The 144,179-nt window shown below is 38.1% G+C and overlaps 1 protein-coding gene across 1 annotated transcript; it reads right to left on the bottom strand.

The window, feature by feature from the left end:
* Nucleotides 1-46,316: 46,316 nt before the first annotated feature.
* Nucleotides 46,317-142,907, bottom strand: AQR (aquarius intron-binding spliceosomal factor). The gene is given in 37 exon segments (XM_047766784.1): nucleotides 46,317-46,943; nucleotides 50,539-50,652; nucleotides 53,845-54,019; nucleotides 59,359-59,444; nucleotides 63,512-63,682; nucleotides 65,641-65,812; nucleotides 66,720-66,907; nucleotides 68,318-68,389; nucleotides 72,729-72,866; nucleotides 74,602-74,811; nucleotides 76,645-76,780; nucleotides 80,861-80,970; nucleotides 84,154-84,264; nucleotides 88,330-88,399; nucleotides 89,160-89,306; nucleotides 91,623-91,864; nucleotides 94,689-94,858; nucleotides 96,215-96,382; nucleotides 100,081-100,259; nucleotides 103,945-104,086; nucleotides 107,340-107,460; nucleotides 110,193-110,295; nucleotides 114,726-114,741; nucleotides 114,744-114,828; nucleotides 117,421-117,534; nucleotides 118,936-119,052; nucleotides 120,138-120,202; nucleotides 121,861-121,937; nucleotides 125,545-125,584; nucleotides 125,587-125,644; nucleotides 126,969-127,037; nucleotides 127,838-127,978; nucleotides 129,970-130,090; nucleotides 134,701-134,736; nucleotides 137,547-137,587; nucleotides 139,994-140,050; nucleotides 142,618-142,907. Coding segments are annotated over 37 exon segments (4,473 nt in total). The 5' UTR covers nucleotides 142,693-142,907; the 3' UTR covers nucleotides 46,317-46,607.
* Between the last annotated feature and the right edge of the window lie 1,272 nt (nucleotides 142,908-144,179).

Below are 144,179 nucleotides of genomic sequence, written 5' to 3'. Positions count from 1 at the left end.
TGAGGATGCCCTTTGACAGGATGCAAAGAGCAGGGCTACTTTGGCTCAGACAGATGCAGAAGAACCAAGAAAAAGGAGAAATAGGACTGGTGGGACTGATCCTGGGTTTGAATCCTGCCTCCATCACTTACTACCCATTTGCTCTTAGGCAAGTCCCTTCAACTTCCTAAGCTCCAATTTTCTCCTCTGAAAAAAAAGGACACAGTAACTCTTTTCAGGCAGGGACTATTAGTTACTATAATAATTGCAGACAAGTGATATAAGCCACATAGAAGATACAAAGCAAACTGTATCTATTACAGTTCAGTCATAGTGATTCTTTTGAAGGGAGCTGTGACTCTCACTTGTGAAAGGACTCAGCGATTACTGACTCAGCAAGTATTTATGGGACAAGAACTGTGCGAGTGACGGTGATCAACATAACAAAGCAATTACAGACAAGTCAGGGGGAGTTATGGTACATGCTGGGAAGGACAAGGAGGGAAACACTGGGACAGTCACAAAAGAGGGATTCAAAAGAGGGTTCAGAGAAAGCCTTTCTGAGGAAGTATTACATATTTTTAAAGTAGAGTAGGGCTGAAATTCACAAACACTTGTGTGAAAGAGTTTCTTCTCCTTGGGAGTGGCTGATGGCAGATTTCCACATTCACTGCCATATGTGTAAGGGAAACTCCTGGGAAGTCTAGCAGATCCCTGAACACAGTGGTTATTCCCTGAATCCTTCGAAACTAATTCCAGGGCTCAGGGGCTAATTCCAGCCCACCCACCTAGGGATATATAGGCCCTGAAGGGTGGTAGTGGGGAGTTTGTCCAGTGGAGTAATGAGACCAGGTTCATGAATTAATCTTCACCCTCAAAATGTTTAAAAACAATTCCACCTTTTCCCACTTAGAACAAAATATATTTTCTTATGCATTATATTTATGGTAACAATTTTTCCCTGACAGATCTATGATGGTTTGATATTTGTTCACTGTAATACAGCTCAATGGCCACATTTTAAAACTCTAAACCCTCTTTTTTTTTTTTTTGTCTTTTTTGCCATTTCTTGGGCCGCTCCTGTGGCATATGGAGGTTCCCAGGCTAGGGGTCAAATCATAGCTGTAGCCACCAGCCTACACCAGAGCCACAGCAACACGGGATCTGAGCCGCGTCTGCGACCTACACAGTTCACGGCAATGCCGGATCATTAACCCACTGAGCAAGGGCAGGGACCGAACCCGCAACCTCATGGTTCCTAGTCGGATTCGTTTACCACTGCGCCACGGTGGGAACTCCTAAACCCTCTTTTTATATATTTTAAAATATAAGTAAATGGGAAAATGAGATTCAATGACTGATTTTCATTTGCTGGTTTTAATGGATCCACTTAAGTATATAAAAATTACTTATCCTCTTGTGCATTCTACATATTCCCTTTTTAAGAATTGTGGTAAAATATACATAACAAAATTTACCATCTTAACCACTTAAAATTCAGTGGTGTTAAGTAATTCACACTCCTGAGCAGCCAACCTCCCAATTACTTTTTAAATGCTTTTTTTTTTTTTTTTGGTCTTTTTAGGGGAGCACTCACAACATATTGAGGTTCCCAGGCTAGGGGTCCAATTGGAGCTGTAGCCACCACCCTATGCTACAGCCACAGCAACGCCAGATCTGAGCCCCATCTGCAGCCCACACCACAGCTCACAGCAACACAGGATCCTTAACCCACTGAGTGAGGCCAGGGATCAAACCTGCATCCTCATGGATACTAGTCAGATTCGTTTCCACTGAGCCACAATGGGAACTCCCTTTTGAGGCCTTTTTTTAAAAGTATAGTTGATTTACAATGTTGTGCCAATTTCTGCTGTACAGAAAGTGACCCATTCAAAAAGGGAATATATATATTCCCTTTTTTATATTTTCTTCCATTATGGTCTATCCCAAGAGACTGGACAGAGTTACTTGTCTTTTTTTTTTTTCTTTTTTTTGACGCTAGTTGTGACTAAATTGATTTCAAACCCCAGGAATGGCTGCGCCCTGCAACTTGAGAAAGACTGGTTTGTATCCCATGAGACAGGGAACAGTTGTGCCTGTTTTGCCCAAGGTCACAGGCATGAGCAAATGAAAGACTGAGGCTTAAAATCCCCACGCCTGACCACGCCCTGTTCCTAACCACTCCCCCACATGCCTTCCAGTCTGCCAGGACTGCTGTTTCCCCCAGCGGAATGCTAGAACCACTTGCAGCCAAATCCTCTGGGCTGCCTAAGGGAAATTCAGATTCCCAGGTTACATCCTGGAAGAGTAAATCTGCCTTTTAGATAACTCACTACCTCTCTTCCCAAGGTGATTCACGGAGGGAGAAGCTTGGCGGCCCTGCCTGGCTGTTCTTCCCCAGGCCCTGGGAACTTTGCAGAAGGCTGTCCCAAGCTGCCAGTGCTGGCCTAAGTCCAGCTTGGCTGACCTTGAGCATCTCAGCGGGATGGCAAGAGCCAAAGACGAGGTGTCTCCAGGGCTCTCGAGGGACAGCAAGGCCCTTCTGGGCAGGGCCAAGCCGCAAGGGAGATGTGCAGGGCTAGCTGAAGGAACAGACGGCGGGCCAGTTCTCACTGCCCTTGCCTCGAGGGAAGGCTGTTTCATCCACCATCTGCTGGGATCTGGGAGGGAGCGGCCAGCCTCCTCCCGGTACTGGGGGATTAGCAGTCACTTATCTCAGCTGTTCCTCCGTTCGGAGGTGTCGCAGTATTTACAGAGAAGCCAGAAAGAGACCAAGCCGCACTTAATTCCTCCCCGGGAGCCCTCCAGGCTCCGCTCGCAGCCCATCCTGCATTCCCCAGGTTGGGGGTGGAGGGGCGGGGGGTGGGGACGCTGTTTCCAGCCCAGACCCAGCGTCGGGGAGCCAGCCTTCGGAAACATTTCTCTCTTCTTTTCCTACACGTTTGTTCACTCCCCCTGCCCTCTGGCAGGAGCTGGGTTTCAGCTTTCATTAAAAGAAGAAAGTGACGTGACTGTGAGGGATGCAAAGGCCCCCACACATCCTGGCACTAGGAATTCAATACCCAGGCGTGCCTAATCTCCGCCACATGCTACCCCGTGTTTTACATGCAACCACCGAGAGATTAACCCTGGGGGAGGGTATTTCAACTCCAAATGGGTTCTGTTCTGGGCAGATTCTGGCAGTCGCCGCCTTCTGACCTGATAGGACCAACTGTGATGAACCATTTAATAAGATTTAGAAAAGGAGGGCAAGACAAGAAGGGTGCCGGAAGGAAGGGCAGCAAAATGTAGAAGGGAGAGCCTTCTGGATGTATGAGTCACCTGGGCCCAGTGATGGAAAGGCCGAATCTTCACTCTCTTCTATACTGGGGTGAGCCCGGGAAATCATAAAAAATTTCTAATCGTCTTTTTAGTTCCTTAAAGGGAGTTTGTCCTTTAGGAATGAAGTGCTGAAGTTCGCAGGTTTCTGCTTGGAAGGTATTCCTCTTAGCCCAGATTTGGTTTGCTCCGCCCTGGCAGTAACTATTTACAGAGTTTCAGCTTTTCCAGTGTGACCTGGAGCAAGCCTCTCTTCCCTGGAGAGCCCAAATGCCATGTGGTCCAACCAGAGCCTGGCTGCATTTTGCACCTCCACAACTACTAGGGGGACTGCATGGGAGATGGGAGGTGGGAGGTCAGAGATGCCCCCGGCGGCCACATTCATTCAGCTGTGCATGTGGAGCCCCCTTTTCCCCTTCAAAAAGTAGGCAGGCACCCAACTGACACACACCAGTAGTAGCAGTAATACTAATTGCTAACATGAAGTACCTACTGGGGACCACGCACTAGCCTGAGACTTCATACGTGCACAGGGTCCACACATCACCTTCTAGGTGAAGCTAGACTGACTGCTGGCTGCAAAATCCGTTTTTACAGAATTGCTCCTTGGTATGATGTTGCCAAGCCTAGAGGGAGGGGCTGGGTAAGAAGTAGGTCACCACCTCTATTGCAAGGATTTTGTTACTAGTGTTCATCATAGATACAGTCTTCCTTATGGACCTCTTAGAAGAATTTCCTGACTGGTTCTTGTACGCAAAACAGTAAACTTCTACCAAGTAACTGGTTTGTTTTGGTCCCGGAGATCGTGAATCCAGTGACCAACTAGGTTTTTCTTTTGGTGGTGGCCAAGAGAAACCCCAGGAAACTACACTTGTGGAGTTCCCATTGAGACTCAGTGGATTAACAACCTGACATAGTCTCTGTGAGGATGCAGGTTTGATCCCTGGCTTCGGTTAGTGGGTTAAGATCTTGCACTGCTGAAAGGTGTGGCATAGGTTGCAGATGCAGATGTTGCTATGGCTGTGGTGTAGGCCAGCAGCTGCAGCTCCAATTCCATCCCTAGCCCTGGAACTTCCATATGCCACAAGTGCGGCCCTAAAAAAAAGAAAAGAAAATTACATTTGTGGCCCAGTTGTTTACATGATTACAAATCATTATGATCTATCTTACACACTCACCACTAGTTTTCATCATTCTTTTTCTTCTTTTAAATTTTAGGTGACATTTAGAATGGATAAGCAATGAAGTCCTACTGTATAGTACAGGGAATTACCTCCCATCTCTTGGGATAGACCATGATGGAAGATAATATAAGAAAAGGAATGCATATATGTATGACTGAATCACTTTGCTGTACAGTAGAAATTGGCACAACTTTGTAAATCAACTATAATTTTTTTAAAAATCACTAAATTTTAATTGTCTATCCATCTTTGTAAGCTGCCACTCATATTTTGTAAGAAAACAATGGGTGGATGGATAAATAAAAATGAACTTATGGGGACAATGGAGGGAATATTTGACATTAAAGTTGTGGCAATCACTGTACAAGAAGCCAAGAGTCCAAAATGTCTTGCATCCCAAGGTAAGCCTGTATTGCTTAATGAAAACATCCTTTGCCTATAAAGGACTGTATCATTTGAATTTTCCTCTGGATATCATGTTAAGTATAATTGGCAATCTAAAATAATCTTTCCCTCACTATAAAACTAATATGTGTTTATTGTGGCAAACTAGGAGACACTAAACAGAAAAGGACAAAGAAAAAATGACATGTCTGGTTGAGTCTTTAAAGTCCTCTATTTTAACCTCCCTAAAATAAAATGAAATGTGACATAAAATTCATGAGGCCTTGGCTTTCCTATCTACTTACAGCCGCTGGGCTGAGAAAAGACAAATAGCCTCCTATTCTGGTCATTTTTTGCAAGAATGTCCACTGGCTCTTTAAAGAGAGACATACAATGCAAGGAATTTGCATTAAAAGCATTTTGGGGTTTTACTATTATAATCTAAATGATCTCTAGTCAACAGCTGGAACCAAAGAATGCCCAACCAGGAACAGGCTCTGCCCTTAGGATGACAGCATCCACATCTCATGTATTCTAGAGGATGGGTTTTAGTTGCCAACTCAGCTGTCGAACTCTTTCAAAAACTGCAGTCTACAGAGAAGAATCTATCACAAACATAAAACTAAAGCACATACGTATATTGCTGAAGGCTTTGTCTTTATGTGGGGAGTCTGAAGGCTTTTGTTTCAGGGAACATACTTTAGGGTCTATGCAGCTATTTTATGATCAGTATTTCCAACTCCTCTTGGTTAGGACTGCGTATAACCAATTCCTTTTACCTTTACAGCCTCTAAATTGATTTCATAAGTTAAAAAGTAATACAAATAAAGGATTTGCCTAAAGTTCATCACCTGAGTTAAACCAGAGACAGGAAACAGAGATTGTCCCTCCACAATGAAACAACTGGAAAGTCTGTTACTTGAGTGAGCGTGCTGGTGGTCACAGAAATAAGTGGGTTTCCGTGCATGTGGCTTTTCAGAGAGACAAGCCAGGCTTTGAGGAGTTGAGAAGAGAAAAGAATCTGTCACAAGGTGGCTTTGGAAAAGTGATCAGAACAATCTTGAGCATGACCCAAAGGATGTAACTGCATAAAGTATTATCTCACCAAAGAAATACCCACAAAGACTGGGTGATCCTCGAGTGAGAACATCCTCTGTGGGTGAACAGGAATGGTGTCCACTGTCCAGTTAACCCTTTTGCAAACTCAGTTAAGTATGATATTTGCCAGTGAGAAGTTCCATTGCTGTTTAATATTATAGCTTCATATTTGTGACTGTCACAAAAGAGTCATGCTGGCTTCTCTCTCCACCAATGGGTATAAGCCATCTTCTCTCTGTATCCTCTGTCCAGAGCTGTACTTCTGAGGATGCAGAAAGGAAGCCTTTAAAGGGGGCAATTGGTCCCTTCTGTGTTCACTCAAGGATGGCACCACTAAACTGCTGGCACAGGGCGGTGAGTGAGAATGAGGAAAGCGGGAAGGAGATAGTGATGGGACAGACCTACATCCCCTCCATCCTTCCTACAAGTTTCTAGTTGAATAGAAAACTGAAACTGATAAATTGGAAATACAGGTAGATGCTGGTGCAGGGGCTAAGGCTTTGTTTCCACCCCAGGCAATGGAAAATTTTAGGTAAACCGCACTCATTTTGTCCAATTGTGGACCCCCAAATGGTGAATGGAAGTGGCAAAACCGATCCCAAGAGGCAGAAAATCTTGTTTCTGAGAGACACTCAAGTATTCTGGGAGTTCCCACACCCAGGCCAAACCCTAAAATATTGTTCCACAGTTTATATCTTTGTGTCATCAGAGTTCGCTTTCATCTATCTGGAAACTAACCTTCATTCTGACTAAATATGAAAACTTAAGTGTTAAGCTTACCTACTTTCTCACTTGGACTATGTTTGTGTAAATCTGAGAGAATCCAACTTGAGTTTTATTGCTTCTGTTTCCTCTATTTCATAGGGAGGTCATGTGAGAGATCAAGCACACCTTCCCAAAGCATCTGATTCACTCACAATCACGGAGACAGGGTTGTTGTTGTTATTGTTGTTAATTTGTTGTGTGTATGTGTATGTGTGTGTGTGATGTTTGCATTCCCTCTTTTTATTATAGTTGATTTACGTTTCTTCAATTTCTGTTGTACAGCAAAGTGACCCAAACACACACAGTTCCCTGTGCTGCACATTAGGGCCCCACTGCCCATCCATTCCAAATATAACAGCTTTACAAAAACCCCGAACTGTCCAACCATCCCACTCCCTGAACAAAACCCCCTTGGGAACCACAGGTCTTGGCCATGATATCTTCCTATTTTGTAGACAGGATCATCTGTGCCATATTCTAGATTCCACAAATAAGTGATATCATATGGTATTTGTCTTTCTCTTTCTGGCTAACTTCACTTAGTATGAGAATCTCTAGCTCCAGCTATGTTGCTGCAAAAGGCATTAGTTTATCTTTTTATGGCTGAGTAGTATTCCATTGTATATATGTACAACATCTTCTTAATCCAGTCATCTGTTACTGGACATTTAGGTTGTTTCCACATCTTGGCTATTGTGAATAGTGCTGCAATGAACATAGGGGTGTATGTATCTTTTTCAATGAAAGTTTTGTTCAGATATATGCCCAGGAGTGGGATTACTGGATCATACGGTAGTTCTATATTTAGTTTTCTGAGGTGACTTCATACTGTTTTCCATAGTGGTTGTACCAATTTACATTCCCACCAACAGTGTAGAGAGTACCCTTTTCTCCACACCCTCTCCAGCATTTGTTATTTGCTGATTTGTTAATGGTGGCCATTCTGACTGGTGGGTTGTACCTCATTGTACTTTTGATTTGCATTTCTCTTATAATCAGAGATGTTAAGCATTATTTCATGAGCATGTTGGCCATCCATATGTCTTCTTTGTAGAATTGTCACCTTAGGTCTTCTGGCTATTTTCAATTATTTTGTTTGTTTGTTTGTTTTTTGAGTTGTATGAGTTGCTTGTATATTTTGGAGATTAGGCCTAATACACAGAAATCAATTGCATTTCATTATACTAACAATGAAAGGTCAGAAAGGGAAATCAGAGGAACCATCCCATTCACCATCACATCAAAAAGAATAACTACTTAAAGACCTATATTCTGAAAACTATAAGATGCTGATGAAAGAAATCAAAGACAACACAAACAGATGGAAAGATATACCATGCTCTTGGATTGGAAGAATCAATATTGTCAAAATGACTATACTACCCAAGGCAGTCTACAGATTCAATGCAATCCCTATCAAATTACCAAGGACATTCTTCACAGAACTAGAACAAAATATTTTAAAATTTGTATGGAAACACAAGAGACCCTGAATAGCCAAAGCAGTGTTGAAAAAGAAAATGGAGAAATCAAGCTTCCTGACTTCAGACAATGCTACAAAGCTACAATTATCGAGATCCCATTGTGGCTTAGTGGTAACGAACCTGACTAGCATCCATGAGGATGCGAGTTTGATCCCTGGCCTTGCTCAGTGGATTAAGGATCTGGTGATGCCATGAGCTATGGTATAGGTTACAGATGTAGCTCAGATTCCACATTGCTGTGGCTGTGGTGTAGGATAGCAGCTGTAGCTCTGATTCATCCCCAGCCTGGGAATTTCCATATGCCACACATGCAGCCCTAAAAACAAACAAACAAACAAACAAAAAACATGGTACTGGCACAAAAACAGAAGTATAGATCAATGGAACAGTATTGAAAGCCAAAAAAAAAAAAAAAAATCAAGGCACCTATGGTCAACTAACCTATGACAAAGGAGATAAGAACATAAAATGGAGGAAAGACAGTCTTTTCAATAAATGGTTCTGGGAAAACTGGACAGCTACACATAAAAGAATGAAATTAGAACACTAACATCATACACAAAAATAAACTCAAAATGGATTAAAGGCCTAAATATAAGGCCAGATGCTATGAAACTAGAGGAAAACATAGGCAGAACACTCTTTGACATAAATCAGAGCAACATCTTGTTTGATTCACTTCCTAGAATAGTGACAATAAAGACACAAATAAACTAATGGGACCTAATTAAACTCAAAAGCTTTTGCATAGCAAAGGAAACTATTTAAAAAATGAAAAACCATAGAATGGCAGAAAATCTTTGCAAATAATGCAACAGGAGACAGGGTTTTTAAAAAGTCGGTGTTGGACAGAGGCTAAGAATGGATGGATGCTCTTCATTGACTCAGATATTTGTGGGAGTAGAAGGTCTAGATAACATTTCATAATGTCACCATCTTAAGACTGTGATGTGTACCAATATACTTTTTACCAAAAAAAAAAAAAAAAAAAAAGCATCATGCTAGGAAAACACAATATCCTGTTGTCAGAGCTTGTGTCATTTCCAATAAAGTACATTTAACCCTCCTTGTCTCTCTGAACATTATCTAAATTCTCAGCATCAACCAAGAAGATATTCAGTTCTCAGTGACTGATTTTGAACACAGGGTTTGAAATAATTTCTCTGGGAGGTTCAGGCTTGCTTTCACCTATGTGGAAACTCAAATGTGTTCTTAGTTGCTCATTTTACAAACCACTTAGCAAAATATTTTAAATGAATAAACTCTCCGATTTGAAAACTCATTATTTCTAACTAAACAGAATCAAAACAGTGATGCTTATTTTGCAAATGTCGATATGAACAAGAGAAAGAATCCAATTTTGTGGCTAAATGGGGTTCCCTTGCAATCAAGATGTGGTTTATTCAATCAGTCCTTTTGTCTTGCTTAGCCAGTGGAGATTTCTGCACAATAACCTCTACAAACTTGAAGAAAGACATTGCATCTCTGAGTGTTGGAGTGTTATTTAGGATCTTTTTCTCCAGCGGTGCTATTTTAAAACCCTGCTCCCAGTTTTCCATGTGCAATAACATCTCTTTTAGCCAAATTGGTTAGGTGGCATTGGGTTTCTTGTTAAGTGGAAAATAGTGGTTTAGAGTATTCAACTCATCTAGGTATGCCCACACAAGACTACAGAAAGGATAATTTAATTTTCTTTGATGTTTCAGGAGTTATTTATAGAATAGTCTCATTTTGAAAATGAATTCTTGTCTCATACGATGGCATAATATATTTGACAGATGCAGGCTATTGACCTAAACTAAAAGTATCCTGAAAAGCTGCTATGTGAATTAATTTTTTGTATTAGTTGTATGCATGTTCAACATACCTTTATCTAATTATTCCTCTTAAAAATCAAGTATAAGGAATTCACTTGTGGAAAAACTGCTGCTGTGCCTTGGGGATTCACTGCTATGGTTTGGGTTCAGTCCCTGGCTGGGGAACTTTCACATGCCGTGGGCATGAAAAAAAAAAGTATAGATGGAGCATCCTATCTGGCCCAGGTCCTCCTTCTTACAACTGTGGACATAGCAAAACACAGAGGAAAACTGAAGAGAGGAGAGAAGAAGTTGGACTTCTAGGGACTGTGGTACTTGAGAAACAACACAGTGATGAGTTCTCAGGTTTTCTTTTTGTCTTTCATATATTCCAGACAGGACCTGTGGTGGCCTCCACCATGGAACTGCCAATAGGCATAGATAAGGTAAGCTCTTAGAAAAGTCTGTTCCAATGAAAGAGTGGCCTCACAGTGGAAAGCCTTTTTGGCAATATCTGCCTTCCTCTAACAAAACACGAATAGGAAAACTGCGTCCTGCTCCCCTCTCATGTCAATGGGGCAAAACGGGGAGCCAATCTTCCTCCCCACCCTTGTCCCCAAAGTCAGATGGTGCTGCTCTGATTCTCTTACCCAGTGGTGTTGGTGAGACTGGTCCAGGGGCTGATCTTAATGTTTCCTGCCTGTTGGAACTGGTGGTGACTGAGGGATCCTTGTGATGGAACTGTTTTGTTATTTTGGTGGCCATATGAATCCATGTGTGATAATATCACATAGCACTAAATATGCATACAGACGCACATGTGAGAGTGCATGTAAAAGTAAAACTGGTCATATCTGAATGCTGTTAACGGATTGTATCAGTGCCAGTTTCCTAGCTGTGATATGGTTCCACGATTATACAAGACGTTACCAATGGGGGAAACTGGATGGAGGGAATCTCTGGGTTATCTTTTATAAATGCATATGAACCTATAATTACCTCAAAGTATAAAAGGATTGAAAATAAAATATAAGGTGCATGCCCCCAAATCCAGGCTTTTTTTTCTTTCAGTTTTTCATTCGGCTTAGATTCTGAATGAATTGGTTCCTATAGTCAATTTACCATAGCTATGAAATTTTAAATACTAGTTGCACTAAATATATCACATTCTCTATATTTATAGCAAGAGTACTGGCTGGCCCAGTTTAGATCTGGCAGGTGCAGTTAGGCGCCATTGAGGCTGAAAAGGTTCCAGTAGCCGTGGGCATGTCTAATGAATCAGGTGCTGATGACAGCAGCAAACCCTAGTGTGATGAAAGGCCCCAGAAGGAGGGTTTATACCTATTTAAGGTGGAATCTGTCACAAAGAGCAGACTCGGCAAAGGGCCTAAAGATGGAGAGGAGTGACACTCCTGATTCATAGCAGGGTAGCTATTTAAACATCCCAGCTGAGTTGTTCCAAGGGCGGGTGAATACCTTGAACTGAAAGACCAATTTTGCAAAGAGAGCCACCCCACAGTGAAAGAGCAGAACTTAGAGGATGGAGAGCCAGTGTCTCACTCTGGTCTATACCCACAGCAGAGCAGGGAATGATGTTTGGCCTGAGACGCAGCACCAGGAGGAGGCATCTCTGAAGCCAGGATGTTGGCAGCCAGGAGCAAGTGGCACGGGCTGTGCAAACGATGGCCAGAGTGGACGAGGCTTGGCAGCAGCCAGAGGTCATAGTCCCCACTCTACCCTGAGCATCTATGAGATACTCCCAGGGACTCTTGGAAATGTAGAAGAGGTGGAAACCTGAAAAAGGCAGGAGTGTATGAGGGATGGGGAAGGGAACCATCGGTTTTGCAGATGGGGCTATTAAGCAGACACAAGTCTTGGCCAGTTGTTCTCCATCTTGGCCATGCAGAGAATCAATGGAGGAGCTGACAGCTAAGTGTTGCCTCCATAGATTTTGATTTAATTGGTCTGGCTGCACTGGCATTTGGGCTTTTTTTTTTTTTTTTTTTTTCTTTTAGGTCCCCCGGTAATCCTAATGTTTAGCCAAAGGTGAGAACCTTGACCTAACTGTGTGCTTCTCAAACTTAAACTTACACCAGAATCACCTGAAAACTTGATAAACCTCAGATTGCTGGGCCCCATCCCTAAAGTTTCTGAGTCAGTAGGTCTGAGGTGGTGTATGAGAATTCGCTTTCCTAAAATACTCCTGCATGGTGCTCATGCTGAAGGAACACACTCTAAGTGGCTCTGGCCTAGGATAAATATTTATTTATTTATTTATTTTTGTCTTTTTGCCATTTCTTGGGCCGCTCCCACAGCATATGGAGGTTCCCGGGCTAGGGGTCAAATCAGAGCTGTAGCCGCCAGCCTATGCCAGAGCCACAGCAACGCAGGATCCGAGCCGCGTCTGCGACCTACACCACAGCTCACGGCAACGCCGGAACCTTGACCCACTGAGCAAGGGCAGGGATCGAACCCGCAACCTCATAGTTCCTAGTTGGATTCGTTAACCACTGTGCCACGACGGGAACTCCAATAAATATTTATTGAGATAACATTTATACCCACCAGGTTGTGTGAGTGCTGGAGAACTGGCTAGTGGGAAGAAGCGGTTAGTATAAAAGCGAATGAGTAGGCTCACAAAGACCTGTGCCTCATGGCTGCCTCTGACACTCATTAACTATGTGATCTTAAATAGCTTACTCAAATGTTCCAGACTTAAACTTCCCCATCAGAAAAGCAAGAAAAATCTACTCATAAGGTTGTTGGAGTTATTAGTACTTTAAAAGTGTTTTTCATCACTAATAAATACATTACATACATTGTAGCAATTTAATGCCCAACTAGTGTTCAGAGAAGTTACTTGTCCAAAATCACACAGCTAATGAGGATGGGATTAGAATTTGAACATTAGGCAAACTGACTCCAAAACTCATACACTTAAGTATTATACTACTGCAACAAATACTATTTTGGATACTTATTACATTAATAATTAAATGGAATTCCAAAAACACAGTTTCTGGTTTTCATGAAACACAAACATAACACAGTTCAGTAGTAGTGGATATTGGGAACTGCTAGGATTAAATCTATATACTAGTGTTTCTCAAAGTATATCTTCTGATTACCTGCAAAGGAAACATCTGGAAATTTCCTACCTTAAATCTATGGAATCATGCTCTCTTGGAGACAGAGGTCTGAGTCACATGCTTTATTTATTTTTATTTTATTTTACTTTTTGTCTTTTTGCTATTTCTTTGGGCCGCTCCCGCGCCATATTGAGGTTCCCAGGCTAGTTGTCAAATCGGAGCTGTAGCCACTGGCCTACGCCAGAGCCATAGCAACACGGGATCCGAGCCGCGTCTGCAACCTACACCACAGCTCACGGCAACGCCAGATCGTTAACCCACTGAGCAAGGGCAGGGACCGAACCCGAAACCTCATGGTTCCTAGTCGGATTCATTAACCACTGCGCCATGACGGGAACTCCATCATATACTTTAAACTGAAAATATTTTGTAATTATTCTGGTCTTATTTCTTAGACTGATCTCATGTTCCTCTCAAAACTACTTTTAAATGAATTTTTTTTTTTTTGGTCTTTTCTAGGGCCTCACCCCTGTGGCATGTGGAGGTTCCCTGGCTAGGGGTTGAATCAGAGCTGTAGCCGCAGGCCTACGCCACAGCCACAGCAATGCCAGATCGGAGCCGCATCTGCGACCTACACCACAGCTCACGGCAACACCAGATGGTTAACCCACTGAGAGAGGCCAGGGATCGAACCTGCAACCTCATGGTTCCTAGTCCGATTCATTAACCACTGAGCCACGATGGGAACTCCTTAAATGAATTTATAATACATTATTTGGAGCAGCTCAAGTAGAATGGTCTACAGTTTGAGAAAAATATGAAGTCCATCATTCAAGCTTTTATAAGTATGCTAAGAAAATAATATCTGAAATATTTGGTTTAAAAACTAGACCATTACATCCACGATAGCTTGAGAACCCATCTCGACAAATAAAATAGGCACATCATTTCATTTTTAGAGGGGAAAAAACAGTATAGCTACATTTCTGACCTCCCTGTTGTATTTCCTCAATTTAAGCAGCTGAGTAGTTAAGACTTTTTAACATAAGATTTATTGACCCAGTGACAATTCACAGAAAACTATTCTCACCTGAACAATTCCTCTGCTTCTATGTTGTCAGTGAGCACCTAATTGTGAATTACATAAACCACCACTCTGGCTGAACTGGACTAGCATGACTCCATCCAGAACAACTAGGAAAGTTGGAAAAATCATCTTAAAAAACATTTTTTTTGGAGTTCCTGTCATGGCTCAGTGGTTAACAAACCTGACTAGCATCCATGAGGATACGGGTTCAATCCCTGGCCTCGCTCAGTGGGTTAGGGATCTGGCATTGCTGTGGTTGTGGTGTAGGCCAGAGGCTACAGCTCCAATATGACCCCTAGCCTGGGAACTTCCATATGCCGCAAGTGCAACCCTAAAAAGACACACACACACACACACACACACAACCCCCCCCAAAAAAACCAAAAAACATTTCTTTGAAGGCACTGAAGAACTTCAAGGTGGGGAAAAATTTAGGGGCCAAGATCTCAGAGACAAGTGAAATAAAGACTTGAGCTCAATATTTGCTGCTTCTTTCCTCCTTGAGGCACTTGCCAACTTGTAAGGAGTTGGGGGTGGCAGCGAAAGCAGAAGCCGAGAAGGAAGCTGAGAACTGAGCAGAGATGTAAACAGTCTCGTGGGCTGGGGTGCGGGGAGAGGCACAGCTGGAGTATAGGGTCTGCTGAGGAGGACGGGCCCAGGTGGACAATCCAGGCCTCAGCTGAGACCCACAGAGTGTTACACCTCAGGAGTAAGACGGATTGACTGTAAACAGACTGCGTCAGCTCAATATCAGGATAAAGTGATTGGCCTTACCTTATCTGACAAAATCAAAATAAATACCCTCTGGAGGATGATATCCCATAGAGCTTTGAATTATCACCACAATTTTTCATACATAATGTCTGATAGCTAATAAAAGAGCACCTGGCAAGATCAAATAATTAAAAACTCACAAGGCAAAAATAGATAATGGAAAGAGAACATCAAGAGAAGCAGACACTGAAGTTATCTGACATATATATTAAATGTATTTTTAAAAAAACTGACTAATATGTTCAGGAAAATAAATGGCAACATTGAGAATTTCATCAAAGAATGAGAATCCATGAAAAAGAATCACGTGAAGTTGTAAAGCTAAAAAACATAATAAGTATAGGGAGTTCAGTGGTTAATGAATCCGACTAGGAACCATGAGGTTGCAGGTTCGATCCCTGCCCTTTCTCAGTGGGTTGAGGATCCGGCGTTGCTGTGAACTGTGGTGTAGGTTGCAGAGACGGCTTGGATCCCGCGCTGCTGTGGCTCTGGTGTAGGCCGGTGGCTACAGCTCTGATTCGACCCCTAGCCTGGGAACCTCCGTATGCCGCGGGAGTGGCTCAAGAAAAGGCAAAAAGACAAAAAGACAAAAAAATAATAATAATAAGTATAATAATAACTGGAATAAATTTAAAAGGAGACTGACAAAGTTGAAGAGGGGATTAATGAGCTTTAGGGTAAGTCGGTAAAATATATTCAGACTAAAGCAAAGAGAACAAATGAATGCAAGGTTGAACATTTAAAAATGAGTTCATGGAATTCAACACATTAACAGAATACAGAAGAATAATAATATGATCCATACAATATATGCAGAAAACACAGTTAATAAAAGTTAAAACTTACCTGGAGTTTCCACTATGGCATGGTGGGTTAAGGATCCAGTGTTTGCTGCAGCTATCGCATAGGTCACAGCTGTGGCTAGGTTTGGCCCCTGGCCTGGGAACTTCCATATGCCGAAAGTGTAGCCATAACAAAAAAAAAGTTAATACTTGTTCATAATAAAAGCTCTTAGTAAACAAAGAATAGGAAGAAAACTTTTTTTTTTTGGGGGGGGGGAGCATCTACTGCATATGGAAGTTTCCAGGCTAGGGGTCTAATCAGAGCTATAGCTGCCAGCCTATGCCACAGCCACAGCAACATAGGATGTATCTGTGACCTACACCACAACTCACAGCAATGCAGGATTCTTAACCCACTCAGCGAGGTCAAGAATAGATCCCACATCCTCATGGATACTAGTTGGGTTGGTTACTGCTTAGCCACAATCGGGAACTCCCAGAGTTAGAGTTTTGATTGAATGAAGCTAAGAAAAATACAATGGTTTTTAGGTTATTTTTATCTGTTTTACTTTGCTGTTGTTGTTGCAGCATGCAGCACTTAGATGTGGGGTCTCAGTTTCCAGACCAGGGACGGAACCCAGGCTGCAGCAGTGAAAGCACCAAGTCATAACCATTGGACCACCACCAGGAAACTCCTGATTTTTATCTGTTTTAAAAAGAAAGTTTCAGGGAGTTCCCATCGTGGTGCAGCGGAAAAAAAATCTGACTACGAACCATGAGGTTGTGGGTTCGATTCCTGGCCTCGCTTAATGAGTTAAGGATTGGGCGTTGTCGTGAGCTGTAGTGTAGGTCGCAGCACGGCTCGGATCTGGTGTTGCTATGGTATGGGCTGGCGGCAACAGCTCTGATTAGATCCCTAGCCTGGGAACAGCTGTGGCCCTAAAAAAAAAACAAAACAAAACAAAACCAGTTTCATTATTTTCTTTTTAGATTGAAGCATATGAAATTGAAAATATGTGATAATTTCTGATCTACAAAGTGGCAATTTCTTTTTCCTTTTTGGCTGCCCTGTGGCACATGAAGTTCCAGGGCCAGGGATGAGACCGGAGCTGCAGCTACGGCAACACCAGATCCTTCAGCCCATTGTGCTGGGCTGGAGAATGGACCTGTGTCCTAGTGCTGCAGAGACACTGCTGATTTTGTTGTGCCACAGTAGGAACTCCAAGAGAGTTTTAGTCTATATTTTGACTCTTGAGGACATTTGGATGTGGAAAAAAAAAAATTTAAGAATTTAATTGCCTTTGTTATTGCTTATTTTCTACTTCTTTGATGGTCTTGGAAAACATTGAAATCATTTTACGTTTTCTGAGGAATGAACTAAGAAAGAATTCTTATCCTGTGATAAATTATCTCTAGATTCTATTGTGTTACATTGAAAAAAAATTAAGGTTTAAGTTGAGAGAAGGCAAGGAAAGAGTGTATAACCTGGGTGCTTACATTTAACATCGTGTCAATATAATGGAGAACAGTTTAATCTTGGCCCAAAAATGGTGGGGAAAATCACGAGTGTATTAGAGACCTATGCCGGACCTGTCACTCTGCCCCGCCTTTGGAGTCAGAGCCAGATCCCTATCCTGTGATAATTTATGGATTTTCTCTGGTAGAAAGTAGGATGTTAATCTCACCTCCAAAGTGAATTTGAGATATTCAATTTAAGGACTACATGGAAACAGAAATAAAAAGCAACCAAAGTTCTTTCATTAAAGTGTCAGCAAGTCTTCAAAGCTGGTGTCTCCTATTTCATATAAATGAAAAGAAAATCAGATGACACGAGGCCAGGAAAATAAATACCATGTTTATAATTAGAAGCTCTTCCAGAGATCTAGTCACGTCCATGTGTGATACAATACAGTCTGAGCATTTCATGAGGCATCAGGAGGTGAAAAAAATACAAAATCCTCTCTTCAAGGAAAAAGCCCTGTTCATGTAAGAAAGACGCCCACACCATCAGGCCACCCTACCACCTGCCTGTGCTGTCATGGGTGTCCCACACTGCCAAGGAAGGGGTCTGGGGATATTTGCCCTGCTCCCTTCCTCCAGTTTTCAAAACTGTATCTCTTTCTGTTTGTTTATTAGACAGTCATTTGGGATTATCAAGGTAATTTTCTTTTTCTTTGCCCCAGTAAAGGTAAGCTTATTGTATTACAAATACCTTATTCTTGCTCATTTAAATTAGGTTTTATGCAATTTGATCATCTACAAGTAAAGATTTAGATTGGGACCAAAGTCAACTGATCCTTTGTAATGGCTTGGGCTGGCTGGTATGATGAAAGGAGGGATGATGGTGCCATTGGTATTGTCACAATGTCTAGTTTTAGAACAACAAAGGGATGGAGAAGCATGCTAACTGGCACAAGGGAGGCATACTTAGAAGACTACTGAAGAACTTTACAGTGGAGAGAAGATTTGTGGAGGTTAAAAATGTATATTATTTTTATCAAGTGCCCTTCTGCAGCAACTGTTGACTGTCATAAATCTCTATAGCTGGAACTCTGAACCGGATAGACCATGCCTTTAATATTCATTTGAAAAACTACAAGAAGCAATCCCCAAGGACCTTGTCCATACAATCAGTGTTGGAGAGATTACCACAGACTAGAGTGATCTTGGAAGACTTCCTGGAGGAGCTAATATTTGGTCTTAAAATTTGAGTAGAGTTGACCAGGAGGACTGGAAAAGGAGAGGCATCCCAAATAAGAGGTGTAAAAAAAGCCACACCATAGAGGTGGGAAAGTGCAAGACATTTTCAGTGGAAACTAAGGCCAGTGGTCTAGCCAACGAGAGATGTGTGCGATATAGAGTTTATTAAATGTATTTGACAGTTTAGTTAAAAGGAGAGAAGAGAGGCATTCCAGTGACATGCTTCTTTATTAGAAACTTTTTTTTGGCTGCACTCGTGGCATGGGAAATTCTCCAGCCAGGGATTGACAATGACAATGCTGGATTCTCCAGAAACTTGTTTCTTAATCAACGGTAATGATAATATCAGAAGCACAAGGGTAAATCTAAGTCATCAGAAAAGGCTGGTTTGGATGCAAATATAGTGAGAATTAAACGCAAATCCATGCGATTGACAAAAAGCCCCCACCCTAGATGAAGCCGCCATGCATCTTCTCCAGGCTTATACCCCGGCAGATGAAAGCTTACTGGGACATTCACCCCACAGAGCAACAGCAGTCATCTTTATGTTTTTCTAGTCAGTTCATGACTTTAATCTCCACATTAGCTCATACTTTTTTCTTCCTTAATGAATTTCCACTCTTGAGACAGGCCCATGAAAAGTACTTTTATTTTTTTATTTTTATTCTCTTTTTATGACCACACCTGCCGTATATGGAAGTTTCTGGGCCAGGGGTCAAATTGGAGCTGCAGCTGCAGGCCTATGGCACAGCCACAGCAGCACTGAATCCTTAGGTCAGTGAGTGAGGCCAGGTACCAAACCCGAATCCTCATAGAGACAATGCTGGGTCCTTAACTTGCTGTGCCACAGTGAGAACTCTGAAAGGGACTTTTAGAAAGGAGGGTAGTAGATAAATTCCCGTTGTTACTAGGAGTCTGGAATGAGGGCCCTCTAGTAGCATCATTTCCTAGGACTTCACTTATTTTCTTTCCTTAATTCTTCCCTCCTCACTTCACACATACTATTCCTAAGCCTTTCTCTCTGACCTGTACTCTTCCACAGTTTGCTGCTAAACTGGATCTCTGAAAAAAAACAAAACAAAACAAACAAACAAACAAAAACAAAGCCTGAATTTGTAGTTTGTTGATTTCTGTGGTGTAAAGACCCCACCATAGTTGATCTCAGTCTACCACCAGTTTGAAATATTTGACAGGCAGGGCCTGTGAGCTGGGTCTGGCTCTTTGGGTTGCCTGCATGACACTGGGCCCCCTTCTCATTCCTCAGACAACTCTTCCCAGGAGCCTCTACCCTCTGGCCTTTGTAGGAGTTTTGGGCTTGACAATAGGGTCATAGCCACCAGGATCAGCTGGCTGAAGTATTCTGAAATCACTGACACTGGAGCCATGTCTTCTACTGTCCCATAGCTTCGGACTCACCTTTCATCCCTCATATAGCTGAGTATTCTAGCAGGACCAGGTAATGTTAGGGAAGCATTAAACAAGAAGCATTAAGCCTCTTTCTTCTTCAGTGATCTTCTGGTTCCTTAGCATGCCAGGAATAGTTCTTTTGCACACTGACCAAAGGCAAGAACTCTTATCCCTTATGCATTCTATCTACTTCAGGGCTTGATAACACTTCAATGTGTATATGATCGCCTGGGGATCTTTTCTTTCTTTTTATTTTTAGGGTCATACCCAAGGCATATGGAAGTTCTCAGGCTAAGGGTCGAATCCGAGCTGCACCTGCCAGCCTACACCACAGCCACAGCAACACGAGATCCAAGCCACATGTGCGACCTACACCACAGGTCGCAGCAACACCGGATCCTTAATCCCCTGAGGGAGGCAAGGGGTGGAACCCCTATCCTCATGGGTACTAGTTGAGTTTGTTACAGCTGAGCCATAACAAACTCCTGCCTGGTCATCTTGTTAAAATGTAGATCCTAATTCAGGAATAGGGAGCACAATGAGAACTTGCATTTTAACAAGCTCCAAGGACCACACTCTGAGTAGCATCAGACCAGATGACCTCTAAGATCCTATCCAACTTTGGTTAGTTGTGCACCCCATGCAGAATCTTGACCCTCTGCCTGCTGTATGGGGCTCTTCATTGACACTCAACAGTTCTAAGAAGTCTGGTGAGGTCACTTTTGCCACATCTCGGCTCACATCTCCGCTGTATCCCCTACTGGCAAAGCCCACATCCTCTGCTCCTCACACAGCCAAATTCAAAGCATTTCTCCTGCCTACCCCTTCTTTCCCAGCAACCCACCTCCTTTCCAGCTCACACTCATTTCCCCAGCTAACACTCCCTGGCTCCAGATCCTCGGTCCAGTTTTAGCAGTGTCCTTAGCACGTATGTGTTTTTAATTGGCTTTTTTTAAAAAATTTATATGATGTCACTTTTCCATTTGTATTCTTATGCACATAATATCCACTTCCATCCTCTTTCGAGTCTTCAAGAACAGAAGGCAGGACTTTTCTACCTTTTTTACCTCTGCTCCAAGCCAGGTATGGAGCTCCACATAAGTGGTCCCAGAGAGACTATTCATTAAGCGTCAACCAGTGTCAGTTGATAGTTCTGTCTCACATTCCCTGGTCCTAAGTTTCCTTGCCTGACCCTCCTTTCTCTATGCTGCAAACCTATTTTTCCTCTGCAGTGGGGTAGCACTGAAAAAGCCAAGGAATTTGGGTTGTAGAGAACCCAGCTTCAGCATGTAAAGTAACAGAGTATGAAGAGCCCAGAACTGGGGTGAGCTGGTCCCACCTGAGCTCAAGTCCGACTTTCACTTCTTCATAGGTATGTATGATCAGGTAGGTGATTTTGCCTGTCTCCAACAGCTTCTCTGTAAAAAGAGGATAGCGGTGCTAAATTCTAGCAGTTGTTAAGGGTTTGAGAAAAGAATTCATGGAACATCCTTATCACAGCATCTGGCGTGGAGTAAAAAGCTGTGACCTTAGAAAAGTTATGTATGCTTCCAAGAGGGAGTGGGGAGAGAGTAGGATGGACAGGGGAGTTTGGGGCTAGTGGATACAAACTATTATATTTAGAATGGATAAGCAATGAGGTCTTGCTGTACCGCACAGGGAACTATAGCCAGTCTCTTGCGATAGACCATGAAGGAAGATGATATAAGAAAGGGAATGTATATGTATGTGTGACTGGGTTACTTTGCTGTATAGCAGAAAATGACACAACATTGTAAATCAACTATACTTTAATTAAAAAAATAAATTAGTATTTCATCCATTAAAAAAAGGAAGTTATGTGACCTCTCTATTTCTTTGTGGCCAAAAAAATAATAGCACCCACGGTACGGGGTATTTGTGAGGATAAAATGAAGCAGCGTGTGTGGAATGCTGCCTCAACACACCACCCGCAGAGGCCCCCCTTACTTCTCGTTTCCTGCCATCTGGGTGACTCCTGAGGTCAGGTTTGCTCTTGCTGCTTTTTTCCTCCTCCCTCTGCTCCCATTCTCCTAGGCTTTCTTCCTCCTCTTCTTTCCCTTAGTAAGCATCCACTGACTCCGGCGACAATGTGAGGGGAATGATATTCTTGGTCTCTCTTAAAGGGATATAATGGGGGAAATCATGAGCCTCCAGGCAAACGGGGTAAAATATAAAATAATGACCACCTCTACATTCATTCTTTATGCAGTCATTGGAAACCAGACTCTAAGGGAAATATCTGACTCTATAAGACACAGCCCTTCTCTCTAGATGCTTATAATGTCACCAAAAAAGAATTTTTCAAAAAAAATCTTATTTTAAGATACATTGTGGAAAATTTAACCTCAAACAAATTCTATGGCCTAAACGGCAATGGCTCCAACTTAAGATTCCCAGCTGATTAAAATCAGTCTTTCTCTTTCTCTCCTGCTTCAATGTTTACTTTGATGACTGCTTAACAGGAGAAACTGCTAGTGAATTTTGTGTTGCTTTCTCTCATCTTACAATAGATCCCAGAGGATATATTTTAGAGGGAAGGGTGAAGAATTAGTATGTGGGAATATGTTAACTCACTGGAAAAAAAGAAAAATAATAAGAGGTACTCTAGAGAAGGGATACAAAAGATGGAAATTAATTTGCAATCTTCTTTTTTTGGGGGGGCCACACCTGAAAATGGGATTGAACCTGAACCACAGCAGTGACAACAAGCCACAGCAGTGACAATGCCAAATCCTTAACCGGTAGGCCACCAGGGAACTCCTGCAATCTTTTTAAATTCTCAACCCTAATTGCAAAGTAGAATCTCTTGGGGAGATTTTTTTTTTTTTTTTGCTTTTCAGGGCTGCCTGTGGCGTATGGAGGTTCCCAGGCAAGGGGCTGAATTGGACCTACAGCTGCTGGCATACACCACAGCCACAGCCACAGCAACACAGGATCCGAGCCTTGTCTGCAACCTACACCACAGCCCACAGCAGTGCTGGATCCTCAACTCCCGAGAGGCCAGGGATCGAACCTGCAACCTCATGGCTCCTAGTCGGATTCATTTCCACTGCACCATGATGGGAACTCCCACTTGGGGAGATTTTAAAAATGAAATCCAGGTCCCATCCTAGACTAATTCAATCAGAATTTCGGGGCATTAGTAGTTTTATAAGTTCCTCGGGTGATTCCAATGTGCATCCTGGGTGATGTGCTCTGTTAGTTGACCAACAGTAAACACAACCTGTTAAGCAGATTAGTAAAGGAAGGTAAGAGTCCAGCTCCATCAGAGGGCATGCTCTCAGTCTTGTTCTGACCTCCGGCCAAAGCCTTCTTTCAATTCTCCAAATGCACCAAACCTTCACAAAGACCTCTGCCTGGAATGATCTTACTCCCTCTCCTTTTTTCATCCATCCCATTCTAGCTCATTCTCAAGGCTCAGCTCAATGATTTCTCAAAGAAGCCTTGGCTAACCTAGACTATAGTACTCTACGCTTCTCCTCAGCATCTATTGTCAGTAAATAAAGGTTTGTGTAATAAACTGTGTTTTGCCTATATGCCTTGGTAGAGCAGGAGCTCTCAAAGTGTTGCCTGTGGACCAATAGCATCTGCATCACTGGTAACTTATTAGGAAATCAATCCTTCCAATTGCCCTCCAGACCTACTGAATCAGAAACTCTGGGGGTGGGGCCCAGCATTTTGGCTTTTAATCAGCCTTCAGTGTGATTCTGATACACAATGAAGTTTAAGAGCTAATGGGCTAGAGTCTTAACTCCTTGAGAGGCAAGGATCACATCTGCCTTTATTTATTTTTTAAATAGAATGTTTATTTTTATTTTAAAAATTTATTTATTTGCACATGGGGTACAGTTGCTTGCTGGGTATGTCAGCTTCCAGACTAGCCTGGAACCTGGGCTGCTGTGGTGAAGGTATCAAATCTTAACCATCAGACCATCAGGGAATTCCTTTCTTTCTTTCTTTTTTTTTTTTTTTTAAACTACTATATTCTCAGTGTCTGCTTCAGTGTGGTGCCAGGTAAACACTGGATAAAGATTTGTTGGATGAATGGATGTACGGCCCCAGAATTTAAGGTGGAGATCTCTATACCCAGAGATAGGGATCGTGTTCATTTAGGTTAAAGATAAACTCACTGCATAAATTCATATGCATCATGGGAACTTATTCATCCTCAGTCAATGCTGCTGGCAGGGGCCAGCTCACTTAGGGCCTTAGGTGGCCTTGTTAAGGACCTTTTTTTTTTTTTTCTAATGGCCACACCTGCAGCATATGGAAGTTCTTGGGCCAGGGACTGAATCCAAACTGCATCTGTGGCAGTGCTGGATCCTTTTAATCCACTGTGCTGGGCCAGGGATTGAACTTGCCTTGGCAGTGAACCAAGCTGCTGTAGTCGGATTCTTCACCCTCTGTGCCATGGCAAGAACTCCAAGGATGTTGGTCTTTATCTTAAGAGAAATTAGAAGATACAGAAGGATTTAGAGGAAGGAAGAGGATGCTATAAAAAAGTTTCAAAGAAGGAGGCTTGTTACAAGAGAAAGGCAGCAATGGTGACTAGTGGGAAAAGACGATTGGGGTGGGTGAACTGTGAGAGGAGGGGTACATGCTCCTCTGATGGGCCAGTGTCAGAAGAGCTCAGGGAGAAAGGAGAGGAGATGGGGCGATGAGGCATTTGAATAAGAGGTTTGGGGGAACTGGGGATCTGGTGGAAGAGTCTGGAAAGGAGACAAGGAGAGACGGTGTATGCTGGGCAGGCAGCCCGTTTCACATAAAGTGGTTGGGGGCCCATGCAGTTTCTAATCACAAGGAATTTAGAGTAGTTCAGCATCAGGCAGGACCTCATAGCCTTTTCTATAAATAATGCCTGGGTTCTGGCTGGGAACCTTAGCATCCGGATTGGTAACAGTATCCGGATTGGGTCTGGTCCAAACAGCTACTAAGCCAGAATACTGACACTTGAGACTGAAAAGGTACACAGATCACAGATGCTGGTAAAGTAAGGCCATATACATGACAATAGAACTCTGAGCCACAGCAGCAACCAATCCGGGAAGCCCAACCCCAACCTCTGTGGCATTCAGCCCAGGATAATCAGCACTTGGTCAATGACTGCCAGCTTCCCTGTGTTTGATCCCTGCTTCCAATGCAGGACCAACCAGGGAAAGTCAAATATGCTCTCCAAATAACATAAGATGCCCTGCTTCTAGTCAGCTTGCCCCCAGCTTCCCCAGGTCAACAGCCTCCAACCAGAGCTACCTAATGCCTTCTCCTTTTTGCACTATGAAGCTTTTCCACTCCCTATCTGCCTTAGACTCTCTGCCAAACACCAGTGAAGATGGCTGTATCTCTTGCTAGAGACAGCTCTGAATAATTAGCCACCATTTGTTCTCATTTGGGTGTTCTTTATTTCCACACAAGTGGAAAATAAACTTGGAATGTGTCTCCAAAGGTATCACAGACTTTGTGGAATAAAACTCATAATAAGAACACACTGAAGGTAATCTGAGGGGAATAGAACTGCAATTTTAAAATTTTATTTATTTATTCAGCCTCACCTGTGGCATAGAGAAGTTCCCAGGCCAAAGGTCAAACCTGAGCCACAGAAATAACAACAGGCCATAGCAGTGGCCTGCTGTTTCTGCAGGATATGCTATAGACAATAAAGACAGAATAAAGATAAGGGTAATACTGTCATGAAATAGATTATAAAACTGGCAAAAAGATAAATTTGAGTAAAAGAGGTGACTATGAAATGTCTGCTAGAAACATAATTCCTTCCAAAATAGCAGATGAGATGCATATCTGACTTGCCTTGTTAATGTTTCAGGAATAAAACAAAACCACAAAACCAACAAGATTGTGTGGAATTGGAAGAGAAGCCAAAGCTAACAATCTCCCTAGAAGGTTTCGGAAATACAGGAGGAATGAAATTAATTGAACCGAATGGAATGAACTGGATAATGCACAGTTTTGCAAGCAACAGACTAGGAAAGATGGCTGGATCTTGGGCGAGTTTTTTAAAAGTCTTGTAATTGGTTCACTGTTGGAAATTTATCAGCCTATTTTTTTTTCTTCAGCATTACAGCTAAGAGTACATATAAAGCAGTGAGGTCTGAAGTTACATTACATTATTTTAGCATAGGGTCTTATTTCTGATATGCTAATCTCAGTAGATGTTTTGGGCAGTTAGGGATAAAAATTGAAATAAAAAAAGCCAGCACCTACACTCTACTATAGTTATATTTCCCACTGAGAGTTAGTGTTTTCAAACTGCCCACACTTTATTTTAATCACTGTTATTATCTATCATCCTATTATCACTTTACTGAATCAATTTAGGAAGTTTGTATTGAAAAACAATATTGCTCATGATTTCGGTAGCTTACTAGTCCTTTCTAACTAAAGTGGAAGAAGTAAGGGGCCACAACTTTGAAGAAATGCTAGCCAAACCAATTCACCTTTTTAAAAAATTAAAATAAATATTTCTCAAGTGTGGTATTTTGGGGGGCTTGAATGATCTGGAAAGCATGTTCAAAGTAGTCCCCAGAAAGCACAACCTGACAAACAGAAATTGTTGATTATGTGACGTTCCCACTTGTTGAGTAGGTATGAGCATCTGGGTGTTTATGAAATGCATGCTAGCATGCCACCTTTTCTACCAAAAGTCTCAATTTTCCAGCTGTGCAAACAGTGCTCCCATGACTAGGAGGCTACTGATTGTAAATGCACCATACTTTCAACAATACATACTCTGGAAAAAAGAGGCCACTCTATAAAAGGTACATATGGTTATAAATGCCAAAATAGAAAGGTACATCTTAGAATACAGGTAACATAATGCTCTTGTAAACATGCATATATACATATCTAATATGTACTTTTTCTCATAAGCATACCTATATATATTTTAATATCTCTCCCTCTTTCTCAAACACACACACCCCATCATCATCATTATCTATGTGGGAAAACCTCCAACATCACAGTAAATATATTTCAATCTCACATCCTGATTAACATATGCCATCACTACAAGCACACTTCTCACATAAGTGAAGCAATTTTCACAGTTTGGGTGCCATCTCCCTTCTTTAGATATTGTAGTGCAAATGAGAATTTCAGTTTGATGATATCATGGCAAGTTTAAATTCACGGCAGTCAGGAAATTCCCAAAGTAGATGAAGAACTTCTAAACATCACATGTGCACATGAAGGCTAAGTATAAACAGCAAAGGTGATCCCAATGGCAATTTTCATTGTGTTTAGAGGCATTTAAATCAAATCACAAATGGAAAATCATATAAATCAAATCCATTTGTGATCTGATTTATATAATTTTAATTATTTAGGACAGATCACTTTCTAAAACTCAATAAAAAGGTTAGATGTGACATTTGCAAGGGAAAGTAGGTGGGGGGAATTAGACATGGCTCCTAACCACAGGAGAAAAACATAAGGCAAAAGAGAAAAGATAAACAAGAATAGAAGATGACATAGCCATCTGTCAGCTCCCAAAGGAGACTTTGGTTTTCATGAGGGTGTTTTCTGTTTTCTTTTTTAATGCTTTATCCAGCAGCATGCTGCTCAGCTATTGACATTCAGGCATAGGAGAGAGATGAACACTACTGATAATAGGTAACTGCCTTTAGGTATTCCCCTTTTATTCATTTTTTTTGGCCATGCCCATGGCATGTGGAAGATTGAAGGGATCAAGCCCTTGCCACAGCAGCGACCAGAGCCACAGCAGTGACCAGAGCCACAGCAGTGATAACACCAGGTCCTTAACCTGTTAGGCTACCAGAGAACTCCTGGGTATCCTTGATATATAGCCTGGCTTGTCCACTAGCAGATTTTGGACAGTGGTTTAAAAGCACATGTTTTAATCCAAGATAAGACTCTCAAAGCTACTAAAGAGAGACTTTTTACACATGCACACACACAATATACATATTATATAAATACATTACACATATACACATAAAAATATCTATATATTTCAAATGCAAAGCAAAAGATACTAGAGAAAAAATCATTACTGAATGTAAGGACTTCTGGTTCCAGAAGATAGTGTATTAAGATAAACTTAAACTAACCCATGGCAAACAACTAGAAATGCTGGATAAAATATGGGAACATTTTTTTTTTTTTTAATAAGAGTTAGATCTTTGTAAAAAAAGAAAATTTCCAGATGCTAGAAAGGAAGAGGGAAATGAAAACCTGAGAGGTAAGAATTTTTTCTGATGAAAGGGCTATTCTAGAAAATGCTATCTATCCATTATAGTAACCAAAGGGCTTGAGTCATTTTTTTTTTCCTTTTGGGTTGACTTAAAATTCTTAAATTTTATGTTAGAATTACAAATTTGATATGCATACATTATAGTGTGTAGCTTGATGAGTTTACAAAATGTATACATCCATGTAACTAATATGCCAAATCAAGATACAGAATGTCTCCATCACCCCAGTTTTCTTAGGCCTCCTTTTAGTCAATCTCTATAACCACAAGTGATCACTGTTCTGATTGCTATCACTGTAAATTCCTATTACTATGCTTTTGAATTTTATATAAATGGAACCATAATGTATGTACTCTTTTATGTAAGGCTTCTTTCAACAGTGGAGTAGAAATATCCAGGTATCTAAAAATAACTGTGCCTAAAAACGTTGTTTACCTCTGACGAAATTTAATGACAAAAATGATAATGACAAAGGGTATTTTCTGAGAATTTCAACCCACACTCTATGGTACTGTGAAGTGAATACAAAGGCTCCTGGTATTAATCTCATGTTCTGCCTCATTAAGAAGCTCTTGGTAACCCTTAACTAGTGTGGATAAGGAAAGGCCTCTGATTGATCCCATCTTTATGCTACAAGTTCTGTCACGTAGACATGGAACTGTGTGAAAATGCTGACTTCTTCTTCTTTAAGGATCAGTTTCCAAATTTGGTCTCTACAGGATGCACTTACAGACGGTCTTCAAGCAGTAAGTTGTTAGCATTTTGTTAACCTAAGTCCTGCTGCTTCACGTTTCTAACAGGAGCATGATGGGTCTTCAATTTCTCTGGAGCAGGAAATGAGCTGTTTTCCTGGACAAAGATATGGGAAGACTTTCCTACTGGTTTCCTTATACAAGTCTCTTTCTATTTGAAGAGGCTTTTGTGCAAAACTGTGAGGCTTCCTCCAATCAGCAATAGCACAGAACTTCTATTTAACTCATTACCAACACTGTGCAGATTATATACACTGCAAGCAGTCTGGAGTAGTGAGGGGTTATGACAGAGATCCTTGACTGGGCTCCCTTCATCCTTTCTAAAGGTGGTGATGAGAGTGAAATCTAGTGATGCCCAGAAATATTATGGCATTTCTTTGGCTCCCCAGGTATGGGAATGAATGGATAGGGAACGAATGAATGATTTTCTTTTTTTTTTTTTTTTTTGGTCACACCCGCAGCCTATGGAAGTTCTCCAGCCAGGGATCGAACCCAAGCCACAGCAGTGTCCTGAGCCACAGTAGTGACCAGAGTCACAGCAGTGACAACGTTGAATCCTTAAGCGCTAGGCTACCAGGAAACACCAGAATGAATTTTTAAGATGACTGGGGAGAAGCTAAGATACTGTAAATTCTACCACTTCAAGATTTTGTTAGCACATCACTGCTTTCAGGAGAGTGAGCATCTGGGACCCACAAGGTCATGACTGATGCTGACCCTGGGCAACTATAACACTGCAGGATGGCCGGCATCCTTCCGATGCAACAAACAAATGGGCACGTGATCAGTAAACTGTCCTTGATGAGTTGTTAAATGGGGTGCTAGCTTCCCAGGCTTGGGAAGCTCATGGAAATTCAGGCAATTACATCCTAGCAAAGCTCAGCCCACAGGCCAAACAGGTGACCTCAGCTGATGCGCTTTCTTACAGCCCCCCTCCCCTCATGAACAATTCTGTCAATTTGTGTACCACTTTCCTCCCAGGGGTCAAATACTCGATATTTTAGTTAGTCCCTAATGGCAAAGGTCTTCTTTGTTTCGCAGCTCCAGGCAGCGTTTAGTCAAGCAGCTCAGGGCTGCAATGGCCCTTAGAGGTCTACTCAGAGCCTGGCCACTGGGATTAGCCTTGAGCTTTAGGACTTCTCCATCTAAAATGCCACTGGACACCTTCTCTACCACAGCAGAGGAAGGAGGAAGAGAACACTGCAGCTGGGCTGAGGTGGGAGTGGGAAGGAAAAGGGAGGCGAGCAATGGCTCCCTGCCCCACGCAGGAGTGGAGGCTCAGTGGGGGAGGAAATGGGCTGGTGAGGAGGGCGACGAGTATGGATCTGAGGAGCTCAGTGAGGGGTTCAAGACCTCTGATGCTGGGAGGTTGCAGCAAATGGTGATGAGGAGGAGCAGAAAGGGACCCAGGCAAGAGCCTGGGCTGTGAGCCAGAAGCAGAAGAGAGGGCTTTAAGCAGCACCTGCCTCCCGCTACTTGGATGCCTGTGGCCTCCCTCTCCAGCTCGGCCGGGCAGCCACAGCTGAGCGGTGAGTCAGTGTCGGGCAGTCATTCATCCTTTTTGGAAGCCAAGTCTCCAGTCATTTCTGAAAAAAGAAAAATGACTGAGGAGGAGCTGGTTTTTTTCCCCTTTGGAACGGATGTGAGTGGACCCATTATGTGTTTTATTAAGAAAAGCAATCACATCTTAAGAGCAGTGTGGGGTTGAGGAGTGAATGCTCCTGGAATACATTTTGTCTGTTGGCGATGCTGCCCATGGTGCCAAAGGACAGGTTTGGTTTGTCCAGCGGCAGCACGTGAGGTTCTGTCAGTGTGCTATCCCTACTAGAAATAATTTCAGGTGGTGCTCCGCTCACTTACTACCTATATACTTCATGAACAGGTAAAAATGGACTGTGCCACCTGGGTCTCAGCAGGCCCTTCTCCAAATCCCCAGGCCTCCACCTTGTCTCCTGGTGGTAGAGAACTCCTCCCCTTTCCCAAAATCTGGGTCCACCCTTGGGTAGCACCTCCATGAATGAACCAGTCACAGGTATAGGCATGGGTCAAATCCTGGCTCCACCACTTGCTGGCTGTGTAAACTTTGAATGGGTTTCCTCCCTCCCTCTCTTCTTTCTTTCATTCTTCCTTCCTTCCTTTCTTTCTTTCTCCTTCCTCCCTCCCTCCCTTCTCTCTCCCTCTTTCTCTTTCTCTCTCCTTCCTCCCTTCTCTCTCTCTCCCTTTCTTTCTTTCTTTCTTTCTTTCTGCTGCACCCACGGCATGTGTCAATTCCCAGGCCAGGGACCGAACCTGAGCCACAGTAGTGATAAAGCCAAATCCTAAACCACTAGGCCATGAGGAACCCCTTGAATGAGTTTCTTAATTTCTCTAAGCTTTAATTTCCTCATCTACAAAACAGAGTAATGACCCCTATTACTCTGGGGTCACTGTGAGAATCGAATGTAATCACCTGTGTATAATACACATTAGAGTACCTGATGTACAAATGCTCAGTGAACACCATCATCGTCACAGTCCTCATCTCAGATCTCTTCCCCACTCAGGTTATGCCTGCTCTGTGCTAGAGAGCTAGACAACAGCAGCCCTGTTACGCATGTGCTGCTCTCTGACATCTTTCTGCTAAACCAAGGTATGCAGAAAGCAGAGGGTTTGAACAATGCCAGGACTAAGAAGGAACATTCTTGACCAGATCTTTTCAAATATTTTAAACCATGCAAAGCAGGTTTGGATGTACATATTATACTATTGGTTTGATGGAAGGATGCTGCTGCACTCTAAGGCTGCCCTAAACATTTTTAGCCAAAGAAATGACCCCTGAAACCAATAAATGTTCCTTAGCAAACCAAGTCACATGTTCCTTCTTTATACCAGGTGGCTTCTAATCTGCTTCAAACAGGAAAGCCCTTCTGGAATCCAATCTAGTGTGAGAGAGAGGATTCATAAACGAACTGTGGCATCATGTAGGAGCATCATTATTCAGATAGATGATAACAATGGTAATGACAGTGAGAAATAACATACTGCCTGCCATATCAGTAAACAAAGGCTGTCATAGTCACCAGTGATTGTAGCCACCTCTGAGCTGGTGAGCCCTGAAGGAACTCAAGAAGGAAACGAAGAATACCTGCCATCTAGCAGCCATCAGATTGCAGCCACTCCTAACCATGAGCCCTGAGTAAACTCAGGATGTGAAAACAAGGATCCCAGCCCCAGACAGCTGAGGTACATATCAAAGGAATGATATGAGTGAGCCCAGGCCCCTGCATCTTCCCATACACAGAAAAGTGCTAAGTTCCTTAACTTGAGATATCTGGTTTTCTCTTGTTAACAGTAACCTTGTGTTCCTACAACCTGCCCTTCATTGCAAACCTTTTATGTATCCTAGCTCCCCCTTGCCTCCTGGGAGCAGTTTTCTCAGGGTTACTTGAGATACTGCCTCCCAGGCTTAAGTCCTTAGTTTCATCCATCAAAAAAAACTTAACTCTCAACTTTTATGTTGTGCATATATTTTTTTAGTCAACAACGAATACTATTTACTGAATTCCTACTGTGTGTCTAGCATTATACTAGTTAATTCACAAATTGCAGCATACTTAATCCATATAACAACTCTTCAAGGAAGGTATTATTACCCCAATTATGCAGATGAGGCAAATAAAGCTCTGTTGTTCAGGGTTACCCAGCAAACAAGCAGCAGTGAAGATCCTTTAGTGACTTTAATTTAGGTCCACCTGTCTCCAAAAGCCTAAGCCTCATAGTCTTAAACACCTGTGCCACATCCTGAGTCAAGTGCCTTCTGTTACTGTTCTCTCTGCCTGGAATATTCCTCTCTAGGTATCAAATGTCTCTCTGCCTCACCTCCTTCCAGCCTTTGCTCAATGGGGCCTTCCCTCACCAGCGCAAGTGCCTAGGAGACAAGGAGACAGTGACTGTCACAGAAGCAGGTGCAAGGGTGCAGAAGCTACTGAGTCACTTTGCGTGTGCAAGTCTGAGGGGCCAACAAATGCTGAGTCATACAGGTCACTGGTGAGTGTTCCCAGAAGAGGGGCAGTCTATAGCCAAGAGGCCTGGCCCTGGGCAGCATTTGGAAACAGGGGAGCTGCTCTCTAACTCCAGGTACCCAAGGCCCTCAGGTTCCCTGCATCTTTTCAAATCTCTCAGGATATGTCCTGATAAACCTGCGAGTTCTAAAACACTAATTTGTGCAATGCAATAGCCAACGCTAGTACTTTTCTTCTTAATGTGGGAACGGGTCCTACGCCCTAAGACTGAATCTCTAATGGTGGATTTTTATATTTCAGTGCCAAATCTGGTGAAGACACACTGCCCCACTCCTCCCATCTCTACACACCTCATATGTGGCTTTCTGATCTCCATATGAGCCAGTTTTTGACAGGCATTCAGCAAAGGATAGACAGAAAAATTCTTTGTGACTAAACTCCTCATTACTCAGAAAATTTAAGTGGCACAAACATCCCCTCCCCTCCCCCTCTGAGCGTGTTGGTAATCACAATGTTACTGTATAATGTGAAAATTTCCAAATAGCACTAAACTCAGGTCTATAAATATACATGATTAAGGTTTCAAATATAGCACTGCTTTATTTTCATGGGGGCTATTTCTGTGTGGTGATTGCCTGGCTGATTTGCAATTTCAGAATACAAATGGCTTTTCTCTATAACTAATGGGAAACTTGGCAGGGTGCTGCACAGCCAGGCCCTCTCTGAGAAAAAGTCTGTTAAACAGTGGTAAGTGCCCTGCTTCTGAATTACATAAGCAGAGCTGACAAAAGGCAACAGTACAATTCCACAAAAGGCAACAGTACAACTCCAGATCCTGCTTAGATGAAATAGCGTCTGTTTGGTTTCTCTTCTGGTGCTGAAGGAATACCGATTCTTCTTGCAAAAATGAAATGATCATGAGCCTATAGCCCTATAAGATTTCAAATTAAATACACTATGGTACAAATTAGGAATACATCCCAACAGAGATTTCTGACACTGGATTCACAAGTAACTAAAAAATGCTCGAATAAGATAGATGTGAATAAATTCATAACCATGGTGACTTGAACCAAAGAGGACCTTCCTAAAGCAAACTCTATGGCTGTTATAAGCAAAACATTACCATCTCCAGCTGGTAGAGAGAAATGCAGATTTATGACCTACAAACACCATATAGCAACTTTTCCAATATCATCACAGACAATATAACCTATCTCTGAGCCAGGCCTCTAGAGGTCAAAATAACAAAACAGTTATATTTTGAAGCAGTTTAGAGAATGATGGACTTTGGAGTCAAAGTTCCAATCCCAGTTCTCTTATAAATTTTGTGACTTTGGACAAATCAGGCCAAAAGAGAAGTTTTCTCCTCTGTACAGTGGCTATTTGAAAGTAAATACCTCAGTCTTGGAGTTACTGAGATTAAATGAGAGAAAACATGTAAAAGCATGGTACTGGGCAAAGAGTATATACTCAGTAAATATCTTTAATATTTGGTTTGAAAGTCTGTCTTCAGTATCTCTCACTGATTCTAAGCCTCCTTTTCCTGGCTCCGTGGACTTTCTTTCAAAGGATCTTAGGACATTCTTCTCATCAGCCACTTGTGGGGATACAGTTAGGCCAGGAATAGAATTAGAACCCAACTCCATGTCAGAACCCCAAGCCTTGTGCAAAAGAAACCATTCTAGAGTTGTTGCTCCTTAAGACAGGGGTTTAAATAGGGTGAGGAAACAAAGCTCAGGCCAAAAATTTAAAACCAAGCCAGAGACAGAGTTAATATGAAGCTAATGAAGGTCAGGTTTCAAGACTTCTCTCGAATGGCCCCTTCCAAAACCTTACACCTAATTTTGTGTTCAACATAAGAATTTGGGAGTTCCCGTCGTGGCGCAGTGGTTAACGAATCCAACTAGGAACCATGAGGTTGCGGGTTTGGTCCCTGCCCTTGCTCAGTGGGTTAACGATCTGGCGTTGCCGTGAGCTGTGGTGTAGGTTGCAGACGCGGCTCGGATCCCGCGTTGCTGTGTCTCTGGTGTAGGCCGGTGGCTACAGCTCCGATTCAACCCCTAGCCTGGGAACCTTCATATGCCGCGGGAGCGGCCCAAGAAATAGCAACAACAACAACAAAAAGACAAAAAAAAAAAGAATTTTGGGAGGATACCCATTTAGTCCACGGCATGTCCCCAGGGGTAAAGTAGTGTGCAAAAACACTGGATCGCCTCTGTAAATACCCTTCCCTGGCTAGCTCAACAGGGAAAAAAATCTGCTTTCAAACAGATTTTTTCCTTCTATTTTTATCCAGCATTTTTAGTTGTTTTTGATGAGTATTGATCAGGCTGTTGTTCCATCATAGCTGGACTGGGCTACATTTGAAAGATGATGATTTAATACCTCACTGTGCCTGTCTTGTAAGGTCCCATCTCCCTTACTGATCTCTAAGCCTGTAGAATTACCATTAATTCTCAGCTTGGTCAGACTCAGGCTCATTCCTGATACCACTGGCTCTTCTTTTCATCAAAGAATATCTAGACCCCACCTTCAGGTGTAGTCTTATTCCTGATCTCTGACCAATCTTGGGAAAGGTGAAGTAAGACACACAAAGCTAGCCCCATGATCCACAGCTTCAGGTCACCCCTGCTGGCCACTGGGCTCAGAGCATATGGGTTTTGGTGGGTCCAAAGTGTATACAAATTTAAAAGCTACATTTAATTAGGAGTTCCCTGGTGGCCTAGTGGGTTAAGGATCTGGCATTGTCACTGCTGAGCTCAGGTTAGATTCCTGGCCTAAGAATTTCCACATGCCATGGGGACAGCCAAAAAAACCAAACTAAAAAAATGGGTAAAGGTACTCTACACCTGTGTAAAAGCAAACATCAAAAAGACTGACCAAATATCCACAAGTTACTGCCTGCCAAAACCAACTTCAGTAGTCTTTAAAGGAAGATAACAAAATGCAAACATTCCACAAGATGACATTTGTGATTTCCAGTATTCAACTAAAATATTATTAGGCATGTAAAGCAGCAATTTTGGCTCATGACCAGAAGAAAAAAAAATCAATAGAAAAATAAATCAATGTAATTCACTCCATTAACAGAATAAAGGAGAAAACGCATATAATCATGTTGATGGATACAGAAAAAGTATTTGTGAGAATTCAAATCATTCCTTTTTTTAAAAAAAAACATACTTGGCAAACTAGAATAGAAGGTAACTCTTAAAATCTGATAAAGAGCGTCACAAAGACCTATAGCAAACACCATATTTAATGGTGAAATACTGAGAGCTTTGTCCCTAAGATTGGGAGGGAAACGAAGATCTTGTTTTGACTGCCTCTACTCAAGCCTGTACTGGAGGTTAATAAGGCAAAAAGGGAAATAAAAGGCACGAGATTAAAAAGGAAATAGAAAGTATAAAGATTGAAGAAGAAGGAATAAAACTATCATTATTCACAGATGATATAATTATGTATGTAGATAACTCAAAATAATGAACAGTCAAACTATAAGAAATAAGTGAATTCATCAAGATCACTATGTACCAGGTCAACATATAAGAAATACGCTGTATTTTTATATACAAGTAACAAACAAGGACAAAGCATAATAAAATAGGAGTTCCCATCATGGCGCAGCGGTAATGAATCTGACTAGGAACCATGAAATTGTGGGTTTGATTCCTGGCCTTGCTCAGTGGGTCAAGGAGCCGGTGTTGCTGTGAGTTGTGGTGTAGGTCGCAGATGTTGCTCAGACCTGGCGTTGCTGTGGCTGTGGTGTAGGCCATCAGTATAGCTCCAATTAGATCCCTAGCCTGGGAACCTCCATATGCCACAGATGCGGCCCTAAAAAGATGAAAAAACAAACAAAAAATAATAGTAATAATAAAATATAGTTTTGAAAGTACCATTTACAATAGCATAAAAAATCAAATAGGAATATATTTAACAAAAGATGGTCATAACCCTTATACTGAAAATTAGAAAACATTATTGAAATTAAAGAAGGCTTAAGTAAATGGGAAGAGATGTCATATTCCTAGACTGTAAAGATGTCAATGTTCTTCCAAATTGATCTATTGAGTCAAGGCAATCCCAATAAAAATCTAAGCAAATTTTTTTTTGGAATCGACAAGATGTTTCTACAGTTTATACAAAGACTAAGAGTGGCCAATGTCTTAAAGAATATAACTAAAGAATATAGCAATCAGTTGTCAAGATTCACTATAAAGCTACAGTAATTAAAATAGTGAAATGCTGGCACAAGGAAAATACACCCATGAAAACAACTCCAGAAACAGACCCACACATATACAATTACTTGATTTATGACAAAGATTACAGTACAATGCATTGAGGCAAAGAGTGATTTTCTAATAAACAGTACTCAGTTAATCTTGATCCCTACACCTCATGTCTTACAGAGAAATCTATGAGAGAAGGCAGACACAAAAAAGTATATTTGTATGATTCATTTATATATAGATCAAAAAACAGGCAAAACTACCCATGTGCAATATTAACAGTACTATGTCATTTTAAGAGAACCACTTGCCCAATTTAATTTCTAAGTATCAGTGACAGCTGACATTCATGACTCTCTTCACCAAAGCTAGCACTGTATTTCTGCAGAGGAAACACATTCTCTACTTGCTCAGGTGAGGCTATTCATTTAATATGAGTCTAACTAGACTAAGAGTTGCAGTGGCAGCCTCTAAAAATTTTTGCCATAATTAATTCTCTAATAGTAATAAGAGCATCTTGTTGTTTTAAAATAGACTTTTACTCCTAGGAACTTTAATTCATATAGATGTTCTTTTCAGCTCCCAAATGTGCTAATAATGCTGGGTTTGTGGTGGGTACAGTTATACCGGAAGGCTGACCAAGTTCACATATACAGGCATACCTCATTTTATTGCGCTTTGCTTTATGGCCACACCCATGGCATGTGGAAATTCCTGGGCCAGGGATCAAAGTCATGCTGCAGTTGCAACCTATGCCACAGCTATGGCAATGCCAGATCCTTAACCCGCTGTGCCACAGAACTTCCAGATACTCAATGGTTTTTGTTTGGACAAATTGAAGATCTGCGGCAACCTTGTTAAGCAAGTCTATCGGTGCCATTTTTCCAACAACACTTGCTCACTTTGTGTCTCTGTATCACACTTTGGTGACATTTAACAATATTTCAAGCTTTTCCATTATTATTACATTTACAATGGTGATCTGTGATTAGTGATCTTTGATGTTACTACTGCAAGATTACAATACACTGAAGATGTATTGATGATGATGGTTAGCATTTCTTTTTTTTGCAATAAAGCATTTTTGTGTGTGTTTTTTTTTTTTTGTCTTTTTACTATTTCTTGGGCCGCTCCTGCGGCACATGGAGGTTCCCAGGCTAGGGGTCTAATCGAGCTGGGGCCGCCAGCCTACGCCAGAGCCACAGCAACGCAGGATACGAGCCGCGTCTGCAACCTACACCACAGCTCATGGCAACGCCGGATCGTTAACCCACTGAGCAAGGGCAGGGACCGAACCCGCAACCTCATGGTTCCTAGTCGGATTCGTTAACCACTGCGCCACGATGGGAACTCCCTAAAGCGTTTTTAAATTAAGGTACTTTTTAAAAAGACATAATGCCATCCAGCATACTTAATTGACTACAGTATAGTATAAACATAACTTTTATTATGCATTGGGAAACCGAAAAATCATTGCTTACTCCGATACTCAATTTATTATGGTGGTCTGGAATGAACCCACAGTATCTCTGAGGTATGCCTGAAATGGTAACTTAAAGTGTAGGTCTTGGTATATTCTATTTTTCCCCTCATCACATGTTACATTCATTTTTTTTTTTAAGGGCCACACTCGCAGCATATGGAAGTTCCCAGGCTAGGGGTCGAATTGGAGCTGCAGCTGCCAGCCTATGCCACAGCCATAGCAATGCCAGATCTGAGCTGCATCTGTAACCTATGCTGTAGCACATAGCAATGCCGGATCCTTAACCCACTGAACAAGGCCGGGGATTAAATCTGTGTCCTCATGGACACTAGTTGGGTTCATTACTGCTCAGCCACAATGGGAAGTCCAATATATTACATTCTTTTAAAACTGTTATTTAACGTGTTCTAACTTTGCTTAAAAATAGGTTTTGGATTATTAACTAGCATTTCAGAGATTAAACACTACTTAATAGAGTCCCTTAACATCATATGTTTCTCATGCCTTTTTCAATCCAAAACAGCTATTAATTTGGCTTCCACCCATAAGTATAAACACTAAATACTGATGCATACTTTCTATAGACCTTTCATTTCCTGTCCTGATTCTGGCAACCTAGTCTCCTCTCTGGTATTCAAAGGCTGAGAGGAATTTTTTAGTAGGCTGGCCTTAATCATCTGTGAAGTATAAGTGTTGCTCCTTAGACTCTGTTTCAAGCAATTAAGTTTGAAGAACAACAAGGTAGGGAGTTCCTGTTGTGGCTAAGTGTAAACGAATCTGACTAGTATCCATGAGGACATGGGTTTGATCCCTGGCTTCCATCAGTGGTTTATGATCCAGATATTGCCATGAGCTGTGGTGTAGGTTGCAGATGTGGCCGCAAATGTGGCCCCCAAAAAAGGATGGCAAGGTAAGATGTTTCCTGAATGTCAGATGGTGGTTCTGGTTCCAGTTCAACTGTGTTGTCCTAGGCAAATCACCGAATACCTCCGTGTTCTCATCTATGAACTAATGGGGTTATTTATGGCATTACTGCCTGTCACATAGGAGGAACTCAATGAATGCACAAGAATTTGATAATTTCAGAGATACATTCCAAATTTTTACCATATCTCATTCAACTTACTTCTGTGAAAAGCAGTCAGTCAGCAAAATAAACGCAAAGTAACTAGGTCTATTCCTGTTACACTACTATTCTTGATGAAGTCTGAAATTAGAAGAAATCAGCACTGGAAGGTCTACTAGAAGCAAAGGGGTAACGAAAGCATGGTTATACTGTAACCACATTTACTGTAAACACCTGAACTAAAATCCAGAAGAAAGAAACCTTTCACAATGAACCAATGAACTAGAGTAGAAAGATGTATTTTATAGGACCACTTCCTATCAACAACTCCCGACTTTTTGAAAAATGTCAAGAGAATCAGTTTCTCAAAAGAGCTATTTATATTAAACCAGGCATCTTCCAAGGAGAAGCAGCTACCACTGAGGTTCTTGCACCTAGATTTACTGCAAGAAGAGGTAAGTGTCGGGGAACATACAAAGTCAAAGATGGAGAGAAAGGGGGTGGTGGGGGCAGTCTTCTCTGGAGGTCAACCAAGAGAGAATTCAACATGTCTGACAAGATAACTTATAGGGTCCTCTATCTTAAACATTCTTCTGAAGGGAAATTTTCTTCATTTTTTTAATTTGCCTAAGTTTTCTTCTACTATTTCTGGTCCACCTCTATTGAACATGCTAAATCTCTTCCTCTTTTTGAAACTTAAAACTTTAAAATAAAAACAAACATTTAAAGAACTGAGAAAACAAGACATATTGGAAATGTGGACTGTTCTTTTACTGCATAGTAAGAAATGAGAAAAGGCTAGTGTGAAATGCTGGAGTCTAAAATTAAAACGTAAACAGAATGCTCAGTGGCCTTTTCTTAGAAGGCTCACATGAAGGAACGTCATGGTACACCGATGAAATTTTTATTCACTTGCATTTTAGGATGCTGTTATTAATACCTCACAACACTCAACAAATTACACTATAACATGACATTTTATATGAATCACTTCACCTCTAGATTCTTCTTCAGCTGTGTTACTCTAGCCTCTGGTTACTTACAGAAAAACATTGTATTACAGACTTATTTTTGCTGAGTCTGGAAAAATTTTCCGCTATCTTCTTAGGTTCTGTACCTAAGCCCTGTGAATTAAACTGAAAAAAGACTGATTAAAAGGAGAAAAAGCATATATACTTAACTGATGTTTTAAACTTTTACTTCTAAGGAGGCCACACAGAAAAAAGAAAATTCCCCCAAAGCAAGTAGGCTTGGAAACTTATATACCATTTTAACAAAAGGTAATACATTTGGCAAAGAAAAAGGTAGTTTGGGCTCTTAAGGGTGGTAAATTGCGGGAAAGTAAATATATGGGGAAATTAATTGACGATAAGGGTTATTTTAATAAGGTTTGTTTATGCAGACTCGTTTCAGTGCCATCTGTGTCAGTGATAAGGATTGTCTTCTTCCTGGTACAGGAGAGAGGGGACACCTTTACAAAGGGAATTTATGCCCTGCCTTCAGGCAGAAGCAAGACAGAGTATTCCTTTATGTGTTGCTTCTAAATTGCCTTCAGCTCAAAATAATCCTCATGCCAAAGGAGCATATTTGGGGCTAGTATATTCTGATCCCCTTGTTTTTTCTAAGAGGGAATTAAAGTTCAGTTGCTAAATGTAAAGATACTGGTTCCCAAACTGTTATGAGGAGCCAGTTCTCTAAGACATCTTATTATTATTTTTTTTAAAAAGAAAGAAAGAAAGAAAGCATCCCATTGCCAAAGTTGACACGATGTTTTCTAGCAGAAAAGAACCCTTAATTAGCTAACAATGCATTGTCACTCTGAAAATGGGGAATAATAAATAATCGTGTTCCTCAAGTTTATTTGATCATAGAACATATTTTTCAAAGTACTTTTCAAGTCTAGTGGTTTCTGTAATATATGTTGCGAAATACTGGGATTAGCTGTCTTTATATATAAGTGCACAAGTTTAAGTAGCCAATGAAATAAGTATAAGCAAAAAGGTAGAGAGCTAGCAAGAAAGCTGGCACAGTGTCAGTCAGCAGTAACTGTGCTGCATTCTGAGCCACGCTCCAGGAGACTGAGTGCAGGTTTGTCCCTGCGAAGAAAAATGAGCGTTCAGAGCTTCTGGATACTACCGAATTTAAACCCCTTCTTGGGCACTGAATAGTACCAATGGATAGAGAAAAAATGGTCTCATGTGTTCATTTCTATCCTTGGCTCAGTACAGCTCTAGTTGCATTATTCTTAAACATCTATTAACATGATTGCTTCATAATTACAAAGGCTAACTGCCAAGCATTTTTCACAGGAAGCAAGGCACTGCTTGTTTTTAACTGCTGTTCTGGTGCATGCAAAAGGGTCAGCATTTTTAAAATCTTTTTTAAATCTTATTTTAATTGAAGAAACATCTCTAAAAATACCAAATGAGTGACTGCAAGTTAAAAAGGAGAAAGCACATGCAAGCCACAAAGCTAGATGAGTGCGATAATATAGATGATCTTGGGGTGGGGAGTATAGGACACAAAATTGATGTTATCGATAGATGACAAGCAAAATGGTACCTAACGTCTTCATCTGGTTATGCCGTTCTGCTAAAATTTTAATTTCATCAGAGACCATTCTTAGTGTTGCCATGGACTGATGTAAAGGTTCCCAATCCACAGGTTTGATCCTTCATCCTCGAAGGTCAACTGTCACCATGTGTCACTTTCTTCATCATCCTCCAGGCTCCCTGGATAGGGGCATAGCTAAGTGCCTAAGTCAGAAGACTGGCTGTCAGTATCCTACACTGTCTCAAAGATTTGGGGAGAAAGAAAGAGGGGGACTGGTATTTACCGAGCACCCAGGTGCCAGATATTTTCATAAACATTACCCCATTAGCAAACAAACAGATCTTCCTCCCATTTTGAAGATAAAAGTGTGACTTTGAGAAGTTATAGCACTTGTCCAATGTCAAACGTAATGCTGATGAGCAAACTAGGTAAAATCCAAGTCAGATATGGATGAGTCCAAAGTCTGTTTTACAATAATATCATGCTGTCTATTGATCATAAAAAAACATTTTTTATAGAAGCATAGATGGTCTATTTATACCATTTCTCTCAGTATCTAGAGAAACATCTCAACTTGTATCATCACACTAACTTCAAGAGACCTGATAATATTTAGATCTTCTCATTCATTTGCCGAAATCAATGGAGCTATTTATTCTCAACTTCTGGTAATGAACTTTCTTAACTCAGCATTTTGCAGGAAAAAAAAAAGTCAAAATACTTCAATTGCTTCATTTCATGCTCTTTCTCTTGGTATGCATCTTTTTGGTTTGCTTTTAAAAATAAACTCTAAAATCATGACATATTCAGATATGAAAAACAGGATGAGAGCAATGGGAACACTAATCTGAAATGGCTAGAGTACCTGTCTCTGTCATAATCCCAAATTAAACAGAAAACTCTTGAATTTATGAAGAAATCACCCATGTGCAGTTGATTAAAAGAAAAAATAAGCAAAAAAACTGCCCTAATACTACAGGTTGGTTTCTACCCCCATTCTCCTACAGTTACCGTCCCGGTTAAGACTCTCAGATTCACTTTCCTCATTATTCAAAATAAGAAGAGAGCTCTTAAATTGCTTTAAAAATTCCACCACTCTATAGTCAACTGCAGTTCTACTGGCCTTTTCAGTGAATACACAATTTAAAATAATTCAAGTCCCATTTTCATTACCCCTTTTTAAATCTGACAAAGGCAAAAGACTTACTCATCTTCAGGTTAAATTTTCTTTTTAGTGTGAAAGAAAATCAAGCAGCAAAGATAAAAGTTCAGTTACCCAACCAGACAAAATGATACATGGTGTTAGGAAAATGGTTTATTTAAGGAGAAAGCAGCACCAACAGTTTGCTTATTTTGGTGGCAGGTATCATGATTCATATCCTCTAAAGGGTAGAGAGAAAAAAATCAATCTTTTCCAGGAAAGACAGTAAAACCGTAAAGCTTCTTTCCCTCTTGCTTAGCCTGATACTACATATCCACAAATGAAAATAATTCTGTGAGTGCTAGTCCTCATAAAAGATGCCACAACACCTGCTTTCAAATTCCCTTATAATCAGAGACATTATGTAACTGACTATTTGGCTCCATCGTGACTCTGATAACAAACAGGTTCGCTTCCTTGGCATTTTACTCAGCTTGTTAACCCATCACTTTCATTTTCTCTGTCCCCACCTAACATTTATACCCAAGTGTTCTTTTTTTTTTTTTGGCTTTTTAGGGCCACACCTGAGGCATATGGAGGTTCCCAGGCTGGGGGTTGAATCAGAGCTGTTGCTGCCGGCCTACACCACTGCCACAACAACGCCAGATCTGAGCCACGTCTTTGACTTACACCATAGCTCACGGCAACACCTGATCCTTAACCCACTGAGTGAGGCCAGGGATCGAACGAACCCACAACCTCATGGTTCTTAGTTGGGTTCGTTTTCTCTGTGCCGCAATGGGAACTCCAATACTCAAGTGTTTTGATGCAGCAAGATGCACTGTAAGCTAAGAGTCAGAATCATACCCACCACAGTCTGGTAAAAGTTAAGCAAATACTGGTCACTCAAAAATATCATTGACTTGACATCCTGGGTTTAATTTCCTCATGAATTCATCATTCCTTCAAAATGTCAAGACCAGAAGTGTTTCACTGGCAGTGTGCAATTCTCATTTAATTCTTCAAAGCTTCATTGGACATGGTCAAGCCTAGAGGTAGATGCAGTAGAGGAGACAATTTGGGGAAATGCTCCCTTCTTAGCCACTCTAGCAGATGTGAGAATGGTGAAGAGACAACTACTGGGCAATTTCACCCTCCCCACATAGACATATCTACCTCTTCTCTGGTCACCACACTCAGGGACTTATAAGCAGAGATCCCTTGTCAGAAAACATCAGTCACACTCACTGTCAATTCTATGATCACAGAATCATCATTCTACTTCTCACTCACATGAGGACAGCATGGTCATCTCGGTACAATGCTTCTCAAACTACAAAGTAATATGAATCACCTGAAGACTTTGATGAAATAGATTCAGATTTAACAGGTCAGGGGTAGAGCCCAAACTTCTGCATCTCTAACAAGTTTCAAAGTTGTGATGTTGCTGCTGATTTGCAAACCACACTTGAGTAGCAAGGTCCTAGTACCGTCACCTTCCCAAACCTGGAACACATTTTACCTTCAGGTCTCCTTGCAGCTGAGAACTAGGACAGGGAGAGAAGAGAAGTAAACAGGGCAGAAAACTCAGAACCTCTGCACAGGGAGAGATCCATCATGTACACTGGAGTTAATTAAGCTCACAGATTCTCACTGCCCAGAATCTGGATCTTTGTTCCTGCCTAGATGGATCTGCCAGATTCTTCTTGTGTAGCTGAATGACATATCTTGGCTCAGCCTCACTTGGCAGCCTTATCTGATTCCACTTGGCCAGTAACTCAAACTCTGGTGTAGCACCTGCAAAAATGCAAGTTCCTGGGTTCTGATTCATTAGGTCTGGACCGGCCCCAAGAATAGTTATTCTAGATCATTCTAACCCATTCTGAGATTTGGGGGAGGGAAATACATGTAACATTTTTGATGGATTGGAACATGTATTTCCAATGGTGTTAACGCCTTTCCATCAAGGAAGACAGCAAAGAAAGGAGGAATTAAAAAAATTACTGGGAGTTTCCATCATGGCACAGAGGAATCAAATCTGACTAGGAACCATGAGTTTGCGGATTTGATCCCTGGCCTTGCTCAGTAGGTTAAGGACCCAGTATTGCCATGAGCTATGGAGTAGGTCGCAGACACAGCTCGAATCCTGCATTGCTGTGGCTGTGGCATAGGCCAGCAGCTACAGGTCTGATTTGACCCTTAGCCTGGGAACCTCCATATGCTGCAGGTGTGGCCCTAAAAAAAAAAAAAAAAAATTACTTGAGCACCTTATACTATGCTAGAAGAAATGATTTCCTTCCCAATACGGACATTTGCTTAAGGTTGTTTATAGTTAATTCCAGTATATTTTGTCCTTTTCTTTAGAGAAGTTTACTAAAAATGTGAACAATTATTCTATAGAAAACTCTTTTTTCTTTCTTTTTTTTTTTTGTCTTATCTAGGGCTGCACCTGCAGCATATGGAGGTTCCCAGGCTAGGGATCTAATTGGAGCTGTAGCTGCTGGCCTATGCCAGAGCCACAGCAACTCGGGATCTGAGCCACATCTGTGACCTACACCACAGCTTAGTATGCAACCTACACCACAGCTCATGGCAACGCTGGATCCTTAACCCACTGAGCGGGGCTAGGGATTGAACCTGCAAACTCATGGTTCCTAGTCAGATTCGTTAACCACTGAGCCACAATGGGAACTCCAGAAAACTCTTTTATTTTTTATTTTACTTTATTTTATTTTTTTTGTCTTTTTGCTATTTCTTTGGGCCGCTCCCGAGGCATATGGAGATTCCCAGGCTAGGGGTCAAATCGGAGCTGTAGCCACGGGCCTACACCAGAGACACAGCAACGCGGGATCCAAGCCGTGTCTGCAACCTACACCACAGCTCACGGCAACGCCGGATCATTAACCCACTGAGCAAGGGCAGGGACCGAACCCGCAACCTCATGGTTCCTAGTCGGATTCGTTAACCACTGCGCCACGACGGGAACTCCCAGAAAACTCTTTTAATGCAGGTATGCTTACAGATATAGTCACTCAATGATCAAAATATAAAAGAGATGGTTATTTACTTTCTGGCTGAACAAATAAAATTGGAGTTGTTCATACAAACACATTTTAAAAAATATATCCAAGAAGATAAACACTGAGATCAGCTACCAAAAACAACTTAATATTAATTAGTACCATTAAAATGGCAGAAGCATATACAAAAAAACAAAAAGTAACTTTACCTAGACTTTATAAATGAAATGTCCTCCCTAAGAAGGGCTACAGTTTGGCTACTTGGTTTCTCCAGGGGCAGATGTGGCATCAGGAGAGGTGTTATTCTCTGCTGGTGTAGCTACAGGTCCTGCCGCAGTAGCAGTGATCTTAGATTCGGCAGGGGTGGCTTCTGGATTGGAATCGACTCCTGTCTGATTGGAGGTGGTCTCAGTCTCATTGGAGGTGGGTTCAGTCTGAGAGGCTGAGGTTTCTCGACTGGAGCTGGCATCCATTAGAGTAGGCATGATGTCAGCTGGAGCAGGCATGGCCTCTTCTTCTGTTTCCAATTCTGTATCCTGACTTTGAACTTCCTCACCTTCTTCTACCATAGCAGGTGGTAGCTGTAATAAAGTCTAATGAAAACAAAAAACACCAATGAACACCAGTGCAAAAACAATGGTTTACAAAGCTAAGCTGTCTCATTAACATTATCTTCCTAATAGATACTGTCAACTTTAGAATTCTCCAAGATGCTGCTGGGCATTTTATACTACAGATGAAACAATTCTGATGACAATGGCCTAGGTTTTGCTGACTCTATGGAATATGTCCATGTAGGAATCAGATAATAAGACCAGAGTACATATTAAATCTTCAGGGAGAAAAACAATAGAAAAAGCTATTAAATTTTTTAGCAAAGAAATTTATTGTAATGTTCTAGGAAAACAGTGGCTGGTTAGGACTGATTGCCACCCCAGCTCAATCAAGGGGCCCTGAGAGGCGTGAGGAGGAAACAAGCCTTGAGACAAGGCCATGGCATGGAAGGAGCAGCAGAGCACACTCAGCAAGAACACTGGAGACCTCTCATGTCTGGCTTCCCTGTTACTGATGGTAGTCTGCAGCCAAGGCATGGCTTTTCTCCTCAGGAATTACTTCTCTTGTTGTAAACAAAAAATTTTAAAAGCAGTATTCACAACAACTGTACAAAGTATGAAATACTTAGCAATAAAACTAATAACAAATGGGGAGTTCCCGTTGTGGCGCAGTGGAAACGAATTCAACTGGTATCCATGAGGATGCAGGTTTGATCCCCGACCTCGCTCAGTGGGTTGGGGATCCAGCATTGCCGTGAGCTGTGGTATAGGTCACAGAGGGGGCTCGGATCCTGAGTTGCTGTGGTGTAGGCCGACAGCTGCAGCTCTGATTCAACCCCTAGGCTGGGAACTTCCATATGCTGTGGATGGGACCCTAAAAAGCAAAAACAAGCAAGCAAAAACTAGTAACAAATGTATAAACCTTAAATTCTGAAAACTGCCAAACACTGAGGAGAGAATTCAAAGACCTCAGTAAGTGGAGAGAGAGATCATATTCATGGAAAGCAAGCCTCAATATTGTTAAGATGTTAATCTTCCCAAACTGATCCTAAACAATAATACTCAAAGATCCTAATCAAAACCTCAACAAGCTTTTCTCGGGGGTTGAAACAGGCAAGTTGGTTCTAAAATGTATAAAGAAAAGCAAAGGAACTAGAATAGCCAAAAACATTTTGAAAAAGAATAAAACTGAAGGATTCACATTATCTAATTTGAAGATTTACTATAAAGAAACTCTAATAATGGTAGTGTGGTAATGGCAAAAGGAGATACCAGAGATCAATAGAATAGAATAGAAATAGAAATAGAAATAGAATAGAAAGTCTCACATCCACAGCCAATTAATTTTTTTTTAACTAAGACAACAAGTAAGATCTTAAAAGTACTCAAGATAAAAAAAAAATGTAACTGTGTGGTGATGGATGTTAATCATATTTATGGTGGTGATCATTCTGCAATATATAGAGATATTGTCATTATTTTATATATGTGAAACTAATAAAAAGTTTTATGTCAATTTTATCTCAGTTTTTAAAACTGCTTTTTTTTTAAATTTAATTAACTAATTTTATTTATTTATTTATTTTTGTCTTTTTGTTATTCCTTTGGGCCGCTCCCGCGGCATATGGAGATTCCCAGGCTAGGGGTCAAATCGGAGCTGTAGCCACTGGCCTACGCCAGAGCCACAGCAACTCGGGATCCGAGCCGAGTCTGCAACCTACACCACAGCTCACGGCAACGCCGGATCGTTAACCCACTGAGCAAGGGCAGGGACCGAACCCGCAACCTCATGGTTCCTACTCAGATTCGTTAACCACTGTGCCACGACGGGAACTCCTAAAACTGCTTTTTAATCTCCAAAAAAAAAAAAAAAAGACAAGGCAATTCAACAGAGGGGGAAAACAGCCTATTTAAGGAAACAGTGCTGAAACAACTGAATATCCAAATGGAAATGAGTAAAATTCAACCCTACTTTATACCATCCATCTAACAACATATCATATCTCTAAATGTCAAAACTATAAAACTTCTAGAAGAAAACATTAAAAAAAAAAAACCTCTGTAACTTAGGGTCAGGGTAAGTTCTTTTAGGACATAAAAAGCATGAATCACAAAAGAACAGCTTGATACACTGGGACTGTCAAAATTTAAAACTCTGGTTCTTTGAAAGACACTTAACAAATGAAAACACAAGTCATAGACTAAGATAAAATATTCATAAAACAAACATCTGAAAAGGAAACTGTAGTCAGAATAAATTTTAAAACTCACAAAACTCAGTAACAATAAAACAAACAGCCTCCTAAAATGAGCGAGAGGCCTGAACAGACACATCCTCAAAGATACAGGCGGCAAATAACCACATGAAAAGATGCTCAACATCAAAAGCTATTAGAGAAATGTAAATTAAAAGAACCCAACCATTAATTAGAGTGTGTGGGCTCTCATACACTACTGGTGGGAATACAAAATGGTACAACCATTTTGTAAGACAAGTGGGCAGTTTCTTAAAGAACTGAATAAGTATTTACCATACTATCCAACCACTCCACTCCTAGAAATTTACCCAAGTACAAAAACGTGTATGAGATTGTCCACGGCAACTCTATTTGTAATAGTTAAAACTGGAAGCAACCCAAATGTCCAGCAACAGAAGAATGGGTAAACGTAGCCCATCCATATAACAGACTACTCACTCAGCAATAGAAAGGAAAGGAATACCCATACATTCCAAAACATAAATGAATCTCAAAATAATTATGCTGAGTAACTGTAGGTAGCGGGGAATAAAAAGGGTTCATACTAAATGAGTCTATGTATATAAATGTCTTAAAAATGAAGGCTAATCTATCATGACAGAAAGTAGATCCTTGGTTTCCTGGAGAAGGTGGAAAAGGAATTGGTGAGGACAAGAGGGATTATCAAGGTGCGTGAGGAAAACTTTTGGCGATAATGGATATGTTCATTTTCTTGTTTTTATTTATTTATTTATTTATTTTTTAAATGGCTGCACCTGTGGCATATGGAAGTTCCTGAGCTAGGAGTGAATTGGAGTTGTAGCCGCAGGCCTACGCCACAGCCACAGCCATGCCAGATCTGAGCCCGATCTGCAACCTATGCCACGGCTTGCAGAAACATCAGATTTTCAAACCATTGAGCAAGGCCAGGGATCAAACCTGTGTCCTCAGAGAGACTACACTGGGTTCTTAACCTGCTGAGCCACAACAGGAACTCCATGTTCATTACCTTGATTGTGGGAATGGGTTCATGGATATAGACAAAATCAGAATTATTAAATTGTATACTTTAAATTCGTAGAATTTATTGTATGTCAAATTATATCTAAAAAAGCTGTTTTTAAAATAGGGATGTGGGGGAGTTTCCTGGTGGTCTAGTAGTTAGGATTCCGGGCTTTTACCACTGCAGCCTGGGTTCAATCCCTGGTCTGGGAACTGAGATTTCACATCAAGCCATTGCATGCCACAGCCAAAAAAAGGAGACTGTCACATGAACAGTAACAATTTACTTTGGTTTTGTTGGTTTCCCACAAGGAATCAAATACTTTAAAGATGTATTCTGCAATAGAGAACATTTTTCAGCAAGAAAAACATGAGTCAATTTTGAGAAAACTCACCTGATGATAATGATGTGTGGTCTGTATCAAATGCATATACATGTTGTATACAAAATTTGCCATCTGAGGCATATTCTTTATTATCTGTACTTCCTGAGATGGTCTTTCTCCATTCTATAAGAAGGCAAAAAGAAAGTTAAGTATAGAGTGAAAAATACTGAAAGCTAACATTTCAACAGAAGCTTTGTCTCCATCTTATGTATGAACACTATCAGGGCTCAAAGGACAGAAAATAGTCAGAGGACATTGAGATGTAAATGATAGAGTCCAATAAGGATTTCATGAAGAGGAATGATTCAACTTAAACCTAGCAAAGATTAGGAGAGAGCTAAGAGTCGCCAGCTTTTAAAATAATTTAAGGCTGGTAAGTAAAACATCAGTTTTGGTCTACTAACTCATGTGGAAGAATTAATAAGAAACAGGCAATTATTTGAATAGAAAGAAAAACCAACATGGTCTAAAGTAGTGGTCCAATACCATATATGCTCCAAAGGAAATTCTCAAGGTTATCCAGAAATAAAATGTTAAAATTATTCTTCTCATTTATGGTTTTCTAAAAATTAAGAAGCTAACATTTGTTATTTATTTATTTATTTATCTGTCCTTTTAGGGCCGAACCCGCAGCATATGGAGGTTCCCAGGCGAGGGGTCGAATCAGAGCTATAGCCGCTGGCCCATGCCACAGCCACAGCAATGCCAGATCTGAACCACATCTGCGACCTACACCACAGCTCAAGGCAATGCCGGATCCTTAACCCACTGAACGAGGTCAGGGATCGAACCTGCATCCTCATGGCTGCTCGTCAAATTTGTTTCCACTGAGCCACGATGGGAACTCTTATTATTATTTAATATGTAGAATATCAGTAACAAAGGTGAATATTTGCCAAGGCTTTTTTGGTTTGTTTTTTACTAATAATGTCTATAGTCAAAAATGTTGGCAAATAGTAGTTCAAGGTGTAAAGTTTGTGATATCCATCACAACCATGGGGAGAATGTTAAATCACAGAGGTTTGGACTCTAAGACCCAGAGGTTAGGATTTAGTAGATCTGAAACAAAAATGAGGTGATTCTGAAGGATAAGTTTCTGGTAACAATCTGAAAAACACCACTCTACTGGTGTAGTTAAAGTGGTAAAGTGGTAAAGAAAATGAAGAAAACACAAAATTTGCACTTCTGAAACCACCCTAGAATAATGATTAAGAACTTTTAAAGTTGATTATAAAATTTTTTACAAAGTCTCACCCTTTCTTAATGTAGGAACAATTCAGAAAACCATAAAGGTAAAAAACTGTATCAAGAAAAAAGATTTTACCTTAAAGTGACAAGTTATTTAAAGCACATAAAATCAGAAATATTTAGTTCACTAAACAGCATTTCTCAGAATTAAGCAGGATGGCAATACTGCATGTGATCAGGTGTTTTCTTGATAATGGTCACTTTCTGCAATGGTCACAACTTCTGTGTGTAAAGACTGCCACACTGTTGCAATGATGAAATACTGTCTTCAAAGCATGGAAGGCTTTTTGTTTTTATTTGTTTGCTTATTTTCTGGTGGCTTTGCTGAGAGCCGACTCTGCCAAGATGCAGTGCTGCTCAGCTCTCCTCCCACTCCCACTCTCTGGAGCAGAGGACCATAAGATGCTCTTAGCTCTCAGTCCCACAGGACTTGAGTCTATGGTACTGTCTGCAGCACCAGTTTCCAAGCCTTCTGCTCCTTGGTGACTCTAGGTATATCTACAACCCTTGGCTAGGAAGCACCTGGAGAGTGTGTTAAACCTGAAGACCCTGAAGCTCTGCCTCAGACCTCTCATCAGGACTGTGCCTGTTTAACAGTCAGTCCATGAAAGACTGAGAACGCCAGCCTGACACGTGAGGCTATACGTGAATTTCTCTGCAGCAGCATTTCTTGAAAAAATAATAAAAATTTTTTAAAAATCCATAGCATTATAAAACAAAGAATTTTACCTTTTTTTGTTTGTCTGTTTAAAGAAGGGTAAGGAAAAGACGTATACTGTGAACATTTAAGACAGTTTTGTTTAATACTCAACGGACCTTCAAGGCATTTCATTAAATGAAAAACACAAAACTCAAAAGTCTATAGTATGCTGACCTTTATGTAGGAAAGAAAACAATATAAGGAAATAAACAGGCATCTGCTCCTTTGTGCAAAAGGAAAATAAAGATGAGGCAAAAACTCAAGAGATAAGTTACTGGAGTTGGGAAGTGGTGGTGGGAAAGGGGAGAGTAGGAGGGGATAGGAAAGGGCAGCAGGAATGAGGAGAGCATGGAACTTCCCTGAGTAAGTTTTTTTGTTAAGTTTATGTGCTGTCCCCCTCCCACCCTTTCCCACAATGTAAGCTTCTTATGGGTTCTCTAAGAGCTAATTAATTTATATTCTGTTATCAAGTAGTCAATTAAGTTCTTCTCACAAAGCTGAAGAGAGGCAATATAGTACAATGATTACAGCACATGGACTCTGGAGTCAGACTGCATGGGCTCTTTTTTTTTGGCTACACCCTGAGTATAGGGAACATAGTGAAGTTTCCTGGCTAGGGCTCAAATTCAAGCTGTAGCTTCAACCTATGGACCTAATGCCACAGCTGCAACAACGCTGCATCCTTTACCTGCTGTGCCACATTGGAAACCCCTGCCTAGGTTTTTAAATCTTGATTTCTACACCTACCAGTGGTATAGCCAAACTACTTTACTTCTCTGATCCAAGTTTACAACGTGTGGAAAGTGAATTTAATAAGAAAACCTACTGAAAAGGGCTGTTACTGAGATGAAAAAAGAAAACTATGTAATTTAACATTTATTGAGTAGTTTTTACATACACTACCTTGTTTCATCACAGTAACTTATTCAATAGGTTTTCTTATTAACCCCATTTTCCATATGTTTGAAACAGGATCAGAGAATTTTTTTTAAATTGATTTTTATTTTTTCCATTATAGTTGGTTTACAGTGTTCTGTCAATTTCTAATGTACAGCAAAGTGACCCAGTCACACATATGTACACATTCTTTTTCTCACCTTACCCTCCATCATGTTTCATCATAAGTGACTAGATATAGTTCCCTGTGCTATGTACAGCAGGATAGATCAGAGAAGTTATCTGATATGCAGTGGTGGGTACTCAACAAATGTTAGCTGGTGTTACTATTTCTACATAGACGATCTAATTTAGTTCCTTAGTGTAAGGAGCATTCTAAACCAGGGACTGGATAATCTACATGATGTTTCTTGCTAACCATTGTCTCCTCTGAGAAATGCTGCCCTCTACAATGAACAAAGAAGTCTTACCTTTCTACTGGTTGGGAAAGGTTCTGTTGGAATGATATGCAAATGAAGTGGGCGGGCTGTAAGCTGGCTGAAGGCTGGAGTTAGTTCAAAACAGTTTTGGAAGAGGGATACTCTGGCGAAGATATAAAGTCCAAGTCTGGCCCTAGACATGGCCACTACTAAGCGACGAACATCCCTTTGAGAAACGAACAAAATTAACATATTTCAAGATTAATATTTATGCAGCCTTAGAAATAATTCCACTAAATATTCCTGTTAAGCCGTGGCAATAAAAAGTTAAGTCTGATAAAAACTTAACAGAACAGGAGTTCCTTTGTGACACAGCTGGTTAAGGATCTGGTGTTGCTATGGCTGTGGTGCAGGCTGTAACTATAGCATGGGTTTGATCCCTGGCCTAGGAACTTTCACAAGTTCCAAGTGTGGCCAAACACACACACACACCAAAACAAGAACAACAACAAAAACCAAAAAACTTAACAGAATAAACAGTTAAGTTAATCAACACAATGTTTCTAGTAAATCAATAAGTTATTGTTTTATTGCTAAACTCTATATTGTTTTGTTTTTTTTTAAACAGGGGGAGGGGAGGAGAACATCACACACAAAAAACAATGCAATGATTAAAAATGTTTAAGTAGCTATATTAAGTATTATGGTATAGTTCATCTGTCAATTACCAATTTACTAAATCACTACCACTGAGGCTATCTGAACCAGTCCTTTCCAAATTCCCAGGCCATGTCAAGTTTAAAAGGTCAAATTTTACTTCCTAGATAGCTTTTTTACCATACTATACTATTTATAGTAATAATTACAAATACAAACAGAAATATAGTAATGATGACATGATATAACATGTTTTATTCATGCATTTACTCTAGTACCTAGACCCAATGTCTGGCCCATAAGATTCAAGGTCCACATATAAAAATGCCAAAATGAATGATCCAACTATACATGTAGCTGGCTATATGATGAATGATGGCAGTTTTCTTTATCTTTTAAAAAGAATATGTTCTTAAAACTTTATCTGGAGTTGCTGCTATGGGATCAGTGGGATCCTACAATGGATCAGTGGCATCTCTGCAGTGCCAGGGTACAGGTTCAATCCCTAGCCCAGCACAGTGGGTTGAAGGATCCAGTGTTGCTACAGCTGCGGTGTAGGTTGCAACTATGGCTTGATCTAATCCCTGGCCTGGGAACTCTATGTGCTGCGGGAAGGCAAAACAACAACAACAAAAAATCCACAAAAACCCTTTATCTGAATGTATTTGAATCAAATAGATTTATAAAAGAGTGACTATGTTAGTCTAATTTCACCTCACTATTACTTAGACCGTGTTTCTGTGGAAAAGCTAGTTTCAGTTTCAAATACAGAGGGCAAATTGTTTTTTCTAAATGCTCTTAGATTGCTTTTTTTTTTTTTTGGTCTTTTTGCCTCTTCTAGGGCCGCTCCGGAGGCTATGGAAGTTCCCAGGCCAGGGGTCTAATCAGAGCTGTAGCCGCCGGCCTACGCCGCAGCCATAGCAATGCAGGATCCAAGCCGCGTCTGTGACCCACACTACAGCTCACGGCAACGCCAGATCCTTAACCCACTGAGTGAGGCCAGGGATCGAACTTGCAACCTTATGGTTCCTAGTTGGATTCGCCAACCACTAAGCCACAACGGGAACTCCTTAGATGGCTATTTAAATTTGTAATTATTCTACTAAAGAGAAGACTTTAATGAGTAATAAAATCTGGTACAATCATCCCTAATTCCTAAAAGAAAGTGTTAAAGAGTGTTAGAGAGATCAAATGTTACAGAGATCATATAATAACTTGACAGAGAACTGGGAATTGGAATATTTATCAAATCACTTTTCTTTGTCTCTGCATATTGTGAGATATCTGGGGAATATCTCTAATTCAGCCTCATTTTCTATTGTGTTTTATGGCCTTGATAAGGATCTAGTGTCCCTTATCAGGAGGGGACTGTGCAACATCAGTACGTGATCACAGCTTTGTTGGGGGGATATCCCTACCCCCCACCAACCCAAACTAAGAGATGTTCATTAGCTAAAAAGGAGAAAACATACCCTTCTGCAGAAGCTTTGAAGAATTTCTACATTTATCACACAGAGGATTCACAAAGAAAATGTTATCTTCTAGGTTACTGCAAGTCATTTTTTATTTCCTCTACATCCCTTAGAAACCCAAGGGGTCCTGCTATAGGTGGGTGGTTCCAAAACGAGTAACTGGATGTAGAATGCTAGAAATACTTAGCATGAGTTCTCACACAATTATAAAGGAAATCATGGTTAAAACCATGTTGTCAGGGGCGGGGGTGTGGTGGAAGGAGGTGACCCAAACTTGTTTTCGTGGTAACCCCTGTATAATGATATTCAGTTCTCCCCTTTTCATCCAGAAGGCTCTATCCCTAGGCGGAACACAGACACAGTGTTGCTGCAGTGACAATGAACCTGCTCCTCTGAGGAAAATTTTTCCTCTAGTCGTCAGTGCTGCAATGCAGTGAAACAGCTCTAGTAAGCTTGATCTCCACTGTACATGAGGCGAATTAGACTAAAGTCTTCTGCGGATTCAAATGTAGGTATTTTCCAAGGATATGTTTAATGTCTCCCCCACTGGTTTCTAAGCTCCATGGGGCAGAGGTAATGAATGTTAGATTTACTACTATTTATGAAGAATCCTGCACATTGCTAGTTTCACCAAAGAGATGGATCTGAGAAAATTGCTTAAATGAATGTCCAAACACTACACACATCATAAACTACCAGGCAAAACAGTAAAGTATGACAGCTCTAAGGTTCCTTAGAGCTCTGTCTTGAAACCAGGGCAATGAAAACTACCAGCTTCTTTCACAGCCCCCAGAAGGTGGTTGGATAGAAACAGCACTGTTGGAGTTCCCGTCGTGGCGCAGTGGTTAACGAATCCGACTAGGAACCATGAGGTTGCAGGATCGGTCCCTACCCTTGCTCAGTGGGTTAACGATCTGGCGCTGCCGTGAGCTGTGGTGTAGGTTGCAGACGCGGCTCGGATCCTGCGTTGCTGTGGCTCTGGCGTAGGCCAGTGGCTACAGCTCCGATTCAACCCCAAGCCTGGGAACCTCCATATGCTGCGGGAGTGGCCCAAAGAAATAGCAAAAAAAAAAAAAAAAAAAAAAGACAAAAAGAAACAGCACTGTTAAACAATAAGCCATCACTCTGATAGAACCCTATGAAAAGACAACACAGCAAAGTTACAGTTTTACCACTTAGCTCTGAAGCAGCCACAAGCCTTTCTATTTGTAGCTGGGCTATTCAAGTCAGCAGGGACAAGAACAATGAATGCTGGAAAAGAGACCAGAAATGTCTCACTGTTCTAGCATCTAAACAGCTACACAGTATCCTAAAACAGGTCTCTGGAACTGAGGCTGAATAGCCTGGCTCCTAAACAACAGCCTGATTAGTCTACCCTGGTTGAAAAAAGATTTGGGTAAAATAAATATGGTAGGCACTTGAAAAACAGCTTAGCAATTTCTTAAAGGGTTAAACTTAAGAGTTACCATGTGACCCAGCAGTTCCACTCCTAGGTCCATGCCCAGGAGAAAGGAAAACATAGTTCTACAGAAAAACTTGTTCATGAATGTTCATGTCCTAATAGCCGAAACGTGGAAGCAACCCAAGTGTCCATTAACTAATGAATGAATGAATAAAAAGTAATGTATTCACACGATGAAATACTATCTGGAAATTAAAAGGAATGAAATACTGACACATGCTACAACATGGATAAATCTTGAACATATCATGCTAAGTGATTTTATTTTTTTTATATGAAGTGTCCAGAATAGGCAGATCTATAGGCATAGAGCAGAATAGTGCTTGCCAAGGGCTTGAGAGAAAGGTGATAAGTACAGTTTCTTGTTAGGGTGATGAAAATGTTCTAAAATTGTGATAATAGCTGCATAATTCTATGAATATTACAAATCACTAAACTGTACACTTAAAATAGGGGAATTATATATGTGAATTATATCTCAATAAAGCTGTTATTAAGAGAGAGAGACGGAAGAAAATTGATTCCCTTGGTCTCTTGAAACTTGAAAAACAAAATACTTTACTACTTCTTGGAAAAAGATATGAAAGATGATGCTATGTACAAAGCAAAAAATTCTATGAAGAAGTTGATAAAATTCTAGCTAAGATACCTAAGCTATCTGGATAGCTGAATCATAAATAATGGGTAAATTGACATTTCCCCTTTATGCTTTAAGAACATTACACTATCCAGCATCCTTCAAAGAAGCAGCTAGACTTCCAAAACAAATGCTTGCCAATACAAAGCAGATTAATTTATCTGCATAAAGAAAATTTGCATATCTAAGTCAACAATGAAGTCAGGTTCTTTTTTAAGCCTTCATTTACAAGCATTTTATCATTGTCATCTAAGTTTCCAGAGAAGTTAGTCAAAGAACAGCATGGGAATAAAGTCATGGGAATGTGAAAAAGACACAAGCATTACAGAGTAAGAAAAAAAGAGGGGAGGAAGCAGTATTCACATATTCACACCAAGTCTGGTTGAGAGATTTTAATTATGTAAATCATAATGATGCCCTCTTCAGACAGCAGCTATAAATTTCAATGCAGAAATGGAACTGCTTTTTAGAAAAGTCTCCCCAAAACACATCTGACACTTAAGCAAAAATATACTATATTCCAGAATGCTGTAGTCTTGAAACAATTTCTTGAAACATTACAACTTTGTTTACTTTTACATAAAAGTTATCAGTCTAACGGAACCTAATCACTCTGGGTTAAACACTCAATAGATCTTGACTTAATGACAACATTATGAGGGCTTACAGAATTTTCTTTTTATATCCACCAAATAAAATAAAATGAACTCTTAGAGTTTTCTAGTAAGATATGTGAGACAAAGTTTTGTATAAAACTAAATGGCTGCTCTGTAATAAGAAGATATTATTTCCATAAATCTCTAGCACATAAATACATCACAATAAATGATAAAAATAGACTACTGTTTGTTTTGACAATCCTTAATCCTGGGAGAACAAATGGTTCCTTTATCCTCTAACACTGAAGCTAAAAGACTGTATGGGGGAAAGTCAGAAATCTTGTGCAATGACAAACTGATGACTCTTAAAAGTCTCTGAAGACTTTTTATAACTTCACCTCCATTAATTTCTGGCATTCCAACAACTATGCGATAAATACATATATTTATATATATATTAAGACTTTATGATTAAATGCTATCTCTGAATGTTCCTGAAGAGTAAAAAAGTTAAAATTACCAAAACATTTAAGATTCAAAAAATTTGGAAGCAATGGCAATGATTAACTAACTACACGAAGACCTTCATACTATTATATTCCAAGAAAAAGCACCAAAAGTTGCCATAAGAATTAACCGTATTTTAAACTTAAAATTTAAAACTACTTAGCCACAGAAGCTCAAAACTGAAGCAGACAGCAAAGTTCAACACCACTATGAAAATTTTTCCTTACATACCTCAGATGGCCCACTGCCCTGGTTCGTACTAGAGAGAGAAGAATATAATCATTCTGTTGACCTTGAAATCTGTCAACAGTTGTCACCTGGGGGGATAAAAGGGAAAATATGGTGTATTTTTAAAAGTAAAAGCTCTAGAGGGATGATTTAAATAATGTTCTAGAAATAAAAATCTTACTCTCCCAAAAGAACACAACTATCATATACTTGGAATTGAAAGAACAAGTTAATGAACATTATGAAATAAACCATGATAACCAGATTAGCCTATGTTCCTATGTTATTCATACTTACAGCACTCCTCTGGATAACTAAACACCTATTCGTGGAATTAACAGTCTTCTCCCTACTAGATTACTCAGCTCCATGAAAGCAGGAACTGTGTTTAGCTAATTATATACCTAGGATCCCAATTTGATGCCCAGCAGCATTTTAAGTGCACAATTTGATAAAATATGACAATATATACAACCACATAACTGCCGTCACAATCAAAATTTCCATCACCTTAGTCCCTTTTGTCATCAAATCTGTATCCTCTGGCCCCAGATAACCACTGATGTGCTTTCTGTCACAACAGATACTTTTTTGCCAACTCTAGGATTCTATAAAAATGGAATCATAAAGTATGTGCTCTTTCTTGTCTGGCTTCTTTCACTCAACATTAATGCTTCTGAGAGTCATCCATGGGTTACACACATTAAAAGTTCATACCTTCTCACGGTTGAACAGTATTCCACTGAATGAATATATTCACTCATCTGCTTATGGCATTTGGGTTGTCTCTAGTTTGGGGCTATTGTGAATAAAGCTGCAATGTACATTCATGTATAAATTTTTTTAATACATGTTTTTACTGTTCTTGGATAAATACCTGGGGATAAAACTGCTGAACTATGTGGTAAGTGTTTAGCTTTATAAGAAAACTGTCGAACTGTTCTCCAAAGTTGCTGTACCACTTTACACATTTACCAGCAATGTTCTAGTTCCAGAGTTCTAGCTGCTCCATATCCTTGCCAACACTTGGTATACTATCAATCTTTATAATTTTAGCCATTCTATCGGTATGTGGTAGAACCTCACTGTAAGTTTAATTTACATTTCCTTGACAACTAGTGATAGTAAGCATTTTTTCATGTGCTTATTGCCCATTTGTATGTCTTTTTTTTATATAATGATTTTAATTTTTTTCCATGATAGCTGGTTTACAGTGTTCTGTCAATTTTCACTGTATAGCATGGTGACCCAGTTACACATACATGTATGCATTCTTTTTTCTCACATTATCATGCTCCATTGCAAGTGACCAGACATAGCTCCCAGTGCTACACAGCAGGATCTCATTGCTAATCCATTCCAAAGGCAATAGTCTATATGTCTTCTTGTATGAAGTATCTGTCCAATTCACTTGCCAATTTTGTACTGGGATACCCATGTTTTACAATGACTTTTATAGGAGTTCATATATTCTGGATATAAGTCCTTTTGTTCATGTGTGTTGATATTATACCTGGAAGTCCTGCTGCCATCCTGACCAGGTGGAGAGCTTGTCTGAGAGCTGGGCTCATACACTGAGAATGTCAGAGCAGAAGGATGAAATGAACCTTGGTCTTTGATGACATCATTGAGTTGCTTTGTAACCCAACCCTGGAGCCACGAACGGTACATTCATCTTCTTGTTATGAGAGAGAGTAACTTTTCTTATTGTTTGAGTTTTGTTTTTCTGTTACTTATAAATAAAAGGACTCAGGCACTTAGGTTCTTCTACCTAAACTTTCAAAATTTCAAGGCTATTGGTTTCCCATCTTCACTATCCTTTTTTTTTTTTTTTTTGTCTTTTTGCCATTTCTTGCACTGCTCCCATGGCATATGGAGTATCCCAGGTTAGGGGTTGAATCGGAGCTGTAGCCACTGGCCTACACCCGAGCCACAGCAACGCGGGATCCGAGCCTCGTCTGCAACCTACACCACAGCTCACGGCAACGCCGGATCGTTAACCCACTGAGCAAGGGCAGGGACCGAACCCGCAAACTCATGGTTCCTAGTCGGATTTGTTAACCACTGCGCCACGACGGGAACTCCGTCTTCACTATCCTTTATGATAGTTCTACAGTGTCTGTTCCTCCCCATATTCCTTTTAGTTTTGTCTTCATTTCTTTGATTTTGTTTTATTTTCTTCCTGCGCACATTTTACCTCTCTTGGGTTCTTCGCTTTCTCTGCTTTGCAGCCTTCCCTCACAGAAATGGGTACTTCATTATTTTAAAATTCATACCAAATGTGCCTTCAAAATTTCCATCTGTTCTAGGCTGACATGTTTTCTGAAGCATATTATCTCATCAAATAATATATGCTGATGCTCTGTCACTCATTTATAAATTGAGTTTGTGCTAATTTCCTTTTCCCCTCTATTTCACTACTGCATACCTGGGTTTCTTAGGTTAGCAACATGCAAAAGGTTAAGCTGGGGTGAAGAGGACTATTTTTTAAAGACTTGGTGATTTTCACAACAGATGGTTCTCCTTTCCACTGCTACTATAGAGACAGTCTATTTTTTTTCAAATAGAGCTCATTTGTAGTCTTCTCAGAACCAATCTGGGACCAGGAAGGCTTCTGCTCACCCCAATTCCTACATCTGTTGTTGCATAAAAGGGATGTGGCTCTTATACTTCAAAGTATGCCCTCACTTTAAGGAAGTATGTTTTTGTTGCTGGCACTTTGAAGACTGGTCCCCTACATTTTCTTCTTCCCACATTTTCTTCCTGATCTTAGTCACCTGACCTGCATCATCTCACTAAAAATGGGATTTGTTTTCTCCTCCTCTCATTTTCCTCTTACTTGTGGATGATTTCCAAGAAAAGGTGAAAGAGGAGTTCCCGTCGTGGTGCAGTGGTTAACGAGTCTGACTAGGAACCATGACGTTGTGGGTTCGATCCCTGGCCTTGCTCAGCGGGTTAAGGATCTGGCATTGCCATGAGCTGTGGTGTAGGTCACAGATGAGGCTCGGATCCCGTGTTGCTGTGGCTGTGGTGTAGGCCGGCAGCTACAGCTCCGATTCGACCCCTAGCCTGGGAACCTCCACATGCCTTGGGAGCAGCCCTAGAAAAGACCAAAAAAAAAAAAGGAAAAGGTGAAAGAGTTTTTATTTTTATTTTTTGCTTTTTAGGGCCACACCCACAGCATATGGAGGTTCCCAGGCTAGGGGTTGAATCAGAACTACAGCTGCTAGCCTATGCCACAGCCACAGCCACTCCAGATCCGAGCCACATCTGTGACTTACACCACACCTCATGGCAATGCCTGATCCTTAACCCACTGCTCGAGGCCAGGGATTGAACCTGCATCGTCATGGATACTAGTCAGATTTGTTTCTGCTGTGTCGCAAAGGGAACTCCCTGAAAGAGCTTTTATACAGCCATGTTCACAACCAAAGTCCTAATTTCATCATTACTAATACTTATATTTTGTTATTCTTTCTCATTTTTCAAACCTTTATTGATAAATCCAGCATCCTCATTTTTATTCATATTACTCTATCTTATCACATAAAAAATTTTAAAAGTATGAAAAAAGTTCCTAAAGTATGAATGTACTTTATTATTCCCCCCCACCCTTTTTTTTGGCTGCACCTGCGGCATGTGGAAGTTCCCTGGCCAGGCACTGAACCTGCGCTGCAGTTGCGACCTGTGCCACAGCCATGGCAGTGTTGGATCCTTAACTGGCTGTGCCACACGGGACCTTCCTTTATGATTTTTCTTTATCCCCAAGAAAAAACACTTTCCTATATACAATAAGAAGCAGTAAAAATTATACCTTTGTAAAAAAAGAAAATAAAAAATGCTATAATACTGTTTCTACTATAACAGTATATAAACAGTTTCATTAGACACTTCACCAACAAAAAGTTTTGGAAACATTTATTCTGATTTCTATCAACAAAAATCTTCAGTGTGATAGTTGAGATAGACATTCATGGCAAACCAATGACTGTCAGACTTAATTCCCAGAGAATTTGTGATTTATAGAGTTTCTATTATTTGATTTTCTCACATATCTTAAAAGGAGATAGCAAAGAAACCAAGTAGAACAGACATATAAATCTTTCCATCTTGTCAACAAAATGAAGAAAAGAACACATTATACTTATAAAATTACCTTATTTGGTCTTCCAATCAATGGATTGCTCCCACATCGTCTGTTGATGATGTCCCGAATAAGATGCTTTTGCCCATTATATGTGGTTAGAATACTGATTTTGTCAGCAGGGTAACCAAGTAAACACATGTACATAAAAAGTGCCACTACATATTCTGCCTCTCCAAGATTCTGTAATGCAAACATTAACCAGATTGTGTATTTATTTCCATTTATAGAGAAAATAGTTAACTAGCACAATTTGTTCATTTATCACATCTCAAGAAGTAAAAAGTTAATAACTTGGACAAGTGAATACCTTTCATAAAACTGAGAAGTAACTTACACTAGGTTAACACTGATAAATAAAAAAACAGTATGTGGTAATTACTTCCCTTTGATATCTGCAATATATGGAACGATCATAAAGTAAAAGTTACCCACTTAAAGGCTTAATATTTCTGAGAGCACAACAGCTATAATGCAGATCAAGAGTGCTCTGCTACAGCATACTGCAACTATAGTTACGGGAAAAAAAATTAACACCAAGAAGCAATGTAACTATCTTAGAAGCCAGTAGAAAATCAAGTCTAATAGCATATACATCGAGCAGTACTGTACTCCTCTACTTTTACACAATGTCTTTCCTTCTTCCTCATACATCTTAGTACTTTTTGTATGTTTTGTGCTTGTTCTCTTACTGATAGTTGCCATCTCTACCAGACCACTTTAGGTGGGAAGAGGATGTGGCTTCAAATAAATCATTCTGGCTTACTGGAAATGTAGAGACTCTAGTTAAAGACTGACGGAGAGGGGTTTAAAACCAAGGCTTAACTTGAAAGTGAGGAAGCATATACAAGACTGTTTTGTCCAGTTCCATAGAGATTAAACTGAAGTAACAGATGAGAGAAGAAAGCAAATTGAGAAAATAAACTTAATATGAAAATCAAAAAAGAGACAAAAAGTGGGATTTCATGTAAAGGCAATAGGAAAATTACAGAAGGACCTTCAGAAAAATCATTTATATTCTGGTGACACAGTGACACACAGCTTGAGTTATCTCTTCATTTAAATTTTCTAGTTCTTCAGAAGACAGGAATCTTATGCCAGTGTAAATCTATTTTCTAAATTGAAAGCAAACTACATTTATCTAAGCATCAACTCATACAGATAAAAGAACAATTTGGGGGGACGTGCTGTCAGATTTTTTGCTATAATTTGTACATATTTCTATATATATGTTTTGCTGTTCCTTTCTAAAAATAAAATGGAACACTATAGATATATTCTGTAACCGGATTTTTTTTTTTTTCCATTTAACATAGCATAAACATTTTCCCTGAAAGTAAACCAAGTTATGATGGGATTAGCACTCTTAGTAGCTATTCAGTGTTTCATTTTAGGGAATAATCATGTAATTAATTCCTATTGATAAGACATTCAGGTTGTTTCTTCTTTTCAAAATAATCTCCAGTAAAAGAAAAAGATGTGGTAAACATTTTTACCACATAAATTTTTGCAAATTTATCCATTCTTCTTAAGGATAAATTCCTTGAAGTGAGAACCCTGCTTTTAATACATACTAACAATTTATTTGTGCACCAAATTACTTTCCTATTCGTACTGTATGAGTATAGAATTTCCCCAAACCTACCCCAAAGGAGTATTATCAGAGGTAAAAATACATCCAGTTTTTTATTTTTGCTATAAATCTATCTTTTTTTGGTGAACTGCATAATCTTCTTCTTATCAGATTCTTCTGTTGAGGTTTGTTATATATATTTTAAGCGATTTATAAGAGTTCAGATTCAGTCAGATTTCAACCCATTGTTTGTTAAATGCTTAAAATAAATTTTGCTCAAGTCATTCGATATTTTTCTTTATGGTTTTTCATTCTGATAACAAGCTTAAAAACCTTTCTCACCCTGACATTGTATATTCCTCAATATTTTTTCTTCCTAGTATGGTTATAGTTTCTTTTCTTTGATGTATGTATCTTTAACCCATCTGAAACAGAAATCTGTGTGTTGTGTGTGCAGTGGAGATCTAACTTTCCTTTATTCAATGGCTTGCCAAATGGTTTAGTAACACTGAGTTATGAAGTAACTCAATCAGGCAAATACAAAATAAAAGTTTCATGTTTTTCTTACCTGATAAAAGTAAGGATTAGGCTCAGATTCTCCAACTCCCTGAAAATCTTCAACATTAATAAGCTGGAAGTCATAGAGCAAGCCAGCATTTGCTGTACTAAACTCTGGCAAAAGCTGCACATGGGGTAAGTTTCCTAGATTCTTGTATCGCCAGTTGTAGAGGTTGCATAAGCTTTCAAAGACAAATTCCCCCCAAGTAGGAAATATTAGCAAGACAAAATCCATTTTACTACACATAAGGGGGTTTGGGTTTCTAAGGAACTGTGCTCGTCCTTTTAATTTTCATATTACTCATTTTATGCTCATCTTTTTATCAATAATGCTTTTTCAAACTTCGCCCCCCAACAGGTAACCAAATCATAAAAGATTGATAATGTTACAGAAATGACAGATCCACAGTGTTCTCTGAGGTAGATGCTATCTTTACTCCCTAAATTAAAAAAATCTGGGAGGAGTCTGTAACTTGAGAAAAGTTTTGAGGTAACTATGAAATGGATACATTTGACAAAGTGTGTAAGAACTGATGTGTCCTCCTCTTGTTCATTTTTAGCTTTAGATTTCAAAATGATATTAATCATACATCTTTGGGGGCCATGAAGGGAAGTGACAGTGAAAAGAAGCCCCTTAGTTGTAATTCACTTAAATTAATCTCAATGAGTAAAATGAAGGAAATAATTTGGTCAATTCACACACCATGATGAAGACAATAAAGGTAATTTCCAACCTGTACTTTTGTCACCAGCCAAACTCCTGGATAGCAGGGAATGCTAAACATCTACATGAAAAAATGCTGTCAGAGTTCCTGCTGTGGCACAGGGGGTTAAGGATCCAGCACTGTCTCTGAGTCCATATGGGTTTGATCCCTGGCCTGGCAAAATGGGTTAAGGATCTGGTGTTGCCACAGTTGTGTAGTTGCAGCTACAGCTCAGATTCTGTTTCTGGGCTGGGAAATTCCATATGCTGTGAGTGCAGCCAAAAAAAGAAAAAAATGCTATCAAATACTTGGATCATGGAACTGATGTCCTTAACAGGAATTCTATCCCTACTACCAAGCCCCTGCCTACCCCTGTCTTCTTTACCTTGCTCTGGCCCTCCCCTGGGCATCAAGGTCCACAGTGGGAACTCCAACACGGACAAAGCGAGTGAACAGAGATTGTTCCATGTTTGAATACTTCTGAAAGGCCATGTTCTTAATGACTGGAGGTAACTGGTGATGATCACCAATCATAATCCATCGTTTTAGTCGGCTAAAACCATCCTGAGGGTTCTAGAAACAAACAAAAGAAAATGTGGAAATGGCAAAATACCCCAATTAACAAATTGGCTTGTTGATTTCCAATTTACTACACAAGATTCTTGCTATTCACAAAACAGCTATATTAGTTTACTAATTCTTGTTATTCACCAGCTCACAGAGAGGAATCTGGAAAATTTATAGTCACCTGTATGGGTACAATTGCTCTTGACTGCCAGTGTTTGGGAAAGGATGAAGGGATTGAGAAGACAAGCACAGAATTATCCCACTTTAACAGGTAGGGTAACCCAAAGAGGTCTGGGACACTTAGGTTAGAATTAGGCAAAGGGATCTGTGGACTCTAAAATATGGCACAAACGAACCTATCTACAAAATGGAAACAGACTCGCGGACAAAGAGAACAGACTTGTGGTTGCTGAGGGGGGTGGGAGGGAGTGGAATGGATGTTTGGGGTTAGTACATGAAAACTATTACATTTAGAATGGATGAGCAATGAGGTCCTACTGTATAGCCCAGGAAACTAAATACAGTCTCTTAAGATAGACCATGATGGAAGATAATATAAGAAAGAGAATGTCACTTTGCTGTACAGCAGAAATTGGCACAATATTGTAAATCAACTCTAGTAATACAATTTTTTTTCCCTTAAAAAAAAAAAAAAAAGAATCAACCAAAGAGTGCACAGAAAGAAACAGATACCCAAGCAGGGAATTGGAAAGATGTTCAAGTACTTGTATCACAATTACTCCAAGAGCCTGTCTGGAATGCTCAAAGAAGTAATAATTGTACCTTCTTCAATTTCCTATATTCTACTTTAGTTTCCTACTCTACGTCTCCCTGTTCCTTGAAAAACATCCTGATAAAATACATTCCAAGGTCCAAATAATTTGGCTTATAAAACAATTTTGCAACCCAATTTACCTATAAGTTAGAGTAGCTTCTATGCAATTGAAAATTCCATATTTTGTTTATGCTTCCATAAATAGTAAAGGCTACTGTACAGTAAGAAAATATTTTTAAACATCAACATTTAACTCAAAAATTCAGGCATAAAATAAAGAAAAGCAATGTAACCAAGATCATAAGCAATTCTAGAAACAGCTCTAACAAAAGAAATGAAAAAAATAACCCGTCTTCTCTCCAAACTTAATAACAATTTAATTTTCTTGATTAAAATTACTCTTTTTGTTGAGATAATGTATGAATTTTTAAATAGTATCCCTGATACAATACAAAACACTAAATAACCAGTGAATAGATTAAAGGAAGTTTACAATCTTAAAATAGAATATCAAATGTAATGAAGTTAAGAAGAATATATAATTATGGCAATTAGCACCCCAAAACTATGTAATTTTCTGATGCTGCCCCCACCCTAATTCTTAAAACTCTATTTTCTTTGCCTCAGACTCAATATCTTACCTGTAGAAGAAGAGGTATAAAAGTTTCTATCTCTAGGATTTGAGCAGCCTCTTCCATTAAAATGTTGTCATACTGAGAAAGGGAGAAAAGGGAAACCTTGTCAAAAAGACTGCTTAAGAGCCACGCAACTATCACAACGGTAACAACCGTCCAAAATAACCCCAAATAATTTCAGACAAAAATAACACACAAATTATTCAAACGGAAAATTCATGATCTCATTTACCATTATTCTGCTGCTTCTCCAATTCAAGTCTTTAACTTCAGAGAAGCCCTCTAACTATGGAACTCTGCATTTAGGAGATCTTGCTTATCATTTCTTGGAATGCAGTATCAACTTAGCTATTTTCTTTCTCTCTTTTTTTTGTCTCTTGTCTTTTTAGAACCGCACCCATAGCATATGGAGGTTCCCAGGCTAGGGGTCAAATTGGAGCTGTAGCTTGCTGGCCTGCACCACAGCCACAGCAACGCTAGATCCGAGCCGCATCTGCGACCTACATCATAGCTCACCTACGTCATAGCTCACGGCAACACCAGATTCTTAACCCGATGAGCAAGGCCAGGGATGGAACCCGCAACCTCATGGTTCCTAGTCAGATTCATTAACCGCTGAGCCACGATGGGAACTCCAACTTAGCTATTTTCAATCGAATTCTTTAAGTTCTATATAAGTAAAAATCCACCTATATATGTGGTCATTTCCATTGGTACCCCTACCCTGGGTAGTATTTTGCAGTAATTGTTATGAATACTACTTGGCACTCAACAATCCCCTTTTGTTTCCCTGCCATCAGCATTCAATGCATCACCAAAACACGTCAATTTTACCATCAAAATTTCTTTCAAAATCCATTCATTTTTCTCTACTTCTACTACCACCACCACTCTAATCCAGCATCTGACTACTGCCAGCAATCTCTTTACTCATCCCACCCCTTCCTGTCTTGCCTCCTCTAAACCACTCACATGATAGTCATCACATCATATCACCTGGTTGCTAACCCTTCACTGGCCTCCAATAGTCTTAGGAAAAAAGGACCCTTAGTGTGGACCGCAAAAAAGGTATTAATTGGGACCTATATTCAATCTGGCCCCTGCTTTACTCTTCTGCTTTATATGTCACCTTTCTCCTTACTTTCTAAAGCTTCAAATATGTTGACCTATTTCATTTTCTCAGAAATGGTAAATAAAACCATTTCTGCCTCAGGCCCTCAGCACCTGCTATTCTCTCTTCACTTTTTTTTTTTGTCTGAGTGGCTCTTTCTCATTCTTGAAATATCAGCTTAAAGCCCACTTTACCCAGGCCTTCTCTGACCTCTCAATCTAAGACAGCTTGCACAGTACTCTCTTCTTCTGTCTCATAGCACATTACAATCTACAATTCTATCTGTACATTCACATACTTGTTTAATGCCTGTACCTTCCTGCTAGCCCAGTTTCCAGGAATGGTAGGGACTGCACGTTTGAAAAATAATGAAAAATTAAGTATTTCTCCAACCTAAGGAAACTTCATTCTTTCTTTCATGTAGTATCTTCTCTTCTATCTGCCTTTCCTCTAGATTTATTCTCAACATGCTTTACCTTTCCTTTCCATTTCTGATTGGTGCTTAGTACGATATCCTATTCCTTGTTTTACTGGTAAAATACCTTATTTGAGAATGTCACTAAGCATAAATTAGAGTTCCTCTGTTTTCTATATTTAAAGTTTTCTCTAATTATTTTATTTTCCAGGAAAGTGGAAAGTAGGAGGAGCATATTTATTCTTAATGCTTAATTAACTCTTTTCTTTTAAACTAATTGCTCATACATCCTATAATTTCTATGCTACTCATTTTTACCAAAATATGTTTTTGCTTCTATCTACATTTGTCCAAGATTGGTAGCCAGGCTGGATTTCCACTAGACATGATGAAAGTTAAGGTTCAATTCTGCACTGTTTCTTATTGAAACTACCTGAAATTTTAGGCATATGGAGGGGTGTCTTCTTTAGCTCTACGTGATGCTAAATTTCCCTATTACAATGGTTAATTAGGTCTTCTTGGTGGGAACCTAGGAGAAAGAGGAGTTCAAGGAGCCATATTTCTCAGAAGTTCCCCTGTGGACTCTCAAGGTAACAGCAGGATAGATATGCAAAACAGAGTGGAGCGGCTCAAAGAAAACAGCTTAAAGAGCCTGCTTTCTGAGAAATAACTCTGAAAATCTAATGCAATTTAACCTATAAAAATATATCTATAGATTCTGTTAAAAATGAGATTTTAGTCACAAAGCAAAATTATGACATAACTATATCAAGAAAAGTATTAAGAAAGGAAAAAATGTACATGAATATGCTTGCATGTCTCTTCTGGGACAACACAAGAATCAAAAGACAATGCCTAAGGAGTTTCCTAAAGAGTTCCACTGGGTTAAGGATCTGGTGTTGTTACTGCTGTGGCTCAGGTTTGATCCCCAGCCTGGGAACTTCTACACGCTACAAGCATGGCCAAAAAAATTAAAACAATAAAAATAAAATAAAATGGAAATGTAATATTCTTTATTGATATAAGTGAGAAGGACAAAGCTCTAAATCAGATACATGTATAAGTTTGATAAAAATAAAACTTCAAAATTAAAAATATAAAAATATATGAGGGATACCATCAGCACTCATCTTAACTATCTTTATTTATTTATTTTTGTCTTTTGTCTTTTCAGAGCCGCACCCACAGCATATGTAGGTTCCCAGGCTAGGGGTCTAATCAGAGCTGTAGCCGCAGGCCTACGCCACAGCCACAGCAACACTAGATCCAAGCCACGTCTGCGACCTACATCATAGCTCACGGCAATGCCGGATCCTTAACCCCCTGAGCAAGGCCAGGGATCAAACCCACAACCTCATGGTTCTCAGTAGGATTTGTCTCCACTGTGCCATGACGGGAAGTCCATTAACTATCTTTAGATGTATAGCACAGTGTGAGAAAATGATTAATGAAAATGTGATAAGCTACAAGTACTGTTTTTTTTTTTTTTTTTACAAGTACTGTTTTTTAGAGTATGCAAGTGAACAGCTGCATTAAAGCATAAATACTCAATTTAGGCTGCATCATTTCCCCTTGTTATTATGCATATATGATTTAATATCAAAGTCAGCCCTAAGAACAAAATACTTAGGTGAAAAATTCACACTAATAATTTGCAAAAGGTAAGTTCTCACCACTAGGGTAAGTTCACACTATCTTTTAATAAATTGTTGTATTTCTCCTACCTTGCAGCTGAGGAAACTTTAATCCAAGATAACAACAATTCTATCACCTTGAATTTATTTAGCACTTATCTTTCAGTTAGCTCATAACATTTAAAATTGTCAGTTATTTTCATTAACAAAAGCTTTGGTAACTCTGAATTCAAACAAGTACACAAACATTATTATAAATAACGGATAAACCCAGTGGCAGGTAAGTTAAATGATCTGCACTACAATCTGAGTTTAGGTCAGTAACACTAGCAAAGTCAAAGAGCCTGTAAATTCAAATTTACTGCTCAATTATTAGATTCCATTTCAACTGAGTCACAAGTAACAGGTTGTCTTGCCCTTTAGCTCTCTAGTCCTTATCAAAGGATGAAGTCATTTAAATATCTCCTTTGACAGTTTAAATAAATAAGCAGATTTCATATCCTCACATAGAAGGCTTTTCATTTAATGAATGAACAGATGACTGGAAGTGGATTTGTGCTTAAAAGGTAAACAATGCAAGCTTACAGATGTCTAACAGGCAAAAAACCACTGTCAAATGTTGTTTTTATAAAGTTGTTAGTTCTGGAGATTTTTTTTTTTAACGTGGAAAAAATAAATTAATCCTACCTTACCAAGCAAGTATGAGAAACTGGTTAGATAATTATATGATTATAATATTATTTTAAAAGACATAAGTCTGATAACTAAATTTAGAAAAATTAGATTTTGAGCTTACGAATCCTATAAACATGGGAGGTTATCATCACTTTTAAAAGAGACACTTAGGAGTTCCCAACGTGGCGCAGTGGTTAATGAATCCGACTAGGAACCATGAGGTTGCGGGTTTGGTCCCTGCCCTTGCTCAGTGGGTTAACGATCCGGCGTTGCCGTGAGCTGTGGTGTAGGTCGCAGATGCGGCTCGGATCCCGCGTTGCTGTGGCTCTGGTGTAGGCCAGTGGCTACAGCTATGATTTGACCCCTAGCCTGGGAACCTCCATATGCCATGGGAGTGGCCCAAGAAATGGCAAAAAGACCAAAAAAAAAAAAAAGACAAAGTAATTATAAATGTAAACTTTAGTAAGTAGTAAGCAAATATCCAAAGGAAATGACCTAGTATGAGAAAAGAAGAGAAGGGAACAGAACAGAACAAATAGCTGCATAGATGATGAATTAAGGAATTAAAATATAAGCCTTTACCTTGAAACCTAACTTTACTAAATCATGTCGTTTTAGGGCTGCATGAGTACAGGTCATAGCAATGATTTTGGCTTCTTTCACCAAAAGGTATTTAGATCTGTCAAGCCCACTTCGAAGTAGTTCAGAGGCTCTGAATTCCTGTGTGAGTAAGAGAACAATGAGAAACTATTTTAGGAATTTTAAAAAGTTCATGCATTCATACAATCCAGTTTATGAGACAATGTGAGAAATTAATATAAAGATCTCAAAATAAGCCTAAAGAATCATAATTCTGTCCACTATTAAGGTACTAACTGAGTTCATATAATAGCTGATATCCAAGATAATATCAATGAGAATATTGAATATTAATTACCATGGTACCTATATTACTCAAGGGCAATGCAGGAAAATGGACACTACCACATGCATTCTGACCAAAGGGAATTTATTGCAGGGAACTGGTTATACAGGCTGGAGGAGCAGAAAAGCCAACCAGGGAAAGGTGAAGTTAACACAGAGACTGGCAACAGTAGGAAATTACGGCCATTCCTAGGCTAAGAAGTATAAAAAGGGGAGGAAGTGTTATCAGAGCCCAGAAACTGGGGTACCAGAATAAGTTGGAACCACAATGGGCCAGGCCAGCAGAAACTGGACCTACGGAAGAGATGAAGGTAGAGGGAGCTGGTGAGGACATATCCTGGCTTCTCCCTTTCTTCTATTTCTGCCAAATTTCTCATTGGCTAAACCCTGCCAGAAGTCAGCTGCATGAGAGGCTGGGAAATTAATCCTCCAAGGACCAGCCTTAGCCCTGCTGCAGCAGAGGATCCTCCACAGAGTGAAGTAGGAGAGTAGACAATAGATGGATATGAGGGGCAAGCCAGCCCAAACAATAACTAATGTCAAGTTTTAACAAATCTGATCATTGTATCATACTTGCTTCTGACTTTTAAACATTTTTTGTTTTGTTTTTTTAAGTAATTAAAGCACTACAGGTACAGGCAGAGCTACCTTGTGTATATGTCTCCCCCCCTCTCTCCCAGGCCAGGCAGCTATTATTATAAATCCTATGTTTTAATCCTTTTATATTCTATTTACATAATCATAAATATAATACTGTTTTGCAGGTTTTTAAATTTGATTTATCATTATTATACATATACTAATATGTATATGTGTATTTATTTTTCTATACCTGCCATCCATCCATTTCTATCCACTTACCCACACCATGTATCATTGTTTACTGAACATCTACTATGTGCTAGACATTGTTGTAGGAAGTAGGGATATAATCATATCTAAAAGGTACAAAGACACGGTCTTTGTCCTTCTTACTGGAAGTAATCCTAAACCTTCTTACTGAGGAATCTGAGCCTGACTGTGATCCTTTTCTGGGATGGCTGTAGTATTCCAGGATGTTTCCCATAAGGAATGAGAAAACTAGGAAGAATCCCAATGGGCCCCTGGGTTCCAAACATATTATTCTCTGTCCCATTTGTATAGTGGTGATTCTTATTTCACCTTAATAAGCAGGAACAATCATCCTGTTTAAAACAGAAATCTCATTTTTTGCCCACTGGTCTAAGGCATAAAGAACCTAGAATGGCCAAATTCCAAATCAAAGAACCATTATTAAATCTACTAATGGAAACATTTCTTTTGTAAATACTAAGACTTTCACACCAGAAAAGCCAGGATAATGGGGATTCAATATGTATCTTAATTTTCACTTATTTCTTCAACTACAACAATAAATGTTTCCAATAATCTCACTTAAAAGTATTACATTGGTTTGTTAGGTGTGAATATTCTATTTACCACATTTAATAAAAGAAAACCAACTAAGCTTAAAACTCTTAAAGCAAAGTTAAATGAACTTGAGAATCCTTACCTCGAGCTGAGTAAAGATTTTCTTGATATGCCTGAAACATCCTTCAGCAATTTCCATGTCTTCCTCATAAGATCGGCCTTTAAAAATGGGTTGAGGGGCATTTGCAAAGTACTCATGAAAAGGGAAGAAAGTGGAAACTTCGGTAACATTTGGCAATGTGTTACCTTTATTTTTCACTTTGCTTATATACTCTTCCCAACGAGACATTACCTGTAAGAAAAAGCGACTTTAGGTTAAATTTATCAGCTATTACGTCTAAATAATAAAATAAAAAAAATTAAAAAGACATCAAGTAAAAATAAGATTTGGTAGGTAAAGGAAAAGGAAAAGAAAAGCAATCTTTTACTTAATAGGAACTATTTCTTATCCAAGTCACTGAAAGACTGCCTTTCTTTTATAAAAGTAATCTTTAAGAGTCTAAGAAAAAAAAAAGTCTTTAATCAAAAATGTACAGATGGAGAAAAAACTCAGGATCATCTCATAGGACTTTGATTCAAATACTTAGATTTTCCACATATATTAAAACAGTTTATTATTGATGATAAAAAAAAAAACCCTCTTTGGTCAAAGAAGTTCCTTATTTTTTCACTATCTTGGTATTTCTCCATATATGGTTAGGTCCAGCTCTAGCAGTTTTTAGTCAATTTAACACTTGTCAACCCTTCTTCTGGACCTTCATAATTCTTCCAATTCACTTTAATACATTTACAAAGAACTTCTGGTTAAGTTAAGCATATATTTGAAAGCTCCTTTTATAACTTCTCTAAGACAGCTAGTTTAATTACATCTTGGTATAAATATTAACTACACCTCTGCTCAGTTCCTATTTAATCTCAATTTCTGTAATTCTCTCAAAATTTCTGTTATAACTGCAGTGTTTCTCAAGTGTGGTCCTCAGGCAGAATATCTGAGAAGTTAAATAAAAATGAAGATTCCTAGATGCCATCCCTTATGGAGAGAAAGACGCTGGGGATTGAGCTTGAGAATTTCCTTTTTAAACAACTTTCCCAATGTGATTACTGAATGTTGATCTACACCGTAAGGCCTCAAGTTCATATTTCCCAAATTACCTAAGCCTTTGCGATTTATATACTACTTCTACTACTTTTAAAAAGCAGTTTTCATTAAGAGCCTAGAGACTTATTTTGTGACAAATATGCACTTAAGCATGATCTTTACTCCATTATTCAAACTTCTAAACAGTCTGGGTCTAATGTATACAACTTTGTAAGACCTAGCATATGCTCTGTGTTTTTACAAGAACCTATGAAACCTGCTCATTTTGAATGGACTCAAGTGGTTTGTCTATCTGCCTGTAACAACCATAAACTCTTTTTTTAATAAACATTTTAAAATTTCAATGTTAGAATTTATACCTAAAATATACAAATAGTACAAAGAGAATATAGTTATAAAAAACTTCATTATTTATGTTTAATCCATTTAAAATTATCTGTAAACCAACTGACTATTAAAATTTATTTTTATTCATTTTACTTGGCTTTCTATTTCTCATTGATTTTCATATCCCAAATATTAACCCTAACAAAAGCAAAAACATATCTCTATAAACTGAAGTCAAACAATGTTTTAACTTAAAGTCCTACTTTGAAATGAATTATTAAAAAAAAATGTATTTCTGGAAATTTAAAAAGAACATGTTTTCCCTCATTAGTTGATTAATATGCATATTAAAGGTAAGTTAGAGAACTGCATTTCTTATTGTTGGGTACCTAGGCTATTTAGCTATATTTCTATCGTAATGAAAAAAAAGAGATTAGAAAAAGAGGGGAAAAAAATTAAAAGTAGTAGCACTGGCCTTTCACTGAATGAGTCATCAAGCAAAGTTATTTAGTAAAGAAAATTGAAGGTAACAGGAAACACAGACGCTTAACATTCACAAATATAGCGCTGGCAATAGCAAACATTTTAGTCTACTCAAAGAAAAATAAGCTTTCAAGAAGGAACTAAGAGCCCATACCAGTTTCCAGATGAGACCATACTATAATAAAGCATTATTTAAAAAAACCCTTAATCTCTTACCTGATATAAGAAGAAATAGCCTGCAGTTTCACAAGTATATGAAGCATCTCCTGGAACCCCAAGACTCTTCTGTAATCTTTTGACTTCTTCTAAAAGTTCTATTCTTCGAGCTAGGACATAATTAACTCTTCCATATCTAAAAATTTCAATTAAGTAAAAAGGCAAAATTATATAACGAAGAGACTTTCAAAGAAACTGTCTGTAAAATATTTAAGAAAATCTTAACAGAAACTAAGTTATACAAAAGATCTTGCTGGGAGTTCCCGTTGAGGCACAGCAGAAACAAATCCAACTAGGAACCATGAGGTTGGGGGTTCGCTCCCTTGGCCTCACTCAGTGGTTTAAGGACCCGGTGTTGCCGTGAGCTGTAGTGTAGGTTGCAGACGCAGCTCAGATCTGGCATTGCTGTGGCTGTGGTGTAGGCCGGCAGTTATAGCTCGGATTTGACCCCTAGCCTTGGAACTCCATATACCGTGGGTATGGCCCTAAAAAGATCTTACTAAGATAATGAAGGTGGCTACACTAAAGAATAGACTTTCAATGTAGGAAAAAAAAAAAACCAACTGTTTTCTATTGGTAGAAGATGCCATCCTGGACTTCCATAACTAGAGAGAAGTCAATACCTCATCTCAAAGGACAGGATGACTCTCTTGATAGGGGTTAATGCTGCTGGTGACTATAAGTTGAAGACAATGCTCATTCACCATTCCAGAAATCCTAGGAAATTCTTTAAGAATTATGCTGAATTTACTTGTGCTCTGTTAATGGAACAAAGCCTGGCTATTTACAAGATGGCTTACTAAATATTTTAAGCCTACTGTTTGGACCTACTGCTCAGAAAAGAAGATTCCTTTCAAAATATCATTGCTCACTGACAACACACCCAAGAGCTCTGATGGGGATGTGCAACAATATTCATGTTGCTTTCATGCCTGCTAACACAATATCCATTCTGTAGCCCATGGATCAAGGAGTCATTTTGACTTTCAAGTCTTATTCTTTAAGAAATACATTTTGAAAGGCTATAGCTGCCACAGACAGTGATTCCTCTGATGGTTCTGGACAAAAGTAAACTGACAATCTTCTGGAAAGGATTCACCATTTTAGAGGCCATTAAGAACATTCATGATTTGGAGTTACTGCTTTGGCACAGTAGGTTAAGACTGCAGTGGCTCAGGTCACTGAAGCGGTGAGGGTTCAATCCCTGGCCCTGGCACAGTGGGTTAAAGGATGCAGCATTGCTACAGCTGTGGTGTAGATCATATCTGCAGCTCAAATTCAATCCCTGGCGTGGGAACTTCCATTTGCCATGAGTGCAACCATCAAGAGAAAAAAAGAAAAAGGAAAGAAAGAACATTCGTGAATCACTAGAAAAGGTCAAAGTATCAAATTAACAGGAGTTTGGAAGAAGTCAATCCTAACCTTCCTGGGTGACTTTGAGGGGTTTTAAGACTTCAGTAAAGGAAAACAAACTGTAGTTGTCATAGAAGTAGCAAGGAAACTAGGCCCTAAAGATGCGACTGAATTGTTGCAATCTCATGATAAAAGTTTAACAGGTGAGGAGTTGTTTCTTATGGAGGAGCAAAGAAGGTAGTTTCTTCAGATGGAATCTATTCCTGGTGAAGATGCTATGAAGATTGTTGAAATGACAACAAAGTATTCAGAATCTTACATAAACTTAGTTGATAAAGCAATGGCAGGGTTTGAAAGAAGTGACTCTAATTTTGAAAGAAGTTCTACTGTGGGTAAAATACTACCAAGCACCATTGCCTGCTATAGGGAAATCCTTCATGAAAGGAAGATTCAATTCATTTGGCAAACGTCAGTGTTGTCTCATTTTAATAAGTTGCTATAACCACCCAACCTTTAGCAACCACTACCCTTATCAGTCAGCAGCCATCAACATCAAGGTAGGCCCTCGACCCACAAAAAGATTATAACTTACTTAAGGCTTAGATGTGGTTAACATGTTTTAGCAAAAAGTTATTTTTCCCTCTTTTTACGGCTGACCTGAAGCATATGGAAGTTCCCAGGCTAAGGGTTGAATCAGAGCTGCAGCTGAGGCCTGTGCCACAGCCACTGGATTTGAGCTTGCATCTGTGACCTACACTGAAGCTTGCAGCAATGCTGGATCCTTAACCCAGTGAGTGAGGCCAGGAGCAAATGCTGGGTCCTTAACCTGCTGAGCCACAAGAGGAACTCTAGCAATAAAGTATTTTTTAGTTAAACTATGGGAATGTGATATTCATTTGACTATGGTGGTCTGAAACTGAATCTGCTGTATTTTTGAGGTATGCCTGTACACAATTATAAATGATGGCGTAATTACAGCAGATTATTGAAAGAGACTAACAAAAAATTATTTTGGAGAGGCAGGATTATGAATGATCACTTCCTCTTTACTATCTTACTAGATATACAAATTTTCCTTTAGGAAAAGTGATAGTACTTTTATTGTGAAACGAAAGTCACTATTTTTCTTTTTAACTATAACAAACAGAGAGAAATGAAATAATATGCACAAACACACATTACTAAGACCTGGGGCTTGACTTCTGTATCTGAAAGCAAAAAGTATTTTCTTCTTGAGAAAGTTGGTAGTACCTGAAATCACTTTTAAAAATTCTACTATATTTAAAAACTATAAACTTTACTATAATACGACTATAATTACAAAATTTAAAGCATTCCATCAGCACCTATACATTGACTGAATTTTGCATTATTAGATTTTAAAGTTCAGCCCACTTGTGTAAGTCAGGATTAATAAGAAGTACACATGGGAGTTCCTGTTGTGGTTCAGTGGGTTATGAACCTGACTAGTATCCATGAGGATGCAGGTTCAATCCCTGGCCTTCTCCATGAGTTAAGGATCCGGCATTGCTGGATAACTGTGTAGGTTAACCGTATAGGTTGCAGATGTAGCTTGGATCTGGCATTTCTATGGCTGTGGCATAAGCCAGCAGCTGCAGTTCTGATTGGACCCCTAGCCTGGGAACTTCCATATGCCATGGGTGCGGCCCTAAAAAGAAAAAAAAAAAAAGTACACATGGAGAGCATTACTAGCCGATCCAAAATGAAAAACCTAGAGCCCCAATAACTTAATCAGAGTTGATCCTGCCCCCTGACTTTTTAGAAGCTTAAAAATGTTTGGTGAGCTCTTTAATACAATGACCCCAAAATAAATGCAACACAATAATTTAACACTCTTTTAGTCTTCTGATGTCTATCATTAGTTAAAAGTAATGTTCAATAGTCAAAAACTATATTAAATATGTACAGCTTGTTAATTATGCCTATTGTTTGAAACTGTGCTGTAAAATGAATTTAAGTATAAATGCAATGAACTATTATAAAGCAATTTTGAAGGAAAACACCAAAATACTAACAGCAGAAGAAATTTGATTTGTAAAACTTTAACCACTTTATATAATATTAAATATAAAGTCCAGCTAAACTGGCATTCTGAAATAATACTTATAACCCCAAAGCTTATACTATCATTAATCTCCAATTGCATTTTGTTAAATGAACCACTTAATTGGTATCTAAAACATATACAAATTAAAAGGATGAAACATGAAAAGGAATTGCATTAGGCTGTGCAGTTTCGGTTTGGCAACATTAATTATTTTGATAAATAGAAAGCAAATGGAAATCTTCAATTTAAAAAAGAATGAACAAGGTAACTCTCTTCACAGAAGTAACTGTACATTTGAGGTAAAATGGCATAAACACGTAGAACTGAAGCTGAAGGAGATCATGACCAGGCTTGGGGTCAACTGAGTATAGACTACGAAGGTTATGATAGAACCCTTCAGAATTCAGTTAGATTATTCACTGCTCTCTTCTAATGCTTCTTCATTAAAGAAACAATAAGAGGAAGTTCCTGTCATGGCTCAGTGGTTAACAAACCTGACTAGCATCCATAAGGACATGGGTTCGATCCCTGGCCTCGCTCAGTGGGTTAAGGATCCAGTGTTGCCATAAGCAGTGGTACAAGTCATAGACGAGGCTCGGATCCTGCACTGCTGTGGCTCTGGTGTAGACCAACCAGCAGTTGTAGCTCAGATTGGACCCCTAGACTTGGAACTTCCACATGCCTCAGGTGTGGCCCTAAAAAGGGAAAAAGACAAAAAAAAGGAATCAATAAGAGAAGGTTAAAAACTCTTTACAAACTCATATACTGTTTCAAAACTCATCCCCATTTGCTCACCTACTGAAATCTTTCTCTGTCTCCAGCTCTTCTTCTCCATGACCAAGACGCAGGAGGTGGCGCTCATCAATGTCTAAAGCCATGATTTTCTCAAACAACTGGTTCAGGGCCTGGAAGAATAAAAAAAAGGATGATAGTGAGTTTTAAAGAATCAGGAGGCTCCTTTTAAAAGTTGCAACAACTAAAAATCAGATGGACAGAAAAGAATGAGCATTGCCTAGTCAAATAATCAAAGTCAAAACACAGAAGGAAACATCTTACATTAGGCCGTTTAAACAAAATAGTATTTCTATTGATTTCTGATATTGCTACATGTGTATACTTTGTCAAATTAATAACTGGAAATCATAAAAACCAGCAATTACATTTCTGCTTATTTATGAAAAGAGAAGGCTTTGGCTCAGTTTCTACTTCCCTCAAGTGGTAATAATTATTAAAATAATAACCACATCAAGTTTCATTTTATTCAACAATTTCCATGAGTTGCAAAAAACTGAGAGTTTCTCTAGTTGTGTAAGGCCTCTTAGGAGGTGTCTGGGTAGAATACATCAAGAGGACTACAGAGAGGAATGGTAAACTGCATCATTCCAATCTTAAGCTAAAAATCCAAATTAGTTCTCTATACAACCATGAGCAAGGTACTCATCGCAGACTATCCTGATGAAAGCCATTTACCCACAAAGTGTTCCTATTTAGGGCTCCCTGATATCCTAGTATTTATTATCTGAGAATATGCAGTTACAAGGGTTTGCAGAAAGGCAAAAGTTTCACTGCATGGAAAGATACACAAGAAAAGATGACATTTAAAAATTAGCTCCCACTCAAGCATTTCTCCTAATTTACCATTAGACTAAACCTGCCCATGAAACCAATATCGAGACTTGTAAACATCCAGGCTATATAGAGTATACAAATATCTTTTGTTATCAAAATTCTAGCAATTAGATCTCAAAAACTGAAGAGATAAACAAATTTTCAGAAAAAAATTCACACTATCCCAATTCTTGATAATCTACATCCCAAACTTGAGACCCATTAAATCAGACTCTATGGCATTACTCACTATCCAAACCTTCCCTGTCCAAATTCATGAACCACATAGATTTAAGGGGCAAAAAATACTCACATATTACAATCTCAGAAAAAACTGCAAAACTTCATTCTGAATTAAAGTGATATTGGAGAACTGTTTAAATTATATATGTAAGCCAAGACCTGGCAAACAAAACAGTTGTGAAAAACTAACAATTTGCATTAGAAAGTTCCCTTATGGCACAGTGGACTAAGGATCTGGTCTTGCCACACCTGTGGTGGCATGGGTTCAATCCCTGGCCTGGGAACTTCCATATACTGTTGAGTGTGAACCAAAAGAAAAAAAAAAAAAAGAAAGAAAGAAAAAGGAAAAGGAAAAGAAACAGTTTGCATTGAAGAGGATGATTTGATTGTCAAAGGAACAAGAAAGGCCATTAGCAAACAATTAACTCTTTGGCTGTTTTTGCAAAATAACCTTCTCTACAATTGTGCTACACAAGTCAGCCATAAGCAGGGATACTACAGAAAGTCATTATTAAACTTTGACAAATTTTACTAAAAAATATTATGTTAAAACAATACATGAATAACTCTTTAATCATTCTAAGAATCTGCAATATATATTGATAAAATTATTAGAGACTAAATTATTAAATAGGAAAAAAAAAAGTCTTTACATAGTTTGCTCCTTTTATCAAGATAAAATCTCAGAGTTCCTGTTGTGGTTCAGTGGTAACGAACCCAACTAGTATCCATGAGGATGCTGGTTCGATCCCTGGCCTTGCTCACTGGGTTAAGGATCTTGTGTTGCCATGAGCTGTGGTGTAGGTCACAGACGTGGCTCAGATCTGGCATTGCTGTGGCTGTGGTGTAGGCTGGCAGCTGCAACTGCTACTTGACCCCTATCTAGGAGTTCCCACATGCCACATGGGCAGCCCTTAAAAAAAATAAAGTCTCAACTTTTTCCCCTGTACGATTTTAATACACCAGGCCATTTTTCCTTATAAACTTTATTTATTTATTTATTTAGTCTTTTTAGGGCTGCACCCGTAGCACATGGAGGTTCCCAGGCTAGGAGTCTAATCAGAGTTGTAGCTGCTGGCCTATGCCACAGCCACAGCAACGCCAGATCCGAGCTGTGTCTGCAACCTACACCACAGAGCACAGCAACGCCAGATCCTTAACCCACCGAGTGAGGCCAGGGATCAAACCCACAACTTCATGGCTCCCAGGTGGATTTGTTTCCTCTGTGCCATGACGGGAACTCTAACCCTATTATAAACTTTAAAGATATAAAAACATAAATGAATGAATTGGATAGTATTACTTTTTAAATCGTGAGATTAAAATTTGACGAATAACAGAGTAAATGACATTTAGCATTCTAAAAACCCAGTGTTTCTTTGTATACTAACTTTTTTAAAGAACTGGTTAACCGCAGACACTATTGTTAATACGCAATCAGAGAAATTAAGTACCTTTGGAGGTTTAGATTACCGTGCAAGTTTCGTAACATGTTTCAAAATATTCTGAGAGCTGCCTGTCACATTTCACATGAGAGTTAGTAAATATTACTTGTTCTTCCTCATTTCTATGACAGTGACAGCTTCAGAATTCCTCAGAACACATACATATGTAAAGATCATTTTTTCAGCCAGTATTTACAAGAAAGGAGCTTGTTTTTCTTTGTTTTAGCTATTTATAAAAACCTTATGTATTGGATCTGCAACATAACAATAGTCCTTCTGTGTAATATACATATTTATATGTATACTTTATAAGGATTTAAAATTCAATCCAGTCTTAATATGATCAACGTTTAGTCTTTGAGGAATATCTATTCTACTAGTAGAGAAATACTACTAGTAAGGGGTAATGCTTTTGATCTCAAAGTAAAAGGTCTAGCTTAGCATGGAAGATGGGAAAAGGGGGAAAAGGGCAATTACCAACTATCCAAATATACTTAGGTTTTCCACATTTGGACTGCCTCCATTTGAAATAAAAGATTGTTTTTATATTTTTCTCAATATGGTCTGGTCATGACCAGTGATAATTCAAGATTAAATCAATAATAAACACTATGCTCATTAGCCTTTCCTGGTATTTTGTGTGCCCATAATCAGGTTATCATATAAGAAGAAATCTCCACTGTGCTTTTAAGCATCTCCTGCTCCATACATGCATGTCCACTCCTTACATACAGATATTTCTTACATGTCTACTTCTTACACCCACACCCACACACTCACTCTCTCTCTCACCTGATTGGAATGAGTAACAATCAGAGTCCTCTGCTCTGGGAAATTGTGATAGATATTGGATATGATTTGGACTGCCACATCTGTTTTTCCTGTACCTGGTGGTCCCACAACCTAAAAAGGCAATGAACACGTAGCACAGCACTAAGTTAAAATTGAAATTTTAAAACTGAAAGATCAAATAAATTTAAAAATTTGCTGGATGAGTTCACTGCAGAATGGACAAGACAGTGAGCTTGATGACAAATCAATACACATCACCCAATCCAAACAACAAACAGGAAAAAAAAAAAAGATTAAAAGAATAATAAACACAGCCTTGTGACTCCATGGGGCAATATTAATAGATTTAACATATCACTGAAGTTCTGGATAGACAGATACCAGGAATAAAGGATAAATATTAAATATGATAGACTATCTTTCCCTAGAATTCTTTAAAATATATTTGATGTTTGCAAGAAAAAGTTCTAGTACTGCCTGATGGTATTTTCAAGGTATTTATACATAATAGTAAGAAAACAACAACATAAAACGGGAAGATTAATGGACCTACATGAAAGCAAGGATATTCCATTCAACTTAAGAGACAAAATACTGATTCTAATAGACTGTGAAAAGTATGTATATTGTAATTCTCTAGAGCAGCCATTAGGAAAAAAACTGTACAAGAGATATAGTAAAACAACAAAACGAATAAATAAAAATGAAACACTAAGAAATAAAAGGCATACAAATAGGAAGAGAAGAGATAAAACTGTCACTGTATACAGATGACATGATAGTATACATAGAAAACTGTAAGGACTCAACCCAAAAACTACTTGAACTTATTAATATATTCAGCAAAGTAGCAGGCTATAAGATTAACATTCAGAAGTCAGTCACATTTCTGTATACCAGCAATGAAATATTAGAAAAGGAATACAAAAATATAATACCTTTTAAAATTGCACCTCAAAAAAATCAAATACCTCGCAATACACCTGACCAAGGAGGTAAAGGACTTATATGCCAAGAACTATAAAACTTTGATCAAAGAAATTAAAGAAGATGTAAAGAAATGGAAAGATATTCCATGTTCATGGATTGGAAAAAACAATATTGTAAAAAGGGCCATACTACCCAAAGCAATCTATAGATTCAATGCAATCCCTATCAAATCACCCATGACATTTTTCACAGAACTAGAACAAACAATCCAAAAATTTATATGGAACCACAAAAGACCCAGAATTGCCAAAGCAATACTGAGAAACAAAAACCAAGCAAGGGGCATAACTCTCCCAGATTTCAAGAAATACTACAAAGCCACAGTCATCAAAACAGTGCGGTACTGGTATCAAAACAGACAGACAGACCAATGGAACAGAATAGAGAACCCAGAAATAAACCCTGACACCTATGGTCAATTAATCTTTGACATGGGAGGCAAGAACATAAAATGGGGAAAAGAAAGTCTATTCAGCAAGCATTGCTGGGAAACCTGGACAGATGCATGCAAAGCAATGAAATTAGAACACACCGGAGTTCCCATCATGGCTCAGTGGTTAGCGAATCCGACTAGGAACCATGAGGTTGTGGGTTCGGTCCCTGCCCTTGCTCAGTGCATTAACGATCCGGCGTTGCCATGAGCTGTGGTGTAGGTTGCAGACGCGGCTCAGATCCAGCGTTGCTGTGGCTCTGGTGTAGGCCGGTGGCTGCAGCTCCGATTCAACCCCTAGCCTGGGAACCTCCATATGCTGCGGGAGTGGCCCAAAGAAATAGCAAAAAAAGACAAAAAAAAATTAGAACACACCCTCACACCATGCACAAAAATAAACTCAAAATGGCTGAAAGACTTAAATATAAGACAAGACACCATCAAACTCCTAGAAGAGAACATAGGCAAAACACTCTCGGACATCAACATCATGAATATTTTCTCAGGTCAGTCTCCCAAAGCAATAGAAATTAGAGCAAAAATAAACCCATGGGACCTCATCAAACTGAAAAGTTTTTGCACAGCAAAGGAAACCAAAAAGAAAACAAAAAGACAACTTACAGAATGGGAGAAAATAGTTTCAAATGATGCAACCGACAAGGGCTTAATCTCTAGAATATATAAGCAACTTATACAACTCAACAGCAAAAAAGCCAATCAACCAATGGAAAAATGGGCAAAAGACCTGTATAGACTGTTTTCCAAGGAAGATACACAGATGGCCAACAAGCACATGAAAAAATGCTCAACATCGCTGATTATAAGAGAAATGCAAATCAAAACTACCATGAGATACCACCTCACACCAGTCAGAATGGCCATCATTAATAAGTCCACAAATAACAAGTGCTGGAGGGGGTGTGGAGAAGAGGGAACTCTCCTGCACTGCTGGTGGGAATGTAAACTGGTATAGCCACTATAGAGAACAGTTTGGAGATACCTTAGAAATCTATATACATAGAACTACCATATGACCCCTCAATCCCACTCTTTGGCATATATCTACTTAAAACTAGACAAAACTCTACTTAAAAGAGACACATGTACCCTCATGTTCATTGCAGCACTATTCACAATAGCCAAGACATGGAAACAACCCAAATGTCCATCAACAGATGATTGGATTCGGAAGATGTGGTATATATACACAATGGAATACTACTCAGCCATAAAAAAGAATGACATAATGCCATTTGCAGCAACATGGATGGAACTAAAGACTCTCATACTGAATGAAATGAGTCAGAAGGACAAAGACAAATATGATATCATTTATAACTGGAATCTAATATATAGCACAAATGAACCTTTCCACAGAAAAGAAAATCATGGACTTGGAGAATAGACCTGTGGCTGCCCAATGGGAGAGGGAGGGAGTGGGAGGGATCGGGAGCTTGGGGTTATCAGATACAACTTGGAATGGATTTACATGGAGATCCTGCTGTGTAGCATCGAGAACTATGTCTAGATACTTATATTGCAACAGAACAAAGCGGGGGAAAATGTAAACATGTAAGAGTAACTTGGTTCCCATGCTGTAGAGCGGGGGAAAAAAAAAGAAACACTAAAAACTGTTCAAATAACTCAGAAAGCAAGAGGAAAAGGGAAACAAGAACACACAAAAAAAGGGAACAAACATAAAACAAATAATAAAATGGTAGGCCTAAATCCAAACACATCAATAAGTACATTAAATGTAAATGAACTAAACACACCAATTAAAAGCAGAAACTGTCAGAATAGATTTTAAAAAATGCCCCAACTATATGCTGTCTATAAGAAACTTCAAATATAGGTAGGTTAGAAGTAAAATGATGGGAAAAGATATAACAGAAAGCTGCAGTGGCTATATTAATATCAAAGTAGACTTTAGAGCAAAGAAAATTACCAGTGATGATGTCAGACATTATATATGATGAAAGCATCAATTCACCAAGAAGACACAGCAATGCTAAAAGTGAACGTATAAGATATATACATTCTTTATAAAGTTTTAAAATACAAGAAGCAAAAATTGAAAGAACTGGAAGGACAAACACATTCACAATTATAGTTGGAGACATTAATATTCCTCTCTCGTTATCAACAGAAATAGTAGGTAGAATACCAAGGACAGAGAAGTACTGATCAATACTTCAACATAATGGATCTCACTGACATAAATAGGACACTCCACCTGAAAACAATAGAAGACCACATTCTTTTCAAGTGCACATGGAATATTTACTGGTGTTCTAGGCCACAAAATGAACCTTAACAAATTTAAGAAAACTGATGTCATAGAAAGCATGTTCTGTGACCATAACGGACTTAGACCAGAAATCAGGATCTGCAAGATAACAGGAAAATCTCCAAATACTTGGAAATTAAACATACTTCCAAATGCGTGTTAACAGACTTTTTCTGTAAAAAGCCAGCAGGTAAACATTTTAGGCTTTGTGGCCCATACAATCTCTGCTTTGCTACCGCAGCACAAAAATGGCTAGAGGCAATATATAAACAAATGGCCTAACTAGTTCTAATAAAACTTATGAGTACTGGTATGAGTAGGGTCGACACATATAAGATGCCACAAATACTTATAAACACTTAATTCAGTTGGGGTTTTATGCTTAAAATAGAACATACTCTGATAATCTGATGCTTACTTCTAGTCTAAATCCATTTAAGAATGTGTAGAACAATAATTCTCTTACCATAGTCAGCCCAGGCTGCATTCCAGCACGGATGGCCTCTATCTGTGTATGAGTGAACTGAATTGTATTACTGCAAATAAGAATCAAGTTGGTTAAAAATAAAGATGAATGACATTAGTAAAATTTAGACAACAATGACAAGAGGGTTAAATGTCTTCTATTATTTGCCCCTGGTCTCCCAATCTCTACTTCCTCCCATGCAGCCCTTTCTGTGGCTTTGTGTACAATAAAAAGTACATAAAACAAGATCAACCCTCTCAACAAATTTTAAATGTACAGTACAGCACATTGTTAACTATAAGCACAATGTTGAATGGCAGATTTCTAGTGACTGACCCAAAGTCTTCTAATGACTCTCCTCATCTCTGGCCCAACACAGACGAATTAAGACTGAATGGATATTGTGGAAAGAAAAGACTACAGTTATTTCTCAATATATTTAGCCAGGCCCAGACCTCGTGTGAAGTGTCAAAGTTCTAGTTTCCAGTCTAATATCAAATACAATACCACTTTTCAGTCATGGCACGTATGCACAAGGGTAGCTGCTAAATGTAACAAATGGTCATGAAGTAAGAACCCCGTAATTATATTAAGATGGCCCTCTAATATTTACTTCTCATTGTACCTGAAATCTTTCTTTTTGAATTATTATTACAGAATGGCCAAAAATGTATGAACTATTTAGTCAACTGACAGAATAGAAGAGGATCCAGAAATATATTTCCTAAAATTTTTAAAGAATCAGAAAAAATTTTTGAATACTTCTAATTCATTTGAAATATCAAACTATTATTATTCATTATTACAATTAGCAGAGATAGTGAAAGTACCGTTTGGGTTGGTTGTAAGGATAAGGACCTCTATTAGGAATAACATGAGGTTCAACAACTAAGGTTTTTGCTTCTTCAGTGTCTTCATCTTCCCCATCTGCATCTTTCCTTTTCTTCCCTTTTCCACTTCTTACTGGAAAAGTTATCCTACAAGACCAAAGTCTTTGTTCATTTTTAGTAAACAACAATTTACTAAGCACCAATCCTATGCATGACATCATAGAGAGGACACTCAGATGAGTAATAAACATTTAAGGTTTAAAGGAACTTAATATCTGTATACAAATTTTGGACAAAAGTAAATTTAAAAGCACTAAAATGTATGTTAAAGGTGTTCAGATCAAGAAAGTCATCTGACTAAGGGTGAATCAAAGAAGAAACATTTAATTAGTTTTTTTAGGGGAAATAATTAATGATTTTATTTCAATTTATTTATTTATTTATTTATTTAGTCTTTTCAGGGCCACACTCTAGGCATATGGAGATTCCCAGGCTAGGGGCTTAATTGGAGTTGCAGTTGCCGGCCTGCACCATAGCCACAGCAATGCAGGATTCAAGATGTGTCTGCGACCTACATCACAGCTCACGGTAACACCAGATCCTTAACCCACTGAGCTAGGCCAGGGATCAAACCTGTGTCCTCATGGATGCTAGTCAGATTCGTTTCCACTGAGTCAAGACAAGAACTCCTAACTACTCTATTTTAATCAGAGTAATATTCACATAACATAGATTTCACCATTTTAAAGTTTAGTAGATTCACAAATTATACAGTCATCACTACTCTCTAATGCCAGAATATTTTCATTATCACAAGGAAACCCCACGCCAATTAAGTAATTACTCCATTATTCCAACCTAAACCCATCCTCTGGCAACCAATAATCTGTCTTCTGTCTTTATATTGTCCTAGTGTGGATATTTCAAGTAAATGGAATCATACCGCATTTATTCTCTTCTGTCTCCTATCTTTCCTTAGCATAATGTTTACGAAAAAAAAATATATTCTTATGGCACATGTACTGTAAAGTGCTATACACATTGTCCTTTACTTAATCAGAAAACACTATGGAAAAGATGGCAAATAAAATAAATTTCAATGGATTTAGACATACAAACATGGGAGGGAAGACATTTCAGAAAGACAGAATTAACAGCAGGGACTCAAGTACAAATAGCCCATTTTGCTGGAGAGCAAAATACAAAAGAGAAAATACGGAAAGAGATAAAGGCTGGAGCCTTGTTATAACACCTTTGGGATCAAGCTTTTAAGGCAGAAGTTCTCAGTCTGGGGTCAGGGATACCTCAGAAGGCAACTCCCATTGGTACCAGAGGAAGTCAACAAACATCCTAAAATTAAGCTAAAAAATTAATTCTCTATCTGCACTTTGTCCAGTCTTTGTTCACACTCTGAAAAACAGGTAATACCAAAAAAAGGAAGGAAAAAAAAAAAGCTAAGAACCAAAAAAGCTAGGAGGTCAGTTCTTATTTTGAAGAGCAACAGAAGAAATCAAAATTTTCAGTTAGACAATGGAATGACTCTAGCAGTAAGGCATGTAATAGGTTTAAGCAGGGAGAGAGGGAGGAAGGACACTGTCATTACAAAGACTGAAGGTGTTGAGGGCCTAGGAAGGCAGCAGTCAGGACTGATGTAAGGGGAAAAAAATGCATCCTTTAAGGCAGAATCTGTAAGACAGCAGGAGTTATGAGAATAAAAAGATTAAAAATAATGCTGAGATTTCAAGAAGCCTTTACCATTAATAAGATTAGGAAAGTATGAAGGAAGACTGGGCTTGGGAGTTATAAAGGATACATGTTTTTTATATGTAGAATTATTATATTTATATTTAATTATATTTAATAGCCCATTAAAAGCTGTCTGTTCTAATTTGCAACTGAGAAAGTAATTAAGTCCTTTGCCACCATTGTAGGTACACTTAGTGCTTTGCCATCAATCCAGAGGATGGAATTCATGAAGCAATCAGTGCTTAAGGTACTTTGTGGTTTTTTTCCTACTCAAAACCAAAGCTCCTTTGAGTGTAACTATAATACAAATACTTAAAATCTGTGAAACCCAGCAGAGTTAAGAGAATTTTTTTCCTAAAAACCAAAGAAAGTTCAAAATCACCTGGCTATGTGTATTAATTAGGGAATACATCAGACTGTGTATAATCGGCCAAGACATTATTTCTTCAGTCAAATGCTGCAAATATATTTAGATAGTACTCTTCAGACAAAAAGCAATTACTGTAAGAGAAGAGGCTACTTTTATTGTGGTTCTAAAATAGGTACTATACAAAGAATTGGAAATAGAGTCAAATTCATCCAGATGATTTTATGGTGAAGGTACAGACTGTCAAACAATACCCAGATATGACACTCGGTATTAGTTACAGTCCTGATGGCCTAACTCAGAATGACTACAGAAAGCATGAAAAGGAATATATCCAGTTGTGACGTTACCTGAAAGGGGGTATCTGCAGAGCTGGGTCATCCACGGTTACTTTAACATTATGACCAGGAAAGCTGGCTTTTAAATGCTCAATGGAGAGAAATGTATCATTGAAATCAAGGGTGGCGATCTGATTGGGCATTTTGGAATAATGTGCACTGCTTGGATCCCCATAGCCTAAAATGATGTCATGCAGCCAGTCAGGTACCACACAATCGGTATTCATCAGGTTCCGAATAGTCTCTAGCACCGCCTGTCAGTAAGAGGACAAAAACAGATTTTGTTAAGAAGACATCTCAAGCATTTGCACTTCCATGCTATGCAGAGCTGGCTGAGCTAATCCAGAATTCCCAAGTGTTTCAGGGTAAGAAGCTATTTTCCGCTGACAGGTGCTTGGCTAGACTGAATCAACAGCTATATTTTCAGCTGATACCATACACTGAGTTAAACAAAAGACCAAACTTAGCAAGAACAGTTTATCCATTAGGAGTTCATTTAGACAGAATGTCATAAGTGAGTTTACCACTTAACTTCTGTTGAATAGGATGGAAATCTGATCAGGTCTACTCAAGAGTAAGAAAACATTACAGAACAAACCTTTTAAAAAAATGCTGCCTCTTATAAACTACTGGAGTTTCCTCCTCTTTACAATCCATAGTTCCTCAATGCTAAGATCACACACAACCATAAGCACATTAATGTATGCCTCGATGGTAAAACACACCAAAATTTAGAATACTATAATTAGCATTGTTAGAAATAAGAAATAAAAAATAAAGTGAATAATGATAAAATGAAATGTCAAAATTTCAGAACAAAAGAATTAGGACTACAACAAAAAGTCATTATAGTAGTTAATATATACATTGTGAAAAGTTATTACTAAGAACCAAGGCAAATTTTAGACTTTCCAATAATTATTTTGATGAAGTGATCTATCCCACATCTGGAAATGAGAAGGCTATGCTATTAATTTTAAAGAATAAAATAACCAAACCAACCATATTTATATCATAAATGCTAAACATTTAACAGGATAACAAAATAACAGGATAATGTATGTTAATCACACTTGTATTGACTTGTTTTATTTTCTTGGGCTTACTTCTACCTATCATTCTCCTAACTGCATACTTGGTTACTTGCTTAGCATTTGTCTAATCCCCATCAGAATACAATTTCCAATGAGAGCAGGGATCTACAACAGCTTAGCAATGGGACAGGCAAATGGATAGATGGACAGATAAGTATGTTCATGTAATCGTGGATAAGATGAGGGCTCTACTTCCTAAGGTAACTACGTACGACTCTGGTAGGGAGATAAACCATGTCCTTAACAAAGATACGAAGAGCAGAATATGGCAAATAGTAAAGAATATTACAAGTACAACTGGAAAACAGCTCAAGGTGAGTGAGAAATGGATGTAGGGGAGGCTTTTGACATTAGGAAGGGTTTCAAGGAAAAAGTGGTATTTCAGTTTAGCTTGAGTAAAACATGTGTGAGAAAGCTTTATTTCATCATTAATGTAAAGTCACAGAAATGTTTTGATAAGCAGAACGAAATGATTCGTGGAAGTGTATATAAAATAGGTGACTAACTATGAGGGAAACAGGGGTAGAGACAGTTGCTATTTAATGCAATTACTTAGGCAAGAGGTAAAGTATCCAGATGAAGACAAGTTGCACTAACAGAAAAAGAAAAGGAAGCAGATGAGGGATGCTGCCCAACTAAATAGTAAAATACCAAAGATACTTAAAGAGTGTTCTTCCTTTTCCAAACACAGGCAAGTTCATCATTCCCCCTCTTTCTCGAGTCAGAACCCCAAAGCCTCTTTTGAACTTCCATGTATCTTTCTTATGGCTTTTGGTACCTTCTAATCTTTCACAGTTGTTACTTGTTTATATTTCCAACTTTGCTTCTTAGTAGTCTAAGCTCCCTAAAGGTGTAAGCGGTGTCTTACTCACCTTTACTAGCTCTATATAACTTAGCACAATACCAGACACACAAGGGGCACTGAATAAAAAGGCAAGAGAAATGAATATAAGAAAGGAACTATTTTTTTTTAGTGAACTAAGTGAAATTTATTCATTACTGAGAAAAAAGAGAGACAGACAAAACAGAGGCCCCACCTTCACAAATTTAATTCTAATGCCAGAGAAATAACAAATATAAAGTCCTTTTAAAGTCAGATAAATAACAAATAATCATCAGGTATAATAAAAGCTGTGAGGAAAAAGAAAGGTAACTAGATAAAGAATGATGAGAAAGGGAGATGCTACTTCAGATAAGGTTGTCAGACAGGACTTCTCATGGGAAGTGACATTTAAACAGAGTTGCCCACGTACAGTGAGAACAAACCATCTAGATACCTAACTGAGTAGGTAGCAGAAACACCATGTACACACGCTTGGGTTATTAAACAGAAGCAAAAAGGTCAGTATGACTGGTATGGAGTGAAAGGAAAAAGTGTTAGGAAATGATGTTGGAGAGGCAGCCAGAGGACAGATGATAAAGGGATTTTTGGATTATGGTCACAACTTTCTACTGTGATGGGAGACTGTTACAGAGCGTGAGCAGGGATATCAAGGTACAATTCACATTCAGCACTATGTGGACAACAGTGAAAGTGAAAGCAGAGATGTGAGAGATGAAGGTGTCCTGAGCATGGCATCAATACAGGTGGTGAGCTAATCAGACTGATGGATTGGATGTGAAAGGTGAGACAGAGAAATGAAGAAAAACTTCTACCGTTCCGTCTCTAGCAACAGGGTGAGATGAATAATAAAAGCCTTTATGTGTGAGTCTTTTTTTTAAATCACAAAAATGGGTTAAAAAAGGTAATAAATTGATAATATATAAGAAGCACTGCTTAGAGGAGGACAAAGAAGAGAAAGGCACTTGTGCAAAAGCTAGTGTTATCAAATGGTTGAATTGCTCCATGTTTAAGTTTTACAATATAGTTTCAAACAATAATTTCAAATTCTTCCTTGACTAAAACTTCTCTCCATAAAGTTATTATAAAAGTAAAACCCTCTAGTCTTCCTTTTTTCCACTAATAAGTATAAACACAAATTACCTTAAAGTTATTTTCCTTTGGTTTCCTCCTCATTATTATATTGAAAGTTTCATACACATCTTCTGCTCCATTTTGTATAGTATTGGTCATATCTTGTTGATACTGGTTTGGATCCAAAAACACTCTAAATGTCCTTGATTCTCCTCTAAGATTGGGTCTGGGCTCAGGTCCTAGAAATATGTTTTAAGTATGTTAAATGAAATACATTAATTTTTAAATATCAAAGTAAGTTACTAGTATTCCTTTTCTAGAAATGATAAAGTGTCCAGACTTAACTCTAGCCATTCCACCCACTAGAATGTCTTCCTGTCATCCACTGTGAATTCTTAGCTGAAAATATTTTCTCCTCTAAATACTTATCACTTCTTCCTAGAACAGATACGAGATGTTTATGATGCAATGCCATGAACTGCAATGATTTGTGGATCCCCTCAACTGGAACAGGAGCCTTAGAAGTCAAAGAATTTTACTTGTGTCAGTTACTCATAGCTCCTACTACTGCTTTACAAAGAGTAAGGACTCAGCCAATCATTCTTTTTGTCCTTCCATATTCCATACTTAATATGGTGAGGATAACAGGAAACTGCATATACTAGTGGCTGAAAGCTTAGAGGCTTTTTCTTGCTCCTGTACCCTCATTTTTTGGGTCTCGAACTTTCAACTCTAGTCCCATTATGTGGTCTTATGGTTATTCTACCTGTTCTCCATTCTCTTTTCCTATTTTTTTATTCTAGTGATAAGTGTAGCCTAATTTTAACACCTTATCAATGACTTGATTTGTAAAATCACAGATAGAAGCTGATTTAAGTTCTGAGAGAATTCTCATGAAGTGTAAAATAAGAACTGGACATAGATGCAGTTATAATTTAATAGTAAGTATTACCAAAAAAGGACGAAAAAAGAATTTCCAAAAACAGTTAAGCCTAAGAAATCAAACTGCTAACCAACTTTGTTAGAAAGTGTTTCTAAATGGAGTAATGCTGGCACTGTGGACAGGACAATTCCTTCTAGGAGAGAGTTCTGCTTAGGTGCTTAGCATCCTTGGCCCACATCCATCAAACACCAAGAGCTCACCATCACCTTCCTCTACCCCAGTCATATGACAGCATAAATACCACCATGTATTTTAAAACAGAGGGTAGGGTTGTTTTCAATTGAGAATCACTGAAATCAATATCATGAATCAAATCAATAAAACTTAAAAGGAAAAGTTGAGAATATATATCCTTGAACAACAGTAAGAGGTATTTCAAGATTTTTAAAAGCAGTACTGTAAAGTATGAATGGAAAAGTTTTAAACATAGGCAGTTTCACTAGAGCCTGTCCAATATCTAATACGGAAGTTTAGAAACCATGTTATTTATTTTTAAAACTAGGTAGTAGGTACCCTACACACTTTTATATGTAAACCTTTCTGTCAATGCAGTATATAAAACTAAAAAAATTTACCCAGGGCACAAAAAGGAAAAAAGGCAAGGAAATTTATCATTATGTACACACACTTTCAAAAATATAGATCACCATACCGTCTTCAATAACACGCCCTTTATCATCCAGCATGCCCTGGATTTCACAGCCTCTGACATAAACCAGGCCAACCTGCTCAATAAAAGGTCTCCTCCGGTCAAACTTGGTACCATAAGGTTTTGTGGGGCGCACAGTAATTAAAAAGCATACATCATGCTTCCGGAGTCCTAGTAAAACACAAAGACATTTTCACTTCTTAGAATGAGGTTGCTTTCAGTCTTCTGTCGGCAAATTCTCATCCTCCTATCTTCGGAAATGAGATATTAAAAACATTTAAAATATCAGATGTTATCAATGATTATACTTGCTTTATAATACAACTACAGGTTTTCCTATAATCTTTATTAGTCAAAGTTTGACAGCAATAATTCAATGAAAATTTCTCTTTACATTAAAATTAGAAACTTTTATGCCATGAATACTTACTAAATCCTCCAGATCATGCTACAGCTCCAAAACTGGATGCTCATCATCACTCTTATTTTTAACATTCTTAATAAGTAACCAAAAATATGCTTGGCATATAATCTGTCTATATTCTATTTAGCAAATTTCTAACATCAGTTTAAAAACTGTCCATCAGTGTCATTTCAAAACAGTCTAACTGTATTTCATCAGAAGAGGTCAACTCTAGAATAATTCATCAAGGCATAAAAACATTATTTACAGATAGCATCTTAAGAAGACAGCTGAATACATATAGTTGCAGTTGGCAAATACTGACATTTTAAAAAGTGAATGTCAAGGGATAGGAAATTTATGCCAAAATTCACAGTTTTCAGTCATTAGGTCAAATAATGGGTTGAAATGGATTCCCAGCTCTATTAAAAGTAGACACACTGGAAGGTAAGGGACATAAAATAAGACCATACAGCATGTAATGTTATCCCACTTAATGTTCATTTTTCCCCAATTCATTTTTGTTAGTAATTGTATAGTATAAATGCAAGTTTAAACAATTTGCTTGCTGATAACCTTGGTAACAAGAGACATAACTAAATGAAATCAGCCGTGTGAGTGTGGGGCTAATGGTATTAGCACCATTCTGGTTTGTTTCAATATGGAATGGGGTTCAAGTCGCTAAAAGTAATAAAAAATAATGAATTGATTGTTTATTTCCCAACAAATTCTATGCTAATAAGCAAGAGAGGAATGAAAACTAAGGGTAAATGATCTACTTTGTGAGCTGAACTTCCTTTATGACTTCTGATCTGTATAATGCATTAAAATTTCTAAGTCTTAGAGCCAAAGGAATGGCCCTGAAAAGTAATTTAGTCCCTACCCATGTCACTTTTTGGTATCACAGAGGGATACTGTGGGATGTCTTGGATCCACATTAAAAATACCTATATTACCCTAAGCTCAACTGTCCTTTCAACCATCCATATTTACTCCATTCTGGCTGTGCCTTCGAGAGCAGGAGCTAACATTTGTTTCATTAATGCTGCTTCTTTTATTTTAAATAGGGTAATGGAGGAGATAAGCATCTGAGTTTCACACGTTCTTAAAGGGACAAGAAAGTACTCATCTTAAACTCTTCAAAACTCTTCTATTTTTATAGGACAATATTTGCTACTGTTTACAGAACCTCCCTCTCATTTTTTATTTGGTTACTCTATCTGGGATCCAAAAGGGGGGCTGAATTTTGGCTCTGGCCTCCCAGAACACACTTTTCTTCCCATCGTGCCCCAATGAAGTACTTGTCACACAATATCCTACTGTTCTCTATCCCTGTCCATCAAAATTTACCCATTCTATTTCTCATCTACCATGTTTAAGGAAAAAAGAAAAAAAAAAAAAGACTACTTGATGGTTTTCTGATTAGCAGTCTCCAAAGTAATGGAGGTAAGCGACTCTGGGTAATGCGACTTTCTTTTCCATAATGGAGGTTTGTCACCTGTCATTTACACATTCCCATAAAAGTTTTTTTATTTTTTATTTTTTCAAGTTTTATTTCTAGTCATCACTACTTCTAGGGCCAGCCAATAAGTTACTCCAGGTTATGACCCATCATGTAAAATAAAGTTTAATACCTCCTTAAACTCCAAGGGGCAACACATATAAGACCTTCTTCAGCAACTTAATGTCTTTTTCAAGATTTAGCAATAATAAAGGTACATATTATTCCACCTGATTGGAACAATTTTGAAGGACGCAGGAGTCACAAAAACAATCTATCAAAAGCTATACCCGCTATGGTGGCCATTTGTTAAACATGTAGCCAGCTTTGTTGCTGGATTCCTTCAGAATTTTTGATAAATATATCACATAGCTACTATGGTTATAAACAGCTATGTTGAGAGCAATAATTTCTGAAAATTGATCCATTAAGGGACTATCCCTTTCCTTCTGGCATGCCAAGAAAACAGAAGGAGATAAAATCTACCAGCTCCTGTTTCTCACAACAGGGCAGCAAGTATTCTCATAAACAGCTGGGAGAAAAATATAACTGTGCCAACTCAAAATCAGTTCTACATGCTATTTCTAGCACAGGTGTTATGGACATTTTAACTTCATTTGGCTTAGTAACTTTGAACATGCACGCTTCTAAGTAAAATTAATTGTGACACTGAACTCTCATCCCTAAACTCTTGTTTAAGTAAGAACAGAGAAAATAAGCTCATTTAATTTCCCTGTATTTATTATTTATTCTTGACTACATTTGATTTCACTGATATTTTCATCTGACTTTCTCTCTTTGGTACAAATAAACTTCCTCTTTTTGGTACAAATAAACTATTATTTCTTTCTGGGGTGCTGTATTAACTACCTCTAATGTCCTTCTGAGTTTGTCTAATTTTGATTTTGTATCTTTATTTTCCACAAATTGTATGCATCCCTATTCTACTTTGGTTGCTTTTATCTTTAAAAGATACCAATTTTCCTCACTTGCTTTGCAAGCGTGCAAGTTATATGTAGGTCTGCCCCCTTTTTTAGTGAACACAAGTACTTTATTCTTTTTATATTGATCCTATAAATGCATAAACACTTTCTTCCTGAGTTTTAAGATTTAAAATGTCCTCCAACTGCAACTTTCAAAACACTTTGATAGGAATGCTTTTCATGTTTTTATTTTATTTTATTTTTGTCTTTTTGCCTTTTCTAGGGCCACTTCCCATGGCATATGGAGATTTCCAGGCTAGGGGTCTAATTGGAGCTATAGCCGTTGGCCTACTCCACAGCCACAGCAACGCCAGATTCGAGCCGCGTCTGTGACCTACACCACAGCTCATGGCAACGCCGGATCCTTAACCCACTGAGCAAGGCCAGGGATCGAACCTGCAACCTCGTGGTTCCTAGTTGGATTCATTAACCACTGCGTCATGACAGGAACTCTTCATGCTTTTAATAAAAGTACTAAGGTATTTGATTATTCTTGTATGATTCCTGGTATTTTTTACTAGTAATAATTATAAATCAAATGTCTTTTTTTTTTTTTCTAAATTAGGAGACAGAGTATTCTTTACTTTTATTTTTAGTCTTTTGAGGGCTGCACCAGAGGCATATGGAGGTTCCCAGGCTAGGGGTCAAATCGGAGCTGTAGCCGCCAGCCTATGCCAGAGCCACGGAAATGCAAGATCTGAGCCACATCTGTGACCTATACCACAGCTCATGGCAATGCCGGATCCTTAACCCATTGAACGAGGCCAGGGATCGAACCTGCAACCTCATGGTTACTAGTCGGGTTCTTTAACCACTGAGCCACGATGGAACTTCAACTGTCATTTTTTAAGCCAGATTTTAAACATAACATTTAATAAGTTCAAAAGGATAGTACTTAGGAAGACTGCTTTGCTAATGCTCTAAGTGCAAGTCTATAAATTAAAAAGGCAAAAGGTAACCACTTCTTGAAATTTAAAATTACCTTCCCATTCATCTTTGATGTGATCTCTGACATTCAGGTTGATGGTAACATCTGCACGAACTCGGGTTGGCCAGTTTTCACCTATGTTGGGTTTTGCAACCTCAACCACAGTAAAAGCCACAATGGGCTGGGCCATTCGTGCCCAACCACCAAATACTACACCACCATATTCAGACTGCCTGGAAATCAAAAAAATGGATGATTACTCAAACAAAAAAATAACTTTTCCCCAACTTTTGGACAAGTTACGGTAGTAACTAAGAATACATGTTTAGCTAGTACTTAAGCCCTAATTAGAGGATGAAACAGGACAACATGGTCCAGAAAAGAAAGGGTAGTAGAGAAATATCCCTCATACATTCCCAGAAAAATAGATAACTCCATGTATGTAAGAGCTGAGCCATTTTGTCAAAGAATGAAATAATCCAGCACAGTTTTATTTTATATTCTTAACTTCCTCCTCTTTATCAAGACAGTCTCAACTGTTTCATTTTACCTTATGTATTATAAGTATTTATGTAAGCTGTTGTAAAAATATTTTAGAATAAGCTAGAATTAAAAAAATTTTTAAAAAAGCAAATGATAATATCAATGCAAATGCTTTCTTTAGGGCACAATATTTAAATCTCCAAAAATATGCTGCCATGATTAGGGGCATTCTTCCTTCTTATATTGGTGGTTTAGCTTTTGTATTAAATAGCATATTTGGGAAGTCTGTAACATAACAACTACAGCAATACTTCAAAATTGTAAAGTACTGTCAAAAATGACATGCTCACATAGATAAACTATATTCTAAGCAAAGGCTTTTGTAAATAACAAAAAATTGTAACACTTTATAACATCTAAGAGTAAAACTAATTTAAAAGTTCTGCAATCAGGTGACTTGGTTAAGTGCTAAAACAATTTTTAAAAGGCATTACCCTATGTCTAAAAAAGCTTTTGTAATAACTTTCTATCACCTCTCCCATTTTTACAACTTTACTACAATACAGTTTACAGACCATTAAATTCATTCATTGTAAATATACCGTTCAAAAACTTTAAGTTGTGCATCCATCACCACAATCCAATTTCAAACATTTTCATCATAGTTTGAAAAGATCCCTCTCATCCACTTGCAGTCAACCCCTGTTCCTATTCTCAAGCAACTGATCTACTCTTTTCCCTGTTTATAAAATCTATCTGCAACATGAGGCCTTACTAAGTCTAGATTTCTTTTTTTTTTTTTAAGGTCAATGATCCATTTTGAGTTAATTTTAGTGTACAGTGTGAGGTAAAGGTCAAAGTTTATTATTTGCATACGGATATCCAATTATCTTGATACCAAGTGTGGAACCTCTGTCAAAAGCCAACTGATCATAAATATCAGGGGTTATTTCTGGACTTTCTCTCTATTGTGTTGATCTATATTTCCGTTCACAAGCTAATAAAACACTCCTTTGATTACTGCAGCTTTAAAGTTAAGTTTTAAAATCTGGGAATATAAGTCCTCCAATTTTGTTCTTCATTTTCAAGATTATTTTGGCCATCCTCATCTCTTTGTATTTACATGTAAATTTTAGGTCTGCTAAGGGTCGGCAGAGGGGAGGACAGGGAGGAGGAAATTGGCGAGGATATCATTTTGAACATCAATAACATAATTTTTATCTTAAGATCATAAGATAATTGTTTCCTTTTTGTTTTGTGTTTCAAATGATTAAAAAATCTGTTATTCATATTAAATTCTATAAGTATATATATAGGCCCACTAATACTCTGTACCGTTAGATTTCTGACCCTCATACGCACATCCTCTCTTATACTGCTCAGCAGTTTCAGCAGCCTGAAAACATTAGAACTATGCAATGGGTAAAAATGCCTCTGCTACTTTTCCAGCTTCAAGATGTGAATCAAAGCCACACTCCTTTTAGATCTCATTACTTTTAATAGTTTTCAATGACAGGCAATTAGGAATGAAAAATTAGGCTTTTTTTTTTTGGCCAGGCCCACAACATGAAGAAGTTCCAGGCCAGGGATGGAACCCCTACCACAGCTGCAACGTAAGCCACAGCCATGACAACATTAAATCCTTAACCTGCTCAGACACCAAGGAAACTCTGAAAAGTTAGAAAAAATTTATTATCTCCAAAAAGTAGTATTTTCTTCCCCTATCAGAAAATAATATAAGTTAAAAAAATTTACTTTATTAATAAACCATAGAACTCTATTATTGCTTCATCTGGCATTTAACTATAATATAAGTGAATCCTATTTGATGAATTCCTAGTTACTAAGTCCCTACTTTGCAAAATGACCAAAATTAGGTCCAGAATCGGAGCATATAAATGCAAGGTAACCATAAATTGTAAGGCAGCTTTCTGATCAAGCACTCCCCCGGGGCCCAAACAATGGGCAATAATTTCAGCAAAGCTGTGGGCAGGGATGATCAGCCAGTGGGTATACAAATTCCACAGGGCTGGCCTGCCTACTGACTCAACTGATTATTAAGTCAAAAATACTTTATGTTGTGTTTTACAGTCTCACCCAGAATAACTTTTCACATAATAATTAATTAAAAAAATAGAACTCTGTATGAAATAAAATATGGAAGTGAAAAAAACAGATCATAATCACAATGTCCATGTAGCTCTCTGTAATTAGTAAGGAGAGAAGCCTGGAAGGCACCTGAATCTGTTCACACTCAAAATACATTAAGCTTTTCACACAGAATGCAGTACAAGTACATATGTATGTATGGTGTGACAATAATGTAAAATAATTTTACAGAATTATTTTACTCATTTATAGTCACTTGTCACATATAACTTATGTCTACTAATTTCATACTTAGAATGAAAGAGTGAATGAAGGGTATTTACCCAAAGTCAGTCATATCTAAAAAGCATAAACCTTCACAGATCTTTTTTTTTGTCTTTTTGCCTTTTCTTGAGCCGCTCCTGAGGCATATGGAGGTTCCCAGGCTAGGGGTGTAATCGGAGCTGTAGCGACCGGCCTACGCCAGAGCCACAGCAACGAGGGATCAGAGCCGCGTCTGAGACCCACACCACAGCTCACGGCAACGCCGGATCCTCTAACCCACTGAGGGATCGAACCCGCAATCTCATGGTTCCTAGTCAGATTTGTTAACCACTGCGCCACGACGGGAACTCCCAAACCTTCACAAATCTTATAATGCAGAGCTGCCTACAACAAAGTGAGAGTCTTTTCTTAGCCGAAGGAGTTCCAAACATAAATTGGCAGGCAGAGAGTTTAAAAGTTCCCCAAATAACAAAACCTACTCAACAAGCCTTAAAAGTAAATGCTGATGATTTAGTCTCTTCGAGGCAATCTAGGCAATCTACAGATGGACGGCCAGTTCTAATGTTTCTCTCTGTGCGATGTTCAACTATGCCCCTCATCTCCTGCCAGGTCCTTTAGAGAGGCTGACTGAGACTGGTGGTGACAGCCACAAGGGCAGTTGGGGTAAAAGAATACCCCTTTATCATAAGCTGCTCCCAGGACTGAAACTGCCTTGCCCTCACACAGGTCTACTGGACAGCCACACTCTTCCCTCTTTACCCTTTTACTAATGCCCAACCTACTCCCTGCTACATTTCTCCCTCCCACCCCACCCCACAGAACAACGACCCCTCTTCCCTTACCCTCACCCCACTTTCTAGTACCCAGATACATATTTTCTATTTTAACACTCTGCATATATCTAACTCATATTAAAGAATTTCTCAAAGAGTAAATATCTTATCTCTTAAAGGGCCTCTTTATACCACATATATTATTTCTAGATACACCCGTGAAGTTTCTGACAGAAGTATGTCAATCCTATTTGCATCTATTCATTGCAAGTGGAAACAATTTACTAACCATGGCTTCATTCTGCTGACACTATCCTCGATGTCCTGCCTAATTTCATAAGTTGATTCTAAGCGGAAGAGATTAAAGTTCCTTAGGAGGTAATCATGAAGAGTCAAAAACTGCAAATTCAATTTGGGAAGAGCAAGACAACCTGAAAAGGAAAAAAAATTCAAATTTGATTTATTTGTTTAATCAAACATCTGATTTCATATATATATGCATATATTAAAAAGCACCACAGATTGGTAAGAATCGAATTTAATGGTGTCTAAAATATAGCATATTTGATAAGGTCTTTTTATTTCCATGTAGAAACTGAAACCAACTTAATATATGCCATCTATTAAGATTGGGAATAGGAGTTCCCTAGTGGTACAGTGGGTTAAGGATCTGGTGTTGCCACTGTAGCAGCTCAGGTTGCTTCTGTGGCGTGTATTCAATCTGTGGCCCATGAACTTCCACATGCCACAGGTGTCGCAAAAAAAAAAAAAAAAGGTTAGGAATAAAGAATGCATTTAATTAATACATGTAACCTGCACACTAATGATTCATAGGCAAACAGTGCTTCTAAAAGTATTTAAAGATACTTAAAACTAACAGTTTCAGGTGGAGGATAATGTGAGAAAAAGAATGTATAAATGTATGTGTGACTGGGTCACTTTGCTGTACAGTAGAAAATTGACAGAACACTGCAAACCAGCTATAATGGAAAAAATAAAAATCATTAAAAAAAAAAAACCTAACAGTTTCAAATTCTTACTTTACCGCTTAATTTAAATCCAACAAAGTAAATAATGCTACCATAAACATAGCCCATGATCAAATTTACTGTGGAAACTGAATTAGTATATTACATTACACAACACCATCTTTAATGATTTTCAATGCTCTGAACCTTTGCCTTTTTGCTAGACTTTTAGGATAAAATGTTGGCTCGAGTTACTTCCCTTCTCTGACAACATTAACGAACAATATTCTTTCCATTATCTTCACTAACATTATTTCCCTTGGATAGTAAATAACCATGCTCTCAGCAGACATACCAAAAATTTGAAAAAAGAAGAACCCCAAAACACATTTTATTAGCAAATTGTATTCTTTTCATCATACCTACCCATATTTACCAAAGAAATAATGCACCTAAAAGCAAGAAACATGAATGCACAAAAATTCCACATCATTAATGTTAGTAAACTCCGACTTATAATCTAATTCAATTTCTTTCAAGCCAGAGCTGAAGAAAAGTTCATGGGTCTCTTTTGATGACATACTTTCATTAAAAAAATTAAAATATCACTCTTTTGTAACCTTTAATGAATCAACAATCTAGGCATTAATCATCGACGGCTACTAATATCACAAAAAGAGAGACAACCAGACATTATGGGCCTCCTGATGAAAGAATACACCACCACCAGGGATCTTGCCATACAGCAACTAGCCTGATCAAGGCAATATGCAGGAAAAGTAAGGAGAAAAGGAGACATGCTGAACAGTACTGTGAGGTGTCAGAGAAAATATAGACCGTGGAAAACTACAGAGATCAAACAAGTCAGATACTTGAACAGAAAGAAAAGAAAGGGATAGAAGGGGTACCTGTAAGTAAAAGACATTTAAAAATGTACAAGACTGACTACAATGTCTAGGGATGAACACATGGGTGATGAAACTATGAAGAAATGTGAGACAGTAATTGCTATAAAAGTCAAGAAATGGTTGCTTTCAAGTGGAGGGAGGAAGCAGTAACAAGGAAGGGGCACATGGGAGGGTTCTGGAATAGCTGACAAGGTAATTACAAAGGCTTTATGGGGTTTCCCTTAACATAATTTGTGTTATGTTACGCTATCTATACTTTGTGGGGCTTCCTATACTTGTGTTTATTTTATAATAAAAGGTTGTTGTTTTTTTTTAAGGCAACACTTTGCAAAGACTTTCTTTACATGTCTTCTGCTATTTTTTTTTTTTTTAAATCTATCCCAATTTTACACTAACATTCTCTGCTTTGGAGTTGGAGGGAGTCTGCAGTATTAGCTTTGATCTTGCCTGTTTCATAGCACAGAACACTGGGACCAAAAATACAGTTTCCTGGTCAACGGAAACTTGAGTTTGTGGGCCAAATATTCAAGACTTAGCCAAGTCAGGAGTTCTTGTCGTGGCGCAGTGGAAGTGAATCTGACTAGGAACCATGAGGCCTCGATCAGTGGGTTAAGGATCCAGCGTTGCCATGAGCTGTGGTGTAGGTTGCAGATGTAGCTCGGATCTGGTGTTGCTGTGGCTCTGGCGTAGGCCGGCATCAACAGCTCCCATGAGACCCCTAGCCTGGGAACCTCCATGTGCCGCAGGTGTGGTCCTAAAAAGACGAAAAGAAAAGAAAAGGAACACTTTATACTAAGCAAAATACGTTTTAAATGCAGGCCAGCATCATTGAATAGTACCAAAAGCTAGATATGAGACTGTTTATATTTTTAAGGACACAAACTTTTTATTAAAAAGCAAAATATCCTTAAGTGTTATTAACCTTTTAGGGACTGATTAGTCAAAGGATTAGATTCATACATATATGGTCATAAATGCTTTTAGTATGAACAAATTAAAAAAGTGAGAAAACAATACATTCACCACTGTCAGAACATGAAAAGATACGAAGATTGACTTCTGAAATCCAGGACAATTTTCATGCATGGGGTTTATAGGAATTATTGCTCTAGCACATGATTCTGAAGTTAACAATATTCTTTTAAATAAATATACCAATACTTATACTGGTGATGTTTTTAAAACGGCCCTATCTCTTCTAATAACAATACTGTCGTTAAAAAAACTGCCTGAAAATTTTTTGAAATACACCTTCAAAATGTGTCAGAATGCACTTTGGCACATACTAAATTGTGGCAAATTATCACCATCAGAGAATTAGTGAAAACATTTTGAAACATATCTGTTGAAAGAGGTAGGTGAATATACTAGGTAACATCATTTTGGATCAAAACTAAGGGTTTATATTAAGTAATGACAATGTGTTTATTTTGGTGGTCATTAGCTGGCTCTACAAGAAATTCAAGAGCCTCTAAAAAGGCTTTGAAAAATAAAACACTACCGAACAAAACCTATTACAGTAACATAATGAAGGTTACACTTTTTGTATTATTAGGTCTTTTAAAATGTATAATATTTTATACAGGATAATACACACACACACAATTATTAGGGGATGGTTAAATTTAATAAAAATGTTAATCCTAAGCATTTTAAATACTGAATAGTTTCTAGCTTCCAAAACTGAACTTGAGGGTACCAGAAAATCACCTTATTGTATATAGCAGATAGGAGTATGTTCTGTTACATATGCTGAATTCTAAACTAAGTTTCCTATCACATCTGAATACTGTACTTCTTTATCATACCTTCCCCAGAATAATACTCAGTCGGAACAATATTCTCATCCCATATGATTTTCTCAGTTGGATACAAAGGCATCTGGTTCAACTGCTGAATCTGGGAAATTCGACGTTCATGACGAGACACCTAAAAGAAACAGATTTAGAGAGTTAGAAGCATCTTTTTCTTAATCAAAATAATTTATGGAGACATTCACCGTAAGCATAGAATGAGAAGTTTTGTGTCTTTCAGTTACTGTTGCACTTAACAAGAGATTCTCCCCTTCCCTTTCTACTTTCTCCATAAATCAAAGACGAAAAAAGTACTGATTGTGACAGATTTGGAAATCAGACAGATATGAATTCAACTCCCAGTACCTCTACTTAGGAGCTATGTGAAAGCTGGACAAGTTACTTCAACCTCCCCAGTCTGTGTTTCCCCTTCAGTAGAACAGATTAGAATGCCATCCTCTTCCCTAGGTTTCTTATGAAAATGAAATGGAACACTGTAAAATGGTGTCAAAGTGCCGGGCACCTTAAAAACCACAGCACAGAGCATTCACCAATGTAAGGGAAAAATAGGAGCCCTAGGTCCTAGATTACGGTTTTTATTAAAACTATATAAGATCCAGGTAAGTTTATTAAGAACTTGTTCCAGTTTTCTTTGAACACTGAGAGTTGGACTTGATGATCTCTATGTACCCCCTCCATTGTTAATTTCACAGGGACACAGAAATAAGTTTGTTACCTAATTAAGAGGTGCTAAAATAATGATATATTTGAGAAACATGTCACATTCTTTTCAGTAGAGATAGCACTGTTTTAGCAAAGAAGATTGTGTGGTATCATCTAAACAACATGCATATTTCAACTCTTTAATCAAAATTTGGTTGGATATTATAAGACTCTAAAGCCTGAGAAAATCCTTTAAGAGAGGGGAGGAAAGATAATGCTGTAGTGCTATAAATTTTTAAAACTGTTTTCTTGGACATAATTATATAAATTTTAAGGATGAAATCTTAACTATTAGACCCTAAAAAGCATAGGTAGGATCAACTTTATACTCAAACCCATTTTCCATTAGAAAGGTTCTTAAAAAAAAAAACCCTCATTTCTTTCTATAGTAAGGATTTATTATTAATCTCCAAAACCTGACCTACCAGAGAAGATTTTACATTGTCAGAAAATAGGACAAGGAATTTTTAGAAAGCACTTGCAGTCAAAGACAATGAAAAGTGATTTGTAAGAAGAGAGGCAAGACATACATTTCATGCAAGTAAATATATCAGTAAAAAAGTATTTTCCATACTTGAGTTAATTTAAAACCCTTCCCAAAGATTTCTCTCCAAATGGTACTTAAACATCTGTCCCCAGGCTTAAAACACCTGCTACAAATTGCTCCTGTTACTACTCCAAAACAAGCATATCATCTTCCTCTCTACAGTAAGGAACTGTATTTTACACCCTATATTAGAAGTACTAGCTTGAAATATCACAAAACCATATGTCCATTATTGTATGTGTAAAAAAAAATGTATATACACAACTATGCAGTGTATGCTTGTATAGGTATAAAAATAGTTTGAAACACCTAAAAGACAAGTCAACCTTTTAGCAGTCAGGTAACCAAAAATTAAAACAAGCTACTTTTTTAAACCCATGAGACTGACAAGATTGGGACAACTCATAGCATCCAAGGCTGATAAAAGCTTAGGAGACATACTTTAATACACTGTTGATGGGAATATAGAGCTTTTGCAGGATAGTTTGGCTGCATCTTTTATCTTTTTATAAATGCTTTAATCAAATAATTTCATTTCTAGGTACTTCTCCTAAATGTCCACACATGGGCTCAAAGAGGCATGTATAAAGGTTGTATCATTATTTGTAATAGTGACAATTGCAAACAACTTAGATATTTACAGTGGGGTATGGTTAAACACTCATTCACTTTGTAAAATATTTTATGGAAGTTTAAAAAATAAGGTATATTCCTTCCCCTCAATTTTGCTGTGAACCTAAAACTGCACTTAAAAAAAACAAAAACAAAAACAAAAACTTGAAGTTCCTGTTGTGGCACAGTGGAAACGAATCCTACTAGTATCCATGAGGATGTGGGTTCAATCCCTGGCCTCGCTCAGTGGGTCAGGGATCCAGCTTTGCCATGAGCTACGGTGTAGACTGTAGATGAGGCTCTGATCCCATGCTGCTATGGCTGTGGCGTAGGCCAGCAGCTGTAGCTCTGATTCAACCCCTAGCCTGAAAACTTCCATACACTACACCTGCAGCCCTAAAAAACAACAACAAAAATCCCCCCAAAACCAAAAATGTTTTAGAGAGTTAATGCTCAGACTAATACTCATTTCTCAAAATGATTGAGAAATTCCTTAGAATTCCTAAGCCACTTAGTGAAAACTTTTACTATTTCTAAACATTCCTGAGTTCTTTAGTGATACAAGTATGGTTTAATATTCAAGGTACTATATTTAAATAATAACTGTAAAAATAAATAGACACAAATACATATGTATTATCTTGTGTGTGTGTGTGTGTGTAGGTATAACTGCGATCTCTGAAAGGCAGGAATGGTACCAGTTATCTCTGTGCCTGAATCCAGTTTCTGGCGCAGACATTGCTCATAAATATTTGCATAGAATGAATCCATGCCATAAAGCAGTTTTAAGAGGTAAGAGATCTGAAAAAAGAAATCTAAGAGATGAAAAAAAGTGACAAAAATCAAATGATGATATAAATACAAAACGAGAAGGAATTATCTACTAATTTTCAGCATCTCCCAAAATCTGTACAACCTACCTCCTTAAGAGTGATTCATAAAGGAGGAAACACCACATGTAAAATTCAAAGAGCATTAATATTTACCAACAATTCTAGAAGAAATTCTTTATCAAAAGTTGTGTCTTCAGCTTTAGGAAGCGTTGGTAACAAGCAGAGGTATGATGCCACCTGGTGCAGTGTATTTGAACTGCAGAATAAAGAATATTCAGATCAGAATATTTTGTTCTTGATTTTTTTTTTTAATGGCTACATCTGCAACATAGGAAAATTCTCAGGCCAGGGATTGAATCTGAACCACAACTGCAACTTAAAACAAAACTGTGGCAACACTGGATCCCTTCACCCACTGCATAGGGCCAGGGATGGAACCCATGACCCAAACTGCTGCAGTCAGATTCTGAACCCACTGTGCCAGAGTGGGAACTCTCAACATACTTCATTTTTGAAAAATAGTTTTATAGGTTGTTTAAAAAGTTTTGCCTAGAAAATATAAGCCTGTGACATGAACAGCAAATACATGAAATCAGCAGTGAAAGTTAAACCTGTAGTACAGCATTCTCAAAGTATCTTCTGTAAACCTCTTGTGGTCCCCAAGATGGTTTTAGGGAGTCCGCAAAGACAGCACTTTTTCCTACTAATCTCAAGACATTATTTAGGTTTTTTATTTTCACTGTTTTAACACGAACAGTGATAGTGCAAAATGTAAGGGAAGTCATTATCATTTAAACTTGCTTTTCCCTAATTACAAATAATGCCTAATGATGCTAGCTAGGTATCTTTCTATAGGCTTACTGAAATCTATATATCATCTTTGGTGAAGTATCTATTCAAATCTACAGTCATTTTTTAATTAAGTTGTTTTCTTATTACTGAGTTCCCAGACTTCTGGATACCATGCATTATCAAATATGTATGTAATATTTTCTCCCAGTTTGGGATTTTTCTTCATTCTCTTAACAATGTCTTATAAACAGAAATTTCAGATTTTATTGAAGTCCAATTTACCAGTTTTTTTTTTTCCTTTAGTGGACTATGCCTTGGTGTCTAAAGAAATCTTTCTGCAAAGTGCAATCACAAGATTTTCCCCTACACTTTCTAAATATAAGCTTTAATTTTGATATTTAGGTCCATGATTCACTTTGAGTTAATGTGTATATGATGTGAGGAATGGGTTGTTTCATACTTTGCATATAGATGTCCGATTGTTCTGGCACCACTGTTGAAATTATCCTTTTTCCATTGAGTTGCCTTGGCAGCTTAGTCAAAAAACCAACTAACATACATATGTGGTCTATTTCTGAACTTGACCCTGTCTCAGTGATCTATATGTCTACCCTGTTTTAAAAACCACAATGTCTTGATTACTGTAACTTTATAGTAAGTCTTGAAATTAGGTAGTGAAAACTTCCAACGCTGCTCTTTTCCAAATGGTTATGACTATTCTAATTCCTTTAACTTTTCATAGTAGTTTAAGAATAAGCCTGTCAGTTCCTATAAAATATCCTGCTGAGATTCTGACTAAAACTGAATTATATCTATAGATCAATAGGGCAGAATTCACACCTTCACTGAGTCTTCTCATCCATGAGATATGTATCTTATATCTCCCCATTTTTAAAATCAATTAACTTTCATTGCAATGACTCTTCCTTGATATGGTTTCAGATACCACAATGAAACTAACTTTTAAGAAACTACAACTGTTAAGTTTTGATATTTATCAAAGAGTAATATTCCTAATGACTTGTAAAAGCTATGAAAATACACTTCCCTCTGTGTAAGACTGGATTTTCTTCATTTATTTTAGTCAAAATAACACCTTACAACACTGAATCCAGCAGCAGACCTGCAAATCCAAGTGTCTTTAATTAATGCAGACAATAAAGAGATTTGCAAAAATGTAAAACACTGCTACTCTTATTATGTACTTTTTTCATTTTGGAGAATGTATTTTTCATTAACAATAGGTATGTTAATATAAAATGGATTTTAATTGATTTTTTAAATAACTATTTAAAGTTTCTTCAGTTTTAATTTCTAGTACAGTAAATATAATGGCTATAATCCACATTAAAAAAAGTTGAGATACCCAGTAATTTGTAAGCATGTAAAGGAGCTCTCTGAATTCCTCAGATAGATTATACAGCTAAATTAAATGTTAAAAAACCCTACAAAAATGCTTTAAAAATATAATATTATTGTAATCTTTTGGTGAAGAAGGTCTTCTAAATAAAGTATTTGTTATTGTTATTAAAAAGAAGATTGAGGAGTTCCTGCTGGGGCACAGTGGATTAACAATGCAGCTTACTCTGTGGAGGCGCTGGTTTGATCCCTAGCCCTATAAAGTGGGTTAAGAATCTCACATTGCTGCAGCTGAGGCATAGGTTGCAGCTTGGGCCTGTATTCAGTCCCTGACCCGGAAACATCCGTATGCTGTGGGTGCAGCCGAAAAAGAAAAAAAAAAAAGAAAGAAAGAAAAGACGATTCCAAGATGTGACTGAAAAGTAAGATATGTGTAATGACAAAATATACCATAAACAAAGTTTAAAAGTTAAATGAGAACTAAGAGAAAATAACTGCAACACAAATGAAACAAAACATTAGTATCCAGAATCCATAAAGGTTCCTTATTTTAAAAATAAACAAACAATAAAATGACAAACAATGGAATATAAAATAGAAAAGGCTAACAACCAAAAAACTACGTATAATCAAAGAATGCAAAGTAAAACAATGAGAATTTTTCTATCCTTGGATTGGCAAAAATGAAAGACTAGTTTACCTAGTGTTGGTAGGGAGAGAAATAAATCCTCATACACTGTTGATTTAAGTCTGTAAGTGGCAATTTTTGAAAGATAATTGTGTGATATATAACAAATTTTAAACACATAGCCCTTCTGAGTCGGTCATCTGCTTCCAAGAATCAGTATTAAAAGTTTTTAAATATAAGTAAAAAGAATGTTCATTATTGATTATAGCCAAAACTAAGAATTAGGAGTTCCTGTCATGGCTCAGTGGAAACGCATCAGATTAGGAACCATGAGGTTGCGGCCCTCGCTCAGTGGGTTAAGGATCTGCCATTGTTGTGAGCTGTGGTGTAGGTCGCAGATGCAGCTTGGATCTGTCATTGCTGTGGCTGTGGCATAGGCCAGCGGCTACAACTCTGATTAGACCCCTAGCCTGGGAACCTCCACATGTCACAGACAAGACAAAAGACAAAAGACAAAAGACAAAAAAAAAAATTAAGAATTAAAGATCATCAAAAGAGAGTGACTAAAAAAATAGCATTGTGGGCCTGTTCAATGGAACTCAATGCCTTTATATTATAAGTTATTATACCCTCATATGAAAATCAACAACCAAACCAATTTCAGTTCAGTTCAAATAAACAGCCAATTAACTAAACATAAATTCTCCCAAGAGTTAAGGAAAATAGGGAGATAACAGAACACAGTGGTCAAAAGTTAGGGCTCTGAATAAAAAAGAATGCATTTTGCCATTTGCAACAACATGGATGGATCCTGGGACCAATATGTTAAGTGAAATAAAGTCAGAAAGAGAAAGACAAATATTGCATAATCTCAATTATAACCAAAATTTAATAAAAAAAAAACCAAAAAAAAAAAAGCCCTAAAACCAAGTTCATGGAAACAGAGAACAGACTGGTGCTTGCCCAAGGCGGAGGGTAGGCAAAATAATGAAGGAGATCAAAAGGCACAAAATTCCAATTATAAAATAAAATAAATGATGTAATGTACAGCACAGTGACTATAATCAGTAATATTGTATTGCTTATCTGGAAGTTGCTTAGAAAGTATATCTTATAAATTCTCACCATAAGACCAAGAAAGTTCTGTATTTATGGAGATGAACGTTACCTGGACTCATGGTGACCAATTTCACAAAGTAAATACAAGTATTAAATCATTATACTGTACACCTGAAACTAATAGAACGTTTTATGTCAACTGTACCTTGTAACTATATATATAAAGAATTAGGGCTCAGAAATTAGACTACTTAGGTTCAAATCCTATCTCTGCCACTTATTGCTGTTGCTGTGTGACTCAGGCAAAGTGCTTAACTATTCTGTACCTCAGTTACTTCATATGTAAAATGGTACCTACTCCTCCCACATGAATGTTCAGAGTATTATTTACATACCAGTAGAGTACCTACCACAAAATAAATAAATATATGCTATCACTGCTATTTTCAAAAAAGTTTATTAGTAGACAGAGATGTCAGAGAATATTAACAAGTTAATAAATTTTAAACATGTAAAAACTTTCCTATGTCTTGCCTCTGATATCACATATGATGAAATTTATCAGTTTCTGCTGTATATTGTTTATGAATGACGGATACCAACTTTATTTTCTACTCTAAAAAATTTAACTAAGAAAAATGTGTAAGTTCCCCAAAAAAAATTTTTTTACCAAAAAAAGAGATGCATAATTATATTTAAATGAATCAACGATAACAAATGCTAGAGAGAAGCACTAGTTCTAGTTGTCAATAACACTCACGCAACAAGTAACATCACTTAAGCACTGCAAAAATAACTAAGAGCAAAAAAGAACATTAAAATTTGGCTGTTCCTTCATATTGTCTTACCTAAGAGGTCCAAAAATTTGACCAACGATTCCCGGGTATCTACTTCTGCCACATTTGAGAGGGCAAAATCATAGAGTTCAGGGAAATGCGCAAAAGCAGCTCTCTAGAAAAGAACAGCCAAAAAAAAAAAATTAATGTCTACATATTAATATAGTAAATTGCAACCTATATACTGTATAATGGAAAATATTTTTTAAAAAACACAGGCACTTCTGTTTCTTATATGCTTCTCATATGTGAACTATGCCTTATCCAAAAGCAATAGATACAATGGGAAAAAAACCAGAACTGTTCTAGTAGGAGTATAAAAACAAAGAGTTCAACATTTAGTTTTTGATTTCTAAAACTGTATTTTGAACATACATGAAAGTAGCCATAAAGGCCAGCTTCACTGACAGTAGAAGAGAAAAACCAAACAAAGCACTTTATTACCAAGAATTGGCCTGGAGTTCCCATTGTGGCTCAGTGGAAATGAACAGGACAAGTATCCATGAAGATGTGGGTGTGAACCTGGCCCCACTCAGTGGGTTAAGGATCTGGTATTGCTGTGAGCTGTGGTACAGGTCGCAGATGTAGCTCGGATCCCACGTTGCTGCGGCTGTGGCATAGGCCAGCAGCTGTAGATGTGACTTGACCCCTAGCCTAGGAACTTCCATTTGCTGTACCTGTAGCCCTAAAAAAAAACAATTGGCCTAACAAAACTAAAAGAAAGTCCCAAGGGCAATTCCCACCCAAGAGGTATCTTGAGGGAGAGGCCAACAACATAGTGTGCTTTACTATGGAACTCTGGGAAAAGAGAACCTCGAAGGGTAAGTAACACCTCCAACCAACATGGGGTGAGCTGCTATAAACACAAAGAGAAGCATGGTGCTGATTTGGTTAAGTGTGTGTGAGATAACATCCTAGACTTCCTTAATGCCAATGTGGTACAAAAGATGAACCAAAATTTTCAAGTGCTCCATAGTGGATGACACAAAAGGTTGCCAAGGTGATGGATGAGTCTGCCATGAAATTAGTACAGGCAATGGCAAAGCAACACTGCAGTCCAAGCCTGAAAGTGACCTAAGTTTGGAAATAAAGCAAGTCAGCTCTCAGGAGGACTCCAGCACCATCAAGAACAAGGCTGGGCCTCATCAGTAGGTCATCATGTCTTACTGGTGCCAAGAGAATGACACACTACACCAGCTATGGTCACTTCAACGGCAGAGGCAGAAGCACAAAAATGCTGATACCCTGCAAAAAGCAGGAAGATGTCTGAGCTGGGACAGTATGTAAATCACTCCTCTTCCAAACAAGGAGGCTATCTCAGTGTCTCCACCTCCCCAGATGCCATTTTGAGAAAGAAGAGGTAAAGCAGAGACCCCTCGAGAGATAGTGGAACTGATTATGAAAGACAATTTGAACTTAAATTTGACTGGGTCATTAGTCAAAAAAGACTCTTTAAAATGATTTAAAATTAAGGTTAATAAAAACTTCAGGAGTTCCCGTTGTGGCGCAGTGGTTAACGAATCCGACTAGGAACCATGAGGTGGCGGGTTCGGTCCCTGCCCTTGCTCAGTGGGTTAACCATCCGGCGTTGCCGTGAGCTGTGGTTGTAGGTTGCAGACGCGGCTCGGATCCCGCGTTGCTGTGGCTCTGGCGTAGGCCGGTGGCTACAGCTCCAATTCAACCCCTAGCCTGGGAACCTCCATATGCCACGGGAGCGGCCCAAGAAATAGCAACAACAACAACAATAACAACAACAACAACAACAACAAAAACAAAAACAAAAACTTCAGAGTTCCTGTTGTGGCACAGCGGAAACAAATCCGACTAGGAACCATGATATTGCAGGTTCGATCCCTGGCCTCGCTCAGTGGGTTGAAGATCCAGCGTTGCCATGAGCTGTGGTGTAGGTCACAGATGCAGCTCGGATCTGGCGTTGCTGTTGCCGTGGCTGTGGTACAGGCTGGCGGGCTACAGCTCAGATTAGACCCCCTAGCCTGGGAACCTCTATATGCTCAGGTGCGGCCCTAAAAAGACAAAAGAAAAAAACAAAAACAAAAAACACAACTTCTTTCTGCCACCAGACAAAACTGAGGTTAAGAACAAAATGAGATGAGTGATAAAAACAAAGAAAGGTACTTTGGGGGTAATCTAAGCCAGACTGGTAAATTTCAGCCCTATGTACATGTTTATCTATAAAATGTACAAAATACTGAACCGTACTTTGTCAAACTGAAATACTCTTTCATAAAATAAAACATATTTAAGAATTCCCACAGAGGGTTAAGAATCCGACTGCACTGGCTCAGGTCCCTGAGGAGACATGTGTTTGATCCTTGGTCTAGCACAGTAGGTTGGAGGATCCAGCACTGCCACTGCTGCAGCTTGGATTCAATCCGTGGCCCAGGAACTTCCATATGCTTCAGGCACAGCCATTAAAACAAACAAATGCCTATGGTTAAACGAAGCAAATTTGCCTAGTAACTAATACTTCTGAGTGTCAGATACCAGTATATTGATTCTCAAGATGGAGGACTATAACAGAAAGCCTTCTTTTTCATGAATTCATCAGAATTAGCAATATTTTAAAAATTCAAGAAGAACACACCATTAAATTAGTATCTTTTCCTACTTGTATTACACAAACCCTAAATTATTTACAATCCATCTTCATGAAGCAGAAGCAAAAGCTGTAATACATTTCAATTACCTGTAGAGAAGTAATTCTATCATAGTGAATTGTAGTCATCTCATTCTCTGTCAGAGCATTTCCAGTCTGGTCATTAATCTCAAAACCAGTATAGAACTTAAGCATGTCCAAAAGCTGAAAGGATACATTTAAATTAATAAACTATGTAAACACAAGAGCAAGAAAGCATGAATAAACACTATTAAAAATAATAAGCAAGTTCATATACCTTCTCAGAGGCACTGAAAAGCTTTGGAATGTAAAAATTGACAAACACTTCAGAACATACACAAACATGTTTTATTTGTGTGATAATAAAATATGTGCCTTGTGAATAAATTAAGTCTATTTATAGAAAACTACATATTTCAATACTAAAGAGGTATTATGGATCTAATCAAAGGAAGTCCATCATTTTAATGGGAAAAAAAAACTGTATCACTGCAATTTACAGAATGATACCACTAGAGGGAACTCCTAAAGTGTTTTACTTAGGCCAGTTAGATTTTCTGAATGAGGGTTTCACAATTCGCTCTGTGTTTCTATTAGGAAAAACAGCAAGGTGGGAAAGGATAGGTTATTCATTCCTCTCTTCAGTCTCCATGGCCATCAAGTCCTTTCTTTGGCTTAGTTCCTGCTACTAATGAAGACCTGCCTTCCTACTGTGGTGGCAGCATCAACAGAACTTGGAACTACATTCACCCCATATTTTTATTACTCTTCATTCTAATCAATGGCAGATCAGATACTAGGATCTGAATACATGTGAAAAATCACTGGATAGAGATTTAATAAGAGAATGGGGGAAAAATGAATGCTCAAAGGTACAAGATAAAAGAACTTAAGAGTATGCAAATACACACACAAATTGTATCTCCAACTACGCCCTCATTGAAAGGCAAGTGTAAGAAGTCTGTTAAAGACTTTTCTTCTGGATGGCACTACAGGTTATGGGAAATCCTAATACTTTGTCTTCCTACCCAAGGCAATAAACAAAATGCATTTGCGTTCTGACTGAAGGCAGCAGACCAAGTGCATACACGTACTTCCACACTATCAACTGCCTCTGTCACCATCAAATTATGGAAATAGAGCCATGGTATTAGGGCACAGTTTGCTCACAATTAATGTTCATCATCCATTATACTGCACAGTAGTTACTGACATAAAATAAAAATATATGCGTATGTGAGACTACACTGCACATAATTTAGTCCAATAACAAAATAACATATGATTAACAAAAGGTTATAATACTAGAGTTATAATTATTTATTATATAATTATATATAATAATTATATTATATATAATATAATAAAGGTTAAAATTACTAGAGGCCATTTACACAAGAATGCATTCTTTTTGTATATTAAGACTTGGTTTAACTTTAAAATGACTAATTTACATCATTTAATTAAATATTAAGCAAAATTTACTTTATGCCATGCCCCATATTCCCAGTTGCATGGCAAAGAAAGACGAGATCAATTTAGAAATGAAAACAATTAAGTATGTTCAGATATATCAGTGCTCACCTGGGAAAAAAGGTGGCCATCCTCTTCTCTGTGAACAAGACTGGAAAGGTAACAGTGAACCAAAAGGTGGGAGTCATCCAGGATGGTATTAAACCAGCGCCTTGTAGGGAGTAGGGCCTAGAGAAAATAAACACCATAGAAATAAGTCTGCCTGTTCTTCCAGCTAGAGGGGAAGTCTACTGATACTTAACTCAGAAGTTAGTCACCTACAAAGTACCCTCAGCCCTGCAGAGACTCTGGGCACAAAGCAAGGGGTCTGGTCTATGTTATAAAGAACTCCAGTATGCTTCTAAATAAACTCCAGCATTGGAAGTGGAAGAAATCTCAGATATCTTGGCCAGTAGTTTTCAAACAAAATCCTGTATGAAATCCCAGTATGTACTGTGTGGAGGTTTAAAATGGAGAAAGGGGAGGGGAAACCCCTAAGTGGAAGATTCCTTTTTCTGTTTCCGCTTCCCACACCCACCCTGTGATAGCCAGTAAGATGATGCTGAGAAACTGTGACAATCACAGCTTGGAAACCAGTAATCTAGTCAAATAACCTCATTTAAAGAGGAGGTTACTGAGGTCCTCAGAGGTTAGTTATTGGCAGAGCTGGAATCTGAGTGAAGAGCTCATGAAGGACTGCTAGTTCCAGTTTCTAACCCTCGTGTCTGGAAACAAACCCCACTCTCCTGATAAGGGACCAATAGACTGCATTTTCTTTCAATTTCCTGCATTATAAGAGGGAGAGGACAGCAAAGGAAATGAATTCAGTCTGAACTGCTCCAACTCTACATCTGAACTTCTGCATCAAAATTTTGCATCTAATAGTATGAAATCGTTTTTAAGAACCTTAATTTTAAAGCAAGCGGCTATATCTTTCCTCATCAACAATACCAGGTACACTTAGAAACATTAGATTATTAAAGTAATGGCCATAAACCTGCAACTTCAGCCCCTACTTAAAACTCTAAAGGGACAATAAAATGTGACAGAAATTAAATTGTCATTGGCGGAATCTTGTTTAGTAACTTCACTAAATAATTTTTTGTATATAAACAGCAGCTATTTGACAGTCATCTGAAACTTCAAGGGTCAACTGCTTTTGACTTTCTTCTCTGTGAGTAACCTTGAGCCAATAAACATTTCATGTAACGTCATATGCTTATCTTAGCCTCCTTAATGATTATACAACTGAAAAGTCACTGTATACCTCTTACCTCTAGATCAATCATAAGTTCAATGAATCTTTCACAGTAATGAACTTTGTCCATAGTGACAGGTTCTACACATAACAGAGAATATATGTTAGAATTTCTCACTAAGTCATTCTATGGTACTATATCTTAAAATTAGCAGTTATTTAGTTACTTAAACAAGGTTATTTGTCTTATTCATCAGGACTGGACTGTGATTCAGAGTACAGAACTCACATATATTTCAAAAAGGGCAGGCCTTAACCTCATATTAAGCTCTTTAAATATTAGGAAATGAAAAACATAGCTTGGATCAGAAACATATTTTAAAAATCATATCTCCAAAAATATTTTTAACATGTTAATTTTAAAAAATCTGTACTGAATGGTTAGATTTCAAAAAAAAACTTGGAGACAGAAAAATCAGAAAGGCAGTTTTATCTCAGTTCTTACTTATTTTCTTCAGACTAAACATCTAGAACTTCTTTCACGTGCAAAAATATATACACCTACGTGTACCTATACTCATACAAAGATATATATGTATCTTTAGAATGCACAAAAAATGTGTGGGAAAGACATACAACAAATTAATTAAAGGGACAATTTTGTGACTTTTTTACACTTTGTATTAACTTTTTTTTTTAAATGGCCTCACCACAGCATTTGAAAGTTCCTGGGCCAGGGATTGAGTCCAAATCACAGCTGTGACCTATGCCGCAGCTGCAGTAATGCCAGATCCTTTAATCCACTGTGCTGGGCCAGGAATCAAACCTGTGCCTCTGCAGGGACCCAAGTTGCTGCAGTTGGATTCTTAACCCACTAAGCCACAGTAGGAACTCCTCACTTTGTATTAACTCTGACATTAAAATGTCAATGACAAATAAAGCAATAAAATATTCTTCATATCACTATCTTATATTATTCATGAGTAATGTACTATTTTTAAAAACATTTACTTTTGTTTTTAAAATAATTACAACCTTGCGACATAACATACTTTTAGAGTACAAATCTCTTTTTTTTCATGCCAGAAGATGTTCTACTATTTTCTCAGCTGAAACCACCCTGCCAAGGCTGCTTCAATTGAAAAGGAGATAATTTCAGGGTTCCTAGTCTAAGGACTCCCAGCATTGAGTAACTCAGTGCCAGACCTAGAGAAGGCACCCTACAAATGCTTAAATAAATCCACTTATTTATTTGTAGTTTACAGGAAAATAGAAGGCTTTATGTGGAGAAAGGATTGGAAGAACCAGTGTGGTTAAAATGACCGTACTACCCAAGGCAAATCTATAGATTCAATGCAACCTCTTTCAAATTACCAATGGCATTTTTCACAGAACTAGAACAAAAGTTTTTTAATTTGTATGGAAACACGAAAGACCTCCAAATAGCCAAGGCAATCTTGAGAAAGAATGGTGATGCATGTGGACAGCGTCTGTAACTGTTTTGTTCACTATGTCCCAGACCCTTGTTCAGGACCTGTGTCTTACAAGCAAGCTCAAAAAATACTTGCTAAATAAAGGAATTTTTCAATAACCATACTGGTGCCTTTAAATTGTGTGAATTTCTAAGGTAGTCACAATACTCAGACTGGTAACACGTCTGAAAAGGGAAGGATATATACCTTTTGTCAATATAATTTAAAATCCTTCTAAGAGCAGTTTTTAGACTAAGGATTAGTAAATACTATACAGGCATCTAAATGGTAATTTCACAAATAAGCTGGAAAAGGGAAGATAGTTACCAGAAAGTGGGACTGATTTCAGCACAGAGATAAACTTCTGGATTAGTTGTGAAAGAAATCTTCTTTCTTGATAGGCTCTAAAAACATAAAGATAATAGTAGGCAAATTATTTTTGAGAAATAATTATTTGAAATGTAAAATTTAAATGTGTAAAGAAACAGCCTTTCTTACATTTTTCAAAATGTTTCATTTCTTTCTGAAATCAGTATTACAATTTGAACAAATAGATTCTTCTCTGTCTATAAGTACAGTGCTACATGAAGAGCTGCATTACTGGCCTAATAAACCTGCTAAGAAAGCACCTCTTCTTACTTAGAAGTTCTTACTTGTGTTTTCAAAGTCAGGACTAGAAATGAGTTTTCAAAATTTCACTTATAGTCTTCCCTTAACATTAAAAATCTAATGTTACTTAGAACGAGATAAGCAATTTCATACTGTAGTATGTTTAAACTATTACCTATAATAGAGTATTATAATGTCTAAAAATTAAATGTTAGTTAAAAAACAATTTTTTTTACCCATTACTAATTTAAGGTGCATTAGTTACCACCAATCAAAAAAGAATCATTAGTTATTAAACAGCTACAAATTAATTATTTCGTCCCACTGGAAATACAAACGATGGGGAGGGGAGGGACTAAAATACACTTGAAATGCCAAATCATATAATTAGTAACTCAAACCAGTATTCATTAATAAAACTGGCTGACATTAATTGAGCACTTACTCAGGATCTGAGTTGTTGAGTACTTCATATAAGTAATCTCACTGAGGAGTTCCTGTCGTGGCGCAGTGGTTAATGAATCCAACTAGGAACCATGAGGTTGCGGGTTGGATCCCTGGCCTTGCTTAGTGGGTTAAGAATCCGGTGTTGTCTTGAGCTGTGGTGTAGGACGCAGACACGGCTCAGATCTGGTGTTGCTGTGGCTGTGCTGCAGGCCGGCAGCTTTAGCTCCAATTAGACCCCTAGCCCGGGAGCCTCCATATGCCGTACGTGTGGCCCTAAAAAAAAAAAAAAAAAAAAAAAAAAAGACAAAAGACAAAAGAAAAAAAAGTAATCTCACTGAATATTGACTGTTGTCCTATGAAACAGGTGCTACTGTCCTGATTTCACACTGGGGCTCGAAGAGGTGAGTTAACTTGCCCCAAGTTGCACGATGGGTGAGTGTGAAGCCTAGTTAACTCTAATTGTAGAACCTGTACTCTAAGCAATTATAAGCAGTCTAGTAATTACAAAAAGAGTCAGTGTTTCAATAACAACACACAATGTGTTTTAGGAGTTCAGGAGAAGAAAGCACTGTGGCCTAAAGTAACTGGTCTAGAAGAATGTTTAGAAGGTTAACCTTCATTAAGTGGAGTGGAGTGAAAAGGGTAGTTAGGAGAGAAATGTTAAAGAAACAAGGAATACTTGATTGATATGGAATTAAGTCATATCGAGGTAATGGGAAGACAGTGTTTTAAAATTTTAAAACCAAAAAAAAATAAAATTTTAAAACATAGCCAAATAATGAAAAGATAACCAGTAATTAGTCCAATCAAGAGGCTACTAGTTAGAAAGATATCATGAAAGAGACAAACTGGAGTTCAAAGAAAGGATATTCCTACTCTGACCCTAATATCCTGTCCTTAGGGCTCACACTTATTCCCAAACTCATTCCTCTAACATCCAGCTTTTTTCAGTTCTTCTCATTTTCAGTAACCACCAGACTAACTCCAAGGTTCACTTATTTTTGTCCTCCACCCTCTTTTCATGGTTTACATACCTTACTAAATAATCTCACTAATACTCACTCATGTCTTCAATTACTATCTGTAGATTAGTATAGAGAACTCTCCTAAGTGGATGAAAAAATAAGATAGTCAAAAGAAGTTATCATAGGCCCAAGGGAAGTGAGTCTGAGGCACATATATGTAAGGAGAGGGAAAAAAAAGTGAGTAGAAAAGAACACTTAAAAGATGGAGCAGGAAAAAGGATCACTGCTAAAACAGTCATGGAGTAAACGAAGCAAGAGGACACAGGAAGTCCAGTCAGCCTCAGAGAGAGAAGGAACCTCTTAGAGCATACAGACTCCTGTCCTGCGTCCCACCAACAGCACTTTGATGAAATAAATGCTTGCTACCAGACGTTTATCCAAATGATAATAATCCAAAACCCTCATCTGCTTCTTTAATCCTTATACTTGATTTATTTTTCTCCTTAGCATGGACCACCATTTAAGATACTATATAATTCATCTCTTTATTGCTGTCTTCCTCAACTAGAATGTAAGCTCCACAGAACAGGACTTATTTTCCATGTTGTTCTCTGATATATCCCCTGTACCTACAACAGTACCCAGCAAAATAATAAACACTGAATACTTGTTGAATGAAAGGAGTGTATAAAAGTCACCATTAAAAAACAAAAAGACAACCCAAAGAATGGGAGAAAATATTTGCAAATGAATCGACCAACAAGGGATTAAGCTGCAAAATTTATAAACACTTCCTACAGCTCAATACCAGAAAAACAAACAACCCCATCAAAAAATGGGCAGAAGATCTAAACAGGCAATTCTCCAAAGACATACAGATGGCCAAAAAACACATGAAAAGATGTTCAACATCACTCATCACTAGAGAAATGCAAATCGAAACCACAATGAGGCGCCACCTTACCCCGGCCAGAATGGCTTTCATCAAAAAGTACAAACAATAAGTGCTGGAGAAGTTGCGGAGAAAAAGGAACCCAGTTACACTATTGGTGGGAATGTAAATTAGTGCAACCACTGTGGAAAACTGGATGGAGATTCCTCAGAAAACTAAAATAGAACTACCATTTGATCCAGCAATCCTACTCCTGGGCATCTATCCAGAGAAAACCATGACTCAACAAGACACATGTACTCCAATGTTCATTGCAGCACTATTTGCAATAGCCAAGACATGGAAACAACCTAAATGTCCATCAACAGAGGAGTGGATAAAGAAGATGTGGTACATATACACAATGGAATATTACTCAGCTATTGAAAGAAATAACGGCATTTGCAGTAACATGGATGGACCTAGAAATTATTATGCTAAGTGAAGTCAGTCAATGAGACACCAGCATCAAATGCTATCACTTACATGTGGAATCTGATAAAAGGACACAATGAACTTCTTTGCAGAACAGAAACTGACACAGACTTTGAAAAACCTATGGTTTCCAAAGGAGACAGGTTTGGCGGGGGGGCGGGGAGGGGGGAGGCACTGAGGGTTTGGAATGGAAATACTCTAAAAATTTGGTTGTGATAATTGTTGTACATCTATAAACATAATAAAATTCATTAAGTAATTAAAAAAAAGTCACTGTTAAGAGAGAGAGTTAAAAAAGAAAGGAAAGTTGGATTGATAGCCTCAAGACTAGAGAAAATTGAGAACCATCCAGGACAGACAGAGTATGATGGACAATAGGCAGGGAGAAGACCAGTGATACACTTATTGCTGAAGCAGAGATAAAGGAAAGGAGAAAAACATGGTGATGTTCTGGCTTCCCCTTTAGGCCTTTGTGAAAAATATTCCTACGACAGTCTAAGTAAAAGCACTTAATCTTTTATTTGGTTCAGCCCTATGTAAAGGAAATAACAAATCAGTCAACATCATCTAAGACCCACAACCCAGCATAATGAATCAGCATGGAACAAAACTTTTGCAACATACTGTTCTCTTGCTTCTGGATCCATCTTTTCATCATTCTTTTAATCAAGTTCCAGAATTTTCTTAGTTTAGGTGTCTTTTTTAATTCTAATTCCAAACGTGCCTGAAAAAGTGATGTGACATTAAATCACCAGTAACTCTAAAGCTTACAAGGATAAAGACTAGATCAACTATTAGCTAGTTTTCTAATGTATGGATATAATAGAGAGCAATGGGATAAAACCAGAAAGCAGCATAACTAAAACTGAAAACTAAGAAACAAAGAGATGTATTTTTAAAAACTACTCAATTCTGACACTTACTAGAAAAAAAAAAAGACAAAAGAAACTGCCTTTTCTAGTCAAGATTTAAGCTTAATAATAAGTTTCTTATTTCTAAAACTAAGCACTTCAGTTTGAAAAACATAAGTATTAACATTTGTGAGCATAATCATTAAAGTTCAAGAAATTAGGGAGTTCCCATTGTGGCTCAGCAGTAACGAACCCTACTGATATCCATGAGGATGCAGATTCGATCCCTGGCCTTGCTCAGTGGGTTATGGAGCCAGAGTTGTTGCCATGAGCTATGGTGTAGGTCACAGACGTGGCTTAGATTCCGCATTGCTGTAGCTGTGTCATACGCCAGCAGCTATAACTCCAATTCAACACCTAGCCTGGTAACTTCCACATGCTGTGGGTGCAGCCCTAAAAAGACCCCTCCCTCCCAAAAATTCAAAAAATCAGTCTGAAACAACGTAAAACAGCTATCACAAGTGAACAAGGAAATGTCCATACCACCACCATTCTTTCTTAAGGCACTTATCCATTTTTAACTTAGTATTAATTTTTTTATATGTTCCTGTTTTTATCCCCAACAACTGGTAACTATGAATGAGCTTGCATATCTAAATGTCTACAAAACCACCCATATGCGGGAAATGGAATTCTAAATATACCATTATACTGAAATTTGACAGTTTTAACTAAGATCTGTTAATCTGGCTTTGATATTGGCACATATTATGCAATAAGAATTTGATAAAAAAAATGAAGTTGTTAATATTAAACATCAATTCAGATCTTCTCCTATAGCTGTATGTACATTCTAATCAAGGGAAATTAAAAATTCAAGTCTGTATTTAGTTTCACCTAATGACATACATATGAATAATATTTTACTACATTAAGTCCTCTTCTCTATAAGTTCAACAGACTACCTTATTTTACTTTACAATAATGAAGCTAGGTGAAACACATATTAGCTTACACATAAAAACCTTAAAACTGAAAAAAACTATATCTCTGATAAGTTAATGCATAGTAAATTAGATAAATTTTGTGAGCAAAAGTGGGGATTTTTAGTTACCATTTTATATCCATATTAAAGCTACAGTCTAAAACCACGTTTCCCTTATAAATAGACATAAGTTTCTGAGATTAGATACTTACAGGCTGTAAGCCCATCCACATTGGGAGTGAGATAAGCTGCTGTACTTGACTCCGTATCAAGTCTACTTCCTGTTTAAAGCATGAAGAAACAAAGTTTATAAACACACCATCATTTTAACCTAAATCTTTATATAAGGAGTATCTGCCTTTTTAAGTCCTGGGGGGAAAACATGCTATCAATACTTTCAAATTAATATTTTATTATTAAGATGTTCAATATTTTTAAAAAAAGATATAGTCAAGCCTCACGATTTACAGACTCCATCCACTTGCAGAAATGTTTTCGTAACCCCAAACTCCACTCTCCTTTCAGATAACCACAGTAGAGAAGCACAAATGAAATGTTAATTACTACAAATATTTAAATATTTATTTCTTGGAGATAATCTTATGAAGAATGAAAAATTTATCATACATAGCCAAGAGATTTTCAAAGATCATTCACAACCACCCCAAAACAGTCAACTCAAAACATAACTCTCCAGCTGACCTGCCAGCTTATGCATGAAGTATGACTGAAAAGTAATAAAACTATGTTTTTGTGTAGAGTTTACAACACAGATCTCATTACTCAATGTACATACTAATAGACTCTTTGCTGCTCTACATTTGGAGAATTTCAGTTCTTATTATCAGTTCACTTAGAGGCTAGATAGAAAAAAGGAGAGATCAAGAACAAATCTATTAAAAAGTAAACAGATCTTATAAAATGATTTCACCGAGAAGGGGCTAAAATCAAGCTGTGTGCATTATCCTTCATTCCCAACTACTGTGGATGAAGAAGTTGGCTACAGAGGTAATCTCATCTACATTCAACTTAAAAGAACAAGAGGACTTGAACATTCCCCTGAAAGATAAAGTGAAATTACCAAACTATTGAAGCAATGATCAAGAAAGAGCAGTAAGACTGTCTGTTCATGGAGTGAAAATTCACCATCGGTTTCAGCTAATGCTGCTTTCAAGATACACTTGAAGAAGAATGGGAAGTGATCTGGCTTCTTCTTAAAAGTCTGAAAACAGAAAGAATAAAAATTCATTTTGAAATGGCTTGCTCACCTCTTTTTCTTCTTTAAGCAAACAATGAAGACTTTTTAGGAGTCTATTAACAAAACCTAATAATCACCAAAAGATTATCTAGTTTACTTATAATTAACGGTAGCAAGGCAAATATAGGTTTCTGCAGGACTATGTGAGAGTTGCAGAAACCATCAGCTAATAAAATAATGGCTTCAATTCCTTTATTATTTCTTCAAGGATTATGACAGTAATAGCCCAGGCTTTGTTTTCTTACTAAAGATCTGAAGTGTTTAAACTCTTCCAACTTAAAAGAAACATCTTCAAAAACTAGTCTTCCCAGTCTAATTAATCTCAAGAACAGCCTTTCCTTTATATTATCCTTTTACTCTTAACATGTAAATAATGTAAAAAAAAAAAAAAAAGTAAATATCTACCTCCCCACCTAGTTTCTGTTACCATTCTCTTCTTTCATAGGCAAGTGCTCCAAATGTGTGGTCTGCACTAGTTTTTTTCACTTCTCTAAAACAAGCTTCCACCCATAGCACTACCTGGAAGCTGTTACAGTTGTCAAGTCAAAAGGACCCTTACTAACCCTCAACTCCTTTACAGTGTGCTGAAGGCTCCTCTTCCTTTGTTATTTTACCCCACAGTGTTCCAAGGTTCTAGCTTCCTTCTTGAAAATAATACCCTTCCCTAAAGCTACTTCAATTAACAAATCCAATCAATTCTACTTTCCAAATCTGTGTAACCTCTTTTTTTAATCTGATCTGATCTGTCATGTCTCTCTTTCAAGCTCTAATCACTAAAGAGGTCCTTAAAACATGCAAACTGATCAAGTCATTCTCTAGCTTCCCTCATGCTTCCTATGGTAGTTTAAATCAACTTTAAGAAATCCCTAAGATCTCTCAATGAAACAGAAGAACCTTAGTTTTCTTTGGGCTCTAATCTGCCATAAGATGGTAGTTACTTAATGATTATCTGAGCCAAGTGTCCATGGTTTTACCTTAAAGAGTGTTTAACACTTTTTCATTTTGGAGACCATCCCCTTAAAAGAGATGACATGTATCCATGCATTTCCTTCATTTAAAAAAGGGAGGGGGAGTTCCCGTCGTGGCGCAATGGTTAACGAATCTGACTAGGTACCACTAGGTTGTGGGTTCGATCCCCGCCCTTGCTCAGTGGGTTAACGATCCGGCGTTGCCGTGAGCTGTGGTGTAGGTCGCAGACGTGGCTCGGATCCCTGCGTTGCTATGGCTCTGGCATAGGCTGGCAGCTACAGCTCTGATTCGACCCCTAGCCTGGGAACCTCTATATGCCGCAGGAGCGGCCCAAGAAATGGCAAAAAGACAAAAAAAAAAAAGGGAGGGAAAGAAACTCTTGATGAGCTGAACATTTCATGGTGGCTAAAGAAAACCTAGATTTTGGACCTCTATTAGCTGATCAAGCCTCTATTACACTAGCACAAAGAGAAAATGTCAGTCAATTAGAAATTTCAAAAAGGGAAAACAGATTTCAGATCAAAGAGAAAAATGAAATTACAGTATGAGCTTCGCTCTTAATTTTGGAAATACTACTTTATGCATGTGAAACTTACAAATATATACTCCTGTTGTGAAACAAGGCACTGAAAAATATTACCTCATTTGGGCATTATCTATATGTGCCTCTTAATATAAATTTTACTCTATCTGATGTAAAAGTCTTTATAATCCACAAAACTATGTCATTCTTTGTTTCAAGCATGAAGCAGAAAAATAACTCTAACTCCACGTTCATAATTTTTCAATTCCTAATAAAGAAAGCACTGATACTGAAAGAAATCTAATAGTGTTTTTCATACATTCACTTTTTTTCTCAACATTTACTTTATTACTGAATAAAGTTCTGTTCTAAAAACATTATTTATTATCAGCAAAAAATCTGCTACTTTGTAATGGCTTAAGTGAGCACAGTAAGAAAGCCTGAAGTAATTTAAATCTGTTACCTCCCATGCAGGGACATTTTCTCTGAACTTCTCATTCACCATACAGCAGATTGACATTAAATAAGCCTTGCTGGACACTTCTGGAGAATAATTCATCCACAGGTAATTTTCAAGATACTGGCTGTGAAAAATGAAAAAAAAAAAAACACAGAATATTTCATGAATATTTCATTTCTCTGAAAATGGCTAATCATTTACAACTTTCTGAAAACATTTTGCAAATCTATATTATAGTTAGAGAATTCTTCACAAATTTACCTATAATGTAGATTAGTGCTACCTACCACAAACATACATAGCAAATGTGGCTTTAAGAGTGAGAGGCTCGGAGTTCCTGTCGTGGCGTGGCGCAGTGGTTAACGAATCTGACTAGGAACCATGAGGTTGTGGGTTTGATCCCTGGCCTGGCTCAGTGGGTTAACGTCTGGCGTTGCCGTGAGCTGTGGTGTATGCTGCAGACACGGCTCGGATCCCGCGTTGCTGTGGCTCTGGCGTAGGCCAGTGGCTACAGCTCCGATTCGACCCCTAGCCTGGGAACCTCCATATGCCTCGGGAGCGGCCCAAAGAAATAGCAAAAAGACAAAAAAAAAAAAAGAGTGAGACGATCATACTTTCAAGTAGGAAGACACAAAATGTTTCTGATATACATAATTATCACCACTAAGACACTGGATATTCCCTTATCTAAGGCTCTTTGTAGAGTAAAAAGCAAAAATATCTGATAAATATCAGCTCTAAAAAAAAATAATATGATGGGCAGCTTCACAGATAAATTTATCTGAGAAATTCACACACTTGTATCTGGACCAAATGATTTCCAGAAACTAAGACAAAGACTTAATCAAAAAGAGGCTTTGTTTCTTAATTTACAAGGTATTTAACATAAGTCAGTTTTCAGGGTAACTAACATTTTCCTGTCAAAATACCAAAATTCTTGAATACTCCTAAACAAAACATTTCTGATTTCTAAAACAAAGCTTAACTATTCTTTATTCAGGGTAGTTATAAACCAGTTATTGTACTGGGCTGTAAAATACTCTCAAGCACTAATGCAAAAAAAAAAAAAGACTTTTTGTACCTATCTTACATCACTCCACATGCATAACCTTTCGATCACTTATATATGCATGCATGCACACACATGCACACACACAGTTAGGCATTTTAGATTCTGCTCTAGCATATAATTTTTCTACTTCCTCTTATGCTTCAAAGGTCAGATCATGTTGGTATTTCCACAGGTCTATCTTTAGCACTCCATCCTGCTTAATTAGCAAGAACCTAAAAATTAGTAAAGAGTATTTTATCCAAAATAATGGCCCACAGGCTCCAAGTTAGAAACTATACTTTCATAAATAAGATGCAAGAAACTTTATATCATTCATTTCTTACAAGTTTAAATTCCTTTTCCCTGAATCATGCCCTTTAGAACTTCTGTTAGCAAGTTTGTTGGTATGAATCTATCTGAAATCTCTTTATTTCATGACAGTTTAGCTGGTGATAGATTTCTTCCTAGGTTAATAGTTATATTTTCCTATGTACTAGTCTCATTGTACTATTGTCTTATTACACTTGAGAAGTCTACAATCATTCTATTTGTTCTTTCTCCTCTGAGTAATCTTCTTTTCTCTAACAGATTTTAAGATCTTTGCTCTCTCTGTTGCTCTATTCACCACTTGCTATATACACTTCCTGAATCTAAGAGTTATACGTTTCAACTGCAGAAAATTCTTTATCATCTCTTCAAAACTGCTCTTCCCTCATTTTCTCTAAATCTCTTCTGAAGCTCCTAATGGACCTCATTTTAGCCTCCATATCTCTTAAATGTCCCGTATATTTTCCACCTCTATTTTGCCTTGCTATTATTTGTTAATTTCCTCAGCTCTAAATCCCCACTCCCTCTTTAGTTGTGTCTAATCTGCTATATAATTCGTCCATTGAGTTTTTTTAACTTCAGTGACCTTTATTTCCACTTTCCTCCAAACCTTTCCATTTTTGTTGTCTTGTTCCTTGTTTACATATGATATTTGATCTTATCTATCCATAATAACTTTAAACAAAATGATTTGACAGTGCATATCAATTATTTAATTACCTGGGGTTTTCTGGGAGGGGGGTTCTAATTCTATGTTGTTTCAACTGAATCTTACTTTAATGTGCTTTGTAATTTGGAAGTTTGAATTCACCTTTATCAGAGTTTTATCTATAGGAATTTTTTTTTGGTATGGTTAGAATACATATCCTTTCAGAGTATCTTCATAATTTGTTTCACCAAGATACTCCAGGGATATCACTGGCTTGTAACATTCTTTACCAGTAATGTCTTGGCCATTACCTGACAATGCAGCAAATTCCAAACCTATCTTTACATTTTTCAGAAGAAGAATCTAAGACTATGAGAGTCAATGACTTGCCCAGGATGATGCAGTTATCAACATGATACACAGATGATACAGAACTCATTCTAAACTACCTCTCTTAATCCAAACTTCAGGTTTGATCAATAATTCTCTGATCCTATCCTGGCAGTTACAGCAAATATAATCTGTATGATAATATGTCCCTCTGATGAGTTTCATCAAAGACTCAGTTCACTCTCCTGCATCTAGCCCCTTCCTCCATGTCACCTTACTTTCCATTCCAGCAAGACCATCAATTATCTCTACCATAAACTTTATTCACTTATTTATTTTCTTTGCTGGCCACCCATGGCATATGGAAGTTCCCAGGCCAAGAAGCCTAAGCTGCAGTCATCTACGCCACAGCTGCAGCAACGCTGGTGCCTTAACCAATTGTTCTTGGCTGCAGATCAAACTGGTGCCTCCACAGAGACAAGCTAGATCATTAATCCACTGTACCACAGCAGGCATGCCTCTACTACAACTTTAGACTCATTTATGTCTGGAGGCTGGCAAAGAGAAAATGGCATTTCCAAACAGAAATGACCTAAGAGTTCCTGGAAGGTAACAACCCACTTTTTTAGTTACTAAAAATCTTTCACTGTCACTTGTGCCTTCGGTCTGTTCTGTTGATTTCTCCTTCAATTCCTATAATTTTCTTGGTATCTGATATTTGCCAGGATTGTGGAATTCTGGTTTTATCCTAATTGTATACCAGCATCCTCTTGATTTTTATTTATCTTCTTGAAGGATGGCATGATATGATGAAAACAGCATATTAATCTAAGGGCCAGACAGATCCAATTTCAAGCCTCAGTGTTCTTTATAAAATAAAGATGATCTTACTTGGATTATTGTAAGGGTTAAATTAGATTAAGTATTCAATAATAATACAGTTCTTAGGATAAAGTAGGCACTCCACTTACAAATTAATTTATAACTATAAACTTCAGTTTCTTCCTTTAAAAATGATAAAGGAATTCCCCATGTGGCGCAGCAGAAACAAATCCAAATAGTAACCATGAGGTTGTGGGTTCGACACCTAGCCTTGCTCATGGGTTAAAGGATCCAACATTGCTGTGTTGTGGTGTAGGTCACAGATTCGGCTCGGATCCTGCATTGCTGTGGCTGTGGTGCACGCTAGCGGCTGCAGCTCCGATTCAACCCCTAGCCTGGGGACCTCCGTATGCTGCGGGTGTGGCCCTTAAAAAAAGCAAATAAATAAATAAATAAATAAATAAATAAAAATAAGAACACCTACTTTATGCTATTTTTTTTGGTGAGGATCAAATCAGTGTATGTAGGGAGCAAACAGCTGTTAATACAGAGAATGACTTCTGATGCAGACGAGACCACTAGAGATTGTGGAGAAGCAAAAAAAACCACGAGCTTTGGCATCAAACATTGGCATCCCAGCTCTGCCAATTACTTAAATGCATTATGTGAACAAATTACTTAACTGCCCTGATCTCAGTTTCTTTCTTTGCTAAATAGAGAATATAATTTTGACTTGTAGGGTTGCTTTGAGTGATCTGTATGTAAAATGTTTAACAATGTGCCCAGCACAAGGTTCAATACATGGTGCATATTACTATTATCAACAACAACCTTGGCTTTTGGTTCCAGCCTACTGGCCACACCTGTTTGTCCTACAATCTAAAAATTATAATTCTCTTCTATCAGAAATATTTATAAATGGCTTAGATCAGAACAAAGCTGTCTTGGTAATAAAAAGTTGACCTGGAAGGCAAAAAAATGGCTACAGAATGAACTGCAATTTACTGTCACTGATCACTAGAGGAAACCAAATGAGAGTTAAAAAATTGCTTGGCACACACTATCTTTTTTTTTTTTTTTTGGTCTTTTTAGGGCCATACCTATAGTATATGGAAGTTCCCAGGAAAGGGGTCAAATTGGAGCTGTAGCTGCCAGTCTACACTACAGCCACAGCAACGACAGATCCGAACCGAGTCTGTAGCCTCCACCACAGCTCACAGCAACACTGGATCCTTAACCCACTGAGTGAGGCAGGGATTGAACCTGTGTCCTTATGGATGCTATTCAGATTCGTTTCTGCTAAGCCACGATAGGAACTCCTCAGCACACACTATCTTAATTAGTGAGAAAATGACTCAAAATAGAAGTTACACTGACAATCTCTGAAAACAAAGGATATCATACATGTATTCCAAAATAAGGTAATTGTCAAAATATCAATCTTCAAAAATTTATAATGATTTCCTTTTCCACTCACAGAAATGTACAGAAAACTTAGCTAAAAGTCAAGCCACCTTGTCGTCCTGAATTTCATCAAAGTAGTCTTTTAACTCACCTAAATTCCAAGAGCATTATCTTTCTGATGGCAAACCTAAAAAATAAATAGTAAAAATATTTAAATAGAGAATATAAACATTTCCGAGATACTAATGCAGATACATTTTGGAATCATGTTTTAATATTGATATGTCAGAGTAATTGTATTTATGCATTAAAGGAAGTGAATATTGCTTTTATATTTTTATTTGTATTTTGTTCTAGGATAGTTTATTTTTTAAAATTGTCTATGAACAGTTAGTTACACCTTACCCATATAACAAATGCAATCAGTACTATGATATACAAGGATATAAAAAAACAGATCAATAAGCCCAATAGTTTTAATCAAGAGACAAATGTTCAAGATATTCATAACATTGGAACATAACTGCCAAAAACTAGCCTGTCTCAATTTCTTAAGCCCTAACATTTTTTCATTTAGCAATCAAATGGAAACAGTCTGCTGAAGTCATGACCTCCCAAAAGCACCAGGGACACATGTATCTATACTGCAAACATGGAAATCAGACTTTTCACATTTTGTGGTCTTGTCATTAAGTCTAAAATATAAGAAAATTGTGGAAGGAATATCAGATATCCCTTTATATCTACTTTTAAAAGGTAGGTTCAAATGTCCACTGATTTAGTTTTGTCATTTTGCATATTGGAAATAAAGTAGCCAGACCAGAACCATGCCACCGGATATTAGCCTCCAGCCTTGAAAATTAAATGCATATGCATTATGAATTTATAATGCTGAAGAGACCATTATCCTGTGAAAATTCAATTTCACTGATTTCTGATTTCTTAAATAGTTTTACTGAGCAAGCAATGTCATAGAACTTTGATGAGAAAGAAACGAAAGTTTTAACTGTGCAATACCACAGAGGCAGAACATTGCCAAGGTACTGGCTTCTACAGCCAACCAGGCCACTGACAGGACACAACAGCTGGTGTGGCAGACCCCAGATCTCCAGCTGCGGGCATTTCAGTTTATTTTTATTTTTTTGCATTTTTTTAAATTTTATTTTTTTAATTACTTTTTTTTGGCATTTCACTTTAAATGTACATGTTGGACAACAGAACTCAGAGCCCACTATGCAAATACTTTCAAACTCAATTTCTCCAGCCACAAATAGGACTTCATTGATGAAAAGAAAGAAAATCTGGACTCACAAGATAGATCAGTACTGTAGTCATGATTCATCGTTACCTTGGCAACATCTTAAAACATTTTGGGACTCAGTTTCCTCAGGCAGAAAAGAGGTGGAGTATCCCCCCCACCCCTTTTGGGATGACTAGATAAGTGAAAAATCAGTTTTGATAGGTCAAGATAAAGCAGACAAACTATGAAGAGCTTAACAAAGTATATATATAAGATACACAAATGAGTCTAGGGACTAGACATCATGCAGAAAACCTTTAAAGATAAGGATGAGAAGTTGCAAGTAAAAATAACAAATATAAACCAAGGATTTGGAAATGGTTATTTTATTAAGTTACCAGTATTTACTGAGAGCGGGCTTTGTAAAGCCTGACCCTTTATCAAGGGTTTATCAGGCTTTTCATTAAATCTTCCCAAAGCTGGATAATTTATGCACAATAAATTGGGTTTATTAATTGTATTGTCAACTAGGTCATTAAATTTGATTTTTTGAAAAAACAGTGGGGAGAAGTATGCAAAAGGGAGTTTCTTTGCTGCTGTAATTGCCTTTTGCTTCCTGTCTTGGGATGCGTTTGTGTGAAACATGAGGTCTAGAGCTATAGCAGCTCTTCTGCAACCATACAGAGAGAGCCAGTAATTTTTTTTTTTTAATTTTTTTGTCTTTTTAGGGCTGCACCTGTAGCATATGGAAGTTCCCAGGCTAGGGGTCTAATCAGAGCTATAGCTGCTGACCTACGCCACAGCCACAGCAGTGCCAGATCCAAGCTGCATCTGCAACTTACACCACAGCTCACAGCAACGCCAGATCCTTAACCCACTGAGCGAGGCCAGGGTTTGAACCCACAAGCTCAAGGTTCCTAGTGGGATTCATTTCCGCTGCGCCATGATGGGAACTCCCCTTTTATTATTTTGTATTTCATTATTACTACATGTTTTACTTTTATAATTTTAAAATATTTTTTAAAAGATTTATCAGAAAATAAAGAATGTGGAGTTTCCGTCGTGACTCAGTGGTTAACGAATCCGACTAGGAACCATGAGGTTGCGGGTTCAATCCCTGGCCTTGCTCAGTGGGTTAACGATGTGGTGTTGCTGTGAGCTGTGGTGCAGGATGCAGATGCGGCTCGGATCCCGAGTTGCTGTGGCTCTGACGTAGGCTGGCGGCTACAGCTCCGATTCGACCCCTAGCCTGGGAACCTCCATAAGCCACGGGAGCGGCCCAAGAAAATAGCAAAAATACAAAAAAAAAAAGAAAATGAAGAAAATAAAGAATGTGTATGTGTATGTGTGACTGGGTTACCTTGCTGTATAGTAGAAAATTGACAGAACACTGTAAACCAGCTATAATGGAAGAAACAAAAATCATACAAAAAAAGATTTATCAGAAAATAATGAGAAGTAGTAATTGTTGAATTGAAATTTTGAAATCTCTGTATTGACTCTTCCTCACATTCCTTCAAAAACAAAATAAACCCTAAGGAATTTAATCCCTCTAATCTGAGAAAGAAATCAGAAGGCAAAGAAATATCTTATGACTCTTTAGTAGTTAGATAATAGTTTTTCTAGCCACCTGGCCTCAATGATCAAGTCAAAAAAAGAAAAGAAAATTCTAAGTCTATGATTACATTTAGTTTATAAGTTCAGATGAGATCCAAGTCAGTCCCATCTAATTCCTATGTATGAAAATTAATTCCTACCTTGATTTGACAATCTCTTTCTCATATATATCTTCAATCACCTGTTATTAAAATATAAAAATATTTAGTATATTAAACAGCTTTTTTCAGACTCTAAAGTGAGAGTTTTCAATTACTGTGATTAAACAAAATAATCTGGTTTAGGAAAGCCATCCCATACTACTGCTACTGAAATAATACTTGAGATTTTTTTATAATCCCATTACATTCCTCAAAATGTGAAATAACAGAAAGCAAAGTAGTAGGAAAAAATAAATAATAAGATATACCTACATAAAATAATCTAGAAAGAATTGTTAAAATGATATATTCATTTTATTTTTAGGGAAAATAAAAATTCACAAGATCAGCATTTTTTTAAAGCTTAATTTTAATAAGGTATACAATGTTATCAGACACCATCTAAGAGTTTTAACAATATACTTTCAAAAGCCAGAAAGTAAATTAGAAGTGCAAAGACATAATAGAAGCAAATGCTAATCTCTACATCCTATTTTCCAAATGCATATGACAAAGCCTCAGAATTCCTATTTATCTGGATTAGGGTGGGTAAGATAGTATAAATATGTACTAATTCAGGTTCTGGAGTTGGAATCCAGGTTCGCACCATCCACCTTCACTGCTGATGGCTTCAACTCTTACAAGTGCCTGACTGTTTTAAGGTTCAGTTTCCCAATCAACAAAAAGGATCTAATAATAAAAGTACCCCAGGGGTTGCTTTAAGACAATACATAAAGAATTCAGAACAATTCCTGGCACATGGTAAGCCTTTAACAGGAGTTATCAGTAGCAGAAGTAATAGCAGCATTAGTAATTAGAGCAGTTAAAAAATTACTGTAGGAGTTCCCACTGTAGCTCAGTGGTAATGAACTCAACTAGTATCCATGAGGATGTGGGTATCCCTGGCCTCGCTCAGTGGGTTAAGGATCTGGTGTTGCCGTGAGCTGTGGAGTAGGTCCCAGATGCATCTTGGATTCTGCATTGCTGTGGTTGTGGCACAGGCCAGCAGATGCAGCTCTGATTCAACCCCTAGCCTGGGAACTTCCATATGCCACAGGTTCGGCCTTAAAAAAAAAAAAAAAAAATTTACTGTAAAACTATAAAGTGCTTTAACATGATATAACATTATTTTTTTTTTCATTTGACAAGTATTTCTTGCTGGTATAATATAATTTTATTTTAAGGCAACTATAATGTTTTTTAACATTAAAAATATATTTGTCAAATAAATATTTGTGGGTGGAAAAGGGAGGAAGACAATGAGGCAAGCAAGTCTTGCTGAGAATTAAGTAAAATTGTTATTGTGTTTATTTTTATCAAAATCCAAATTAAATAATAAAATGAAGGGCATAACCATCTTTAAATACCAACCTAAATAAAATTTTTCTAAACTTCGTGTGGAATTATTGCTAGTGTTAACCAGAATGATGTGGATATAAATTTTATCTCTTAAAAGACCCCTTACTCTAATTAATTAGGTTCGACTCAATATAGTAGTGTCACCATGGTATTTTTGCTATTAATGAAAAATGACCCAAGGAACCCCCAGACTCAACATACACAAGCATAAATATATACAAACAGCATATAGTAAGATAAAGCAATCCTGTTAATAATTAGGAATAATTAATGTATACCAAGTCTGTGAATAACCTACTGATAAATAAAATGGAACTTTCAGCAAAACAAAAATATACTTTAAATAAAACATTTAAGCTCAAATAATTTAAGAAATTTGGGATTAAGTTCAGGTTTACTAAGAGTGCCTAAAGTATCACAATTCAATTTATAATGGCAGGGCTGAAAATTAGTCTTCAATACTTGTTAAATGGCATGCAATATGTCAGCTCTATTCCTTTAAAGACCTCTTTTTAAGAATCTATTTTAATGAGAATTAATCCAACATTTAAGAATTTTCCTTTCATTTATTCTAAACTGTGTCACCTGAATCATAAGCCCATTCCCTAACTGAATATGACTGGTCCTTAATCATCTAATCCTCTATACTCAACAACTTCTGCCTCTTCCACCATTATTATGGATTTTTATCTCAGTTCATCAACCTAAAAATAGAAGAGAAAATAACAGATTCTATCCTAAATGAACTGTCAAAAAACTGTAGGAAAATTTCTCTATATTTACAAAGATAGTAATTACATGGTCATCCATAATAATGATAAATCAAAAACAATCTAAGAATTTTGTAAAACACTTAAAGGAATAGAGCAAATGATAATAAAGGTTTTCTCTGGCTAGGGATTTTTATTTTCTCCTATTCAGCTTCTGGAGTTCTCAAATTTTCTATTATGAGTAATTATTATTTTGATAATTAGAAAACGATTTTGAATTTGAAAAAATACTGAAAACTTTTGTTAAATTAGCTCTTGAAAAAGAGATAACAAGAGCATACCTATTCAAAAAGTATTCTGCAAACCAAAGATACTTACCTTTATATCAAAAGGTGATTTTTTCTTGATATGCGGAGCCCAGTATTTACAAGCTAACTGCAAAAGTAAATAGTATCAATAGTAAGTCACACATTAGTACCATTGCAGAGCTAAAAGACTAAGATCATTCAGTGACAAGCTGTTTCTTAACAAGGCACTACTGGTATGGGGGTGCGGAGATAAGAGTAATTCATTCAATTAAGGGGACTATACAGGCTTGCAGACTAGTGAGCACCCTTGTCCCTGACCACCTGAATGCCAGTAATGCCCTCCATGGCACCTTGCCACTGCTATTTTAAAAAAACAAAACACACTTTTCTAACTATCCCTAGGGAAACAATAGGGTGAAGTTAATATTTACAGTCAAATATTTTCAGCAGAGATAAGGAAACCTAAATCCAGAAAGATTAAGTGAGCTGTTCAAGACTACCATTAGTTAACAGGTAAGCCAGTGCTAAAAATCAGATTCAAAATCTTCAGGAATGTTGATTTGTGAAACAAAAGATATTTAAGCGATTAGTACACATTCAGGCACACCTAAATAAAACATAAAAAAAAGTAGTTTCCCAGTGGGTTATTACAGAGAATAAAATAGTTTGTCATATTTCAGCATCAGGTTTTAACCTGAAAACTGTGAATTTTAAATACATAGACATTGCAGGTTTGGTATCAGACCACCACAATAAAGTAACTATCTCAATAAAGCAAGCCGCATGAATTTTTTGGTTTCCCAGTGCACATAACATATATATATATACATTATACTGCAGTCTATTAAGTGTGCAATAACATTACATCTAAAAAAACCCAATGTACACACTTAAATGAACACGATTGGTAAAAAATGTTAATCATCATAAAAAAAGTGAGATCACAAAGTTCAGATATCTGATCGTCTTAAAAGTAAATTTAATCTCATTCATTCAATAATAATTAAAAAGCACTTTCTCTGGTCAGGTGTGCCAGGTGTTCAGAAATAATGAAGGAGGGGAAGGAGGAGGGGCAGGGAAATGGTAGGCGCCCCCACATACTTTATCCTCATCTCCTTCGATTCCACCACCTCTCACTTCTTAAGGTCACTATCCTGGCTTCTGTACATTTACACTGTAAGCTATGTGCACCTGCTAATCCCTGGACTGTTTCTCTGCTCTTCCCCAAACTGTCTCCTTTTTTGCATTCAGGTCTTAGCTTAAATATCACCTTAGGGAGGGCTTTCCTGACTGCTTTTCATACACCTCACCTAGTCTACCACAACGCCTTGTTTCATTTTCCTGACAACAATAATCACTGTCTGAAACTATACTGGTCATTGCCTGACTAACCCCTCTAAAACGCAAGCTCCCTGAGGGGAGGGGAAACTAACACATGACTTTTATCAACAAATTTAAGTGTATGGGAAAAGGAATTCTAATCCAGTTTAAGTTGTCTGGAAAAGCCTCTTTAAATTAATATAGACAGATGACAAGGAATTGGAGTTTATAAAGACAGGTGGGGGGATGAGTATTCTAAGTAGTGGGAACAATGCTGAAGGGCCGGGAGATGAAAGACAGCAAGGCACAAATACTTCAGTTCAGTATGGCTAAAGCACAGTTAGAAAAGTAGAGAAAAAAGAGGAAACTCGATATAAGCACAGACCAGATCACAAGACACTTTGAAGGATTCTGGTCATTATCTTAAGGGCAATTAGAACTATTAGAAGACTTTTAAAAGATAAGCGACATGATCAGATTTGCGCTTATGTAAAATCCCTCTGACAACAATGTGAAGAATGAGTTTGAGGAGAGCAAAAGGAAGACAAGAACACAGGTTAGGATGTCTAGGTCCAGGAAGAAAACAAGGGCAACCTGGCTTAGGGCACAGAGAAGCAGGCAGATTTAAGAGCTACTTAGAATGCAGAAATGTGGAAGTTAGAAAAAGAAGGACTCAAAATGACTCCTAGGCTTCTGCCTTGCCAAATCTGCTGAGAGAAAACACAGGTGAATAACAAGTTCTGCACTCTTATCCAACATCCAAAGCAACAAAAAACAAGGATCAGGAACGTTGCTGAGAGCTACAGGATCGGGTTTCCGTATTCAACCAAGGTTCACAATCCAACACAGTTAACTGGTGCTAAAGGAATCCTCTCCGACAACAGGATTGCTTGCTCTCTTCGCAGATGCATTTATTTGGAGAAAATGTCTTGTCAGATTCTTGTCACTCTGCTCAAAGACCTAGGTTACTCTAAAGCTAAGAATAAGGCTTTCCCTCCCTCAACCCTAGTTCAGCATGACTTCCGCTACGAAATCTTCTTGCCAGCCTCAGGTAGACCGGGGTAGAAGGGGTGTTCCTTCTGTGAACCCATCGCTCCTGTGACAAACTAATACAGCAAAGCTCTTAAGATAGCTTTCTTTTTATGCGTCTGTTCTCCTTGGTACGTGAACTCCTCAGGGTAAAGCCTCTTCCACCAAGGTGTCCCTACCACCCAGCACAGTGGCCGGGGCACAGTTGACAGTTTTTAATAAAAAGACTTGAGTGAAGGACTTGAACGAATGCCTCCTGGATGCTCCCGTTCCCAAGGAAAATCTCATTCCCCTGGTCTTGAAGCCTCAACATCCTCATCCCCCACCAGATCCACCAGGGCTCACCTGCGTCACGAACTCCGCGTTGATCTGGGAAACCGTGGGGGCCACGATTTTCTTGGGCTGAGCAGGGGCCGTCATGGCAGCACTGTCCCTCCGCTCCAGTGGGGTAAAAAAAAGACCGCCCCGAGCAGCGGTGAACCCGACGCACTTCCCCTAAAAGGCGGCTGTGGCTGCTAACTCTGAGATGTAACAACCCGCAGACCAGACTATCCTCAAACCTTACAGTTCCCCAAAGAATGCACACAGCAGCTCGTACAGACTTCGGGAAGCGGAACAGCATAGGGCCGGAAGCGCGTGCAGGCGTTGGCTCTGAGCTAGAGAGGCAAGGGCTTTGACCTCCTCCGCTTCTGCCCTCTAACGGGAAGCTGAGAGAAAACACCCTGCGAGACGGAATTGATGTCTCAGCGACCAGATGGTAGGGTTGGCGGCAAAGCAAAGACGTGAAGTTTCTTTCAAGTCTAAAAAATAAAATAAAATAAATTTTAAAAAGCAGCAGAAGTTCCAGTCGCGGTGCGGCAGAAACGAATATGACTAGGAACCATGAGGTTGCAGGTTCAATCCCTGGCCTTGCTCAGTAGGGCTTAGGGATTCTGTGTTGCCTTGGGCCGTGGTGTGGGTCGCCCACGGGTCTCGGATCCTGCGTTGCTGTGACTGTGGTGTAGGCCAGCAGCTGTAGCTTTGATTAGACCCCTAGCCTGGGAACCTCCATATGCTGCGGGAGCGACACTAAAGAGCAAAAAAATAAAATAAATTTTTTTTTAAATTTAAAATACATTAAAAAAAGCAGTAGTGAAGAAAAACAAACGGAATTTGAGGTTTGGTTTTAACTGTTTTTAGCAGAATCATGGAGACACAGATTGACATACAATGAACTGCACATATTTCTATTGTAAAATTTGATTTTTTTCAGTCATACACCTGTGAAAACATCACCAAAGTCATGATAAGTATATTCAATGCCACTAAAAGTTTCCTTGTTCCCTTTTGCAATCCATCCCTATCCCACTTCTACCCACTCATTCTCATGCAATCATTGATCTGTTTTCTTTCGATATATATGTATAGCCTAGTATACTTTTACAGAATTTTATAAAAATGAAATAATACATACAGTATGAACCCTTTTTCTTTCTTTTTGCACTCAACATAATGATTTTGAGATCCATTCATGTTGATGCACGTACTTGTAGTTCATTCCTTTTTATTGCTGAGTAGTATTCCATCTTATGGACATACCCAATGTCCATCTATGCTCAAAGACCTAGGTTACTCTAAAGCTAAGAATAAGGCTTTCCCTCCCTCAACCCTAGTTCAGCATGACTTCTATGGATGAACATTTGAATTGTTTCAGTTTTTGACTATTATAAATAATGCTGCTATGAGCTTTCATGTTTATGTGTCTTAATGCAGATATGTAATCCCCCTTTTTTTCTTTTTACAGCTGCACCTGTGGCATATGGAAGTTCCGAATCAGAGCTGCAGCTGCCAGTCTATGCCACGGCCACAGCAACACGAGATCTGAGCCACATCTGTGACCTATGCTGCAGCTTGTGGCAATGATGGAT

Source organism: Phacochoerus africanus, chromosome 2 (genome assembly GCF_016906955.1).
Source record: "Phacochoerus africanus isolate WHEZ1 chromosome 2, ROS_Pafr_v1, whole genome shotgun sequence".
In the NCBI taxonomy this organism is placed as follows: Eukaryota; Metazoa; Chordata; class Mammalia; order Artiodactyla; family Suidae; genus Phacochoerus; species Phacochoerus africanus.
Note: the sequence above shows the minus strand (reverse complement) of the source record. Positions and strands in the feature narration are given on the sequence as shown.